The 144,179-nt window shown below is 43.2% G+C and overlaps 4 protein-coding genes across 6 annotated transcripts in view; 1 reads left to right on the top strand and 3 right to left on the bottom strand.

The window, feature by feature from the left end:
* The first annotated feature begins 44,333 nt into the window (after positions 1–44,333).
* Positions 44,334–54,229, top strand: LOC133122905 (transmembrane protein 98-like). The gene is made up of 7 exons (XM_061233176.1): positions 44,334–44,436; positions 48,095–48,295; positions 50,712–50,843; positions 51,341–51,374; positions 51,488–51,603; positions 51,686–51,745; positions 54,022–54,229. Exons 2-7 carry the CDS (start codon positions 48,165–48,167, stop codon positions 54,227–54,229), a joined length of 681 nt encoding a protein of 226 aa, XP_061089160.1. The 5' UTR covers positions 44,334–44,436; positions 48,095–48,164.
* A 2,645-nt stretch (positions 54,230–56,874) lies between these two features.
* svild (supervillin d) lies at positions 56,875–120,340 on the bottom strand. Of its 2 annotated transcripts, XM_061227330.1 has the most exons (29): positions 119,932–120,340; positions 105,538–106,224; positions 93,841–93,875; positions 91,396–91,457; positions 88,429–88,538; positions 86,598–86,763; positions 84,105–84,661; positions 83,668–83,803; positions 74,988–75,135; positions 74,230–74,304; positions 74,035–74,121; positions 73,319–73,499; positions 72,021–72,193; positions 70,470–70,625; positions 69,501–69,637; positions 68,784–68,931; positions 68,063–68,208; positions 67,070–67,245; positions 65,154–65,292; positions 64,252–64,543; positions 63,424–63,578; positions 62,800–62,902; positions 61,968–62,175; positions 60,713–60,846; positions 59,923–60,078; positions 59,228–59,371; positions 58,648–58,760; positions 58,089–58,244; positions 56,875–57,594 (listed from the first exon to the last, which is right to left on the bottom strand). In XM_061227330.1, the coding sequence occupies exons 2-29, from the start codon at positions 105,948–105,950 to the stop codon at positions 57,508–57,510; spliced, it is 4,593 nt and encodes a 1,530-aa protein (XP_061083314.1). In that variant the 5' UTR covers positions 105,951–106,224; positions 119,932–120,340; the 3' UTR covers positions 56,875–57,507. The 2 variants fall into 2 exon arrangements, with proteins under 2 accessions (XP_061083314.1, XP_061083315.1); XM_061227331.1 differs by lacking the exons at positions 105,538–106,224; positions 119,932–120,340 and adding an exon at positions 99,961–100,119.
* A 7,295-nt stretch (positions 120,341–127,635) lies between these two features.
* LOC133122012 (glycylpeptide N-tetradecanoyltransferase 1-like) lies at positions 127,636–140,076 on the bottom strand. 2 transcript variants are annotated; one of them, XM_061231661.1, is made up of 12 exons: positions 139,919–140,076; positions 136,587–136,695; positions 135,762–135,906; positions 135,400–135,518; positions 134,821–134,912; positions 133,971–134,087; positions 133,432–133,602; positions 132,517–132,625; positions 131,962–132,132; positions 131,318–131,485; positions 130,195–130,332; positions 127,636–129,273 (listed from the first exon to the last, which is right to left on the bottom strand). In XM_061231661.1, the coding sequence occupies exons 1-12, from the start codon at positions 140,026–140,028 to the stop codon at positions 129,253–129,255; spliced, it is 1,470 nt and encodes a 489-aa protein (XP_061087645.1). In that variant the 5' UTR covers positions 140,029–140,076; the 3' UTR covers positions 127,636–129,252. The 2 variants fall into 2 exon arrangements, with proteins under 2 accessions (XP_061087645.1, XP_061087644.1); XM_061231660.1 differs by lacking the exon at positions 139,919–140,076 and adding an exon at positions 136,805–136,908.
* An 874-nt stretch (positions 140,077–140,950) lies between these two features.
* The window catches only part of LOC133121528 (1-phosphatidylinositol 4,5-bisphosphate phosphodiesterase delta-3-A-like), a 29,307-nt gene continuing 26,078 nt past the window's right edge, over positions 140,951–144,179 (bottom strand). Inside the window, exon 15 of the mRNA XM_061230756.1 lies at positions 140,951–144,114. Coding sequence (XP_061086740.1) covers positions 143,990–144,114 — 125 coding nt within the window. The 3' untranslated portion in view covers positions 140,951–143,989. The remainder of the gene's footprint in view (positions 144,115–144,179) is intronic.

Below are 144,179 nucleotides of genomic sequence, written 5' to 3'. Positions count from 1 at the left end.
TGCGCTCATATTGGGAGACGTTAGCCAGCTAGCTAAATTCATATAAGCTGAAATAGTCTAATAGTCCTTAAAGGCACTCTAATTTTAGTGAACCTAACGTTAGTCAAATATTTGCATTGTCTTGCACAAACTATGGGTGACAAGTTCTAGGGGAGGGATATGGGGAGCAGTTATCCTCGTGTGACGCACTACGATGAGAACATACTCAACAGGTTGAAAATAGGAAAATACATTTAAAACACATACTTCTCCAAAACTATAGAACGGACACATTTAATACTTTGATCGTGTTTCTTCAATGCCCACTTGTGCAAATTGCAGATAAAAACCTAGAAAGTGTGACCAGCCACCATGTTACTCCTTTAATTAAATGTTTAATTTTGATATAATTACTGCAAAGACAGCACTTTCTCATACCCCCATTCCGTCTAGGCCCAGGAGCAAGTGAATAGGAATTGAACTGAACTGAATTGAAATTTTCTGTATTTTAAGAATAGAAAATGCAGGCAAGTAATTTCTTGACTGGTAATAAAGTTTTATAATTAACTGCATCCATTCAATAAGTAATTTGAATCACAGTACTGAAATGTCATAAATTCTTCACAAAAACAAATTAGATTTTCCAATCTCCACCATCCGCATCTAATTATCAGATGCGCTGAGAAGACAATTGACTTTATGGTTCATCCTTTTAAGCCATTTAGCACCCACACAGATCAACATACCATATGTGAGCTTTTGCAACATGATGAATCTGGCAACACAAAGGCAGTTCACTAACTCCATTAGAGTAATGGCTTCTGTGGACTGTTGGGGGATGGACTGCGTTATTTTTTGGAGGTGGCACTGCCCACCCCCTCAGGAACAGGCCAAGTTTTCATTCAGCTCTAATGGGTGTTCTCCCAATGAATTGCAGCCCCTCTTTGAGATAGACAGAACATGAGACTCATTACTAACACCAGTCCTTGCGACTGAGAAACAACGGAGTGAGAAGACATCTGCTGGTGAATTTCCTAGTTATGTAATGTATGAAGGCAATTTCTCGGGCCTACACTTTTTACTGCATATCTGTTTTATATACTCTGCCTATTATAGCCATAGAGTCCAGTGGAAAGGCACCTTTATTCTTCTTTCCATATCAGATATTACGTAGATAATTGAAGGCACTGATCGGATATGAATCCAAAAGGTCGGCTGGGAGGCACCTGTAAAACCCAGCATATCTCAGAATCTAGGTTTGCACTTCACTATGTTAGGGTGTACTATGCTCTGACAGAAAACATAATTGGATTTCTGTTCATTATTAGCTATATTTAGAGCTAAAGAGCAAGATGTCAGAATCAGATGTTCAAATCAGATGTTCAAAAACCATGTGAACACCCAACATGTGAAGAGTGAATGTGAATTTTAAAATAATCCCACTTGTAAAATGAAAACGGAAAAGAGATAACCTGAAAAGCTATTTCAGGTGTTTTGTTTTCACGTGTAAAAATTGTAGTTCACATGACATGTGAAAATGTGATTATGCAATGGACTCAATGTGACCTATTTTCTTTTCACATGTGGACATTTTCATTCTCATGTGATTTTCATATTTGTAAAAGGCATATTCCACATGTTTTTTTCAATGAGGGACACCAAATAAATTGTGTAAACAAAGATGATCTCAAAGTGCTTAGATGTAGGGATACAGGCGCAGCCAGGCTATGAGGCTGGAGATGAGACTCCACCCATAGGGCTGCCAAGTGGCTCTCCTATGGTTTCAATTCTGTAATGTCTTTGCCATGTCTCCCTTCTGAGGTTGGAGGTTAATGGTTTGTTTAAGTTCTCAGAAAGGACACCTTGAGGCTATGGGACACATTATAGCTGACAGAGCAATTTATCACTGGCAGAGGGACAATGTATCCACAGGTCTTATCCGTGGTTTAACCACTGCATTCCCAGAAGGATAGACAGTTCAGCATACCCGGGGGTATAGGAATGGTCCAAAATAAAGGAGCCAAGCCCTCCTTATAGCCACAAACAGCAATTAGATCACAGAGCACTTTATTATCATTATTGGACATGCCCAGAGTCTATAGCATTGTAAGGAGAAATTGTGAGTGTCCTAAACAGCAAGAGGCTTCTTTTCTTCCTTATATGGACTTTCTCTAAAATGATACACCGGTGCAGTCTAATTTTAAAACACTGCTACGTAATACGTAAGCAGTGGAATATAATAACATACATACATGATTCTACCTCTGATTGGTAACTGTTAGTGATTAATAACAACATAAAATGATTGGTTCACGTAGCATGCAGTGAGAGAGAGAGAGAGAGAGAGAGAGAGAGAGAGAGAGAGAGAGAGATCCCACATCTATTCTCACGTCTATTCTCATCTAGACCTTGTATGGGCAAACAAAGGGAAATGTGGGGTGTTTCTAAGCCTGTTCAGAAATGTATTTAAGAGAAAAATCCAAAGGGCCAACTGGGGAGATATTGCTTAACAGTTCTCCTGATACCATAGTCTAAGCCATACAGAATCATGTGGTTATGTACTGTGTTAATAAACTTGTTCATGTTTGTTAGTCTTAGCTAGTATGTCTGATGTTTAGCTATTTGTATCTCACTGACTTACCCCATGAATATTTGTTGTTAATAAACCACAATTTTTCACATAATCACAGTCTTTTACAGCTTTGAAATGGCACCTTTCCTTTCTTCTTTCTTTACTAACCAAATATCCTAACATACACATAATGGAGTTATGTGAAATGATTCCTTACAGCTGCTCCAGGGTGCTGTCTTTCTCTTTTCTTACCAGCCAGGAAAGCCACTTTATTAAAAGGGTTTTTCTCTGATCTATTGCTAAAACATGTCACTGTGACAGAAAATGTGAGACCTGAAACATCTCGCTGGATTGTGAAACCTTTTCATCGTTAGTGGAGTTGCTGACAAAAATTAGGGGGGGTAGACAGAAATGTCAATACGCCAGGTAACTGGAGACTTCAGAAAGGGCACTCCTCTCTGGGGTAATTTGAACAGGAGCCTTGGTAAAAGTCTGGGTAGCTTCAGAATCAGCAAGTGGAACGCTGATAAAAATAATGATCCATTTTGACTTTTTAGATGTCTTTTAGCAGCCATTTAGGGATTGTGAGTGTCCAACAGCAGGTCTAGCAGCAAAATAGTGGCAGGAGACAAAATGACAGTATGATTCCAACGTACTGCAGGTAATCAGAACTCAAGTGATTGTGAGTGTGCAGATTTTGAAATATTCTGTGCTAGCGTGACCACTGACCCAATGTCTGCATTTTGAGTGAGGGAGGGGTGAGGGGGTCAGGTTTGGCCCTCAAAGTCTTTTGTGGGCCAAAGTGGACCGGGGAGAACTAGAAAGTGGACCAGGGAGCCCCTGCCCTAATGCCTACAGTCTATCTATGGTGTCTCCAATCCCGGAGAGTTTGATTGTCTATGAAACAGGGGTGGTTCTTCAATGCATTGTAATAACATTTATTCTTACTGTGAAGAATCCCTGACTTGTTTACATTCTGAGCAGATGTGCCTGCAAGTGAAATCTATTGCTGTTACCGTCACACTTTTCTCACAAGTTATGGAACAAAAAATATATTTCTTGCTATAATTGTGCCACCGTGTTACAGTTCTACACTTTTGGGTCAGGCAGTCTTCACAGTCATTAGAAATTTAGGGACAGCACAAACAGGCACTGCTTGTGTTGAAAGTACATAAAACAGTAACAGCAATAGATTTTGCTTGCACTCACATCTGTCCATCTGTCCAGGTTATTATTAAATAACCTGTGGAAAAGACATGTGAAAAACCAAAGGAAAAATACTATATGTAGACAGTACGCATGTGAAAAACCAACACAAAGAAAAACTGGGCATGATTTATCTATATTTTCGGAAATCCATGTGCGATCGGAACTGAACTAACAAAGTCTGCTGTATTTATCAAACATGCATAGACACAGCTTATTTTGTATGCACGTGTGTATGTTGACAAATACCAAGTACTCGTACATTAAAAGCATAGTCACAAAATGACATTAGCATAAATTGACTCCCATAAAATACCATATGAGGACGTGAGATGACCACTAATATTTTCTGGGGGCATCCCTAGAGACAAGGGATACACTCCAGAGGAGGAAGGGGTAAATAAGAAAGGGAATAAATAACTCCCCGGTAATTAGTGTAAGGCGTAAGGCGGCTGTCAAACTTGGGAACCACACACTACGGGAAACACACAGCCGTGCCAAGAATAATTTCCGCAAATGGATAGGGTGAACATTGTCTTCTCCCAACCATCCACCTTAAACTCAGCCTACAGCTCCTTACTTGACAAAGGTAGCTGTTAAAACAAGGCGAAACTAGGCAGACAAACAGCATATGAGAGCAAGCTTACAGCAAAGGGTGCAATATGTCACGTTTCAGGTCTGTCTTGCCATGTTTTATGTTTATTCATTTTGTCTTAGTCTTGTATTGTCTTATCATGTATAATGTTAGTCTAGGTTCGTCATGTTGTTTAGTTTATTTCTTGTTACGATTTATTTTCTCGTCATGTGTAGTTATGTTTCATTACGATTATATTACCTTGTTATGTTGAATGGTTATCATCTTAGTTTCGTTTTGTGTTATGTTTTGATTTATGTTTATTGTTACGTAGACTGGCTACTGTTTAAACATACACTTTTACATGTCTTTCCGCAAACCTTGCGTTCCGCCCTTTCTCTCTCTCTCTTTCTGTCATTCACTCCCTAATTGTTTCCATTTGTCTATTTACTAAAACTACTAACGCTAGATCAGGATTGGGTAGAAACTAACAAACTAATCATGTGTTCATGTTACCTTACGTTTCTTGTGCATGTCATTTACTAATTTACTAATGCTAGGGCAGGATAGGTTTATTACTAACGATTACTAATCACCTTGTTAAACTTGTCATCCATCGCACCTGTTTTCCATTTCCTTGCTACGCTCTAACTAATTGTCTACACCTGTCTACATCTGCATTTATATCTCAGTCGCGCTACTGTTCACTGCGAAATTGTCTGCCTCTAGTTTTACTACGCAACTCTTGAGCATTATTTACTGTTTGATTACACGTGACGATCCAAGCCTGTTACCGACCATTGACTATTGATTTCTGTTTTGTTGACCACTGTTTGTTTTTGACCACGTCCTCGCCTACCGTTTTGTACTTTTGCTTCGCTGATTGTTTCATGGTTTCGACTCCCGCTTCGCCCATGACTACGCCTCTGCCTGCCGTCCGCCTGTTCATCTGCCCCGCTGACAGCTCTCGACTACGAGCTTGCCTCTTCCCTCGGCACCGTGCTTTTTGTTTGTTTACTATTTGTTTGGCTGGATCTACGTGTATGGACTTTGCTTGTTTTGACTACGCTCCTGGGATTCGTCCCGAATAAAGCCCTGAGGGGTCTTTATATAACTATTGTTTCTGAGTCGTGCATTTTGGGTCCAACCCCCACGCACCCGTCTCGCAATAAACTCAAACCCTAACACTTAGCCTAGACAGAAGGAAGAATCTGGCGGGGTCTCAATACCCAGAGGAATCCAATCCTCCAACTGTTGTGTGTCTAACATTTGTGCCCAAAATAAAAGGTGAAGGTGAACATGTGACAGATTGTTCTCACTATCCCAAGGTGAGGAAGAGTTACTGTGTGTTCAGCTCCCATAAACCCAGCCACAACAGGTAAATGAGAGTCACACACCTCACATAGTGCACAAAATTAGAAATAAATACAATGTGCTATGGAGATTGGAAAAATAACAAACAAGCGCTTGTCGAGGACCCGGCCCTGGGCCCGCCTGATGAGAGATTGACAGAAGATGGGTTAGGCAGGAATGCATTGTTAACCCCACCGCACACGCCATTGAGGTGGCAGTAAGAACGCCCGTAAGAGGAAAAATATGTGGTTCAGAGCTCACCCCAATTGTCAGCAGAGGAGTCTGAAGTCGGAGGACTTAGATTTAGAGTACTAGAGAGCAAGGCTAAAGGTCTGACTGAGGCCATGTGTAGAATGTGTTCCAGCATGACCTTGGAGGAGACTCAACATGCCGAACGGGCGGTTGGTGACCCAGGGGGTCTGGCTCTCACAGAAACGGTGAATATAATAACATTCTTGATTGAGAAGTGTGGGCTTGCTCCTACAGGGGAGGAGCATAAGGCCTGGTTAAAGCAAAAAGATGAGGAAAACAATGTGGACGATTCGGAAATGAAAGAGTATGAGGAGATGGAAAAATGTAGGAAAAATAAGGAAGAAGGTAGGGATGTTAATACCGAAAGAAGATTAAGAGGCTTTAAGGGCCTCCCTGATTATAGCACTGGGGACAAAAGACAAAGGGGTTATATGAACCTTATGTGAATCACGTAAAGGCACCGGTATACGGTTGAAAGAATATAAAGCAATGTATGTGATTAGCAAACTGAAAGATGATATTTAACCTGTGAGCTGTATAACTCTATTCTTTTGATTATAATAAAGGATATCTGACTGTAATCATATCTGAGAGAGGGTGAATTAATAAAGAAAGGGTTTTTTAGAGGAATACAGTGAATACAGGAGATCATATAACAGCGTTGCGTCACCCCACTTCATGTTCGAATATACTTAAAGGAAAAGAGAGTTCATCTCCGAGACACCTCCTCATGGGGTACTGCTCGTGGGAACGTGAGGTCTGAGCTCGGCACGGGGTCCGGGCTCATGACTCCCTGACTCAAAGAGAAGCGGGACTTAAATAGAAGGACATGCAGCTGACCTTCATTGGTAATCAGACCACATGTGGCAGACAATTGGAATCAGTAGTCAGCTTGAGGGTATTGATTACCTGATAGCCAAAGTGAAACCAATCACCAAATTGTCAAAAATACGACAAAGGTAGTGCCTGGAAATTCATCAGAAAGAAGCCTAGAACTATGACAGAAAGGTATCATGTTTAACTCTGTACCATTTATAGTTCAGGTATGCTTTCAATCACATATAGTGTTGTATGGAAATTAATATTCAACTCCACTTAAGCATTAATTAAATCGGGATTACCACAATGAAACGTCACCCAATTTAATGATGACTCCTGTTGCGTTTTTTTATTATATAAATTATTATAATATTCAATTGGCTTATTAAAATCATTTTGCGACTCTAAATCAAAATAAAATAAGAATGAATGGAATAATAAAAGCAAAAAACAAGCTTTACAACCATGCACTTTCATTTCCATGCACTATACGAGCAGCCGAGACCACTAGTGAAGTGTGTTCAGATCTTACTAAAAAACTGACATCCGAAAACTTTTATAAATCCCACATTATTTTTGTAAATGCATTACCAAAAGATTTAGGGACAATTTACTGTGGCTCACATATGATAAATGAGGCCCACTGTGTGCGTGAGACACAGCGGACTGTCAAGGCCTTCAAGCTCACATAAACCTAAAAAGCAGTACTCTGAATACTTTGTAGAAACTATGCAGTTTGCATTTGGTTTTCTGGACGCTTGCCTTTTTATGTAGATTTTACCATTATTAATCCAATTAAATATTTTTATGAAGGGACAACATACAAGTTCCAGAGAAATTATGTTGGTTACCTGTCTTTCCCATTTTAGAGGCAAGGCTATGATCAGTTGATTATATTTTTGTTTGGAGCAAAGGTTTCCAAACTTTATTGGAAAGATGCTACATGGCATTATTTTTCCATTTCCATATTTTAAGTCATTCAAAAAGTAAATTCCCTTATTACACATTTGTTGCCATGGTTGTTGCCATAGTTTGTCCATTTGCGATATTTGAGCAATATGTTCATCCTCGATTACTGAATGACTTTATTGCAAACAAAATATACTATATTCCTTGTTATTAAGCCATGTATTATTTGATAATAGCCATCTGTTTGTCCAGGTGTACAAAATATGGAAGTGAGCGGGAATACAGAGAAATTGAATAGAAGGAACTCTATACAGGGGTGACATTACAGTTAGAATATCACTCGAGAATTAAAATAACACTAGAGAAAAACATGGCGAGGAAAAACATCAGATGGTCCTTATGAATTATCTGTTTATTCCTGAAATGTAGATGGAACACTTTATCCTCTGTGGAGAAATAATTTAGTAATGCATATTTTATTATGCACTGCATAACAGCAGATTCATCTCTGAAAGTATGGTTTCCTTAATTAAAAGAGCTGGTGTGAAGCCAGCATGCTTTGTTGATGCAGGGAACCATATCAATCTTGTTATTTAGAGGAAGGTGAGAAAATGTACAATCTTTCAGTAACATGGGCCTCACAGTGCATTCTGGCTCTAGTCTTTTATATGTCATTTCATTAATCATTACAAGTTAGAAAAACTGAAAAACATAAGTTTGAAAAGCAATCTCCAGATTTTGAGTCTTGCATTTTGATACAGGTTATTTTAGTCATTTTGTCCATTTGCTTTAGGTATATATTAGGCCTAAAACATGAAACTCAGGATTAACCTGTAGTTGTTATGAGGATTCCGGTAAAGGACCCAAGTGCAGACCAGAAATGGAGCGCCAAAAACAGGGTTTATTAAGTCCTCAAAAATAGACAATGTTCAAAGGCCAACCACCGGAATAAAAGGTAAAACACAAAAATCCAAAGCTCAGAAGTTACAGGGAACGTGGAACAAAAATATTACTAAACTAAAAAAACTAAAAAAATCCAACCAAAAAATCATTTACTAGGAACAAAAGTAATACAAACAGAACGGCGAAAAGGTAAGCAGAGCAACAAGGTTAGACAGCGTTTCTCACCAGGCTTACAGGCAGATACTGGTACAATCTGACAAAGACAACCAAACAAAGGGGAGCTTAAATACCCAGAGGAGGCAACTAAAAGGCAGAGAAAACGAGGAACGGGGAAACCAATCAGGGCTATGATTATGTAAATTAACTGAGGGGAGTGGCAGACAGAGGTAGGTGAGGGCGGGGTCAGGACAAGGAAAACAAGAGCACATGGTGAGGCAGACAATCACAGGCAATACTAAGACATACATACCATGAAACATAAATATGAAAAATAATGAATTACAAAAAATAAAGGATAATAGACAATGAAATAAACTCACAAAACACAGATCATGACAGTACCCCCCCCCCCCCCTTAACGGACGCCTCCAGGCGTCCCTTTGGATGGATGCCGGCGACGGAAGTCCCTGATGAGTGTTGGGTCCAGGATGTGCCGAGCCGGGACCCAGCACCTCTCCTCGGGGTCATAGCCCTCCCAGTCCACGAGGTACTGAAGTCCTCGGCCCCGGCGCCGAACATCCAGCAGTTGCCGGACGGAGTACGCCTCTGAACCATCAATGAGGCGTGGGGGTGGGGGGGATTTAGGGGCAGGGTGTAAGGAGCTACGGATGACTGGCTTGATTCTGGAGACATGGAAAGTGGGGTGAATACGGCGGAGGGGGGCAGGGAGCTTGAGGCGGACTGCGGTGGGGCTGATGACTTTAGTAATGGGAAAGGGGCCAATGAAACGGGGGGAGAGCTTACGGGATTTGGTCTTGAGGGGCAGGTCCTTAGTGGAGAGCCAGACCTGTTGTCCTGGGCGATAACGCAGTGGTCGAGAGCGGTGTTTGTCCGCTTGAGCCATCATTCTGGCCGAAGCGCGAAGGAGGGCTAAACGGGTGCGTCTCCATGTCCGGCGGCAACGACGAATGAATGCCTCGGCCAATGGCACGCCCACCTCCTCCTCCTGGTCTGGGAAGAGCGGCGGCTGGTAGCCCAGTGAGCATTCGAACAGAGACCGACCTGTGGAGGACGAAATATGGGCGTTAATAGCATATTCGGCCTATGGCAACTGCTGGCTCCAGGTGGTGGGGTTCTGGGACGCCATGCAGCGCAGCACCGTCTCCAACTGTTGGTTCGCCCTCTCGGTCTGGCCATTAGTCTGTGGATGGAACCCAGAAGACAAACAGACAGAAGCCCCAAGTAATCTGCAGAACGCCCTCCAGAAGGTGGACGTAAACTGTGGCCCTCTATCGGAGACTACTTCCACAGGTAGGCCATGTAGTCTAAATACATGTTGGACCATTAACAGGGCTGTGGCTTTGGCAGATGGGAGGTTCGGTAGGGGAATGAAGTGGACGGATTTGGAAAACCGATCAACAACTGTGAGGATAGTGGTGTTTCCATCGGATGTGGGTAGGCCAGTGACGAAGTCCAGGGAAATATGGGACCAGGATCTTTTAGGGACAGACAGGGGTTGCAGCAGGCCGGCAGGTGGTCGGGTGGACGTTTTGTTTCGGGCGCAGACAAAACAGGCTTGAACGTGCTCCCTGATGTCCCTCTCCATGGTCGGCCACCAGAACCGTCGACCAATGAAGGCCTGAGTCCGGCTGATTCCAGGGTGACCGGAGAGTTGGGACGAATGACCCCACTGCAGAACCTGTGAGCGAATAGAGCTGGGGACATACAGACGGTTAGTGGGGCATTGGCTGGGCCCAGCCTCACTGGCCTGGGCTGCGACCACAACGGACTCGATCTCGAATAGTGCTGCTCCTACAATACAATGTGGAGGAAGGTTGGTGTCCGGGAGCTGGGGTCGGTCTGATGGGTTGAATCTGTGCGTCCGGCTTCTGATTCTTGTGGCCAGGGCGGTAGGACAGGGTGAAACTGAATCTAGAAAAGAACATAGACCAACGAGCCTGGCGGGGATTGAGTCTTTTGGCAGTGCGGATATATTCTAAGTTCTTGTGGTCAGTCCAGACTAGGAAGGGCACCGTGGCCCCCTCTAACCAATGCCTCCACTCCTCGAGGGCCAGCTTCACGGCCAACAATTCTCTATCGCCCACATCATAATTTCGTTCAGCAGGGGTGAGGCGGTGGGAGTAGAAGGCGCATGGATGGACGTTGTTGTCTTTGGGAGAACGTTGAGACAGGACTGCCCCGACACCGACATCGGAGGCATCAACCTCCACTATAAATTGCCGCTTGGGGTCTGGCTGGGTGAGGATAGGGGCTGAGGTGAACCGCTGTTTTAAGGTGCGAAATGCCTCCTCGGCAGCGGGAGACCAGGTGAATTTAACGGACGGTGAAGTTAGGGCAGTGAGGGGAGCCGCCAACGCGCTATAGCTTCGAACAAAGCGGCGGTAGAAGTTGGCAAAGCCAAGAAAGCGCTGTAGCTCTCGCCGGTTAGCGGGCGCCGGCCACTCAGCCACAGCTTGGACCTTATCTTGGTCCATTTGGATGGCTCCAGGTGAGATCACGTACCCCAGGAATGAGACCGTGTTCTGATGGAAAGCGCACTTCTTCGCCTTTACGAACAGCTGGTTCTCCAGGAGGCGCTGCAGGACTCTACGGACATGAGAGATATGCTCGGGAAGGGACTTGGAAAAAATGAGTATGTCATCCAGGTATACAAAGACAAAGTGATTAAGCATGTCCCTGAGTACATCATTTACAAGGGCCTGGAAAACTGCTGGAGCATTGGTTAGACCAAAGGGCATGACAAGGTACTCATAATGACCAGAGGCGGTATTAAAGGCAGTCTTCCACTCGTCCCCCTCGCGGATACGGACCAGGTGGTAGGCGTTCCGAAGGTCAAGCTTGGTGAAGACGGATGCCTCCTGAAGCATCTCGAAGGCGGAGGACATGTAGTTAGTTGTAGGTAGTTACCCATGGCCTCGGTTTCAGGTCGGGACAGAGAATACAGACGACCCTTAGGGGGAGATGTGCCCGGCAGGAGGTCTATGGCACAATCATAGGGGCGATGCGGGGGTAATGAGGAAGCTCTGGACTTACTAAAAACTGCCTGGAGATCCCCATAGTCCGGAGGGACGCCCGATAGATCCGGAAGCTCCTCTGCGGGTCTGGCGGCCGAGGGTGATGGAGTCTGAGCTTGGAGGAGGCAGTTAGAGTGGCAGAAAGGGCTCCAACCCACAATTCTCTTATTAGTCCAGTCTATGTGTGGGTAGTGTCTCGTTAATGATATGATATGATATGATATGATATGAAATGATATTCATCCCTGCTAATACCTCTCCCCATCTGGATCTCTCCATTTCCCTCGGGGATACCACACTCACGCCGTCACCCAGTGCAAGGAACCTCGGCGTGGTGATGGACAGCAGACTGTCCCTTTCCGAGAACATTGCGGCGGTGACCCGGTCTTGCAGGTTCTTCCTATACAACATACGGAGAATCCGCCCCTTTCTCACCCCCTACTCGACCCAGCTCCTGGTCCAAGCGATGGTTCTGTCCCGCCTGGACTACTGCAATTCCCTCTTGGCTGGCCTCCCAGCGTCTGCCATCAGACCCCTCCAACTCATCCAGAATGCAGCAGCTCGTCTGGTCTTCAACCTTCCCAAATACTCACACGTCACCCCCCTGCTTACTTCCCTCCACTGGCTGCCTGTCATGGCTCGCATCAAATTCAAAACATTGGTGCTAGCCTTCCAAGCAGTTAAAGGGTCTTCCCCAGCTTATCTGCAAAAAATCATCAGACCCTACACCCCTGCCAGACCTCTTCGTTCAGCCTCCACAGGCCGCTTGGCACCTCCCCCTCTCAGAACCTCCACCTCACGCTCACGACTACTGTCTGTTCTGGCTCCACGGTGGTGGAACGAACTCCCCGTTGAGGTCAGAACTATAGAATCCCTCCCCACCTTCAAGCGCAAACTGAAGACACACCTCTTCAAACAGCACCTCTCCCCATCCCTCCCTACCTCCCTGTGAACCTTAATTGTTGTCTCTGTGACTTGTGTATCAGTATTTTAGTTGGCTAGGTAAGCAGTGTTTGGATAGTTAACTTTGGTGACTTTTGCTCTGTTTGTTTGTTTGTTCAAAAAAAAAAAAAAAAAAAAAAAAAAATGGCCCTTGTCCTTATCTTTGTTGTACAGGTAGCAGTTGAAATTGTACTTACCTCTAGGGTCTTTCAGCGAACTTATCCCTGGTTATGGGTATGCACTTTGTTGTACGTCGCTCTGGATAAGAGCGTCTGCCAAATGCCAATAATGTAAATGTAATGTAATGTTAACCAGGGGTGACCAAGAACCAAAGGAGCATGTGGGGAATCAATTACGTAAAAAGTTAATTGTTCGTGATGATTGCCCGACAGGCATAGACTCACCGGAACACTGTGTCGAGGACCTGGCCCTAGGCCCCCCTGATGAGAGATTGACGGGGGATGGGTTAGGAAGGAATGCATTGTTAACCCCTCGCACACGCCATCGAGGTGGTAGCAAGAACGCCCGTAAGAGGAAAAATATGTAAGATAAATGAAGATAAAAGATAAATGTACAACCGTTTATGGACACTGAGGAGTCTGAAGTCAGAGGACTTAGATTTAGGGTTTTAGAGAGCAAGGCTAAAGGTCTGACTGAGGCCATGCGTAGAATGTGTTCTAGCATGACCGTGGAAGATGCTCAACATGCTGAACAGGAAATTGGTGACCCAGGGAGTTTGGCGTTCAAGGAAACGGTAGATGTGATAACATACTTAGTTGACACGTGTGGGCTTGCTCCTACAGGGGAGGAGCACAAGGCCTGGTTAAAGCAACAGGATGAGGAAAACAATGAAGATAATTGGGAGATCAAAGAGTATGAGGAGATGGAAAAATGTAGAAAAGATAAGGAAAACGGAAGGGATGTCAATACCGAAAGAATATTAAGAGGCTTTAAGGGCCTTCCTGATTATAATCAAATTATTTATCGGATAGATTCAAAGGACTAACAGTGGAGAAGTTAAATGATGAATTGCACTCAGCTATTAGCTGGATTTCTTTTGTAGATCGCTTAAGGCGCCACAAAAAGGGGCACCTGAAGAGTGTATTGAGATGGTGGCAGGCACTAACTTCTGGCTTGCATGAGGTCAAGGTGTGGAGGAAGTCAAGGAGAGACTATGAAATTGAAACAGACACCAGTGATGAATAGATTCCTTAAAAAAAAATAAAAAAAATAGTGTTTTTCCACTCGTATATTGAGATGGTGGAAACTCCCAACCGGAGGGGCACATGAGATAAAGTATTGGGGAAATTTCTTTTGAGGTATGAGAAAATGACAGTGGGACAAACAGAAGTGATGAATATGGTCATTAAAAAGTTGCATAAGAGATAAATGTCTTCCCACTCGATATATTGGGGACATTTCTTATCAAAAAAGGTACATTCTTATACGGAAAAAGGATATATAAGGAATAAGCTTTTAGACCTTAGGATAGCATCTTAGAATTTTGCTTCAGAAGATATCTATGGGCTGTTGAAGAGAGAGCAACGCAGGACAGCTGTAGTCAAGCTGGAGTGGCGCGCTCTCTCTGCGCGCCACTCCAGGATATGGATATGGAGAGAGGAGTGACGTACGCGGTGCGGACTCAGCCCAAGAGTTTTGGCAGCGGGACTGATGTCGAAGAGGTGTTCATGCGCATCCCTCATCATACAGAAAAGCTGGTGAAAGATTTAAAGGGCTTTTACGACATGCTTAGAGCCGTGAACTGCACCTGGAGGCCAACAGACGGGATGCGGGGTTCCTCCACGCTACAGAACACCTTCCTGCTGGACCCACGCAAGAACCTGAAGCCTCCCCCCTAACCTCAGTGTCAGTGAGGAGAGGCATATGCTGCGGCTGCACTGCAAAACCCCCCCGACGTGTTCGAAGACATACCAGTGCACATCCCATACAACAGGCAGGAGAAGTACAAAGTGCAAAGTCACGTCTTTCGAAAGTCTGGGTCCTGATCCTGCCCCAGATTCCCAAACCAATGCAGCTGTTCAAAGAGCTCATCAACAGCAAGGCGGAGGGATCAAATCCCGCAGAAAACGAGCTGGCTATATTTAGGGCATGGGTGGTAATTATAATCTATATTACTTGTAAAAGTAGGAAAAGTAGTACATAGAAGCTCAACGTTATAAGTTTCCTTTAATTTTTATGTCTTTTCGTTTTCAGTAAGATACTATAGAAGGTAGCATTATTAGGTGATTTAAAAGTTATAAGTTTCCTTTCATTTTTATGTCTTTTATTTTTTAGTAAGATACTATATACGATATAAATAAGTAGTAGACTTTAGGGGTGTTCGTACCCATTGTATTAATGGAAGTTCAGTAGCTTTTATCTCCGTGAAGGGGGAGCCATAAGATAAGGTAAAGGCCAACGAGGATGATGGGTATTTGAGGGGTGTACCTTGAATTTTAACATCATGGTGGAAAGGTAAATTAGAAAGAGCTAAAGGGGTATATGTAACTTGCATGTGATCAGCAAACTGAAAGATGATATATATCCTGTAATCTGTATAACTCTATTCTTTTGATTGATTATAATAAAGTATATCTTACTATAATCATATGTGATAAAGATTCTTTTAGAGGAATACATTGAATACAGGACATCGTATACCAGATTTGCATCACACCCTTCACTTCGAGACTGGGCTGGAAGTTCAGTAGAACTTACCAGGGCTCCAGAACGTTCGGAGTACTTGACTTCGTCCCCGAGACACCTCATGGTGAGGTACTGCTCGTGGGAACGTGAGGTCTGAGCTCGGCAAGGGGTCCGTGGCTCACGACGACTGGCTTGAGTAATGTGCGCCAGCCGCTGGCCGTTCAAGGCGTTGGCCACTAGGGGAATCTTGAGGCCTCTAGTCGGCAAGTCCCAGTGGGCCACAACGCCGGAGTCAATAAAATTCTCCTCAGCCCCAGAGTCTATGAATGCCACCACCTCCTGTCGTTGGTCTCCCCACTCTAGAATGGCAGAGAGGAGAGGGCGTTGTCTTGGAAAGGGTGTTAGTGATGTTCCGCTCACCAGTACCCCTCTCCTTACTGGTGAGCGTTGGCTTTTGCCGGACAGGTGGCGATGAAGTGGCCTGGCTGTCCGCAGTACAGGCAGGAACGTGAATGGATTCTATGCTGACGCTCCGCCGGGGTTAACCGGGTGCAACCTATCTGCATAGGCTCCGTCTTGGGAAACTCAGGGATGGTCAGGGCAGCGTGTTGGAAGGCTGGTGGTTCGGAGGTCCCTCGACGTGGGCTCCCCATGGCTCGCAGGCGCCGGCGCAGCTGGTGTCGCGCGTCAATTCGGATGGCCAGCTTGATCAGCTCCTCGCAGGTGGAGGGCAGGTCGTGGGAGACCAGCTCATCCTTAATTCCCTCGGACAGGCCATTCAGAAAGGTATCAAACAAGGACACTGTATTCCAGTCAGTTGACATTGCTAAGGTCTGGAAATCAATTGCGTAGTCAGATACAGACCTGCCCCCCTGCCGCATGTGCAGTAACTCACGTGCTGCCTCGTGTCCACTCTTGGATCGGTCGAAGACCCGTCTCATCTCCGCCGAGAATTCCTGAAAATTATCACATGACGGCAGCCCTGCCTCCCAGAGAGCGGTTCCCCACTCCCTGGCTCGACCTGACAGCTGGGTGATCACGAAGGCCACTTTAGCACGGTCTGAGGGGAAGGTGGCAGGTTGAAGTTGACAAATGAGGGAACATTGCGAGAGGAAGGAGCGACAGGCGCCAGGCTCACCAGAGTACCGCTCAGGAGGGGGCAGTTGGGGTTCACGAGCCGTTGAGGCAGTTGTGGTCGCAGCAGTGGACTGGGTAAGCTGGAGGGACTGGATCTGAGTAGCCAGGTTGCTGACTTGGGACATGACGGTCTCCAGTTGGCTCTGATGTCTTCCCAGGACGATTCCCTGCTGTTCAAGGGCAACCCGCGCCCGATTCTGATCTGCTGGGTCCATCCTGGTCAGATCGTACTGTTATGAGGATGCCGGTAAAGGACCCAAGTGCAGACCAGAAATGGAAAAAAATCAAACCAAAAAATCATTTACTAGGAACAAAAGTAATACAAACAGAACGGCGAAAAGGTAAGCAGAGCAACAAGTTTAGACAGCGTTTCTCACCAGGCTTACAGGCAGATACTGGTACGATCTGACAAAGACAACCAAACAAAGGGGAGCTTAAATACCCAGAGGAGGCAACTAAAAGGCAGAGAAAACGAGGAACAGGGGAAACCAATCAGGGCAATGATTATGTAAATTAACTGAGGGGAGTGGCAGACAGAGGTAGTTGAGGACAAGGAAAACAAGAGCACATGGTGAGGCAGACAATCACAGGCAATACTAAGACATACATACCATGAAACATAAATATGAAAAATAATGAATTACAAATTAAATGAATTAAAAGTCATTCGGCAGAGGTCACACAGCTCAGTTCCCTCGCATACTTCAAGCGTACATGTCTCGGCTGTGTGACGCAGAGATAAAGGACCCACCGCTCCACCTCAGCATGCACTGCTGAATACGAGAACAGCACCACCAGGCCTCGTGAGGGCCCTAAAGCCAAGTTGGCTACATTTGATGGCAAAGCGGACTGGGAATCATTCCTGCTTCCATTCGAGCGGCAGAAACGGATGTAATGGTGCAGAGACTGTGGATACACTCCACAAATGTCTCAGAGGGGTTGCCATGTTTGCTCCCTTCCAGAGCATATCTGAGAAGACTATACACTACTCAAGGAACAGTTCATCCCACCAGAGAGTGCCTTGTGTGGGGTAAAGTGGACCTACTTAAGCCTGGTGTCCCCACTGTGCTAGCGCCAGTGAACATAACCAAAGCTTTCTCTCCTGTAGTAGCGTCTCTACATACAGGTATATCTTGATTTACAAGAACATATCTCATAGAGATATGTTCCGGGCAATTGATAACAATAAAATAAAATGAAACTTTTAGGCCTATTTTCATTCATTGGTAAACTATCGGAACATTTGCATGGTTATTAAATTAAAGCAATGACTGAAACTGCAATGGCAATTTAAACACATTTAAATTTTGTAACCAAAACATGGCTGCTAACGTTTTGCCTATGGCCAGCAATGTGCATGGATGTAGGCTAATGATCTATCAGTGAAAAAAACTGCTTGCACCACCCCTGGTCATCAAACATATCAGAGTGCAGGAGGCTGAAGATGACACTGCCAGCCAGCAGAAAACAGAGGATGAGAACAAGCTACCCACTCCCATTCTAAACTGGCTGCAACCTCTGAACTCCTAACAGTTAGCAAGAGAACAGAAGGAAGATCCCATGCTCTCTATCTTACATGACTGGAAGGAATCAGAGACCCGAGAACAAGTGGCAATGGAGGGTCCAGCAATAAAGAAGTATTGGCTGTGCTGGCCCCAGAAGGAACTACATCGGGGAGTCTTATACTACCGCTGGGAGAGAGTTCATGGACATAACCCATCCTCACTGCTGGTGGTTCCCGCCCCCTTCTGCAAACTGAAGTGTTGCAGGCCTGTCACAACCCTCCACTGGTATTTGGGAGAGGGGCACCTCCATCAAAATTATCTTAGGGATGGCATGGGAGGAGATGTTCACTTATACAATCCCCTCAAAAAGTATTGGAACAGCAAGGCCACTTCCTTTGTTTTTGCAATACACTGAATATATTTGGGGTTGAGATAAAAAGATGAACACAAGACAAGAGTTCAGAATTTCAGCTTTTATTTCCCGGTATTTACACCGAGATGTGTTACTACTTCGAACATAGTGCCTTTGGTATCAAACCACCTCATTTTTTGAGCAAAAGTATTTAAGTAAATGAAAATAAATGACCCTTAATATTTGGTAGCATATCCCTTGCTTGCAATAACTGCATCAAGCCATAAAGCTGACATCACCAAACTATTGCATTCTTCTTTTGTGATGCTTTTCCGGGCTTTTACTGCAACCTTTCAGTTCTTTTTTAGGTGGAGAGGGGTTTCCCTTCAATCTCCTCTTCAGGAGGTGAAATTCATGCTCGATTGGGTCTGGTGATTGACTTGGCCAGTCTAAAACCTTCCACTTTTTCTCCCTATTGAAGTCCTTTTTTTGTTGGTAGTATGTTTTGGGTCATTGTCTTGCTGTATGATGAGGTTCCTCCCAGTTAGTTTTGACACATTTATTTGTAATTTGGCAGACAGATTGTTTTTTCATCATGCTGCTACCATCATGAGTTACATCATCAATACAGATTAGTGGAAGCAGCTCCAGAAGCAGTCATGCAAGCCCAAGCCATGACTCTTTCTACACTCTGCTTCACAGATGGGCTTGTATGTGTTTGTCATGAGCAGATCACTTCTTTCTCCACAATTTGGCCTTTTCATCACATTGGTAGAGGTTAATCTCATCAGTCCATAAAACTTTTCCAGAACTTTTGTGACTCATCTACTACTACTTCTTTGCAAATTGTAAACTTACCTACTGATTTTTACTACTGAGTGGTTAGCATCTTGCGGTATAGCCTCTAATTTGCTGCTTGATTGAGATACCTTCACCCGTGCCCTGTGGAGATTGTTTGTGATGTGACTGACTGATGTTTTACTTCACAGTTCTCACAAGGTTTCCATCATGAACTTCTTTTCCAACAGAAATGCAGGCAAAACCCAAGGCTAAAACCAAGAGTAGACATTCAGAACTATTTATTGTTTAACCAATCAGTCTAATAGGACATATCTAGACAAAAAGAAACATCTGTCAGTCACATGTTCCAATACAGTCGAAGTTTAATCTAAGTCAAGCAAGGAAACAAACAGTAGGGAAACTCAACCTTACATCCTACAGATTATAGCGGACAGATTATATGCCTACCCAGGCTCCCAACAGCGTTTTAGCTAGCATAAACTAAACAACCTTTATAATCAAATTCCACGACAACACATGATTACTTTAAAAAGAGACGGGAAGCTATGAAAAGCATTAACCTTACTTCAACAACCGAAGCTAGAATACACAAAACAACATGATACATTATTTGTCACAGGGTGACAAACTCCCACCCTAACACTTGGCCTAGACAGAAGGAAGATTCTGAAGGGGTCTCCATTCCCAAAGGAATCCCATCAACTCTTCAACTGTCCAACTGTCAAGTGCCTACCATTTGAGCTCTAAAATAAAAACATGTGAATGTACAGATGAGGAGGACCGTACACATTCCCCCAAGAAGATCACAGACCACTGCGTGTTCAGCTCCCTTGACCGTGAACCCCATGGGTAAATGATACTGGTCCGTCCACACCTCACATTAGTGCACAAAGAAATAAAAAGGTCTAAACGTGCTGAAGAAGTGAAGTATGACAAACAAGCCCAATTTAAACGGTTAACCAAAACTGATTTGTAAATGGTTACAAAAAATTGCTAACCAATAACCAATATTTTTTTATGAAGCTGAAATGGTAAACTCTGTTAAAAATAAATGCATGTTCACCACCGGGGTATTATTATGGTTTACATTCTGAATTAGCAATTAACAAGCTACAGTAGTGTTACATTTCAGGGGGTTTAAAATGCAAAAACCACAGGGAATTGAATGCTACAGGACTATAGTTATCAAATAATATCTGTGTGTTTTAAATCTGTAGCTGTTTGTTCACTTATGACTGATTGTACGGAGTTTCTTCATCCGTATTTATTCTCTGACCTGCAATATCAATTGGATATTGAAAGCCAGAATTCCTTGCTTTGAGCGAAAAATGGACCACGTTAATCTCACGACGCACTATATAAAATGCATTGGCAAAATTTACCATTACATAAAAATATATCAACCTGTATTGGCATAAATGTAAAATCATTGTCTTTTGGAATGTTTGGCTGTCTTGAGGTGTCTTGAGAATTTTTTAGAAGAAAAAAGCTGGGGTTTGGTATGGTCTTCCATGAATTTCCATTGTGTGTGTTTGCTGTGTTTTAAGGTAGATGAACCACGTTTTTAGATTATCCATGACTAATTTTTGTAACAGAGTGGAGCAGGAACGAGCCCTTCCTGCCCTTGGGCAAACAGCCCAGGTTTGGATCATCACAGTGTGTTGTGTGAGTGTGTGTGTGTGTGTGTGTGTGTGTGAGCGTACGTGCGAGCAGAACACCTACAGAGTATGGTCCACCTCACAGGATTTGCTGAGAATGATATCTCTCAACCCAGTCACGAGCCATCCGCACACCATTTACAGCACAAATATTTATCATCTAGTTCTCCTGGGTCAAACCAGACATTAACGTCCAATGGCATTCTTTGCTGCCTTTGCCTTTCTGCCACTCTTAGATCTGCATGTGAAATGATGGAAGGGACTTGTAGCCAAAAGGCTATTCTGGAAACACCGTACTGAAGTTTGTAAGGGAAATGTCAGCCAGTATTTCCAGACCAGTCCCATCAGTGGCCATGAGGTGATTAGTGACTGTTCTTACATACAAAGAGTGCTGACATTGCAATTGCCATTGTCAAAGGGATTGAAGCTGAAACATTTCCGCTCATCGTGTTCTCCTTAATGGCTTTATCAAGGACTGGAAGCATAAAGCCAGTGAGAATGAATAGATGTGAGAGATATAATAATTCCACATTGAAAGCTGAACATGCCTGAGTTCTACTTATCACTCAGGTGCGGAAAGTACAATGGCAGTGCTCTTCCAGTGCAGGGGTATTGAGAATGCTGCGTATGTACAAGAGCTGGTGCTAGTCTATTCACAAGAGTATATGCTCTGCAAAAAGCTATAAACCTTGGAGTTATGTCTTGCTGTGGAATGCGTATATGTGAGTGCACTTGTTCAAGTTTGTGTATTTCTTAACATGTGTGTGTGCTAGAGCAAGTGTGTGTGTGCATGTACCCAAGTGTGCATTACTACATGTGAACACCACTGTCTTGTAGTGGTAATTTTTCATTTTCCAGCTCCTGGGTTTGTAAATAGGGACTAAGATAACCAAGGGCCACCAGCCTCAGTAGTCCCCTGCTCTTTGGCCTAATGAATTCTTAAGTACAGCATTAGTCACTGAGCAGAATTAATCGATAAGCCATGTGGTAGATGTCAACAGTGATGCAAGGCATGAACAGCTCTCAGGAAACCAGCTGGAAAGCCTGTCACAACCTTTTTATTTACGTGGACATAGAGACGACAAAAAAAGCAAGGCCTGTTAATTGAGCATGTCTAATCCCATCACCAAAAGTACCTTCAGTATTTCAATATTTTGAAAACACAGGTAAATAACGGAGCTAAATAACTCAGAGAAGCGTAGATCAACTGCAGAGAGGCGCTACTCCATTAATATCTCATGCCTCATCTAAAATGCATGAATTCCAGCATTTCAGAGTTAATTGCACATATATAGTGTCACAAATATTTACAGCGTATACTTTCCATGTTTCTCATTACTGTGATTTCAATTTGCCCGCTGCATTGATATTCTTGTCCTTGGAAACATCCAGTCTTAAAAATGACATCTGTGTATGTACGCTGGGGGGAGGGAGTCAGCCATTCTTCAGGAAGGAAGGTAAAATGTATTATAAAAACACTTCAGGAAATGTGAATTTATTTCTTCAGGGTGACCGGCTTCAATTTTGCAATGGATGCCGTCTTTCATAGAGGTACTTCACGGTTGATTTTGAGGTATTGACCTTTGAACATTAGCCTCTCAAATTTCTTGATATTTGATGGAATCCATTCTTCATTCTCGCACAATATTTCCTGTGCCCTAGTGCTATGGTGGTGCACGGTGAAAGCATCAGACCTTGAGGCATGCATCAGTTCGATTCAGTTCCACACCGAGGACCGGGGTTCACTGCCAAAGCCGAGTTTGGCTGGTACACGTGGGAGCAGCATAATTTGCTTGCCGCTCCGTGGGTGGGGGGAGGGTGAGGGGCTGTAGGATCGCCACATACAATAGAGCCCTGATTGCACTCGTCTCAGAGTCATGGTCCCGGGGCTTTGAGACGATGCGGCTTGTAGAAGACCTGTCGCACTCTAGATTGCAAGATCTCACCTGGGCCGCTGGGGATGGGGCTGCAGCAATGTATCCTCAGCTAACATGGGCAGTTGCAATAGATAAGGTACAATTGGCTACCAAATTGGGGAGAAAATGGGAAAAATCTAATATTTCCTGTGCCCCCAGCTGCCATACAACATAGCACGCCCAAAGCATAATGGATCTACCTCCATGCTTCACAGTTGGCGAGGTGTTACAAAGGCTTCGGCCTTTTTTCTCCAGACATACCTTTGGTGGTGGCCAAAAAGTTTGATTTTGGTTTTGTCAATCCAAAGCACATTGTTCCAAAAGGCTTCAGGCTTCTCAATATTTTCTTTTGCATACTTGCAGACACTTAATTTTGTGTTGAGGTTGTGTTGTTGTAAGGTCTTTGTTGTTTAAAGTATGTTGTATTGTTGTCCTGTTAACAGCTACACCTGTGTGTGATATTCTTTTTTGCAGCTCTTTTGCAGTGATGTGTGGGTTCTTGAGCGTTTCAAGAATAGTTCAACAAAGAATAATCCAAAAGGGTTCCCAAACGTTTTCACAGGGCCCTTTTCCATGTTTTCATTATTTATAAACAGTACAAAATGAAAATAAAAAGCAGTCTTGCTTTACATTTTTGGAAAGGTCTCATGTTTAACTGTACCATTTAGAGTTCAGGTTTGCTCTCAATCACATACAGATTAATTGTAACATACATTTAAACCAGGGCTGCCCAAATTTCTACACCGCACTGTAGCTAGAAAAATGTCCAAGCTAAAGTTAAGCAATGCACACTCATACAAACAAAGGCAACCTTTGGACAGCAGTCACTGAAGAGGGAATTCCCCTTGCTGTTATTCATCCTCAACCAGGCAGGAATCATTACTGAATACCTTCTCTCATTGTGGTAGGAACCAGGACATGATTCAATGCACTTGTTACTCGAGTGATTCAAATTCAATTCAAAGATATTTTCAGCACTGAGCCATATGCATCTTCAATCCAATGAGTCAAATGACGACAAGAAATGCTAATGGCTTAGCACTCCAGTGCATCATTTCAGAGCTTACAGTAATCACACCCACCAGATCTTCGGTAGAGACAGATGTGAATTAAAAGATGTCATTAGTTATGCATCAAGGTGGGGACAGGGGGCTTGCCTGGCTGTTAAGAGGTCAGGTGTGTCTGGGCTCAAGGAAATTCTTTGAGGTGTATTACAGTAATCCCAGCACTAATTGGAACTGCTGCCGGGGGCACAAGGGGGAAAGTTGCCTGGTGCTGAACTTGATTACTGTGACTGAAGAAAGGACAGAGGGAGGGTTGTTGCTCTTGCATCATCACCCCTTATGGAACATAGGACTGGGTGCGCACAGGGATTTCATTTGCAGCTAGCCACTGGATATGTCATTTGAGGCAACATATTTGTGTGCTGTACATGTACTGCAGATGGAATCACCCCTGGGGGAGGAGAGGAGGGCTGGGGGGAGGGGCTGGAAACATGATGAATAGCCATGTCCAGCAAGAAGTGTCGGAAAGACATTCCCGCTGCTTCCTCAACTGAGCAAATAACACAGCCAAATGGCTTCAGTAACAGGGGTGAGGATGGATGGTTTTCAATACCAGGAGAGACATTGTAAGAGTACCATTTTCCAGAAGAAAAATCACTTACTCATCGCAATGCTTTCAATTTACATCTAAAGGTGCAGTTCACCCAAACATGTAATTATGCAGGGGTGGAGGGGAGGGGCACAATTTTTCTTTGTGTTTTTTTTTTTTTTGTGGGGGGTGAGGCTGGAAATAATGATACAATTTCCTGTAATCCTGTTATCTTAAAATTCCACTATATCAGTTTTGTTACAAAGTAATTTCTCACCTTACATTAGCGTAAGTACTATATATTTTGTTTGGGATTTTACTTTTTATATAGGCTGCCTGTGTGAACATTACTAGTAACAAGATTACTAGCTTGTGTCACTGCTGATGGTGAAGATGGGCTCACCAACATGTGAGTACTAGTCTAAGTAATGTTCCTATAATATACAGTTGAGGCCAAAATTATTAGCCCCCCTTGTGAAATCAGACAAAACCTTTGATTTCTCCATGGAAATGACCATTAACAACAAGTGTTTATAGTTTGTTTGTTTCCAAAATATCAAAGACAAAATGCCCACTAAGTTTGATTAGTATATTTTATTGATGCACTGAGTTGAAACAAGAAAAGGCAAAAATGACACAGCCAAAATTATTAGCCCCCTGGCCATTAATCCTAGAAACATTAACTCCAGAAGAGGCCAGATCAGCAACAATCATCTTGGCAGATGATGAGGCCATTATTATGAGCCTCCACTATCTTCTTTCTGAGCTCAAGACTGATTTCCTTTGTCTTTGGCATTGTGAGTAAGAGTAGTCCCTCTCAATGTGTTCAAGTGCCCTGTTCTTTGGAGTCCCTTAAGTAAAGCTCAATGCTGATTGAATGCTCAGGTGTTGTTGGGAAGCTAATTGACTGCACAGGTGTGGTTTGAAAGCTAATTGGTTGATTGTATGTGTTTTGAAAGCAAAAATGCACATGGGGGCTAATATTTCTGACCACCCCATTTTTCACTATATTTGATATAAAGCAAGCCTAAAAATGTATTTTACATTCCAAAATGTACCAAAAGCTACTAAATAGCACTGGTGAATGTTTGATTATATCAAGTTTTAGCAATAATGCAAGCATTGGGCAGAATTTTAGGAAAATGTTCATAATTCCTGGGGGGCTAATAATTCTGGCCTCAACTGTATAAATGGTAAATGGTTGGAATTTATTTAGTGCCTTTATCTAAAGCGCGGTACAATTGATGCTTTTTTTATTCACCCATTCATGCACACACTTGCACACCCACGGCTCCACTAGGCACAGGAGAGTTGTGATGGAATTAGATAAATAGACAAAACGCCACAAGGGTATCAGACACAGAACCCCAGGCTACCGCGAGTCGCAGAGCTCTCCAATGGGAGGGGTGACCTGTGCATTTAGACTTAGTGAAATGCCACACTAATAGCAAACATACATTAATATTGACACAACTACAATACACTTCATGTCTGCGCTGCCAGTGTGGGAGACCTCAGAAGAAGCAATATAAATACATGAACAGCCACGAAGATCTCCCGTATAGAACAGGGCGGTGCGACAACTCCAAACTCGCATATTTAACCTAGTGTAAAACATTATACAGACCTGCACTAAGAAGGTAACAAAATGCATAAGCATATCTGCCAAGAGACCTATGCAGAAGTAACCTAAATACACAATCCACCACAAAGACTTCCTACTTAAATCCTACTTAAATAAAGTACAGAGGTGCGCAACGCTCTGTCTGATAGGGATGTTACCTCCGACAATAGTGTATAGCCTTAGTGCAATACATACAATCGCCGACACTAAACTATGACAAGAACAAAAACACTGTGTTTTTAATAAAGTGGCTAAAAGAAACACCATGCTTTAAAGAAACAAACGTAAAGCGGCTGTCAGCCTTGGAAACAGCACGCCACGGCAAAACGACACTCAGCAGTGCCAAGAGAAAGTTCCATATACAAATAGAGTGAACATCGTCTTCTCCCTCACACTTGCCCCAAGCTATAGGAAGTCTGAACCAGTCTTATTAATTACAAGCGTGCCTCAGTACTTCAACCATCCACCTCAAATTCAGCCTACAGCTCCTTACTTGTGTACAAAAGCTTGTCGTTAAAATTAAACTAGATGGACAAACAGCATATGAGAGCAAGCATACAGCAAATGGTGCAATAAACTCAAACCCTAACACTTTGCCTAGACAGAAGGAAGATTCTGACGGAGTCTCAATTCCCAGTGGAATCCCATCCTCCAACTGTCACGTGTCTGACATTTGTGCACAACATAAAAGGTGAACGTGTGACAGACAGTCCTCACTACCCCAAAGTGACGAAGAGTCACTGCGTATTCAGCTCCCATAAACCCTGCCACAACTAAATGAGACTAAATGAGGCTCTTCAGTCACACACCTCACATAGTGCACAAATGAGAAATATTGGAAAAATATAACAAACAAGCACAGACTGAAAGAGAAGCGAGACCCGCAGCTGACCTTCATTGATAATCAGACCACACGTTGCAGACAATTATAATCAGTAGTAGGCACAAAGGTATTGATTACCTGATAGCCAAAGTGAATAGCCAATCACTGAATTGGCAAAAATATGACATGGTAGTGACTGGAAATTCATTAGAATAGATGCCTAGAACTGTGACATGTGCATTGGTTTTTGTGTTCCCTGATTTTCTTTGCCTGGTTTTTGACTCCCTGTTTTTTTAGATTTAATTTTTGTACTTTCATTTGCTTGGACGGTCTACCTGGTTTTTGCCTATTTTTCTGATTATTCTCTGCTAACCTTATATGTACTTGTCTACTGGGATCATGACCATTGCCTGTTTCTGGATTACGTTTTGGATCTACCCTGTTAATAAAGCCTGCCTTCTTCATGTCATCCCCAAGTTGTTCTTTCCCACACCCTGACAAGAACTAAATAGCCAGAAAGTGAAACCAGCAGACTCTTGGACTCCTCAGTTGGATTCAGTTTTTTCCCTGCTCCTCAATTATGAAGAAATTCTCTGGCCGTTTACCGATGGGATTCTCCGTGGCTCAGCAGCTCTTTTGCCTGCGACAGGGGAGCTGTTGTGTCACGGATTATGCTGCTAGATTTCAGACTTTAGCAACCGCCACTAAATTCAACTGTAAAGCCCTTTGTAACTTGTTTTTTAACAGACTTTCTGAAAACATTCAAGATTAACTTATTATCTCCCTCAGACTCTGGAGGGGGTTATCAAGTTGGCCATCCAAGTAGAGTCTCGGCGGGACTTGTTGCAACATCGGCAGACCCAGCTCTCCAGCTCTGCGACACCCAGTCTCGCTTCCTGTTCCATCCCAGGTCCAATCAACTGCTTCACCCCAGACCCAGATCCCAGCACCGCACCAGGCCCAGTTTTCTGGTTTGTCCCAGGCATCTTCTCCAGCACCCCTTGGGCCCAGTTGGCGGTTTCGCACTAGGTCCCATTTCCGGCCTCGGCCAAGACCCAGTCCTACCGGAATGCAGGCTTATAGTCTGCATTACATGTTGGGTGAGTGGACATATTGCAAGACAATTCAGACACAGCCAGTAGACAAATGTGGGTAGCAAGAAAATGCAAATCTTCTCATTGGAAGAGGATTAGTTGCTGTGACCTACTTAATACATTTCATTTATTACAGGCAGTGTGATCAAGTCGCCATTCACATGCTGCAGTGTAACTTTGGCAGTTGCTTTTGATTTGTTTTCACTTCACACTGAAGAAACAACCCAGATAAAACCTGTGCTTGCCATTGCTGTGTTGGGCCTCTTCAGCCGGGACCACGACCCTGCTCATGACCTGATATTTATGCTAGTTTCAATACGGATCAGCTTCGGTATGACAGGCAGGACATTAATTACTCTCCAGTGCTGTAAAAACATATTTTCCCCCTGACACCCTCTATTATTGCATATCTGTCACTGAATGGTTTCAGATCTTTATACAAAATGTAATATTAAACAAAGGGAAATTGCGAAAACGTTATCAAACTACCATATCACCATGTGAAAAAGTACATTTTCACTTCTTTCATGGCCCTGTATGCAGCAGTTAGCTGACCAACCCTCGATCTTGTCATGTGTTTTACTGGCCCAAATGTACTGAATTAGTGCCCCAAGTTTTACAACTGCCCTCATGCAGAAACAATTGAGACGGGTGCATGGGGGTTGGACCCAAAATGCACGACTCAGAAACAATAGTTAAATAAAGTCCCGTTAGGGCTTTATTCGGGACGAGTCCCAGGAGCGTAGTAAACACAAGCAAAGTCCATACACGAAGATCCAGCCAAACAAATATAAAACAAACAAAAAAAAACACGGTGCCGAGGGAAGAGGCAATCTCGTAGTCGGTAGACGTGCAGGGAGGTCCGGTAGCAGGAGAGCTGTCAGCGGGGCAGATGAACAGGCGGACGGCAGGCAGAGGCGTAGTCGTGGGCGAAGCGGGAGTCGAAACCATGAAACAATCAGCGGGGCAAAAGTACAAAAACGGTAGGCGAGGACGTAGTCAAAAAACAAACGATGGTCACAAAACAGAAATCAATAAACTATGGTCGGTAAACAGGCTTGGATCGTAACGTGTAATCAAAACAGTAAATGCTCAAGAGTTGCGTGGAAAACAGAGGCAGACAATTTCGCAGTGAACAGTAGCGCGACTGGGCTATAAATGCAGGTGTAGACAGGTGTAGACAATTAGTTAGAGCGTAGCAAGGAAATGGAAAACAGGTGCGATGGATGACAAGTTTAACAAGGAGATTAGTAATCGTTAGTAATAAACCTATCCTGCCCTAGCATTAGTAAATTAGTAAATGACATGCACGAGAAACGTAAGGTAACATGAACACATGATTAGTTTGTTAGTCTCTACCCAATCCTGATCTAGCGTTAGTAGTTTTAGTAAATAGACAAATGGAAACACTTAGGGGAGTGAATGACAGAACGAGAGAGAGAGAGAGAGAGAGAGAAAAGGCGGAACGCAAGGTTTGCGGAAAAACATGTAAAAGTGTATGCATAACAACGACCAGTAAACGTAACAATAAACATGCATCAAAACATAACACAAAGCGAAACTAAGACGATAATCACTCAACATAACCAGGTAATAAAATCGTACGAAAACATAACTAGACATGACAAGAAAATAAATCGTAACGAGACATAACTAAACATGACAGGAAAATAAATCGTAACGAAACATAACTAAACAACATGACGAACCTAGACAACATAATACATGATAAGACACTACGTGACTAAGACAACATAAATAAACATAAATCAACATAAAACATGGCGAGACAGACCTGAAACGTGACAACAATTCTCTGAAACTTTGGTAACACTTTCTAATAATGATCAGTTAGAAGTCATTTTTAAGCTATATGTTAATGATTTGAATCCCCTCCAGCTGCTCTGCCTGCCTGCCTGCCTGCCTGCCTGCTCTGCCTGATACAAGATTCTGTTCTGTTCCATAACAGATGGATAGGAGGAAGATTGAATTGATTGAAGGGGAATGTTTGAAGAACTTGTGCTGAAAGCACACAGCCATGCCCTGGAGATTCTTATAATTTGCAAGGCACCTTTGAGTAAACACTCTTGTTTCTATGTTCCCAGAAATACAAGACACCATTCAAACGAACTCTGACATTGAGTCTGCACGAGTAACAGCAACCACTGATTGTTTTGGAAAACAGACCCCTTTGAAACACTTTATTTCTCCCCAAGAAAAAGCAAGGAGGGAAGCAGGGGTAAAAGCAGCTAATCATGCCTTGGGCCTTGTCTGAGTAATCCCAGTGGGAAGGCGAGAGCTGCTCTTAATGAATTTCTACACTGTGAACACCCACCACAAAATTGAGCTGACCATAACCTATGTTTTTAGTAAAACTGTTATTGCCTCCTTGACAGTCAGTTTCTGTGGCATTCACCACCTTTTGTACAGTTCAGCAAAGCACACATTTAATAAAAGGGAACACATTGTTAGTTTCCAGGCAACCCAAGAAAAATAGTTTTTGTTCATAGCAAGTCCGTCTGTAGACTGGGGGTTTATCTTTTTCTTGACACAACTCAAGGGTCTCATTTCTTCTCAAAATAAAGTAGCCCAAACAATGAAAAAATACATCTTCAAACTGAGAATGATACACTTCTACAGCATCAGTAAGTCTCAGAAACACGCCACATCACAGGTGACCATCCTTTAGGCACATTTGCATGTGATGAAAACTGAAATATTATGTATTGACCCTTAAGATATTGAAAGAAATGAGTATTAATTTAATTAAAGAGTACTAATGTGTTTTGCTAAATGAAAAGATTAGCGCAATCTGCTGCCAGAAATATTTTCACTGGGATGTATTGCTTGGTTTATATATAATGTTGTGTGTGTTTGTGTAAAACAGTGAAAAATGTTGATGTTCTCTACACATTTTATAAATGGTGTACTTTTATGAACCCATTACATTTATTACATATCATTTTTAGTTGTTTGATAAGTGCTTCTAAATCTTTCCAGTAACAATGCCACTTTACGTGTGTTATGACTACAACTAAATTTTGCTGTGTGTGCCTGAGTGCATGTGTATGTGCATTTATGCATGCCTACAATGGACTGGCATAATTGCTAATGGCCTGTTTTGCTGACTAGTCTGACACTGGTAAACCATGCTGCACCACAGGGTTAAGTGGTCACGCAAAATGGTAGATGGACTGTATATTATATTATGCATAAAAATCTCATAGCACTTAAAATGCACTTGATATTAATGTTTCTAAAGACAATAATGAACTTGGTTGCCATTAACAGGATCAATCACCTAGTTTTTCATTAAAGGATTATCCTTTGGATAGGACAAGAGTATTGTTTCAGTGTTTCACTATAACAAGCTAGCACATTTTCTGAGGTTTTGCTGACTGTTGTTCACTGAACAGTTACTACATTCTAATATGCTGTACTAAATGAAAATCAAGACCAATCTGGCTTGCTCAGAATCCAGTATACGGTCTGCTTTCTCCACAATTGGGAAAAAATCTTCCTAAAAATAGCACAACTCACTAGTGAGCTGCATCTAAAATTTAATTTTATTCTGTTGCTATTTTTTTTAATCACTCTTGCATTTATATAGATTTAAAAATGACAATATCTTAAAAATATGTTTATTATACATGAAGTTTAGATAAGTTTAGGTGAACTCTGCCCTACTCTAGTTCAAAGGTCAGTATTGTGGGCGTGACAAAATAAACTGGTAGCCCTTAGTATGACTCAGTACCCATGAAATAGCTCTCAGTTTCAAAAAGGTTGGTGACCCCTGCTGTAGAGCATCTCTGAACCCACAACACATAAAACGTCTAAGCAGAAGACCAATAAGATTAAGAAATAAGTCTAATAAATACCTGATGAAGTGATCACTGAGGGTATATAATTTATATCATGCTCACTTGCCAAAACAATTAAAATTGTTTATGTGTGGATTATTTCAGATGAATGTTGTCATGGCCACAGAGGGGCTGGAGCGTACAGTATCCCACCATGAATTGGGTGAGAGGCAAGTATACACCCTGGACAGGTCGCCAATCACAGGGCACACACACCATTCACTCATATACTCACAGCTATGGGCAATTCAGACTCTTCAATTAGTTTGTAAATTAAGGATGGCTTTATATATTTTGATATTTTGAGAAATAGGGCGGCACGGATGGTGCAGTGGGTAGCACTGCCGCCTCACAGCAAGGAAGTCCTGGGTTTGAATCCCCGTTGGCCGGGGCCTCTCTGTGTGGAGTTTGCATGTTCTCCCCGTGTTCGTGTGGGTTTCCTCCGGGTACTCCGGTTTCATCCCACAGTCCGAAGAAATGCAGGTTAGGCTGATTTGAGAGTAAATTGCCCGTAGGTATGAGTGTGGGAGTGAATGGTGTGCGTGCCCTGCGATTGACAGGCGACCTGTCCAGGGTGTATTCCTGCCTTTCGCCTAATGTATGCTGGGATAGGCTCCAGCCCCCCTGCGACCTTGTTCAGGATAAGCGGGTTAGGATAATGAATGAATGAATTCATATTTTGAGAAATATCAAAATATGAAAACAACAAAATATTCACAAGACCTCAGTCTCAAGAATGAAATGTTTTTTATATGTCAAATTAACATTTTTTGAAATGCATTAATACCGAGCAAGCCATACAAACTGAGCACTCCAGATTGTCGTTAGTCCAACAAAAGGATAGCAATCCAACAGCTTTTCACATGCAACTTCAGGTAGAGGTATAAGCTCCTGTTGGAGAAAGCAAACATTTAAAGATATTTCATTATAATTAACTAAACTCCCCGAGCAGCTTTCTATCACATTATGTGATAATCCTCTCAGAGGGCTCCGTCAACATGCTTAAATACCACGTTATTGCGCTTGTTTATTTTAATCACACACCCACATTTTTCACCATTCCTGTGCTTCATTTTGACTTCTTTGGATGGGGGTTGGGTCTGACACCTAATCCTGAAAAACAATGAATGGTAATTCAATACACACCACACACCACAGAGCAACAAATAAATCTCAGGAGACCCAGTTCCAGGGCTACGTCTCTACCTCCGCTGTCCGCTTGGGAAATCACCGTCACCTCCAAAGCACAGCTGTACTGAGTAAAAACTGTGGTGGAGGACTCCCCGACATCAGTGCTTGGCTAGGGAAGAAAAGATCAACAAACTAAAAGAAGGACGAGCTTCCACGACACATGCTTTGCCCGCCTCTATCCCATCTGTCTCAGTTTATGAAGCCAGAAAAAATAGGCACCCTGAAAAACACAATTATTCATTCTTCATGGTGAGGTGAATAAATTGGGATATCAGTATGTTTCTGGACATTTTGTTCTTTAATGTGATTGTGAAGCAGCGTGTTATTGTTATCCAACAGTGAACTTATTAGCGTGGTTACAAAGCAACACAGTATTGTTTCCTGACAGTGAACTTATTTGTGTGATAGCGTGGCAGTATACTAGTTGTAAAAATTATGAAGTTTGGATAGTTTGGATGTGTTGAATTGCCACAGGTGTCTAGTACGAGATAAGGTGTAGGGAAACTGTAATGAACTGGGCCGTGTTTCCCGATAACGGTGTCTCTTACCATTTTACGAAGACTCGAAAGGTATACCTTACTAAAGTTGTTTACTTTCCTAGTCGTGTTCCCCGAACTATCACTTAGGCGGTTGCGTAAGGGATAACTTCTACATGCAACGTTACTAGGCCCATCAATTCGCTCTAAGATCGATTATTCACTCCATGCTGTGACTGCTTGACTGTGTTATGAGAGAAAGTAGTGTTCTTTATGAAGAAAACACTGCAGGAATACTTTAAAATATTGCACTTATCATGGACTGGTGGGAACTTATTAATATAATTAAAAACTTACAAACTAAATTATCCAACCGTATATATAATTTTCGCCAAATTACATATACGGTTTGTGGCTAAACCACCTAGCAATACGCCTTCTTTGGCATGTCATATTTTATTTACATTATTTTAATGTCTTTGTCAAGGTGCCTTAAATAACTTTGCATCAGGGTTGAGTTACATTACTTCACAGGCATTTGGTAGACGCTCTTATCCAGAGCGACGTTGATTAGACTAAGCAGGAGACAATCCTCCCCTGGAGGAGTGCAGGGTTAAGGGCCTTGCTCAAGGGCCCAACGGCTGTGCGGATCTCATTGTGGCTACACTGGGATTAGAACCACCGACCCTGCGTGTCCCAGTCATTTACCTTAGCCACTATGCTACAGGCCACCTGGTTCCCAGAAGCACCATCACATTACTGGTGTAATTCAGTATTTTCTCTGATTAGCTGACATTTTCAATAAAAGCGCACCAACAAGCAAAACGCACCAACACAAAAACAACATAAGCTATGGCGGAAAAATAACAAAGAAGCAGTCCCACAGCTTCACAGCAAAAGAAATGGAGATATTGTTAGAGGACATGGTGCTGAATAAAGAAACATTATTTTCCAGTTTTAGGACTACAGTGTCCAACAAAACAAAGAAAGAACAATAGTTAAACATCACTTCAGCACACAGAGAGAGTGGGAAATCATCAGTTTATAAATATAATTTAAAAGGCAATTAGGCAACATGTTCAATAAAGTGCAACATGTATCCTTCGTAATGTACAATTTTATTCTTTGCATGAAAGCGATCCCATTAATGTGGTATTTTAGTCATATTATTAACCAACTACAACTGTAGAATTATTAGTGTACATATTGCTTAACAGATTGAGATGGAACTAAGAGCAACAGCTGATTTCAGAGGCTTGCGGTCGTAACAGTGGTGGCCACTAGCAGAGTGAGCAGAGTGGGCTTAGGGCTCAAGGGCAAGGAGCAATGCTTATATAAGCGAGTGTAGCAAGCGATCACTGACCACAACACAGTTTGAAAGAACTTCACTGTTCCATTTTATTTTACACTCATTAAGTTAAAAGGTACATGAATTCCATTGGGCAAGCTGCAGGGGAATTATCGGCTACCATCCCTTCCTTTCAAATTATGCAATGCCAGAAAGTATACTTTCCTTTTTGTGCAAAGTCCAAATGGATTCCCTACCATGGCTTGTACAGACAAAGAAAATACAGACATTGGGGTGGCTCAGTGGCGCAGCCTGTAGAGCACTGACTGCATGCTCATTGCGAGCCGCAACGTCGGCGGTTCGAATCCGACTGTCTGACATTTGTTGCATGTCTTCCCCTCTCTCTCGCTCCCATTCTTCCTGTCTCTCTATACTATACTATACTGTCCAATAAAGCTGAAAAAGGCCTTTAAAAAAAAGAAAATACAGACACTGAATGCTCAACCTGTGGCGGCACGGATGGCGTAGTGAGTAGTGCTGCCGCCTCACAGCAAGGAGGTCCTGGGTTCGAATCCCTGTCGGCCAGGGCCTCTCTGTGCGGAGTTTCCATGTTCTCTGCGTGGGTTTCCTCCCACAGTCCAAAGACATGCTGATTGGAGAGTTGAAATTGCCCGTAGATATGAGTGTGTGAGTGCATGGTGTGTGTGCCCTGCGATGGACTGGCGACCTGTCCAGGGTGTATTCCTGCCTTTTGCCCAGTGTATGCTGGGATAGGCTCCAGCCCCCCTGTGACCCTGTTCAGGATAAGCAGGTTAGGATAATGAATGAATGAATGTTCAACCATGGATCACCTTGTTATGCATCCATCTTGAGAGCTCATGTACAACGTGTGCAGCATGATTTAACCAGGCATGCGAACCAGACCAATCCAATACAAAGGTTAAAGGTTAACCTATCATATAAACTAGTATGAAACTCAACAATTCTTAAACACTTTAACATTGTGCTACATACACAAAAAAATGATATTTGCTTTTACCATTTCAGACAGAGGAGGAGCTCAGGAAGAAGAAAACAAAAACGGGTGCATTCCAAATTATACAGATAAATTATCAATAAAAGATCAATAGAAAATTTCTGAAAAAGAAAACAAATCATGCCTGAGGAAAATGTACCATGACGCAAAGCGAGAGAGATTGCCAGATGATATCTAGAAATGTGTCAGGAAAGATAAATAATTGCAAGCAACAAAAAGCAATTCAAACCTCACTTGGTTGCTCTAGAAAGCAGTTTGGTAAGAAAAATGAAAATGGACTGTTTCTCCCAAGAGGAAAATACCGATCAGCTCCAAAAGCAGGTAGAGTAATTCTTTGTGAGAGACGATGTCAGCCAGACAAAAACAACTAATCGCAAATGGAAAAACAAAGATGCAGAAACACTTTCTAAAAAAAAAAAACGATTACAAATTCCTTCTTGAGAATCCATCAAGTTACCTGTCACATACGTATTTCAGTTACAGGTTGACAACTTTTCTGTTAACCCATTCTGGGTTATCCACCCTTCCCCTTCCATTGACGGAGATACCTGCCTTTGTAAAACTTGTAATATGTATCCTTCCTTTGCCAAAGCTTCATACACTTTTTTGGAAACTGACTTGGAGATCATTGCAGACTCAAAATGATGTGATTCTGCATACATCCAAAGGATGTATGTATTGAGAATGTGGCAGGTACCAAAGCAATATCTACCCGATCAACTGGGAACAGAGCCGGATGGCCCTATACGCTCACTACGCAAGTTGCATAGAGCCCCGCAAATTACGCAAGGGCCCCACCTCCCCCTTGTGTCAAAGTGGGTGTCAATGTTTACAACCTCGATGAGAGGATAAAGCGGAACTATCCTTATGGTCACAATAAGAGAAAAAAAAGAGTGAATTGCAGGAACAGCAATCAGGTAAACTTGTGTTCTCTCCTCACCAAGTTTGATATCAGCAAATAATGTGCTAGCTTGCAGTACATCTGTCTCTAATCTGTCTATCTTGCTAAACTAGCTGGGCAGTGCATCTCCCGGTCTGTCTGTGGCTTGCTTGCTTGCCAGCCACTTCCAGGATTCTGTTCTGTGACTTTGTGCCTGACAAAAGTGAGAGTGAAATACAACTATTTATTACGTTTCATAAACGTTAGCGGGCAACAGTGTTTATAGACATATAGCTGCAGCCATAGCCTATGGGCTTATGTTTACATGTTTACAATCCACTTTGCATCCTCTCAAAAGCAGGAAACTCTGCATACTGGAACACTTCATGTGGGTGGAGTGGACGCACATTTGTGTTTTATGACCATCTCAGCTTTGAAGGAGAAAAGTCTACCAGCTATATGGGCATATGAAAACTCTATCCATCCATAAAGGTGGTTCATTTATTTAGTGACGGTCCATGTACCCAGTACCATCAGCAGGGATACTTCTACATGCTCAGCACAGAGCTATAGAAGCAGTGCTTCAGCCAAGCCACATGAAGATTCTTTGAAGCAAGCAAAGGTGCACCTAATGGAGTTGTGGGGTTTTAAATAACTGCAGACAGGCTGGTCAGTGAAGGAAAATACATTTGAAATGCAGAACTACAACTGTCTACTGAATGCCCAATTGTCTGTTTGGCTGTTCTATATTGTCGAGGAAGCTGTGGACAAAGCCATACAGAAGATGCCAAAAGGACTACCAGTGGTTCCTTGAAAATGCACATCCATCAATTGACCATGCTCTCACCAGGAAAGCTCATCTACAGGGCTGTTCAACTAATCAGATTCTTGAGAATACATGTAATTAGACACAACAGTTTGAATTTGATGTTCAGCCTATCCCTCCTGCCATGACCAAAGAACAACACTCATAAATCTCAGTTGAAATTAATTGGGAAAGCGAAAGTGACTGGGACACGAAAGGTTGGTGCCAAGTGTCTTAGCCCCATATTACTCTGGGGGGATTGTGAGTAGAGGATGTACAAGCCTATTTTAGTGGGAGGGAGTTGTAGCCTAATTCAACTAATTCAAAATTCATTGGTTGGAGATGACGATCTGCAAGTGATTCTGACAGAATTCCAATTATTTTACTTGATTTGTCATCTGTGTTTGCTGCTAAATTGTTATGTGGCAGAGTTAAAAAGATAGCATACAATTTAGTGTGTTTGATTTGTAGAATAAAAATGAGGTCTCTGCAACAAGACAGATAGAATGTCTGTGATTGTGCCCTCCTACACAGACTCTGCAGTAGCCAGCAAGTCTTTTAATCAGGTAGTGCTCTTTCTTGTTTGGTCCCGACCCAAACAAACATTTTACATTACATTACAGCCATTTGGCAGATGCTCTTATACAGAACGATGTACAAAGTGCATATCCATAATCAGGTGCAGTAAAAGACCCAAGAGAGAAGTACTCCACTTTGCATCGTGCCTAACCACCCCGCTAGCTGAGCCAATGTCCACAATATAGCACAGGCTCTCGTTCCATAACGCATAACGTCAGTGTCCTTTTCACGACAAGTGTACAGCGGACCAAATGCATAATAGTTTCTCATTATAAAAATGTGCTAACTCGGAGAAACATTGATAGAATGTCCATTGTTTACTTAGAATTTCTCTGGAGGAATTATCATTGTTGTCCATTTCACTTATACTTCTATAAAAGTACTTATAAATGCTATTATGTACATTTTGTATAGGCTCTCTCGAACACGATGAGCCCAAGCACAACCGTCTCTAAACAGTATTTGTAATTTAGTTGCAGAGAAAATGCCTTACCCCCATCCGTGTGTAAGAAAATTCAGTAAAACTTCATCTCATCAAAAAACCGACTATAGGCATGTTATTGAAGTGATGACTAAAAAGCATTTTAGCTAATGACATTATGTTTCCAACGGTGTATAATATGTTAGGCTTGCGTAAAAAAAAACACTTCTTTGTTCCAGAAATATTTATATTACTGGAGGACAGAATAATTCTGACTGGAAAACATACCCAAGGTTGCCTTTGAGAAGAGACCAGGATTATGCCTGTAGTCAAAAGGGTTCAAGAATAGTAACTATTTTATTTTGCTATGTCATTAAGCTTGTAAAGGGGCGAATACTTTAGGGGATTAGACAGCAGTCATGACTGGGCATGTCAAGTGCAGGCGTGGCAAGGGGGAGGTGCCAGGCATTCCGAAGTAGCGGAAAGGAGGGGTCTTGCTGGTGTATACTTTCTGGAAAGTGATTGAATATATGCAGGGGCCGATCCCTTAACTGCCTGGTACCCAAGCACCAAAGTTAAAAATTTGATGCGAGCCATAACAGGCAGACAGTGGTGCATATGGCTGAAAAGTTTGGTCTTATCTGAACATGACTCCAGATTCTTCTGTTTGTTTACTGTGTGCAGTAAGGGCTTTCTTCATGCATGTATGTTTTACTTTTTTATTGTTTCCCTTACAGTGCTAAGTGGTTATTTCGGAATTTTATACTTGATTTTATTTGCAATAATTGTTAAGGTTACCAATAATTTTGGCACCCATGGTTTTCAGAAAAAAAGAGATTGCTTAATAAAAAACATTTAAACATGAGAGTAAATGTATTGAAATTAAAGTATATAGTTATCCCATTTGTTTGAACATAATATACAGTTCTGTGTTGTTTATCATATGCAGCCTTTGTTCTTCATTTTCATTAAGGGTGCCAATACTTCTGGAGCCCTTTTTATACATGCAGTCCCTTCAAAAAGTATTGGAACTGCAAGGTCAATTCCTTTGTTTGTGGTATATACTGAAGATAATTGAGTTTGAGGTCAAAAAAAGTACATGAAAAAAAAGTTCCTGGTATTTTTATCTAGATTTGTTAAACATCTTAGAACATATCATCTTTTGTGTCAGCCCACCCCATTTTTAGGTGAGAAAAAATATTGGAACATGTCATTGGCAGAGGTTTATTGTTGCCCAGATGTGCCCTGTTAGCTCGTTTGGTTAAACAATAAATAATTCTGAATGTCTACTCCTGGTTTTAGCCTTGGGTTTTTCCTGTGAAGACTGCATTTGTGTTAGAAAAGATAAACCAGCATGAAGACCAGACAGCTGCCTTTAGGAGAATGCGAAGCATTTTAACGCTTAGAAAAGAGGGGAAATCATTGGGGATAGCTTGTACAACAACTTGGAAAAGATGTCCTGAAAAAGAAAGAAACCACTGGCTTCCTGAGCAACAGACATTGAACAGGTCGACCAAGAAAAACAACAGCAGTTGATTACAGAAACATTGTGAAAGCTGTAAAGAAAAACCCCCAAAATACCACACGATGCAAACTACTCATCAGTAGTAAGACTCGGAAGGCAAGATTACAATTTGCAAAGAAGTACAGAGATGAGCCATGAAAGTTCTGGAACAAAGTTTTACGGACTGATGAGACCAAGATTGACTTCTACCAAAGAGATGGAAAGGCTAAAGTAGGGATCTGTTCATGATCCAAAAGATACGAGCTCATCTGTAAAAGTGTAGTGGTGGAAGTGTCATGGCTTGGGCATCCATGGCTGATTCTGGAGTCGGCTCACTCATTTTTATTGATTATATAACTCTATATGGTAGCAGCAGAATTAATTCAGAAGTCTACAAAAACATTGTCTGCCAACTCATGGAGAAATGTGTCCAAACTAATTCATAATGCAGCAAGACAATGACCCAAAACACACTGCCAACACAACAAAACTGTATTTGGGAGAAAAAAAGGAAGGTTTTAGACTGGCCAAGTCAATCATCAGACCCAACTGAGCATGCATTTTACCTCATAAGGATAAGGCGGCTTGTAGCATAGTGGTTAGGGTACATGACTGTCTCCTGCTTAGTCTAATCAAATGTTGAATTAGCCTTGCTGTTCCAATACTTTTGGAGGGGACTGCGGTCCACCCAATCTAAGAGACCAAAAGTTATTGGACAATTGGCTGTCAGCTGTTTCTTGGCCAGCTGTGAATTATTGCATCATTAGACCAGGCGCAAGAAAGCTAACAAAAGCTTTGTTAGCTTTATAGGAATTGGAATTACACAAAGTGTCAATGCCAGTAAAGCAGGCCATCATGGCATATTATAATATTACATATTAATGTAATGTAATGTATATTGTTTAGAAGCCAGAGCACTCTGGTGAGGTCAGCAACAGCAAATGACCTGGTAGATCACTACCTTATAATGGATGACAGAATAATCCTTTGTGAAGGAAAAACCCTTCTTGGCTATATCAGTTTGCCAAAAATAATGAAATAAATATTAACATAACATTAGTGTATCGCAAACATTATGGGGGCCTGAAATGGTGGGCAATCCATAAAATGTGCTGTAATTTCTATATTAAAATATAACAAATACCCTTTCATAAAAGCTGAGACACAGCAAACCGTGTGAATTGTTTGATTACAAACTTCAAATTGTAGTGTGTGTGTGTGTGTGTGTGTGTGTGTGTGTGTGTGTGTGTGTGTAAAATGGAAAAGCAACTAATTTAATTAAGCTAATTACAAGATGAAGGGTAGAACTTGAATGGCCTGGAGGGTTAGAAGGAACTGTGTGCTGAAAAAGGAAACATGACGCTCAGAGGCTTACTCACTAAAAACAATACAAATATAAAAAGGACCTCAGCCCTGCCAATGTCATTCCAGAAAAGCACATGTAAGCTTGCTTGTTTGGTGCAGGATAAGCGCCTACACGATGATCCCAGTATCCCAGTGTTAAAACATCCACATTGCTGCCAAAGTGCCACAGGCTACCTCAGACCCAATCAGGGAACATCTTGAACTACTGGAGCAGCCCACTAGACATCCAGAGTCAGGTACAGTCATTTGAACAAAAGGGAATTGAGGGATATAGAGCGCTCCAGGTGACCTCCAAGCGGTCATGACCCTGTGGCTCAACAGACCAGGTTGCCAATGAACCTTGATGCTTTGAGGGAGTTAGCACCACACCTGCTACCTTTTCAGATGGGAGGTGGTAGAAAAGCCTTAGTACTGCGATCAATATGGGCCCCTGGTTCCCCAGCCAACTGAGCAGCTTCCTCTCAGGACAGAGGGGAGGACTATCTGGAAAGCTCCAAACCTCAAATGGAGTGAGGTCACATGACCACATAGGGCAGAAGTGGTCCAAAAAGTGGACAGGTTGTAAAAATCATTACTTTTGTGTACTCCACTTACCAAAGATAAGCTGTAGACCAGTGGGTGTGTTTGCAGAGACCAAATGTGTGCAGAGACAAATGAGGCACCAATTTGAAAATTGATCCAGTTGAAAAATAAAAATTCACTGGACTAAAAAACAGTCTCCATGTGCAGTGCTACTCCACTCCAGAATTATAGTGTGAAATTTGATATTTACTTTAGATATTAAAGGATTACCTTCTGCACAACCATCTCAAATACATAAAAGACCATCACATACAATAAACATTCTGAGAATGTTTCGGTGGGTGCACTGAATAGTTATCGAAAACCAATAACTGGGTTCTTTTCTGGTATTGTGAGCGAGGTTGCTATTAAATAGAAATGAAGCCAGGATAAAGTTTTTTTCTGATGGATTTAATATTTTCACATGTACAATACAGTGTGTTGAGAACCTGCTGCATTGTTGCTTATCAGCTTTTTAAAGCATTTCAAAATTCCCATAAATGAAATGGTATGAAAAGGACTGTCTGGAGATTTAATTGCAATCTTACTACAACATGATGGTAGGAAACGCATCATTTTCAAAAAGATCGCTTTGCCAATTTTTTATTTTTTTTGTTGGAGCACATTCTTAGGAGGTAAGAGCAAAGTTATCTGCGTTCAATCAGCTGAAGCGGACACGAGCTGAGGTTCTGAATATCTGTAAAAATGTATAACATCAGTCATTATGATGGATTTCCTCTGTCAAACGCCGTGGGAGCAGGCACTGTCGGGGGAACTGCGCTGTGCATCAAACAGCGTCAGTAATTTGCCTGGCTGTATTTTTGCCTATTCACAATCTCGCTGCTGTTGTTATTTCGTTGTAACTTCGTTGTTATTTTTTCTTTATTTCTTTCTTCCGCTTTTTTCCCCAATTGACGCATTAGGTAGGCTACACTATGCCTACATTATCAGCCACAACTCTAGTTTGAACCAAACAAGCTCAACATATGAACACATCATAGTTCATCTATATCTGAATAATTCAATTTTGTGTCATAGCATTTCAAAAATCCCACACGTTTTTACTTTATTACGGCCTATAGGAGACACGAATGTTAAAATACAGTGCGCAGAACCTGCCACCTAGCGGCTAAATAGTCTTTTGCTTTTCATGTTTTCCCATCCATTTCGTTTGTAACTACGTATTGGAATATAGTAGGTCAAACCGCTGCCTTCATAGTAAAAATAGGCTTAGTTGTGTGGGGGAATGAAAATCAATCAGAAACATAGCAAAAACCCTGGGCATGCCCAAGTGAACAGTTCGGTTCATCATTGACAAGAAAAAAACATTTGGTGTTTGATGTCAGAACAATGGATTCTGAAATATTCTCAGATAAAATCTAATGCTTCCAAAGTTATTGGACGGCACTTGTGGCACTTGTGGCACTTAATGCAACAAGACAATGACCCGAAACATACTGCTAGAGTCACCAAGAGGTTTTTGACAGCCAAAAAGTGGAATCTTAGATTGGCCGAATCAATCACCGGAATCATCTGAATCCAATTGAACATGCATTTTACGTGGTGAAGAGTAGACTGACGACTATGTACAAAAGGTTAAACTTAAAGCTAACAGTCTGCTCTTCAATCTCATTGTCATTATATGCTTTGAAACTATTACTGGAGTACCAATATTTTTTTGAAGGGGGGACTATGTACAAAAGGTTAAAATTAAAATAAATTACGTTATTCGACAATATGTTAAACTGTCCAATATTTTTGTTGTGCTATGAGCTAAATGTTTCCGAGGGATATTCATATATGATGTCCATATATTAAAAAAGGCTGTATTTAAGCCCTATAGGGTATGTACATATATTTTTCCAATCAAAATGTCGACACATTAGCCAGAGTGTTGTTTTGCATATGCGCTAATTGCATCATAAACATTTGGGCCAATTGAATTATTAATTTGAAATGAATCCTTTAATGACCTTTCATTCTTGGAAACAAAAGAAGAAGACTCATGTCTTGACTCATGGTTAATGTGGCCCTTATTTAAATAATTCCTCGGAATCTAATATTTATATTGTCATAAAGGTAGGCCTACTATTTTTGCGATCTAAACGTACCCAAATATGAAAAAAATTAACTGAGGTTTAGCCTGTTGCAGTTTAATCATTTTGAGGGAGGGCCGTACAGTTCTTGGCGATAAGCATAAGCCTATATATAAAACAAACGATTTTACACTGTAACTGGTACACAGGCATTGACCCTGTTACGGAATTGGATGACAAAATTCGGTGGACAAAAAAAGGAAGACATTCCTCAGCGCTCGCTCCCGAATAAACATACCCACGGCAACGGCTTGTTCAGGGCGAATAGGTTAAAGCGACCTCGGTACATCTGGTTATAAGCCCAGAAGCGCCGCTTGGAAACTTGATGCCTGAGCAACCCAAATCTCTCAAATACAGGGAGATAGGGGCCAACAACTGGAGTTCACGTAATGGCCAATGCGCGCTCACTGCCGTAATAGCTCCGTGCCGTCTCTGGGTTTTCTGCAGGCTACTGTCTTCGTGTACACGAAATAAGTACTTATCGACAGAACAGAAACACAAATAAATGGAGAAAATTAGCAGGTGAGTAAATTACCACCCGTAAAAACATTTATCGTATGTAGCCTATTTCCTTAGTAACGGTACACTTAGCATAACCTATTTATATAGAAGTCAGGAGCTTAAACTTGTTGAGGCGTAGCACAGAAGATACAATGTAATGCATACATGGTTTAATTTATGTTCAAATATTATTTTTGTTATTGCAGTGGGGGTATCACTAGTCGGTAGTCACTAGTTAGTCGTTTCTAACACTGGCTAAGTGCTCGTTTATACAGTAGGAGTAGACTATTTACACAAAGTTTCCTTTAGAGGATATCTACACAAAGTTATTGGTGGAGTTATAGTTGCGGGCCTAGAGACATGATAATCTAATGCATTTTCACCCAGCCAATGTATTTTCCGGACTGTGGAGCTTAGGTTGCTTCTTAGGATATGTCATGAGCACTCATCGTTTAATAGTATTGTTTTATTTCATTGTAACGAACCAGGATAAAACAAGCTCCTTCTACTTGTGTGGCTGTTCTTTGTTTTCTGCAATAGAATAATTTCACTAGCCAGGGGTCGAATTCACGATTAGGTCAACTCCAGTCAATTGATTTGTTGGCTTCATTAGCGCTCGGAAAAAAAGATGTTCACTTGTTGAATGTGATTTAGTGGCTTAGATATTAACGCGTTGAATTTCTCTGGGTGTTTGTTTTATTGTTTTCATCGATGAGTATGCACATGGTTGAATTGAATAGTGAGTCTTTTTTTAAACAGAATTGGACTGTGTCTGATAATTGTGTGATCTTCTGCTTCTTTTCAAGTCAAGAACAAGGTTAAAAAAAAAAAAACTGTTGCGTTTACGTTTAGGCCACCCTGTGAAGAATCACTGCCATAGTGTGAAGGATGCTTGATTGGACGGTTGTGACTTTGATTACGGCGCCAGTGAAGAAATCTCTTTGGAAAGAAAGCCTTAAAGTGGTTTTGGACTTGAATTTTCTGAATGCAGTTTTGTTACTAGAAACTATCACACAAAGTGATTGTACCGTACAGTACATTGGAAAAGGTACAAAAAAACTAAACAAAGCAAATGATTGTTACTAGTACAGTACCTGTCACATGAGACATTTGGTAATACTGAGTGACACCATATTGTACAAAACTGCTTACCAATCAGGACAGCCTTAACAGTTACTTATATAGCCCCACTTCAGGACAGAGGGGATCCCATTTGTTATAAAGTCTGGTTTCAGAGAAACCAGTGCCTAGATGATTAATCCTATTAACGATTTAAAGCATTCCGAACTGGCTTTTCACATGGCTCCAGCTTATGGTGACAGTGTTACAGAAACATTTATAAACTTGGTCTGTATTGATGGTAGCTAGTTCCTGGTGCATGTTGCCCTTGGATGATTTTTAATGCAAATACCACATTATTCATACAAATAAATAACGACATATTTCACATGTAAAGGGATCTTTAAGGTCACGAAAGCTGTGTTTAAGATATTTGGGAGGAAGTTTGGCTGTTCGTTGTTGTTTAGGCTGTTTCATCTCACGTTTATACTCTATAAACACTTTCTGGCTGTGAATTGATAAAACCTCTGTCTTGAGAACAATAATTGCATTTGTTAATTTATAATTGACACACCTTCATTTCGTTTTATATAACATAATGATAATATTGTTATTGTAAACAATTTTGTTTTCTATAGTCACCATATTACTAATAAAAATAATGATAGTACTGTTTGGCTTTAAGCTGCAATTTACCAGTGGGTCTCTTTTTGGTTTTCAAGAAATTAAAATGCCTCCCTGCCATTTTAATTGTTTACATTTTTTTTTTTGAAAATAGTTCTCCCATAACTCATGTACAGAAATGGTCTTGTGATATTTGAGATATTTTACTTTCATTTTGCTGTGAAAACAGTCATACTTTCTTCAAGTTAGGGTCTTAGTCAGTTGTGTGATTGTCAAATACAGCTATGCGGTTTACTTGTTTAGATCATCCCCAAGATCCCCAAGAAGTCTCAGTTGCATTGATGAATTACCAGTGCAGTTCACAGTGGTGTCTGGTGAATTGAAGTTTTACATTTATTGTGCACATTTTATCAACATTATTTGTGGACAGACTTCTTCCTCTGCTTTCACACTTGGAGAATACACTGGAAAAGATCTGCAATGCATAGATTGTAAACTACTTCAAGCACAGGTTTTGTTATGTAGGCTACTTAGTGAGTTTTAACAGATAAATTGAATCTTTGATTTAACCAACCTAACACACTATTAAGAACCTGTGTGTTACTTGTAACTTTTGATGTTCAAGACCATGGTTGACACAGTTGCAGATTCTCTCTAGACCAGGGATAACCAAATCCCTTGACGGATCATGGTTCTCAAAGGCTGGTTAGAGGATTTCCCATCCTCCCTTTACCTGGAAGACAGGTGTGAAGCCAGTCTGGCCTATCAGTAGCACTAATTGTTCAGTTAATTACCCAGGAGAGAAAAAAACCAGGGCTGGATTTGGATTTGAGGGCCAGGTTTGGTGATCCCTACTCCAGACAGCATGCAAAATGAAGAGCCTTGGTGTGCTGAATTGCCTGTGCTGTCAAACACTTTTCTTCTTATTTTTGTATTCGGCTGCAAACCACCTACTGAAGAAAGGAATAATTGTGTCTTTATCCTACCTCATGGCTGTTTGTTCTGTGAAGCCTTTCAGCTGCATTGTGACACATGACAGGGTGGCCTGGGCTTGGTGAATGAGTAACTCAGTCGGATGGGTGAAAGCCTGTTTGTTTTTGTCCGTAGCTTTGCAAGCAGAATATCAGTGAGAAAACCAAATAACTCATATAGTCAGATTTCACTGGCAGTCTAATTGTGCAGACAATGAAATGGTAAGAGATAACTGGCATCTCGACTCCCTGAATTGATTTTTCTTTCTAGACAGTCTTTCTGAATTGATGCTGGTGTGTTTGTTGAGCTTTCTTGAAGTCAAATGGAATAGCTACCAAGACTGAATGTGATACTGTATAGTAGGCATCATGGTTTAATGTTACAGAACATCCTCATGGGGTTATTACGAGTCAGGGTTTTGTACAAAGGTGTACTCCTGTACAGTAGTGTATACATATCAGGGTAGATAATCTTGTTTCAAACTTCATTGTATCATCTTGGACATATCTTTAGTGACATACTATCTAATGTTTCACTTGTGATTTTAGGAGACATAACTTTGAGACAGACATTTAAAATGTTAAAGCTATTTAGGGTGTATACATATTATTTAAGCTTACCTTTATACACTGCAATCTTTAGTCTCTCTATGCCAGTAATTGAGCTGAAACATTTTACCTTTTATTTGAGTATGGCTCAAAAAATAGCGAAACCAATCTTTTCACACACTACATGCACCCACTGGCCTAAATACATCAGGTTGGACATGCAGAACAAGAAGGTGCATTGTTTCTGAAGAAGAAAAAAACATTTTGGCAGGCTTCACAAAATGAAGACATTTGACAGGCAACCTGAAGGAATCTGACTATATATTTTTTTATAAATGCTGTATTAATTCACTGGTCATTGGCTCATCCTATTCACTGAACACACCACAACATCTGATCCTTATCATAAAAAAACTACTCATTATCAGTGAAATCAGTGATTTAAAGAATGTTTTTTTTTTTTTTTTTTTTTACAGAACTGTGCGCTGAATCAGTTGCTTATCCTAGCCCTGCCTTTGCAAGCTGGAGCGGGGAGAAGCCGTCGGCATGGAGACGGTAGTGATCGTGGCGATTGGAGTGCTGGCCACCATCTTCCTGGCGTCCTTCGTTGCCCTGGTGGTCGTCTGTCGCCACCGCTACTGCCGCCCTGACAGCCTGCTGCACCACTTCGACTCCAAGTCAGTACCCAGGGGAAGCAAGGTGGGGAGTGTTTCCACAGAGCGAGGGAGGGGTGGCTCCAAACAGGAGGACATAAGGGTGGAAGGGTTGGTCTCCTCTGCTGTGGTGTGTATACAGTACCTTAACACTGGATGAACGCTTTAAGACAAGCTGAAATCAAAATGTACTTTCCCCTCACTTTAGTCAATTCTTCATAACCATACGAACACATCTTAAAGTATATCTTCCAACAGATTTAATAAAATTGTAATACCTGTGTATAACGTTTTTTCCCATCCACTTCCTGGAAAACAAGGTTTTACAAGATTTGACGTAATCGTGTACCAACGGGCGTGTATTTAGGTGAAAGGGATGTCAATTTCCTGTTCCCCCCCAATCAATATCCTTTCACACATCGGTGTGCATTCTTCCCCCCAGAATCATAGGCTATGGGTCTGCTTTCAACCGGCCTCCAAAAATCCCGAAGGAGCCGTTTTACTGACATGCATGTCTGCATACTTTTATGCATTTAGTTGCTGCCACATGACTGGCCGATTTAAATATTTGCATTAACAGCCTGGTGTACAGGTCTACCTAATAATGTGGTCACTGAGTGTATGTCATATCGCAGAAGCTAGTGCTGCTCTAACTTCCGATGAATACTTTATACTTAACACTGAAGGGTGAGTACTTTACACATAACACTGAAGGATGAGTACAGTTAACACTGAAGGATGAATACTTTACACTTAACACTGAAGGATAAGTACTTTACACATAACACTGAAGGATGAGTACAGTTAACACTGAAGGATGAATACTTTACACTTAACACTGAAGGATAAGTACTTTACACATAACACTGAAGGATGAGTACAGTTAACACTGAAGGATGAATACTTTACACTTAACACTGAAGGATAAGTACTTTACACATAACACTGAAGGATGAGTACAGTTAACACTGAAGGATGAATACTTTACACTTAACACTGAAGGATAAGTACTTTACACATAACACTGAAGGATGAGTACAGTTAACACTGAAGGATGAATACTTTACACTTAACACTGAAGGATGAGTACTTTACACTTAACACTGAAGGATTAGTACTTACAGTATTCATTGTCATTCAGCAGATGGATGCTCTGATCCAGGAAAATGCAATTATGTGCATACTATATGTTTCTACCCACCTTCACTGTGCCTGGCATTGGACCACCATTAGATAAAGGCCTCCCTTTGTGCTGCACCTGTGTATATGAGTGCAGTTCTGGGCTTCATTTCCCGCTCATTTGTCCTCTGATAATGTTATCAGTGTTATGTAAGTGGCAGGTGGCATAGCCATTTATTTGCTCTCACCTGTGAGAGTAGTACCCGGTCTTTGATAAATGTAAGCTCTTAATAATGGTGTCTAAAACACAAGGAAAACAAGATGAAGCAATTCCTGTCAAAAGAATATTCACTATGCCTCATTTCAATATGTGCAGAGCAAAATGTTCTGTATTAATTGTGAGAGGGCATCTCTAGGCATAGTCCAGACATACCAGGCTCTCTCTGAACTAACAGTCAAAATCTCCATTTGTTTGCCTGGCACAACAGCAGGAATGCTTTGAAACAGCTTTTGATGAAAGTGATCCTATTTAGTAACATTGGTCTGTGGTACTGCCATGGCAGACTGCAATATCAGACACATTAGAGGACGCCATTGCTTTTTATCCATGGTCCTGCCTAATGATGTTGTTTAAATTGCAGTGGGCAGTGCTGAACATCAAAAAGAACCCTGAGAGCCTTACATGTTGTCATTCTGAGAAAAGCTGGTACTTATGTTTTCAGTATGCTCATTAGGATATGGATGTAAGGCTCATCCTTAATACTGTGCCATTTGGCAAAACATGCCGCTATGGCGGGGGACTTGAGAAACACCTTATGGCCTGGTGAGCTTCTTCCAAGCGAGGCTCTTGGTTGGAGGCCAGGTTGGTTTGGTTCAGCTTTGGGCTAAAAGAGGAAATGACAGTATAGGTACAAGTAATGGGACGCATGAACAATCATAAAGCTATACATGGGACTTAACTCAGAAAAACGAATTCATGGAAAGAACGGTTGGAGCACTCAGAAAAGCAAAAAGACAGGCAGAGATTTCATTTTACATTCAGGTTTTAATCCATTGCAGCACTGACGTTTCTATGTCACAACATTTTCCTCAGAGTGGAAAACCTCTGAACTTTAATCATAAAACTATCTCTTACAATGACAATAGCGCTTTTTCACACTACTGTACAGTACCAGTGTGCCTGTCTTTGATCTTAACGATTCTTGATGAGAATGGTGAGATTTGATCCGGGGTCCTATTGTGAGTTGAGACCAAGGCCGTCAGGCAGGTGGATTTTGAACAGAACTGACAGGCCCCCTCCCTCTCTCCTCTCTCTCCGCAGGCCTACGATGGACTTGATCAGCGCCATGGAAACCCAGAGTGAGCCCTCAGAGCTGGAGCTGGACGATGTGGTCATCACCAACCCACATATTGATGCCATCCTGGAGAACGAGGACTGGATTGAGGACGCATCGTATGTCTCCACAGCTGTTATCACCTCTATTGTCTTTAACATAAAATAAGAACAGCCGATTCAGCCCAGCTATGTTTATGTCTTTTTCCTACCACTAAAGTGTACCTAATGCTTAGTTTACTTTGTATCGTATCAAGCCTGGTCTTGAAAGCCCTCAGTGTTTCTGCCTTCACAATGTGCTGGTGTCATTGACCGGCTACTCCACTGCTAATGTTATTCCTGCTGCCAGCACTTCATAACCCAGACCTACAATGAAGTGTTAGCTTTGAGGGTTCCATTATTCAATAATTAGTATAAGTAAAAATGATACTGTAAGCTTCTATTGCAAAAAATCCTCTTAACCTATGGTCTCTTCAGTTCCGAATCATCTCTTTAGTTTCCTTATCTTAAATCACTTTAATTCCATGTCCACATCATCTCTGATCTAATATGTGTATGTGTGGGAACCAGTTTGCTAAACTCTTTCAAAAAATTTATTTTTTGTTTTCTTCCAACAGAGGATTGGTGTCTCACTGTATCTCAATCTTGAAGGTAAGGTTTTTACTAAATGTCTGATGGTATTTTCTGGGTTCACTAATTTGTTTAATTAGTGAACCCAGCTGGAATGTCTGACAAAATCTTGTGCACTGATGTCTCCCTTACAGATCTGCCATACTCTGACTGAGAAGCTTGTAGCCATGACAATGGGCTCAGGAGCAAAGGTCAAAACCCCTGCCAGCCTCAGTGACATCATCACTGTGGCCAAACGCATCAGCCCCAGGTATATTCATGAACTCTACTTGAAATATAGAGTTGAAAAGAACATATGGAAATATAAACGCAAATGTTGTGTGTCTCGGCAGGGTGGACGATGTTGTGCGATCCATGTACCCACCTCTGGACCCCAAGCTTCTGGATGCCAGGTACAGTATTTTTTTTTTAAAGATATTTTTTTGGCCTTTTTCAGCTTTATTGGACAGTATAGTATAGAGAGACAGGAAGAATGGGAGCGAGAGAGGGAAAGACATGCGACAAATGTCAGACGGTCGGATTCGAACCGCAGACGTCACGGCTCACAATGAGCATGCGGTCAGTGCTCAACAGGCTGCGCCACCGAGACACCCATCCAGGTACAGTATTTAGACTAAAAACAAAAGGCTGATTTAATCCATAGTTGCAATATAAATATGTATGACATACTTCATGAAACCCAATTTAGGTGAATGGATTATTATTTTTTTTTAAGCCGGCTGCTGACTGATAGTCATTTTGAATGTATTAAGTGTATAATTGTTATAGAGTCAATTTGATAATTTAACCATGATTTAGATATAGCTGTATTTGATTCTGGGTGCGGAAACTGACTCGGATGTGACTGATGATATACTAGGGAAAAATGGTGGGACCAGAATTTGCTGTTGGTAGATAAAACTGCAGTGATGTGAAAAATCTTTTAATCCCATGGTTTTACATACTGTATATGGACATAACCTCATCTAGCCCTCACAAAGTCTAATACATAACAGATTTGACTTTATTTCAGCCAAAAATACAAGGCACATTGCAGAAGCGTGAACCCCACAATTCATTAGCTTGTAGAACCTTTAGGAGCAATGACATGTAGGAATCGTTTTCTGGAATTTTGGACCACTACTTACAAAACTGCTTTCGCTCAGTGATGTTTGAGGGTATTTGGTTGTACACAGCTCGTTTAAGTTCCCACCACATCATCTCAGTGGGGTTAAGGTTTGGACTCTTGACTTGGCCATTAAAAAACCTTTTTATTTTATTTTATTTTTCAGCCAATTCAGTAAATGTACTTGTGTTCTTAGGACTGAGTTTGAGAACCACAATGATTGCGAGGCGTCCAGCTCCTTTGGCTGCATAAAAGCCCCAAATCATCACCCTTCAGCCACCACGCTTGACGGTCGGCGTTACATTCTTGTGGTGACTTGCAGTGTTTAGTTTTGACCAACATGGTGGTTTGCATCACAGCCAAATAACTCCCAGTAACTTCAAACCAAGGTCTTGTGGTTCATTCAGGTGCAATTTTCCAAACCTAAGCCGTGCTGTAATGATTTGTGGAGAGAAGCTGCCCTTTCTTGAGAGCCGTACTTCTTCAATCATGTCCTAAAAGTGGAGTCAACTCTAACAGACTGTATTATACAGTATGATATTGGGGTGGATTTTCTGGGAAGCCCTCTCCAGGACAGATTGCCAACTCTTGAATGTTATCCGTTTAAAAATAATCTGTTTTAGCGTGCTCACTGTGGAATGATGGGCTTCACTTTGTTTGGAAATGGCTTCATAACCTTTGCCAGACTGCTGAGCAGCAAAAATAACTTAGAGCATCACCGATATCATTATCATTTGCCCTTGGCATGCTGCATCAACACACGCCTGAAAGCTGCAGACCTAACTGTCAAAGTTTCTTTTATTTTACAGGTAGTTGCACTTCTTGATAATCAACAAATAAAGCACAGTCAATCAACAGCACCAATAAGGGTGTACGTTTTCCACACTTGGCTTCATTGTGGTTGAATAAGTAACAAAGTAAGAGTTGACAAAGTAAAATGTATGCTTGTAATGACCCACACATGGTTAGGTTTATCTTCTCTTTCCAAATTGATGAAGGCTAAATGAGAGTTAGTCCTGATCTATTAACCATATAAATGAAAGTGGCAGTACTTACTTTATCAAACAATGTACTGTATCGCAGTACAGTTAGCTGCTGATTGTCACTTCTGCCCTCTATCCACAAATGTGTCAACCCTGTAGAATTTACTGGAAAGGCTGAAGGTTAATGTTAGAGTTATTGCAGTTATATTTGATATAGCGGCATTATAACCGATAAAATGATTCATAACTCATATACTGTATTGCAGCCTCTGTAATCAGATTTATGGGAAAATAAATACAATCAAGATATGAGAAATTGTTTCTACAATGTGGTATGGTGTTAGACGGCCCTTTATTGCAAGACATAAATCTGAACTATTGATTTTGTTCAGCCTTGAGAACTGATAACATATTTATATGGGGATGGGGGCACAGAAAAATATATAGGATATCACATTCTATGGTGGGGGGGTATCAATACAGAACTGTTGTTTGTGGAGCAACACTCACTCCATTGACCCAGTGGTAATAGTCCACAGGTATGAGTTTACAAGGCTAGAACGTATTTTTGTCCCTGCAGAGCCACCGCCCTCCTGTTGTCGGTCAGCCACCTGGTGCTGGTGACACGCAACGCCTGTCACATGTCCGGCAGCATGGACTGGATCGACCAATCACTGAACGCAGCAGAGGATCACATGCTCGTGCTTCGCGAGGCAGCAATGGCGTCCGAACCTGATCGGAACCTCCTGGGGACTGATGCTTTTCGTCAGGAGCAGTCCACCATCTAGATTTGCTCTGACAGCACAGAGCTAAAAGGTGGTCCTCTGTCAAATAACTGCCACAGATTTGTGTATTTTTGCACACCCACACACAAATGCTTATTGGCAATTCAATACACATTTACCGTTAATTTACTTACATTCTCTGATCTCTCATACCTACATTACACAGAAGTTGACACTTAACAGGAATGAGTACACGTACAGTCTTCTTAACCTGTATGCCTTCTTAATGTTATTTCTGTAAACGTATGACTATTTACATGTATATTTGTAAAGATGTTTATGGCACCAAGATGTTTATGGCACCAAGAGTACAAGAAATTAATGTTTTAAGTTTTAGTTTAGTGTCAAATATATTTATACCTCACTTGGCCGCAGTCTGAATCATGAATCGAAAACACAAGCTCTGGACAGTTTGTCAGTTTCTAAGTATGGGGTAGGTGCGATTACTAGTACTAGTACTAGTACTGATTCGCAGCCTATCAGTGGACCTGATGCTTTTCATACTAAACCCCACTATGATGGACAGATACTGAAGCCAGTGTTGTGCTTGTATTTCACGCCACTGAGGCAACCTGTGTAGCGGTTGAGTGCAAAGACATCACCACTCCTCTTTGGGATTGGTTTGTCTTTCTCATCTATTGTACGCTGCCGACTTCTATAATCTAATGAACACAGATCTTTGGTTTGTTTGCAATTTAGATTTTCAAAGGAAAATAGGTCAACATGGAGTATGAAGAGAGGGTAAAACGTTGACAGATTCTGATATCCAATCCACAATCCTGTCCTGTTATGTACCGTACAGTGTATTCAGGTTGTATGAATGATCTAAATAATATAAAAACATTTAACTTATGAATGTTCTCACTCTTTGGCTTCCAGGGACACTGGCAGTGCCCATGCAAAGATGTAAGCTGCTGTAACCATTTTACTGTATGGCAAAGGGTCAGACCCATTCCTCCGACTAAAACGTTTCTATAAAGTAAGAAAAAAAATGGTGCGCTTAGAAGAGAAAGTGACCTTGCTCACGAATTCAATTTAAGTCTTGAATTAAGTGACCAGAGCCAGTATGGCCAACAATATTCTATGCTATTCGTAGCGAATGCATGTTCGTTTTGCGAAGAGAAGCACAGGTGAGCAGTCCCGGCCCAAGCCTCACGACGGCGGCCCTGTGAAAACGTGGCTCCAACAGCACAGCCCTACTCTGAGCTCCAGGGCTCAGAGGCAGTCGCTAATCTGCAGGTAATTAGCAGCCATGTCATTAGCAACGTCAAAGGAGCACTGTCACAGGGTGGCTTTACACCCCGCTAATCCCTCCTCAGCTAAAGCCTCAGGAACTGTCGGGAAAGCATTCAAATCCAGATCACGCCAAACCAGCGGATAGCGCCGGAGGCTGATTGGCTGCGGGAGGCAAGCGAGGCGGAGTTATGGTGTGCAAGTTGGAAAGACAAAAAACATTGCCGCACTAGCACCAGCACCTCTCTTTCTCTGTTGTGCATACTGAACTGGAACAGAAAAGGCTGTAAAGGGCTAATGTTATCGCACTGAACTGGATGTAGTTAGTTTAATGCACAGGGTGTCCCTTGAAGCCAAGTGTTTATTAAAGCTTATGTTTCTGTAAGGCACATCTGTATTAAGGTCGTACATGTATTGTAAAATACACAAAGTTATAGTCTGCACTGATAATGTATTTTTACTTGTAATGAGCCATACCATTTGCAGCTGCAATAGAATCCCTGTCATTTATTTCCTGCTGCGATTCAACCTGAAGAACGCAATCACACAGAACCGAGAGAACAAAACTAAAATAACAAGAAAAGCACAATTCTTTGTTCCTGTGTTTAGTTTAAGGAAAGTAGCTTTTCATTTGTAAACACTCCCGAGTTGGTCTGTTATCTGTTGTTACCATGGTTTCGTTCTTTTTCACAGAACTTAAATAGCTTTTCACAGACAAAAACAGTAAAGTTCCTTATAAAAATTTTGCCTTTTGTTTTGCTTTGAAAAACTTTACTTTAAAAACTTCTGACATTTGTATGTGACATGCAAATATACACTCACTGAGCACTTTATTAGGACACCTATTTATTATCTAATCAGCCAATCGTGTGGCAGCAGTACAATGCATATAATCATGCAGATATGGGTCAGGAGCTTCAGTGAATGTTCACATCAACCATCAGGATGGGGAAAAAATGTGACTTTGACCACGGAATGATTGTTGGTGCCAGACAGGGTACTTTGAATATCTCAGAAACTGCTGATCTCCTGGGATTTTCACGCACAATAGTCTCTAGAGTTTGCAGAGAATGGTGTGAAAAACCAAAAACATCCAGTGAGCAGCAGTTCTGCGGGCAGAATGGGCAGACTGGTCCAAGCTGACAGGAAGGTGCCAGAAATGTAAATAACCACATATAACCGTGGCATGAAGAAGAGCATCTCTGAACACACAACGTGTCAAACCTCTAAGTGGATAGCCTACAGTAACATAAGCCTAAAAAATAAGTCTAATAAATACCTAATACCTAATAAATAACAATAAAGTGCTCACTGAATGTATCATTGGGTGTCCAAATTGCAGATAACCAGAACACTATTTTAACTGTAATTTTCATTACAAATGAATTATGTGCTTGAAAACCCACAATACAAACTTTGTTACAAAACATTACATTTTATTTAAAAACAGACTACAGTTTGTTTTTCACAATAGTGTTCTGCATGTGTTTATACAGTATTGTTGGCTTTAAATGCAGCACATCACTCTTTTATGCAGTACAGTTCATGGGTACTGAGGCAGTTAAAAGTTCAGGGATGAGACCCTTGACATATTCCTACTGGAAACATACATTAGCATGGTTTGTACTTGCACTATAAGCACAGCTTTGGTTTTGGCGTTTCATTATCTCTTTTCTATCAATCCAATCCCACAGAATAAGAAAAAATGTAATTATGATACATATTTATATTTCAGGCTTGTATATAGTGATACATATTCAAAATTTTGATACATTTTGAAAGAATAGGCAGTCCTGTCCCCCAAAGTTACCTTTAAACTTGTAAGTACAATTTAGCATGCCATAACTGTAATATTGCCACCTTTGAAAAGATGTAAGAAAAAACTGTAACCCTTTAAAAAGATACATCTGCGAGGTATGAACTGTACATTGAACGGACGCTTTACAAGAAAATACGCTTTTCTTAAAAACAAGAAATATACAAAGTGATGACTAATTATTTTGGTTTACAGAAATAGCGTAGAAGAACATATTTATTTCCTCTGGCTTTTAAAACAGTCCTTTACTTTTCTTCAGGTTGATTTGTTTCCAGTTTGGAAGGGAGTTGAACTCATCTCGTTTCATCTCCAACACACTCTGAAACATTCACAGAGACACAGGCTTACACTACATTACTTCACAACCATTTGGCAGACACTCTTATCCAAAGGAACATACAGTAATTCATATTTACAATTTCCAAACACAAAATATTGAGAAAAAAAACAAGCTTCGTTTCAGAAAACACAAGCAACATTTCAGAAGCTTAATCCATTGGCCATGCCAACAAGGAAAATACAGTATGAATGTATATGATGTTTATAGCAATATTCCCAGTATGCTGATTAATGCTGTCAAGTAGTATATGAACATCACTATAGATGTCACCTCTCATATTACCTCATTATTCAATTTCAAACCCTACCCTCATTATGTGATTTGTCTGTCCCAGAAGGGAAATTCTTTCAACACTGAATCACTGGAATATTCCATGCTGACCAAGACCACTGGAGACACCAAGTGGCGGGAGGGAGCTCTGATCTATAACAGTAGCCTTGTGTTCGAATGAGCAGCGTTAAAGTCGGCAGTACCTGGAAGTCCTGGTCGGACAGGTAGATCTCCAGGCGCAAGGGATCGACCCCCTCTGGCAGAGGTTTGGCCAGCAGCTCCTCCACAGTGTACTGGGTCTGATTGAGCCTGGAGAGAGCTTCCTTAACCAGCGTCACCTTGTTCCGCACTGCCTCTCCCTGACCACACAGGCGGAAGAGAAGAGTGCAACGCATTTACCATCAACGCCATTTAATGTCCAGAGCAAACACACTACAGACTAACTAACGCACGTGTAACCCACCTCCACCACACACACACACCTGACCTGGATCAAAAACGTTATTGTTTGGGATTAAAACACTTTACTGTGCTCAGTTGATCTTGCCTGGTGCAACTGAGCCAACCAAGAGAACCAGAAGGCGGGGTTTGCACCTTTTGAGATTATTTCATTGGTTACAATACACCAAGCACAGTAAAGCAATTGAATCCAAAACTACGTATTATGTATTTGCCCCAGGTCTGACACACACAAGCGCACACACACATATGTTGGCATTTGCCAGTTTGAAGACTGCTGTACTCCCCAGAAGGCTAACCTACCTGCAGCTTGATTTTGGGGTCTCTCTCCCAGTAGGGAAAGATGTTGGTAAAGGTGAGAGGCTCAGCACCTGCAAGGATCAGGTAGGCCTGTGGGGGGCGCTTGCGGTTCTTTTCTGAAACAGAAATGTAACAAGCTCAAGGCACCCTCAAACAATCTGCCAGTATCCAGCGTTTCACACATCTCTTCACACAAAAACCAGCACACACTGCGGCTCAAGGACCAGGAGTGAAGACCACAGGCCTAGACACTTCTGTTATATCCTAAAATTCACTATAATAGGCAGGATTCCGTGGCCAGGGACATACAAGAGACCCTCTAAAGACCTGCCTCTCAGAACCACCCCCTCACCCCCACCTCCCACCATGACAATACGTCATTGTTTTGGATTTGAATACTGTTCTGTGTTCAATTGATCTAGCCTGGTGCACGAAAGCCAACCAAGAGGACCAGAAGGCCGGGTTTGCACTCTTTAAGAGTATTTCATGGGTTCCAATAAACCAGGCAAACTCAGTGAAGCGTAGAAAGGTATTTGAATCCAAAGAAATGACGTATTTGACCCAGGTCCGGCCCAATCCCTACCTTTACAGTACTGAAGGGCCGTCTCCATAGCACACTTCCGCTCAATATCCCAGCGGATCTTAGCGGAGCCGGTGCACTCCGTGTCGTCGGGCTGCAGGCCCTGCCACAGGTATACCTCCATGCGGTTATCCAGAAGAAAGAGGGCTGGAGAGAGAGACAAACTCAGTCCATTTATGTCGGCTGGTTTACACAGCTAAGCTATCAAAACAAAATCTAATTATCTTGGCAGCTTGAGTGTGACTGATCATTCAAATGAGTCAGTGATCGTGCAAGTGGGTCTCATTACTCATCAGTGATTGTGTGAGTGGTTCTGATTACCCCTCAATGATTGTGAGAGTGGGTCTAATTGCTAGGTGAACGTGTGAGTGGGTCCGATCAAACTTTGGCGATTGTTTGAGTGGGTCTGACCACTCCTCGGTGATTGTGTGAGTAGGTCTGATCACACCTCAGTGATCGTGCGAGTGAGTCTGATTACTCAGATCGTCTGAGTAGGTCTGATCACTCAGTGATCGTGCGAGTGGGTCTGATCACTCCCCCATGATTGTGCGAGTGGGTCTGATCACTTGGCGATCGTGTGAGTGGGTCCGATCACTCGGCGATCGTGTGAGTGGCTCTGATCACTCAGCGAGCGTGTGAGTGGGTCTGCTCACTCCTGTATATCTGAACGAGCAGCGGCACACAGAGGGAAGCCCCACCTGGCTGTGGCACAGAGTACAGGTTCTCCTGCAGGAAGGGCAGGGCCATGACAGAGCCTGTGACACGGCCGGGGCTCAGCTTCTCTTCTCCCTCAAACACCCCTGAGGAGGCGCTCAGGTGGAAGAGCCGGGGGGTGAAGTTGTACTTGCCCGGGTCTGAGAGAAACATATACATGCCATTTTCTTTTTAACCTCTATATTATACATTTTCTTGCTGTTTAATATCAGTATTTTTATCAATTTACTTTAATATTATTTTACTGTTATTTAAAGGTACAATAGGTAAGATTTTTGTGTTAAAATGTTGTTACAAGACCATTGTAAAACCCTTCCTATCATTTAAAAAGGCTCACTGACATGTTGACTCTCCCTCTACCTGTGTTTATAGTCCTTAAATTAGGGTTTCAAAATATGCAGTTGACGGGCCGGCACTCTGTACCAAAACATCTATAGCTGTACAATAATTCAAGGTCATTGGTTAAAAATTGGTTCTAATTGCCACAGCCAATGGCTCACTCACAGAGAAGGGGTGGCAAAAACAGTGTTGTAGTTTGAGCGTATTTGTTGCTGCAATTCCTCTCTTGACCCTTAGAAGTCTGAAATAACCTATTGCACCTTGAATATATTCTACAGTTTTCACTTTTCACTTAATGTCTTTACTTCTGTCTTTTACTTTTTCTGTAAAGTGAACTGTGTTTGAAATGTGCTATATAAGTGTGTTTATTATTATTATTATCTGTTGCATTTAAGTGATGAAAGAGCACAGTGTGGGTGGGCGGATGTGTGTTACCTTTGAGCATACAGTCGTAGGCCTTCCTGTCCTGCTGCCCCAGGGCGCTCCAGAACTCGGCCGGCTCAGAGCCCTCCTCCACCTCCTCTATTTTCACACTGCTGTTACTGCTCAGCCCCAGCTCAGGAGGACACCTGCCACACACACACACACACACACACAGACACACACAGACACACACAGACACACACACAGACACACCACACACACACACACATACACATACACATACGCACACACACACACACACACGTACACAAGCGCGCATGCATACACACACACACACACACACACACATACATACACATACACATACACACCACACACGCACACACACACGCACATACATGCACACACCACACACACATATGCGCAGACACACACACACAGACACATACAGATGTACACGCATGCATGCACATACACACAGACACACACACATACGCGCACACACACAAAATGCATGCACACGCACGGAAACATTACAAAGACGCACACACATGTATATACCACAGACACACACATGCACACAACATGCACGTGCACACACAAAATTACATTTATAATCAGAAAATGTAGGCAGGGTTCTCAGTCCATTAAGCAAAGTGAATTATACATGTGCTCAACATCTGTCATTTGGACAGCAAGCAGAACTATAAAATGATTGTAAACTATATAATAAGAAAGGTCACCGGTGCTGTTTCAATATAATTTATTTCTTACATGACATAATAATTTGTCATCTCCAGTTCTACCTCATGAAACACATGTTATTCCTCTGTAGCAAATTGAGCTGCATATGGTCCATGAGAATGATGGTCAATGATGCTTGAAAGTGAGTCTTGGACACCTCTTTGTTTTACCATTTCAGAGGAACTGACTTTTCACACTCAGATTTATTTCAAAGAACACATACTAAATAACAAGCCCTTAGAGAAACATGAGAAAAGAAAAAAACTATCAAAATATTAAGCTCAGTTCAAACCAGAGATTTGCGACATAAAAACAGTAGTTGCTGCAGTGTGAACTTATCATCTCAGAACGCCTGATTTTGTCTATTGCCACTGTAGTCTATTCAACTAATCGCAGATGCCGAGTTTTAGAACGTTAGTTCAGTTGCCAGTTTCAGATTGTCGTCTGTTGTTAGTCAGAACTGGGCTTAAAGCATCATTTGGTTCATAAACGTGGAAAAAGTCACGTTTCATCTCATATAAAACAATGGAAGGTTCCGGAAGAGAGGGAGGCGGGCGCTTACGTCTGTGTGAGCCGCTCTGCGGTCTTCTGGCCCACCTCGCGAGCCCTTACGTGGGACTTGCAGCCATGCCACAGGAAGAGCGCCCCCTTCTGGCCGTCGAGCAGGACCAGGGAGGCACGGGAGCGGAGGCTGGAGCAGCGACAGTCCACCTCCACCAGGGAGCCCTCCTCCGCCTCCTCGCCTCGCACGCAGAACAGACGCCAGCCCCCTGCCCGCACACGAAACCCGCCACGGCTCAGACCCCAGGACATCAGCGCTTTCTCAGATACTCAAACCACCCCGATTAAATATTTACATTAACGGTGTACTATGGAGGACTATAGGTGCCAAAAATGAATAAATCCACAAATAAATTGATCAATAAATAAATGAATACATAATTAAACAGATTTAAAAAAAAAGAAAAAAGTGAAATATCAATATAAAGAATGAAATACAAATAAAATGCAGTTGACAGATTTCATTATTTCTTTTTGCACACATATGCCAACAATCCTGAAATAATAATGTGGAAATAAATAATTAAATGAGCATATAAATACTTATGTGGAAAATAAATGACACTTAATTATTTGTGTTGACATTTCACTTTTTATTTATTTATTGATGATGTATTATTTATTCAACTATGTATTTATCAATGTATTAAATTCTGTATTTATTTGTATATTTATTCATTTATTTATTAGATTTTGGTACCAATAGTCCTCCATAGTGTACATGATCTACCTAAATAAAGTCACTGAGTGTATACGCAATGTAGAAGCAGAGGTTGAATACAGACTAAAGGCAGCGTTGCAGTGTCACTCACACACGCAGCGGTGCACAGTACCTGTGTTGGCAGCACTGTCTTCCCGGCTGCCTTTGTGGATGACCAGACCGCCCTGGAAGAGCTGCAGGAAGCAGGGGGACTCCTTCCCCTGGGCCACCAGCACCTTGATGGAGGAACGATTGAAATGGAGGGAAGGAGGACAGAGAGATGGAGAGAGCGAGGAAAGAAACAGAAGGACTCACTGACTGCTTCATTCCTGCAGCAGTTCTCAATGTCTGAACGACGGCAATCAATTAAATAAAATAATGAAAGCATGCTGAAACAGTCTTTAGAAGCGTATACACCGTATTGCAGTAGATATTATACAACAGTTAGTTGGCTGAGAGACATTCAAAGGAGGGATACAATAAGTCACTCCTAACTAAGCGAAACTCAAGTGTACATTTGGTTGATTAATTGTATCAGAGATATCATGAACAACATCAGAAGCGCTCCCTACTGTTAAAACGACATGATAAAAACAGTTACTGTATCATTGTTCAATGTTCCTTTTTAAAATGTATAAAACTCAACGATAAGTCACTCCTCATGCATTATTGCACAATTACTACATATGTGTATTATACAGACATAACTGAGAATCGTCAGTGTGGAGAGATGGAGGAGATGGGTGTCCATGCTCACCTGTGCCCCCCTGTGGTTGCCCAGCTCCACGGTCATGAGCGCTGAGGTGCCCTTCCCGCTGACACTGGAGTGACGGCCCTGCCAGAAGAAGCAGGCGGTGCGCTCACGCCCGGGAGCTCCACTGCTCAGCTCCCCTGGCCGCTGCCTCTTCCCGACTGTACACACACACGCGCATGGAGCGCACACACACACGCTTAGCACAAGAAAATCACTCTTGCATGAAGACAGAACGAGCTCTGATCGTAGCAGCAAAGGCAGAGATCCTTTCCTCTGGGATTTCACAATATGTTTGCAATCTATTCCCAGCTGGGTTTACAGCAATTTCATCATCAAAACAAAGACTCTGAAGCCCAAACTAAGAGACCCTGAAACCCATATTAAGACTCTCTGAAATCCAAACTAAGACTCTCTGAAGCCAAAACTAATACTCTCTGAAGCCCAACCTAAGACTTTCTGAAGCCAAAACTTCTACACATTGAAGTCCAAACTAACACACACTGAAGCCAAAACTAAGACACATTGAAGACCAAACTAAGACATATTGAAGACCAAACTAACACACACTGAAGCCCAAACTAAGACACATTGAAGCCCAAACTTCAACACATTGAAGTCCAAACTAACACACACTGAAGCCAAAACTAAGACACATTGAAGCCAAAACTAAGACACATTGAAGACCAAACTAAGACACATTGAAGACCAAACTAACACACACTGAAGCGCAAAATAAGACACATTGAAGACCAAACTAACACACACTGAAGCCCAAAATAAGACACATTGAAGACCAAACTAACACACACAGAAGCCGGCCGCTCTGCTCACCCACGTTGGTGACGGAGTACTTCCAGCGGATCACGTACGTGTCGCCCTCGTGCATCTGGCCGAAGCTCTCCTTGGGGATCTCGTAGTCGTCGAACTCTCGGATGTGCCAGACGTCCACGGCGATGGTGGCCAGCTCTGCCTGCCGGCCGTCCTCGCTGCGCACCAGGCCGTGCCCCCGATGCACGTTCACGCCCTCCAGCACCGTGCGCACGGCCGCGCCCCCGCCCGCCAGCAGGGCCTTCACGTCGCAGGGCCGCAGCTCGGACTCGTGAGGCGCCGCGTTCACGGGACTCTGGGAAGGAGAGGAGACGTAGGCAGAGACGCCAAACGAACGATGACTGCCCTCCACTAACACAGAAACACTAAGCACGATAATTTTTTTTGCAAATCTACAAGGTACACTGCAAAAAAAATGTCTTAACACGTGTTTTAGTCTCGTAATGCGACTTTGATTTGTTTCTTCCAAGTTGACTAAATTAGTTTGTTTGTGTTATGGTTTGCGTGACAAAATTTCTTACCCCATTGGTAAATCTTGAAATGATTCAAATGGTCTCACCTCACTGGGCTAAATTTTTGTCTTATTTAGCAAAAAAGTTCTATAATATTAGATTAAAATGCTTGCTGAGATTGACAGATTTTTTCATTTTTGCAGTGTCTAAATTTACTGACTGCAGTACAAATAGGAATGCATGTGATAGCAACTCAAAACCAACACTTGTCTCCATGTTATATGAAACTCCAGTCAGCTCAGCACTTTCCACATCAACTCACGATATAAAAGGAAACAATTCCAGGTCACAGGATGTAAAACTCTCCCCTGTGAAACACTGCCCTTTTCACACAGTGAATCCGATGAAGGAGGCTGATATTGGGAGTGCCCACCACCCGCCCCTCCTGCTCACCTTCACCTCCTCCACAGCGGCCTCCTCCTTGGAGCTGCTCCTCTCGGCCCAGTCCAGGAACTTCTCCCTGAAGAGAGCCGTCTCATTGTGCTCCGACAGGCGGCCGAACAGGGCCCAGCTGGGCCGCCCCTCACCCTGCCTGTGGGAGTATTGGTCTCTGCTCAGTACCCACGCACACACAGGACGAGAGGGGCTCGTGCTATTCACCGGCAACTGGAGGTTCAAGGGAGGAAGTGGTCTGACTGTGCTAACTGCAGACTTTCCTCCGAGGACACAACCACGCACACACAGCATGAGAGGGGCTAGTGCTATTCACCGGCCACTGGAGGTTCAAGGGAGGAAGTGTGCTAACTGCAGACTTTCCTCCACAAAGACAACCACAATTGTCTTAAATTACAGGAGCTCATTACCTTCAATTAATTTAAATCCAGGGTCAAAGACCTGGAATTCAGCACAATTACATTTTTCATGTGTATCATTGCCTGTAACAGGTATTTTGCCTGCGTTCTTGGCCAGGTCTCGTTTACAAAAGTGTCTCTGAATCTCAACAAACTAACCTGTTAAATAGTTAAGGTTAAATAAAACAAATGTGTAACACAGAACCAGAAGTATAGCATTGGCAAGTTTAAATGTGGCTCATGTATCCATTGACGCACCAAATGTGTTGAAGTTATAGGGACAATAATAAGTCTTTCTCCCGGAAGCAACATTCTGATGAGCCCAACAAGAGGTTGACTTATTATCCAGCAAGTCTAATTTATATGGACTGTATTTCCACTAGGTGGCAGTATTGTTCCACAGTCAACACAGGTACTGACCCCTAACATGGATATTCCGCAGTGGGAAAATGCTGACATTTCCAGAGGAAAAATCACTATATTCTCCAGACAGTTAAATAAAAGCACAAAATTGTGAAAGACAGATAATCAAATTACATAAAGTCCAAAGTCTTAGGAAACTGAGGGGTTAAGATTCATTTTTTCCAAGTCATGTAATTAAGTGGCAGGGGACAGCTTATCATTGTACGCTTACAACTTGGTTGAGTGACATAAATAGATGAACATGGTTATGATTGCAGCATTATTGTGGATACCAAGCAACATGGTATTGCAAAAAAGTTATTTTTGTATTTTGCCTGTGAACTTGAATATGGAATTTGCCCAGAAATCATAAAATGCAGATGTGTACCAGGCTAGTTACCACTCTGAAAGCCAGCAGCAAGCAGCCTGTATTCAATTAAAATGTTCTTTACAAACAAAGTTCCCATACCTGGTGAAAACACAACTTACATACAAATTGCTGAAATTGTAAAAGTAGCAAGCAAGCAAAAAGAAAAGAAAAGAATTTCAGTAAATTTCTGAGATTTAAAAAGAGATTTGAAAACCGAAGCCTCAGACATTGTGGGTACAGTCAAATTAGCAGACTGGTCAAAGCTGACAGGAAGGTGAGAGTAACACAAATAACCACACATTACAGAGCATCTCTGAACACACAACATGTTAAACCTCTAAGTGGATAGGCTACAGCAGCAGAAGACCAATAAATCTAAAGAACAAGTCTAATAAATACCAAATGAAGTGCTCACTGAATGTATATACTACCTTTAGACATTATACGAGGCTCTGCCCGCACAGATACATATGAGGCTCTGTACAGTTTACATGACATTACATTAATGGCATTTGGCAGACGCTGCTATCCAGAGCAACGTACAGTTGATTAGACTAAGCAGGAGATAATCCTCCCCTGGGGCAACGCAGGGTTAAGGGCCTTGCTCAAGGGCCCAACAGCTGTGTGTATCTTATTGTGGCTACACCGGGATTAGAACCACCGACCTTGCGTGTCCCAGTCATGTACCTTAACCACTATGCTACAGGTCGCCTCGTAACATTTTATGTTTATGGAGCAGAACTCACGGCTTTATCTCTGGATTGAAGGCAGAGGGGTCCAGTGGGTTGACGCTGCAGCTGCTGTAGTCATAGGAGCCCCCCCAGAGCTGCTTTCCCAACTGCGAGGCCACCTTCCTGTCACTCAGGGGCACGTCTTTACCGTGCCACACATACACCTCGCTCCCGAAGTCAAACAGCAGAACCTACGGGATACGAACCAAGAGCTCAGTTAACATCAGCAGCAACTGACAGGACAGCATTAGTTTTAGTCAAAGGCCCATTTGGAATAAACTTTAGACGGCAAAAGTATTTTTGTACTGTATTGAGACTTAAAGGGCCGGTTTCAGACACAGATTAAGATTAGTTTTGGACTAACTTGAGTTCTCTATGGAGAATCTCCATTCAAAATTGAAATTAGTCTTGGACTAGGCTCACACTGTGTCAGTGAAACCGGTCCATTATGTTATTTCTTTAACTTTTTTGCTAAATAAGGCAATATATTGCCAATGAGGTAAACCAGTTTGACTCGTTTCAAGATTTGCCAATGGGGAAAGAAATTTCACTTGTCAAGCAAACAGTAACTTAAAACTAATTCATTTTTGCTGCTTGAGAGAAAAAAACAAGTTCAGTTACTTCTTAAGAAATACTTTTTTTGTATTGTAGTGTATTGGACAGAGCCGTGAAACATTGACAACACAGAACAGGTGCTGCAAGCTACATCCTCACACATCGGTCTCAAAAAAGAAACCCCAAAACACAGTTTTCACATGTATGACAGTCACTTTGTTTCAGGTCCTTATTTTCAGTTCAGTTTCAGCTACTGTGTGGTTAGACCCATACACAAAAGTTCACCTGGCGTGCTGTTTAACACAACAAAGAGAGACACACACACTCAGACACAAACAGACACACACACAGAAACACCCACGTAGCTACACAGAACATAGAGGAACCACGCTACAGTACATCATGCACTGCCTGACTGCAGAAAGAGAGAGAAAGGGGCAGCAGTGAGGAGACCTCTTTGGAGTTGAGCATGGAGACACTGGGGATGGAGGCCCAGGCCTCATCGTGGGGAACCAGCCGGTCCTCCACCAGACGGTACACGCAGTTCGACTCCACCACCCCGGTCTCAAACAGCTCATCCTCTTCTGGGTCACCCGCTCCTGCATATCCACACACAAACGTATGCACACACGCACACACACACACACACATACACATACAAACACACAAAGGCACACAAACAAAAGTACACTATTAAGCCATGTGCTGTAAGGCCCACAAGCACTGACAGTGAGTCAAACATTTGTCAATTTCCCTATCTTTGTGCAACTTTGTGTGGGTGTGGGTGTGGGTGTGTTAAGTATTAAGATTACGGTGAACAGGAAGATAAGAACACAATAATCTTAATACTCATCCCAAGTGGTTCTTCCCATGTGCAAAAAGAAGGCAGTACGCACATATGGGGAACATTAAAAATATATTTCCTTTTTACAAAGTAATTTCAAATTTCCCTTTAGGAAATTCACTTTATATTGAATGTAGTTCAACTACTTTCAGTGTGAAGTAATTTTGTACAACTATGCTCTCAAAGTAGTTTCCCAAACATCGGAAATTTGACACAGTTTGTCTCCGCAGGTTTGCGTGTCTCAACGCGCGTCTGTGATTGTGAGCATGTGTGAACGTGTGTGAGTGTGGGTGAGTGTGTGTGAGCCTCTCTCTCTGTTGGAGCTTCTACCTTTATACTCGGTCCTTCCACCCACAAGGTTCCAGAACTCTCTGGCTCTGTGGTTGTCTGTGTTGATTCCCTCCTCCAGGATGGTCACCTGTGGTGCTTTGCAGCCCAGGTCACGCTTCGTCTGCACATAAGACGCCATCTCCGAGGCCTGTATAACAATGCGGCACAAACAAGGAACATCACAGCCAAATAACTACTGCAGCCACACCCAAGTCCTCTCTATGCCAGACACTGCCTAGATAGGGTCAGGCCAGGTCAATCAGTCTATAGTGAAAGACTCCTTACCCGGACAACAGACAACTCCACTGGGACTAGTATGAAAATAAGGAATGCTGGAGCACACAGCTCAGTGCAATAGACACTGTTTAATGACTGACGTTTCAACATCTACAATGTCTTCCTCAGAGTCAAAAAGCCCAGTCTCCCTGTTCATGAAATAGTTGTGCGCTCCAGCGTTTCATATTCGGCCAGTCCCTGTGAACTGAACTCTCCATTTGCCAAGCAAACAGTAACTTAAATTTTATACTGGAGAGAAAAACAAATCTTTGAAAAACAAAACAAAGATCTTATTACAAGACTAACAACGCTTGTTAAGACAGGCACTTTTTGCTGTGCAAATTTTGGCATCAATATGGCGTGTGAGGCTGGAAAATGGCCCAAGCAGGATGAGTGGACTTGTTTCTGTTTGCATGTACAGGCTGCACGGTGTGATATTACCTTGGCTTTCTCAATGACGTTGGCAAACTCCCCGGTCCACAGGTAGCAGTGTTTGGGCGTGATGAGGAGGAAGCAGTCCCCGCTGTTCAGCGATCGCGCGGTCGGCTCCACCAGACGCACCTGCACGTGCCTTCGCCCTGCGGACAGGAAGCAGATACCCCCCCGGTGAACTCACAGCCACATACTGGTGGGATTTCTATCAAAAAATGCTAAACCCGCAACCATCCCCACCCAAACCCCATGCCACCCCCCACTTTCACCCATGCTAACCTGCCCATACCTATCTCCACTCATCCGCACCAGACCTGCGTCAAATATGATTCAAATATATGGCACTTTTTGGGTTCCAAAAAAGAAAAGTCCAAAACAGTTACGTATTTGGCCCAGGTCTGCCCCACACTCACCCATAATGGCCTACCCAACTCCACTCATCCACACATTACACTTACAGTTGATTTTAGTAAACAGGTGCAATGTGTGGTTTAGGGCCTTGCACAAGGGCCTACAGCTGCATGGATCTTATAGTGGTTATACTGGAGTTTGGACCGCCAACGTTCTGGGTCCCAGTCAAGTAACCAAGCCACTAGGCCAGTGGTTCCCGAACATTTTTCTGATGTGACCCCAAATGAACGTTCTCAAACTTACACGACCCCAACACCTCATCCACACATATCTTGTACCTAACACCACCTTTCAGCAACAACTATACTGGAAATATACCACAACTTCTCCTGCCTCATTGCTTTATTATAGTTGGGTTGTTGTTAAACATGTAGTGGCCTACATTCACATATTTTAAAGAGACAAAAAAATTTTTTTTTAATCGTTTTAAAGATTTTCAAAAATCGAGCAATCCAACATGGGGTCTTGACCCACAGTTTGGGACCCCCTGCACTAGACTATAGGCACACCCGCCCCCACCCGACCCCAGCCATTCCATGGCCAGAACAGTCAACCTGAGGCTCTGACCTTTGATGTGGATGAGCATGAGCTTTTTGAAGGGCAGGGCGCTGTTGTTAGTCACCACCTCCGTGGACTTGACGTTGCGCAGATGCACGTTCCGGAAGTTCTCCTTGCTGGCCAGCCCTGCCAGGGCAGCGTCGGCCAGCCTGGAGTGCTTAGCCACTGGAGAAAGATCAGACCAGACCATCTTTAGCTATGGACCTCACCACTAACTGCAGGTAGAGCTAGTAGCATTACTGTATAAATAATCACACACACATCCTAAGACAAGGTGCCGGGCTGAGATACCTGAGGAAGATCCAGACAGGATCGAAACGCTGTCCTTTTGCTAGTGTGCATATCGCAACTTAAAGGTATGTTTGGAGTTCTGGCAGTCTGGGCAGGCTTTCTTTTCATTTAATGTTGGTCACATTTCAAAAATGACTGTTAAAGTCATCATCAAAACAGGTCTTAGGTACAGTAAGTACCCATGAGATAAAAATATAAAAGAATGATCACCAAAAACTAGTCAATGAAGAAACAAATCCTATGACGCCACACAAATCTACTGTACACTCTCCTTCAAAATTGTAACCTTTGAAATTGTAAGCGAAATTAAACTGAAGTTTCTGAGGAAAATCCAATTCAGAGATTAATCTTCAAGCATACACTCATTTTATAACCTTGGCATATCCAACCAAACTGGGGTTAATTTTTATTTTTTTTGGACAAGAAAACTTCTCACCCCAGATGTTTAAAGTCTTGACTGTAACACAATCCACGAAAGCAAAACATTTTTAAAAGCAAATCCACTAAAGGAGAGATGACTGGATTCATTAACTTTTCAGACAATGGTATTGCTCTGCGGGAGGGGGACAGTGGTCAGAAACTATGAATCACACGGCTGGAAACCCCACAAGTTTTATTTTTCTCCTTTCCTGAGAACTTGACATGGTCATTCTATGTCAGTCTCTGTGCAATCCCCTTTTGATGGGTGTCCAAGCATTTCTGCTCCCAGGGGGTGAGGAGAGAGCATTCACAGTCCATCCACACATGATAAACGTTTGAGACAAACCACAGCCCATTCAGGTCTTCCCAGTGTGCTGCCCTGGGCCTGCTCTCTCAGAGACCAGCACACTGCCTGACTTCAGTCTCCAGAACTGGAGAGTTTCAGGCCAGGTGGCTCAATTACAGTACATGAGCAGTGCTAGTTCCTCAGTGACTATTTGTGGTTTATTTACTCGAAATTCAACTTACTCCTATTCTATACACAGCCAATGTTTTATGGAGCTAATGGGTGATTTTCAAGGGGTGGGTATGATATAAAAAAGTTTATTACATGAAATTCAATTATGTTTTCCCCACACCACTGCCAGTGGGGCTTTATGTAATTTAGCACGGCACACAAAATTATATCCAGCCAATTTCGATCCTACTACGGTTCATTAGTTTTCAGAATTCTGTTGTGGGCATAGAATATACCTTAATAAACACACTGTTGGAAATGAAATGAAATGCACAAAATGTAAATGATAATGGAAATCAGATGAACGAGTGAGGCCAGGTCACATGACTTACTCCTCTCCACTTGTATTCTCTTGGTCTCCACGGTGGCCACGTTGAGCCTCTGCTCAGTGTACTCCTTCCTGATGTCGTCGCGCGCTGCCAGCACCCGCAGGGGGTTCCGGGAGGCGCGCGTCTTCCGAGGTGGGCGCACTGCCCGCTTGTGTTCGGCAACTGCGGACGTTAGCCTGGATACACACACACACAGACATACCAGGAGTGGTGAGGACTTAAAAAATACATATAAATCCAGCATAGCATACGCTCATACAGACAAAGCAGGAGAGGTTACACTCTCTCTCTTTCACACACACACACACACACACACACACAGAAACACTGAGCAGAGTAAGAGATTGAGTAACTGACAGTCATATAGACACACAGATGAAAGGCACACACAACAAAACTGTGGCTCAGATTAACACATAAAACCACACAGGCATAAACAAAGGGACAAGACACATACACAGAGACATGAAAGACCCATAAGCACAGAAGAGGTACATACAGACTTACTGACACAAACATACTATACAATAAACCACTATCCACCACAGATTCCATGTGACATTCCCTTTTGTGAAAAAGGTCACCACATACAGTGCAGTTCATAAGTATTTGGAGAGTGGTACAAACGGCAAAACAGACATTTTTTATTACATTACATGTTACTTAACTGACACTAAAATCCAAAGTAATTTCCAGTTGATTAGACTAAGCAGGGGACAAACCCCCATTGAGCAATGTGGGGTTATGGGCCTTGCTCAGGGGTCAACAGCTGAACAGATTATCTACACCAGGGATTGAACCACCAACCTTGTGGGTCCAAGTCATTTATCTTAACCATTATACAAAAGGCTGCCCCTATACTCCAAAGGTTATCAAAAGACTAGATACTGAAAGCTTTCTGGTACCTACACTAAGGAACCGATTGAATACACCAGACTAATCAGAAACAGCCAAAAAGCCAACTGTCCAATTATTTTTTGTCCTCTAAAATGACCATGCATAAAATGAGATGAAATTCATAAAGATATCATCCGATACGGATGTAAGTACCTTCAAATTAAAGGTGACTGCAGTTCATCCTCATATCTATTCAATTTCAAATCCAATGTGCTGAAGTACAGAGCCAAAAGAGCAGACATTTTGCCACTGTCCAAATACTTACGGACTGCACTGTATCTCCTAGTCTGACACGGCCTGTTCTGAAAGTCAGTGCAGACTGTGAACACTAGACTGTGAACACTAGAACATAAAGGATGTGAGACAGGGCACAAAGCAGTCGGATGGCAGAGAGCGTGCCGTACTTGGGCGTGTTGGACTCGATGGAGCTGAAGTCCTGCAGGGTGTGGGAGGAGTCGCTGGAGCCGAGGGTGGAGGGGGACACGGTCTTGTAGAAGCGGCCGAACGTCTCCTCATCGTCCAGCGTCATGACCTCCTTCACCGTCTCCGCTGTCACCTTGATGGAGGTCTCCCGGGGCCCCATGCCTGGAAATTCAGCCATTTAGCCAAAATTCTCAGATGCCTTCAGGCATATCTCTAAACGAGGCTTCACCCTTTCAGTACCCAAGCCCAATATGAAGTGGCTCCACCAAAATCCCAAGGGGTTTTGGCTTTGGTTGAGAAATTTTTAGTTGAGAAAGTTGAGAATTTTGTCTTTTTGTCATTTTGACTGGTTGAAAAGGTATCAGGTTGAGGGTGCCATACGGCACTCTTGGAATTTTACAGTAGTTATGCCTGCATGCCATAATGCACTCTTGGGACTGAAATGATAAAACTAACAGTTGTCCTCTAGACCTGGGTTACGCAATTGTTTTGGGTTCAAATACCTTTCTATGCTTTACTGGAACCTATGAAATACTCTCAAGAAGTGCAAACCATGCCTTCTGGACCTCTTGATTTGCTCAATTGCACCAGGCAAGATCAATCGAGCACAGAAAAGTATTTTAATCTATAAACATTACATACTTGATCCAGGTCTGCCTCCTTCCCAGAGTTTTTTAAGGATTATGGGTATGTTCACCTTTGTTATGCAGCTTGTCCAGGAAGGACTCCAGCTTGTCCAGCCTCTTGTCCCCTTCAACTTCAATGTCAGTGCGGGTGGAGATCTCTGTTAAAGCAAGAGCATAGAGACCCGGAGATATAACCACCAAAGAGCAGAGCGGATAAAATCATGAGCGTTTCAGCATGAGCCTCTTTTGTGGCGGGGTCTCTTTACCTTCAAGTGGCTTGACTGGGGTTCCTGAGGAAGTCTTCTTGCTGGAGAAGGTGAGCTGTTCTTCTTTGACGAGGCCTGAGGGAGATTGGGAATCGATACAATGGCGCTACTCTACTCCTATCGGGTGCTACACCAGCTGATTTCGAAAATGATTTCACCTGCTTGGTTCAGATAATCAGTGAAATCATGTGTGTAGCACACAGTTGAAGCGAATGCCTGCAGACACTGCAGCCTGCCGGACGTGGAGTTGAGCTTTGCTGCATTAGAGTCAACCCACTGTCACCCACTGCCCTTTTTCCTTTCATTTAATTTCACAATATGCAAAACGGTACCATGGAAACGCGCGGTGTCAACACCGGTTGACAACGTTTTATCTGAAGACAAAAAGCAAGCGCCTCCATAGAGTCTGTGCCTCTGGCGCTGACAATGGAAATTCTCCTCCTCACATTTTTCAATCCCATGGAAAACAAACCTGGGTTGTTTTGGATTCAAATACTTTTCTACACTTCCAGCTTGTCTGGTATATTGGAGCCTATGAAACAAAAAGTGCCAACCCCACCTTCTGGCCCTCTTGGTAGGCTCAGTTGCACCAGGAAAAATCAATCGAGTACAGAAAGGGATTTGAATCCAAAACAATTACACATTTGGCCCAGGTCTGGTGGAACTGCCAGAACACTCAACACCCCCCACAAAAGGCTTGTAACATAAAATTTGTGGACCGACCCCCGGGGTGGGGCTGGGAACGGGGGCAAGCTGACCTCTCTTGGCCATGCGCCCGGCGACGGTGAACTGGGTGGAATCATTTGCGGCGCCTTTCCCCTTGCTCTTCCACTGCTCCTCCTTCTCCTGCAGAATGCGCATCCGGTCTGCCAGCGACACCTTGGTCTCAACTCCCACCCCGGACTTCTGCATTGGCAAACAGGAGGAGAGAGACGGCATCTACCGTTAGCAGAGCTCCTATGGCAGGGATCATCAACTCTGGCCCGCAAATCCAAATCCAGCCCTGGTTTTCTTTTCTCCCGGGTAATTGGTGCTACCGATTGCCCGGACTGTCTTCACACCTGACTCCCAGATAAAAGAAGGGTGGACAACCAGCGATTCACGGTCCTTGAGAACCATGAGTTGCTGATGCCTGTCCAACGAGTTTCAGTGTTCACTGTAGAAAAGGACTCAGTGGTCAGTGCAGCTTCCAATTAATTTCCCCTCATAAGAGGTATCATGCTTCACAGCCTAAAGCTGTATTTTATGACCACATGGTTCAAATAATAAAAATCCAGAGAAAGCCATTTTCAAAGCAGCACACAATTTAACAAAAACACATTTATGGTCAATTAAAGTTCATTACTGAGAAAGTATTCAGATGAAAGTATAAAAAAGGAAAAACTAATAAACAAAGACCCAGAAAGCCAAAACCATGCAGTTAATAGAAACACCCACGCGTAAATCTGAGGGTTTTACTGAAACGCAGACTTGTTTAAAACTCCAATGTTTATGAACCGCATATAAATCCAAAGAGTAATGCGTTCTGCCAAAAACTGCAAAAACATTCTGGGTGGGGTGGGGTTGTCCCAGACAATGACAACGTATTGTACAACGTCTTTAAAGTGCGTGTTTGGCTTTAGTGTACACCAGGGTGACAATGTCATGGAAAATGAGACACATTTGACTATGCAGGTACCGGTGTGTCCCTTTGTGTGGGTGTGCATGCACACTGACCGACACATGCAGTACACATCACTGAACACGACATGCACTTGCTGAGCACTTTATTAGGAACACCTGTACACCTACTGTACGGATTCATGCGATTATCTAATCAGTCAATCGTGAGGCAGCAGTGCAATGTATAAAATGATGTAGATACAGGTCAGGAGCTTCAGTTCATGTTCACATCAACCATCATAATGGGGAAAAATGTGATCTAAGTGACTTTGACCATGGAATGATTGTGAATGATTGTCAGCAGTTCTGCGGGCAGAAATGTCTTGTTAATGAGACAGATCAGAGCAGAAAGCCCAGACTGGTGAAAGCTGACAGGAAGGTAACAGTAATGCAAATAACCACACATTACAACAGTGGTATGCAGAAGATCATCTCTGAACATACAACACATCATAACACTAAGTGGATAGGCTACAGCAGCAGCAACATCATAAGTCTAAAAAATAAGACTAAGAAATACCTTATAAAGGGCTCACTGAGTGTATATGCATCCGTGTGTGTGTGTGAGTGTGTGTGAGTTATGTTACATTACAAAGCACACATTACCCCTGGCTTTGGCCTCGTAGGAAAGATTGTATCAGAGTGGGGAAAGGGGGGGAGGACAGAGGAGAGGAAGTAGGAAACATGGAACACAGAAAGGCCTTGGTGTCACATCACAGCCGACCGCTGTTTTGATTAGCATTTACTGTGCAACCCTGCAGGACAGCATTTGTTTGGCTCGTCCTCCGACTCGTATCACTACATCCGCAGATTAGGGTCAAATCCTCATGCCTGAGATGACAGCGAGGAAAGCATTTGTCACCGGACCGTGCCGCAGCTCAAAGAAACAACCGGAAGAAAACTAGGGAAGTGGGAGCGTCGTAGTCTGGTCTCGGTGGCCCATGCCTGTGTCTTACAAAAACCACGGTGCTTTCCAAAGGACGAGACGGCGGCAATCGCGCCCAATTCGGCAGAAACGCGGGGCCACACCTTAGCCACTGGCTACTGCCCCTCGTACACAAAAATAGGCACACAAAAATCCTGTGGGTACTGGCCCTAAAACATATGGTTGTATGACTGGGACCCAGAAGGTTGGTGCTTCAAGCCCCGGTGTGGCAACGATTAGATCCGTGCAGCTGTTGGGCCCTTAACTCCACATTTCTTCAGGGGGGATTGTCCGCTGCTTAGTGTAATCAACTGTAAGTCGCTTTGGATAAAAACATTAGCTAAATAACTGCAATGTAATGTAACAACGTCACAGACAACCAATGCGAGGGAGGAGAAAGAGACAGACCAGCACGGTTGCCCACAACCCCCCCCAACCCTCACCGCCTCCCCTCCACACTCTGACCCCTGCTCTTGACCTTTAATGGCTCTGCCTACTGGCGTCATGCACTTCTGGTGCCTGGATCAACAGGCCCTGTTCTGTGGATGCCAGGAGAAAGGAACGCTCCAGCCAGAAAACAGAGCGGGTGTTTATCCAGCGCTAAGTGTGTGCGTGTGGACATCGCGGGGTTGTTTATGGGCTTGGCCGTCATCGGCACGTCAGTAAAAACCCATGTGCGATCGTGAAACCCGTTAAATACGACACTCTGGTTTTACTGGGCTCCTGCTCTTACGACCAAAGTCTGCTATTAAAGCAAGCTACTGAGTATGTGCATTGGACAGCTCTCAGTCCCACATTTTGGATTAATTAAGGATGATACACTATCGACTGTGTATTACGAAGACATTTCCAGCTAGTGTCTCCAGCTAGGAAGGCACGTCACTGTTTCATTCTTGTGCGTCGTGTCCTTCTCCACAGTAAACTTCTCATTTTTAACCACGCCGCAGGGCCTCTGGTTTTCACGAGGCCAGAGCCAGTCAGCCAGCCAGCCAACAGAACACCACTGATGCAAAGCAACCCTTTATCTCATCTCTTTTACCCAAAAGGAAACACCTGATTTTCACTGATAAGGAGAACAAGAAAAACACATAAAAACTGATCCTGTTTCTGCAGTTCATTATCCTCAGGCAAGCCGGGCAGATTTATTTCTGAAAGAACCAAAAAAGACCCCAACGGTGCGCAAAAAATACACAGCCGCTACACGTTTTTAAAACCTTGCATTCAAATTTACGGGACGCGAAACCAGAGGAACGCAGCAATGGCACAACCTGCGAAGCCCGCGATGTAATGGAAAAAGCAACAAATGAACTGCCGCAGATCTCTCCGGGGCAGGCTGAGAGGTTACAGGCAGCAGCACAAAAGCAACAAAAACGCGCTACAGAGATCGCTAACGTTAGCTCGCCGGTTGATTAAATGGGCCGATTGTGAGGGGCGAGCCGGGACCCTCGGGAACGGGCGGCAGGGGGTGACATTCCCGCCGTTGCCCGGGGCAGCGGGGACTTGGCCGCGCTCCAGCTCGGCGGCCTGCAGCATCTGGAAAACGCGGCGGTCGCAGGTGCTGGCGTCGTGCGGGAAAGCCGCAAGCTCGTAAATTCTACTCGCTGCCGGCGGCGGTTCTCTCAAGAATACATAATGACTGGCTGGGCCGGGGCCTCCGGTGGCAGTTTGAACCGTAGCCTCCGGAGGGGGTGGGAGGGACGGGGGTAGATGGGGGAAGATAAACCCTGCTGCACACATTGGCGCTATTGTTGATCCAGAACTGGGGCCCATCAGCGACAGGAAATGACTCAGTGGACAGAAACTAAAGGAGAGAATTTGCAGCCCTGAACGCTCGCAGGATGTCCTGGTCTCGAGAATTAAAGCGCCGGGATGATGCTAAATTCCAACATCCACCTTGTTCAAATTTAAAACAAAATGCGGTACGCTGTCGGTATTAGATACGCATGCTCCGTTGGGTCAGTCTGCCAGAAAAGCATATGTAGGCATGCGAGCGCACTCACCTGACTGAAAGAGACCGCATACTGGCCGGTGTGGCTAGACCATAGAAAGACAGAGAGAGTAGAAGACAGAGGGGGGAGGGCAGAAAAGGAGGTCAGAGGGGTAGGGGGGACGGGGCAAGGAGGGGATGTACATCATACTGCGCAGCCAGCACACACCTGCAATGCAACAGCTGTGCATCTCACTGACGTGCTAGTTTATTTATTCAGGTCAGGAACACTGCACTGGGAGTAATTTAAGAGAAAAGGGGTGGGAGGATTTATGGAGAATTGATGGGAGGGTTGACAGAAACTAACAGAAAGGCTTTTTGTCCACAGGAATCCAAAATCTCCAACAAAAAATAAATGGTAGATGATTGATGTAGTAAATAAGGGAAATAAAAATCTCTGCAAAAAAGAGAACAGATGAATTCTGGGAAGAAAACAAACATTCAATGGCAGGAAGAAACAGTATTGTTCTTCAAGCGTGTGTATTCAGTAACATTACACTGCTTTGACAGTGTGTGCAGTAACAGCGTGATAAGCTTGCCATGCAGTCCACTGGCTTACCCAGCAGAAGGTGTGCACAGGGGCATCATGGGAAATTTCAAGCCCAGAGGGAAAGGCCGGGGGCAGGAAGACCGATGAGTGAGGAACAGTGTATGCAGGAAGAAGGGGAAAATAGACAAACAACAACCTGGAAAAAGAGAGGAAACAGGAAAGCAGGTCGCTCAAAGGTTACAGACAGGGCTATACTAGGAAAGCACCCGACCACCCCCCCAATCCTTTCTCTCCAACCACGTATGTGCGTAATTACATCATTAGTGCAGTCATGCTGGACAACTGGAACTACAAATACAAGTGGCTGGTTACAGATATGGCTCTAGAGAAGATGGAGGAAGGTCATTATTACCGTACCCCCACCTTTCGCAAAGCTTGTCTCTCCTTCCACACCCCTTAAGTCACACTGGACAGATGTCAGAGGCTCCTTCAGGTCTAAACTAGTCAGAAGGGAGGCCGGGGAAAGAGAAGCCTGATTCATAATTTAAGAGAGTAGAGGGAGCAGAAGGAGATTAGTTTCAGACGTCTTGGCTATTCTACATTTTATAGTGATTTGTTGCCGGTTCGCAAAAGGCATTGTGCTGAGTCCCTGCGGACTGACGTATCAAGTTGAAATATCCATACAAAGGCATAAAACGTTTGCGTTTTCCAGAACAGGAGGACAGAAGAAAGGCTAATTTAACACAGCACAGCTTCCAGATAGAGCCGCCCGTTCATTTAGAAACTGAATTGTGAAAGGGTGCAGGTCATTCATCTTCATGTTTTTAATTAAGCCGTCATCTCTACTCAGACCACATGTGCTTCCTATTAAAAAATAAAATCTGAATGTTTGCCAAGTTATGTTTTTACGAATCGTTCATACCCACGGTAGCCCCTTCTACCCGTTATCCTACAAAACGATGTTCATCACTGCAGAATAAACAAAAAATAAACAAAATGAGGAAAGGAAAAAGGAAAAGAGAGGGGGATATAAAAAGAAAAAGAAGAGACACTTTTGGTACACTTGAAGCCCTGCCCTGCAGACCTGCTGTCACCAGCGTTTAACCTTCAAATCTCAAAGCAGCTGCAATGGCAGCGCTCCACTATGTGGTTTTCTCTTTTTATTTTTTATTTTCGCATCCAACGTGGGGCTGAACTTGTCCAATTCCCACGCTAACTTGAAGCATTCAATTGAATATTAGTAATCGCGTTCATGTGCAAACTCAACGTGCAAGCCAATTCGAACGAGTGTAGACATCTGCGGTTCTCCTCTAAAACCAGGCGTCAATAGCCTGCTTCCTACCACGCTGCAGCCCATAGCAAAGCTCACACAGAGCTGAGAGAGTGGAAGACATTTTATAATGCGGCTTTGGTATGCAGCCCATGGGCACCCAATCAGCCAGAGGAGGTTGCCAGAGATTGATGGACCGCGGACCCCTGGAACGGCCTATAGAGCTACGGGGCACAGCCAGCACTGGCTCATCTATACACCACAGCGTAGGTTACAGCGACTCCAAAGCTGTCTTATTTAGATGAGGTCGAAATATGAGGTAGAAATACACGTGCAGGGGAAAATTTTTTTAAAACGAGAGACACTGTTTTCACAGAAGTTCTACCTTTTGAAACTACCTTCGGAAAGTGTGTGGATCACTGCGCTCAACCAGCGAAAGACGGAAGAAGATACATTCAGCTGTTATAGTTCCAACCGTCTAATTTCTCTGAAAAGAGTCTCTCTCGCTTTAATTTTTTTCCCGCAAGTGTATTTCAAATACACAATACCTACCTGTAAATAAGAGTTGCTGTAAGGTGTACTTCTTCACATTAAAGGAGGTAGGCCACTGACTCCTATAGGCTTCAAGTCTTTATGCTAAGCTAACACACTATGCTAACATGGGAATTGAGCCAGTGAATGCACAAAAACGAAAACATCTCTAAGTCTGGGTAAGTTGGAAAAAGGTATATTTCCTAAAATGATGTTTTCCTTTAACTGAATAAGCCACCCCCCCAGCCCTGCGACATGCTTTTCTATTGAATGTGATCCAACTGCACACATCTCTGACTCACTGTTGATGACTTTTCATATGGATTGCTCCAGTAAATCATCTTCCCATTTTTCAGAAGTCAGAATCTGCTAGACCCTTCCCCCAGAGGCAAGTCATGATAAAACATTTTTTACAAAAATTTGGAAACAATTCCAATCTCATTCACATCAACTGAAGGGGACTGATGTGATAGACTTGCCCAGAGGCTGCAGCACAGAATTAATTAGATTTCCTTGTAAAATAAAAATTCTTATTATGATTGAGAGAATAAAATAAATTGTATGAAACCAGACAGCAGAATAAACCATGTGTAACATCTTGTGGTTAAACATCTCTGGGAGGGCAGCATTATTCCAAGAGCAAATAGATAGTATATTTACAAGTAGCTATAGGTAAATTCTCACTGCATTAAGCATCAGTGGATTATTTGTTAGTTCCACTGCCCTTAGCTAATTCTATAATTCTGCACCCTGACTCAAACTATAGTACATTTCCTAAATTTCAGGATGAGATATGGTGAACAGTTCATTTGTAAACAACGGAGTAATGGCATTCTCAATGGTGCTCCCAAATGAACAACTTAACATGGTGAAGGGAGAATACCAAATCATCAGTCTTGGTGGTCCTACCCCCAAAACAAAGTCATAATTTTCTAGGATGCTTAAATGTCTTATATATGTAAACCAAATGATGTCAATGGTCTCTTGTATCCAAATTAAATTTCAAACCGAAATCATGCTCAAATAAAGCCACTAACAGCAAACATCTGCAGCAGGAGAAGGTGACCGCAATCCACCCGCCCCCCCCACCCCACCCACCAAAGAAAATACACACACACACACACACGCACACACTGTGCATGCACACACACACTGACCCTCTTTTCTCATGAGAAGAAAGAGAGATCACATCTGCTCCCACTCAGCACCGTGTGACCGAAAGAAGGGTGCCTGCTTTCCCCTTGCTGGAGATTGGATTTAGAAGGACCCCCTCAACCCAGGGCACATATCCCAGAGTTCACCTTCTCAGCGCCAAGGCTGTTCTTGTTTTCGGGCTCCCCTGGAAAAACACGTGTTCCCAGGGGAGGCAGGTTGGGCCTGCCACAATTGGCGAGCGCGCCGAAGGTCTGGGGGGAGGGGAAGAGACTGCGTCCCATTCACACATGTCTTGGCCGCTTGTTTTTCCTTGATACTCCACACCCAGAACAGATAGCTATCAAACCGGGAATGTTTTTAAAGGAAACTGAGTGAAAACATTGCCCAACGTGCAAAGTCCTCAGAGAAAATAATCGCACAGACTGAACACGCGCAAGACGGGTGAAGGAATTGTGAAATATGTATGATTTTATTGCAGTCATAATGACCAGACCCTCAAACACAGTTAAAGGAAGAAAGGGTTAGTGAGGTGGGGTGATGATTGACCTGCAGGCCCAAATTGGGGGAGCAGAAGAAAACTATGGTCCTGTACCGACAGCCGGGCATGGTTTCAGAGGACTGCACAGGATGTACTTTGCTGAACTTCCCATCAACTACGGGTGACAAATAGGGTCTTCAAGATTTTTTCAAGGGGGGTGATCTGCTCCACAGACAATGCAAAAAGGCTTCTGCCAGGACATTTTTATGCACGTATGTCTATCTCAGGCCAAAGAAGAGATTAGTGATGGAATTATTTGAGACATATCATTTATCTGAATAATTTTTCAATCAAAAGCACTGTGTTGTTTGAGTCATTCAGCTCACAGAAATCGATACTTCCCTCAACGTATTCCGGCATAACGGCCACTATTGCAACATTAACCACCAACTGTGAGTTGGCAGGATTCAGTACTCACTAAAGCAGGCCTATTGCCTCATTAACCATGCAAACAGTGGCAGTGAAAGACAGCCCTGCACAGTCAGAACAGACAGGAAACAGTACCTGCGGTATTCTTACAAACACACCAGTCTCACTGGCGAGAAGGCCCAGCGAAGCCTGGAGGTTCTGAACTTCCGGGTCCAAAATCCCCTTTTCAAGCAGAAAAGAGTGCAGACAAGTCCCCAACCCTTTCTGGTAGCTGCACCACTGCCCCTGCTACCATTCCCCCATAGACTTGAGCTTCCATACAGTGGGACCCCACCACTCCCTCTGAACCCTAGCCCTTCTGTGTAGTCCCCTTCGGCGAATGGCACAGCAATGAGACACGATTGACCTCTTGAGATTGGGTGGTTGCACCTTGCGCTGTGCAACTGCGGGGGCCGTACAGTACAGCTGCGGCTGGGGCCTACAGTGCAGCTGCGGCTGGGGCCTACAGTACCTTCTTCTTCCAGGAATTCTCGGCATCCTGGAGCAAGTTGCAGCGGTCAGCCAGGGACGTCTGGATCACCTCGCTGGGCTTGGTCTTCTTCAGCTTGCTCCTCCAGTCTTCCTCAGGGGCCAGCATATCCACCAGCCTGCCAGGGACAGAAGGCAGGGCTAAGAGGGAGGGACAAACACACGCACAACCAATCCCCGCTCCAGTAATACCGAATCATCCTATGACTGTAAGAATGCAGAAGCCGAGAGAGAGCTCAAATGGACTGAAGGGTTGGGTGTTTAGGAAGAACAGCACTCCAGCAACTGTCAAAAGGTGTTACTTCCAGGAAAATGGGTCAGACAATCTAGATTTAGACAATCTAAAAACCATTAGAAATAAACATTATCAGGAATTATAAAAGGGTAATCCCTGAGGGACAAATGGCAGGTCGTCCATACCTGTCTTTCAGCGAGGAGCTCATGCTCCCATCAAGACTGTCGAGGTCCTCTCCCTCTTCGGACAGAGAGAAGGTTCGGGGCAGATCCTCGGATGACTGCTTGCCGGGGAAATCTTCCCGGGAGCTGGAGGAGCTGTTCCTACCCCTCGGAGTCCAAGGAGAAGAGGAATGGAAGCTGCCCTCATCCTCTGACCCCTCTGGGGTCTCCCCACTTGCCACAGGGGCATCGGCTTCGCTGTCCTCGTCGTCCTCCACTTCTTCTTCATCTTCCTCTTCCTCCTCCTCCTCCTCCTCGTCCTCCTGCTCCTCCTTCTCCTCCTCCTCCTCCTCCTCCTTCTGATTCTGAACCTCAGTCAGCAGTGCCCCTCCGTGGCCGTTGCCGGCCTGCTCATCTGCAGTCGCGCGGTACGGAGGGACTCCCGTGTCGCCCGGGTCCGTCTCTACGCTGGTGGAGCGGCTCTTCTTCAGAATGCTCCTGATCTCGCGCGGCTCGGAGTCCTGCCTCCGCACGGCGGCCCTGGGGCCCCGGGGCTCCGACTGCACCTCGTCCACCTTGGTCTGAGAGGGGGGAGACAGAGAAATGGTCAGAGAACAGTGGAGGGGACAATGGAGCGAGGCCATTTTGATCCTAAGGGGAGAAGAGGCAAGGAAAGGATCACGTTCAGTCTATTCAAACGCACATGTCTATTCACGTCACACCCTGGCCCAGTCAACCGTAATGCTGGCATATAGAAGGCACGGGAAGCAGGTAAGAATAGATGGCGGGGCATGTTGCCATTTATTTACAGTGGCCAGTGAGTAAACTGATATTTACAGAGCAAGTGAAACACAAACTAACAAATAACAAAAAGCTTAACGTCGTCAAGAACAGTTAACTTTTGGTCCGTTACATTGCAAATTGTCAGTATCTGCACAACCTTCTCTATTAAGAACTGACTTGAAACTGAAAGCAGAGCTACTTGATTCAAAGGTAAACTTTGCTGCTCACTTTCCCAGCAGTTAGGATGTTCATTTTTCTGCCATTTTATACACCTAACACAGCAACTGCACCCAGTTCCCTAGATTTTGCTGAACCGGTATTTGTATTACAGCGCTCTTCCTCCAGATGTCTCTAAACCCACCTTGACATAACTCATTGGAATGGCTGGCAATAAGCATGTATCTGTGAGGAACATAGGGATCAGCAGGGGCTTATAAAGTATTTCTGTAATATCAATAGACACAGGAATCTTTATGTGTCACAATATGAAGCCCCAGGGTGTCTTTGTTCAGTATTTACACTGAATCACATGCCACAAATTTCACTCAAATAAATGCTTCATCCAGAAAACATAAAAATAGTTTCCAAGCACACACACATGCACAAACACTCACAGACACACACACATACGTGCACAAGCAGAAGCACACTTGAGCGCATGCACGCACACACACACACACACACACACGTGCACACACACACACGCACACGCACATACACACGCACACACACAACAGGTTTTTTTCATTTATAAGGGAAGGTGTCTTTATAACAGCCAGATTAGTGGTTTTGCACAGAAAATGAGGATATTTCCGAATAATGAGGATATGGGCCCATGTCCCCAGAACTATGAGGATATGGGCCATAATCTCAAATGTCCTCATTGTGTTGGTACGAATTCAGGTGAAATATAAACCATATAAAACACCACACTTTGACAGTTATTAAAATTTACCTATTGACATTCTGCTGCTTTAGCCTATCCACAACGCGAGGTTTGACACATTGTGTGTTCAGAGATGCTCTTCTGCATACCACTGTTGCAATATGTGGTTATTTGTGTTACTGTCACCTTCCTGTCAGCTTTGACCAGTCCGGCCATTCTCATCTGACCTCTCCCATTAACAACACATTTTTACCCCCTGAACTGCTGCTCACTGGATGGTTTTAGTTTTTTGCATCATTCTCTGCAAACTCTAGAGACTGTTGTGCATGAAAATCGCAGGAGATCAGCAGATACTGAAACCACCCTGTCTGGCAGTTTCTGAGATACTGAAACCACCCTGTCTGGCACAAATAATCATTCCATGGTCAAAGTCACTTTGATCACATTTCTTCCCCGTTCTGACATTTGGTCTGAAAAACAAATTAACCACTTGACCATGTCTGCATGCTTTTATACATTTAGTTGCTGCCACATAATTGGCTGATTAAATATTTGAATTAACAAGCAGGGGAACAGGTCTACCTAATAAAGTGCTCACTGACTGTATGTGTACACACACACACACACACACACACACACACACACACAGAGAAGAGCAAAGAAGGTCAGCTTCATCAGGCATACACATGATCTCACAGACGCACACAAACACAAATGCCTGTTTTCATACAAAACACACATTCCCACAGGATGCCCACGGCATAGTGTTTATGTGCAAGCAGAGGAAGGGAAGGTCAGCATCTGAGGGAAAGTGTAAGGGAGCTCATCCTGTCCTACTCCTGCCTCACCATTTCCACCTCCTCCTTGGAGACGGGCTGTGGGCTGCAGTGTCCTCCCTTCTGCCTCCGTCTGTCTGCAGACTCCATTACTGACTCCGCTTCGTCCTGGGGAGGGAACACCTCCTCCACCTCCTCCTTGGCCCCAGCCTTGTCTGACAGAGCTACCTTGGGCAGACTGCACATGCAGGAGGGGGGGGGAGGGAGAGAGATTAAATTATTCTGTACTATATACTGTATCATATATTCAATCATGTCATATATGAACCTGTTATATTCTTTGTGTTACATCTTCCTTGCCAAGCTTTGGCAATACAGAAGGAAATTTTGACTTTGAGAGAGATAGAGAGGGGGAGAGAGAGAGATAGAGGGAGAATGAACATTACTGCTTAACATCACTCAAAGGCCCTGTGGTGTTTTCCGATATTCACAGTGACTGATTCAGTGGCTGTGTTTGTCCATTTAGTCTGCAACGCACAATGAAAACAAGTGCTAATGCTTGGCTGATAGTACAATTGGATCCAGAATGTACGTATGGCCTGGAGGAAAGAAGCCAGAAGAAAGGGAGGGGATTCAAGTTAAGAACGGCATGGTGCCCAGAGTAGCTGGGGGTGGGGGGGGGAGGGGGGTGACTGCTGGGAAGAGCGTATGCTTATCCTTATCTAGAGCAGCCTACGCAGTGCACGGCTGCCTTTAAACATCAGAGCAGGCACCTGCGGCCTCCCTGATTTACGGCAGCCACTGATAGCATGCCAGTCCCACGCGGCCTGGACACCTCCAGCGCTGGGAGGGTCCCGGAGCCGAGGCCCCAAAAAAGTGGGTGGTCGGAAAGCCTTAACGGCCACCCCGCGGACGCCTGCCAGATAAACGTCTATCCGCTCCTCCACGGCCTGCCGCACACGGAACCCATCCGCCCACGGGATTGTCAACGACGGCCGTTCCCACCAGGCCTCGCAGACAAACCAGACGGCCCGGGAATCTCGGTCGGAGGTGCCCGGAGATCAAAGCCGGTGAGTCAGCCGGTTAATCCGCTGATCCCAGGCCCGCCCGGGGGTCTGGACGAGGGGATGCCGGCAGGTCAGCAGGTGTCCGGCGGGGATTAGGCGCCCATGCCCAATTTGTTCCCCTGACTCATACCCCAATATGTGCTGATAGATGGAGCCTGCCCCAGAACCAGAACTCACACTCAGCAATCTACAGCCCCTTTGCTGAGTCAGGCAGGAATAGAGCAATTTAATATGTAAAAAATCACTCAAAGGCCAGTTTATAGTTAGGCTGCGTATGAATATCGCCACAGGCATTTGATGATCTGTCGCAATTACCTTTAGTTTATATTAGAGGGACAAATTACTTGATGTCCCTATCATCATTGTGCCCATCGCTGAGACTTGATTGTATTGAACTTTGACCCCATCGCTGGCTGAGGTGTCATGACCTCATGTTCATAGAACATTTTCAACTGTAATTCTTTAGCAAAGTGTTATGAACTAGCTTCCATTATTTTTGCTTGCAAATGACTCCCTGATGGTGATGCATTCTTATGATTTATGCATTTATACTTTTTATGAGAAACAACATTCAAAATCAAAGTTGAGGGATAATGAAATGTTGTTGACAATGTAGCGATATCCATTGGCCGATGATACATCGCCTAAATCTGCCCTTCGCAGTGAAAGTGACATTGTTTGATTCCAATGGAACGGAGAGGCTTAATTCTAAGTGTTGTCCACCTCAAATCAGGATGGGTAAATGTATCTGGGTGCATTTAACATGTTTCTGAGTTTGGTCTTGCTCAAAGGCTCTGCCAATATGATTCCTAACCGCTGAAGTCTTCCAAACCAACCTTGTAGTGGCTAACATTTTCTCATCGGAGGGGGCTTGTGCGAGAGCTCGGTGCTCATTGGAATGCTGGGAGCGAGGCTCGTGGGCAGTAGCGGAAGTCTTCTCCAGCTCCTGGGGACATACAGAACAAAGAGGGGATGTATTTTTAGCGTTTTTTCCACAACACAGTAAATCTCCCGAGTCACACCAGTTCTTGTTGTCCACCCCGCCCCATACTAGTTTGGCACCAGCCGGTGCAGACAACTAGACAATACATGTTTCCATTGCTCTGATGGGCATTAGAGTGCATCAAGGTTACGTCCACGAATAACTATAAAAAGAGGGACACAGCGTCTGGGAAAGTGTTGTTTCCTCTCATGAATGGATACTGGAGGCAACAGAGGACCTCTCAAAGACACAGCCAAGCTGCTTTGGCCCAGGCGAGGGAGAGAGCAAGGCACTGTGAGAGACCACAGACCGCAATAGAAAGTACCGGGACAACAGCCGGTGACCCGCACTCCAAAAGGCCCTGAATAAATTACCAGCCACAGAAATCGAGCAGGCCTCCAGAACGGGGGTGCATGGGAACCCTCGTCCTGTGGGTCCCACGGGCGGTAACCAGACTCCGGAGCGTACGGTTACAGCCAGCCTCGCAGGTGACTCTAATTAGAAGCGCGCAATAGCGTTTAATGGCGATTCCTCAACTCACCAACCGCCAGGTCGTTTTCGCAACAGCCCCACAGGAAACGTGGCCATGCCATGAGGCTCTCCTGCTCTCAGGCCTGAGTTCTCTTTCATGACCAAACATGGGGAAGCCCCGCACAACACTACACTAATGAGGCTTTTTCCACACTTGCTGAGCCTCATAAAATATAATATATGATGTGTACATACCAACACGGTAAAAACCAACAAGTGCAAATCGTTTCCATAAATCATTGGTGCACCAAGTTCATCACAGTCATTTGAGGAGGCCTGTTGGTGAAGGGGGAGAACAGTTTAGTATAAGGGCAGACAGGACGCTGAGCCATAATCGGTCTGACCTCTGTAACCTGCCAAGAGCAACCTGGGGGATTGGTGTCATGTATATATAGACGAATAACTGAATAAACTGAGCCGAACTTGTAATTAAAGAGTGAAGCACATGAGCACATGAACAAGCATAGTAACCCTTTTCTACAGTGCAGGTGATCAGAATATGCAATTAGCAATGGAGTTGTAGAATACTCACTGAAAATTTCGAAAAACAAAAAAAAAAGGGTTATTATTGCAAGAGTGCCTGGGCGAAATGCTCATCCATCTGTTCAGTCCTGAACATTCATATATAATGTTTAACAAATGACCCATTACTCACAGCAGGTACGAATGTTCAGCACATGTACACGCATTGTAATGCGAGCTCTAAAATGTTGGAAACGTCTGCCGTGCCAGATTAATTATGACAAACTGTTCTCTTTGTGCGATGATATCCCCACGGCGCTGGACCGAGGGTCATAAAGAGTGTGCGAAACAGGACCCCCGACGCTCCGCCCACCTCATTTCCTGCAGTAATGACATCATACCTTCAGGGGGCTTTAGGGCCAGACTAGAGGACACCCAGGGAGCCGTTACTCCCGGAGCCCAACAATGCCCGTAAACCCGAAAGCCTGTCCGGGTCTTTGTTTCAGAGAGCGATTTCTTTCGATCGTTTCTGCTGATTGCTCCGGCGGGATTAACGGAGGTGCTCCCGAGCCAGAAGACCCTGGCCATCTTCCAGGAAGAGGCCATTAGGACCCCTCGCTTGTTTCCCAGCGCAACACCGCGCCGGCGTAATTTGTGTCAGATCATCAGGGCTGCAGAGCTCATGGAGAAAGGGCCCAGGGGAACTGAGGGTGGAGGTTGGTTCCCAGCCTTCAGGTATATACACACACACACACACACACTCTCCTCTCAGCAGTCTCTTACTCAGGCCAGATTCTGGAAGGCTACCAAAGACTGAAATTAGACTTAAGTGCCGAACCTAGCATCTCATTCCTGCCCTTGCGCTTGACGTTGGGCGGTTGAAAAACATCATTTTACAGAACCACATAGAGGAGTTGACAGAAGTGCAGACACAGTAATGACTTCATAGTCCCATTGGGATTTTTAGACTGGCTTCCTCCCAAAGACTGATTCATTGCTCATCTTGTAGCCTGCCTCAGCTTGTCACTCTCTGTGCATTCTCAGGTAACCGCAGGGATATGAAAATACAATTAGCAGGTGATAAAGCTTTAGCATGACAAAAGAAAAACAAAAAAACAACGATGCTCCAAATAGATTCCAAATGCCTGAGTCCAAGACACACGGTACGGTAATCTGTATACCTGTAACCTGTATAAACAATGCCATGTTGAGAGAAGGTCTTTCACAACTGCCTTCAGAAAAGGCATGTCCTGGTTTGAAATCAAGACTCCGAGCAAGGGCGCTGCACACTTTGGATCTTCAGAGTGGAGGCGACCCTTTGCACTCTCAGAAATAAAGGCGGAGGTACATTTTTGTTCTTTAAAGAACACATTTCCCAAATGTCCTCTGAAACTACAATAATGTTCTATTTGAGTACTAAGTAGCTTTCACAGCGGTAAGCATTACGTATCGCTAGCGAGGGGTACGATTTTATGTACCTATAGGGTACCACTCCAGTGACAAGCTAGAACCAATTTTCAACCAATGAGCTTGAATTATTGTGTCGGCCAGTCAACTGCATCTTTTGAAACCCGAATTAAAGGACTATAAACACAGGCAGACGGTGAGTCAACATGTCAGTGAGCCTTTTTTTCAAAGGAAGGAAATTACCATGGTCTTGTAACAATGTTTTAACACAAAAATCTTATCTATTGAACACTTTTGAACACATTTTTCAGTAGGGAAGGGCAGGATGTGGACAATGCAGGTGCAGTACAGAGAGAAGGTCAGAAGCAGGACTTTGGGATCGTGTTTCAGATCCCCCACGGCCAGCAGTATTTATACTTACTTCAAAAAGAGACATCTTGGCAGCGATGCCGAACATGGCCCTGTCACCCGACTTCACATCAGCTGTAAAAGACCAAGACACCCAACCACATCAGATAAACAAACAGACGCAGCAAAACCTGAAGCACACACAAACATTGTAAGGCACATCAAACAGACGGATAAAACAGTCCTGCAAGTGTTTGATGCCGTCTGGAAACAGCCCAACCAAGTGTGGTCAGGATTTTATTTTTTAGCAGTGCGTCTATCAAAATGTAGGTCATATCCATCCACAGGCATGCTGTTGAGATGACATATTCCATTTTCTCCGTTAGCTGAGTTTACTTTACAGAATGTCAGAGTTTCCACTCAATAAAACACACACTTTCAGGCAGCTGAAATTACAATCAGTCCACCCTCAAGCCAGAGGAAGGAAAGTGCAGAGAGCGGGGTGATGAAACTACAAGAATGAGACTTTCAGGCAGTAAAGCCAATAATTCTGAAGGGAACAGATCCTTGTCTAATTTCATTATGAACACTGGCTGCCTTTTATCGGACTTGCACACAAACCTAAATAGGTTAGGGGCACAACTAATAAACCGACCACTATCACCTCATGTAAAACCATAGTAAACAACATTTATGTACAGGGTTGTGAGTCTACAATTTCAGTTTTTGCTAAGGCTGAAAAACAAAGATTTATGCAGGGGGGAAATGTATCCATTTAGGACACCAAGTTACAATAATACTGATCCACCTCAGTGTTTCCATATGCTGCGGCGCGAAAGAAATGGACAAAACCCCCACTTTTCTCATTAACTCTGAGCTCCCAGTAACCATATCTGGGATGTATGTCTGAATGTATTCTCAGCACTTCGTAATTTAGGATGATGACATCTTGGGGCATATGAGGTTTGTGGGCACTTCCTTTTGAAAGTAAGTAATTCTGTCATCAGAGCGCCTTGAAGCAGGGGGGCAGAAGCCCTGTCTGAGAAGGCTGTGACTGAGTCCATTCTGCTCTGGGTGAGGGGAGGGCCTTGTGACTTACAGCAAGATGTGAGAATAGACACTTAGCTTCTTAAGAGTCAAGAGTCAAAGGTCAAGCACACCACAGTCCTACATCAAAAGGGGCCCATTGACTAGTGCTCTGTGACTGATATGAAAGAGAAACCAATTTATTCCTTACCCTGCCCCTTCACAGGGACAAGCCTGAAATAAGAGACTGAGGAGCACACAGAGCTCGGAGAAATGCACTCCTCAACATCAAACAACATCTTCCTCAGTGAAAAACAGAAAACGGTTGGAGGTAAAGGTAACCATAAGCATTGCGTATAATGTGTTTCATTTCACCCAGGAGTGTTTCTGGCCTCCCTTCCAAGGCCGTTTGCTACGTTCCAGAAGTCTGTGCAGCAGGACAAATGAGGTGTGGAAACATAGGGCTCTCAGGACTAACAATTGTTTCACAAGTGCCTCTCTCGACCTCTCAGACCAGCTCATTTCCTTCTACTCAACCGACAGGTCCATTGCTCTCTAGGACAGTACATCTGCCATAGATTGGTTGAAACAAGAGACGATGAGAAAATTTTACTGTGTCCACTGGGAAGGCCTGTAGTTATTCACACTTGGGTCTCTAAATTGCAGGTTTTGTGGGAGAAAACGTAGAGAAAAATGTTCAAGGCTCCTTCTTCGACCAGCATTTTCCATTCATCACAGTTAAATGTTGCCAGCACAAGTGGAACAACTTAGTTGCTTAAGGAGTTTTCAGGAGCTCCTGAACAGCAAATTGGCGTAGATACTAAAATAAAAAGTGAAAGACACCCACACCGAGTGTAGCCTTCTGACAGAATCCAATATCCAAGCCAACTATCTGTCCCGGGGTTTTCCAAAGCGTGGCTTTCTCTCAGAATCTTTCCCCATCACAGTTTTTCACATCCTGTCTTAATCATTTTGTCTATACCACTCCATCATTCCCTCTCTCCATTTCTTTCATTTCTCTTTCAGTCCCTCTCCCTGCGTCTCTCTCTCTCCCTCTCTCTCGCTCAGTCTCGGTGTCTCTCTATCACACTCGCAAGCTGCTCTGGTGGTTCAGGTGATTCCCATGTCTCTGGGTGCAGGTGAAGCTCCGGCAGAACCACTCTACGTTCCTCTCCCAGCAACCTCTATACTTTCCCAACGAGCAGGCCTGTAGCTGCACCATCGTTGCACAATCATTACGCCACAGAGCCCTATGGACCGTTTATACGCTTTGATGCGCAAGGACCCCAGGGCACTAGAAAGCAGTACCCAGACTACGGCTGAGTTGAGGGTCCACATCTGCCGCACCTGCCCTACCCTGCCGCTACGCTCGGAGGCTGAACCCCTCATCCCAGTGTTATCAGGCCTATCCACTTACAGGGAACAGGTTCCGCGTAACGGAGAGGCAACGGATTTGTGTCTTACAAGGGAGCATTCATGAAGACAGACTTACCTTTTGGCCTCTTCCCTTCCAAGGTTTCCGACGAGCTAGGAGAAAACGAAGAGATGAATACAATTAAGAATTAAATGATGCAAGAAGACAAAAGGTGGACAGGCGTCAACCGGCTGTGTCCTTCCCTTGTCTCCGACCCAACCCCAGTGGCGAGTCAGGAGTCAGACAGGGTCAACAAAAATGCATGGTGACAGGCAAAGGCAAAGTGACAGTCACTGAAAATCTTTTTGCTACATACATGAATCTAGCGGGACTGTCTGCATGTGGGGAAAAAACATGCACACACCCATCCGGAGTTGCGTTACAAGCTGCCGAGCCAACAAGAACTTTGACCCACATGGACACATCCCATTCAGATTTCACACTGAATGCCATTGCTCCACCCAGGAATGTCAAGGATGTCTTATCACAGCGAGAGTCACCCAAATACAGAGACTGAACTGCAGAGACACTGAGAAAAGCAGCTGCACCAAGTGAGCTGTGTGTCCTATCAACAACGACACAAAACTGGACTAAAATCGGCCATGTTTAATGAGCAATACAGAACATGTTACACAGATTTGAAAAAATAGAGTAGAGAACAGGATAGTCTCCTGATTACACAAAGTGAAAATGTACAATAATACAGTTAAAGCTAAAAATGGTGGCATTTGTTTATTGCAGGTGCAGCAGTACGCTGTTCTGAAAAAAAAAAAAAAAAAATCTGATGATCAAATAGGCCCTGGTCTTTGTTGTGCAGGTAGCAGTTGAAATTGTACTTCCCTTTAGGGTCTTTCAGCGCAGTTATCCCTGGTTATAGGTATGCACTTTGCACTTTGTTGTACGTCGCTCTGGATAAGAGCGTCTGCCAAATGTCATTAATGTAAAAATTCCAGCAAGTTACAGTAGAAACACAATGTAGGACATTTACAAACATCACAGACATATAGACCAGTCTTAGTGTATAAATATATCACATCACAGATAAGTTTATAGAAGCAGCAGTGATGGGATTAAGTTTAAAGACAAACAGAAAAGACAAAATTCACTGTCACAAATCAATTTGTATTTAAAAAAATGTATAATGTAAAGTTTTTTCCACCCACTCCTGGAAAATGAGACAACGTCGCTGTGTACCAGGGCATGTCGAACAAATGTCCATCAATGTTCCATTCCCCTCCAATTTTTCACACAGTAGCACACATTCTTACTTGACGTCCCACTCCTCATTTGACGTCAGTCAAATCGACTCGCTGCCCTCCAAAAATGACCCCGGAAGATCCATTTTACTTGTGCACACATCAAATCGGGAAAGCTAGCACTGCGCTAACTGCCATTTCAGCTTGTCTTTAACGACAACAACACTGAATCCGAGAATGCATTCTTAAAATAGCACAACCTCATACGACACCAAGCAGTACGCAACATCATGAACATATGACCCCACAATGTTTTCTTTTTCAATTAATATAAAGCGAAAACATAAAAGAATGTGTTGGGTCAGGATACTTTTCCATGCCAAAAAGAGCAAGCCTTCCCCCTCTGAGGACACCACGCTAGGTCAGGCGAGTCCCAGGCCGTACTCCAGGGTTTGGGCCGACGACATACTCCCTACCCGCAGAACCTTGAGGGCTGCAACTGGTTGGGTCCTTGCCAGGAGGCACAAGGAGGCAGCAGCTCAATCGCCATCACACGTGCGCCCCTATGGCCAGGTCAAGGGCCATGGGCGACGGCCTCTGCCCCAATGGCAAGAATAAGAAAATTAAGAGTAGAAGAGACAGACTGAATAAATGGAGAAGACAGAGAACAGAAAGAAACAGACTGCACACATGCACACGTGTGCTCAAGCATCTCAGGAACGTGTAAACCTAGCTGAATACAATATTAGTGCGTATGAAGTCAACAATGTTTTGAGGATGACTTTCAATGCCCTCTGTAAACCAGTCAGGGCTCACTAATGCTGTGCAAGCGGAAAAAATAAACATTTCTAATGCAGATACTATGAGATCAATTCTTTAGTAAATGATGTGATGCTGCACTTATGTATAATTAAAATGTTTATGCAAGGCCAGCATTTACAACGTTGCCCTTCATTGCATGGAAAAGTCCATTCAGCCTCTGTGATAGGTCATCTGGGCATTATTCTTACATGAGCGTAGCAGCTCTGAATGGGGAAAAAAAACCTGTTTTCTTCAACTAAGTCCCTACTGCGGATCGAGAAGGGATGCGTTTATAACACTCACATCTAAGGCCGAAACTTTAGGGCCGACCATGTGGTTGGAGGCAGGGGGAATTCTACAACTGGAAACATTTGGGTAAGTCGTTTCTGCGGGCCCCCTCAGAAGCATCCTCTGAAATGGAATGGAAACATCTGGATTCTGGAGTGCAGGAGCGTTTTCTCCTCAGGGCGGGTGTGAAGTCACGCGGGCAGGATCAGAGGCGTCCATCTGCCTGCTTTTGAGTTCCGTCATCCGACGGAACAAATAGGAGCACGTGGAGGATGTTCACCTCTGCTTCAAGCAAAATTCCCCACCCCGCCCAACCTGACTGGCAAACATCTGCTTGTCCGCCCTCCAGGCACTCCTACCACCAACTACTGACGCCTTCGAGACAAAGAGTTTTGTGATGTCAACTAAGTTTTCTGTTTTAATAGTAATGATGTGTGAGGAAACGATTCTGACGGAGCGGAGCGCAATGACACGCAGATGAAAACCCTCCAAGCGTGAGGAAAATCCAATCCATGGCCAATGCCAGCCACTACATCCTCTGTCCCATGTGGGTGAATAGGATGGGGTGGGACAGGAGGCCAACCAGCAAGACCTAAAGGCTTGAGTAGCCACCCTTGTAATACATGGAAATCAAAGTGAAATAAAAACAACCCATTCAGCTGGGATGGACATGCAATGTTTCCCTGAACAACACCACAATGCACATCCTGTAAAAAGAAAGTAATCCTGTACAGCAGACAAACTGTTATTAATGAGGGTTTTTCCTGCACGGAATATATTAAGGCGGCTGCCGTGCTGATTCCAATACTAATCTTATTTCATTGTGTATCAGCAGTTGTTGGGTCAATGATGGAAGGCTAGAGCAGCCCAGGGGTGCACCGACCCATGCAAAATTACCAGCTGTTTTTGAGCTGGGAAAAACACTGGTAATAGTGCTGGCCCAGAGACAGCTCAGCAAGCTCCTTGAAATATTGATGAAGTTGAGTGGGCCCACCTCATCATACTTTTTCCCCCTTCTCAGCACCATTTGCAAATAATGATATAGACTTGGTCATTTGCCAGTTGTGCAGTGGTTCATGTAATCTTAAAGGTATCAAACAGGTTTTGTTTACATAGAAACAATGAAAATGTTAGAGAATAAAGCATTACTGGCTTGTCTGGCTGACGGGGCTAAGCGAAGCAGCAACAGCGAGTGAAGAGGTTAAAGTTCAAGTTAATATATTGTTTTACAGCCTCACAGGAAGGAGATCCTGGGTTCGAATCCCCGTCGGCCGGGGCCTCTCTGTGCGGAGTTTGCATGTTCTCCCCGTGTCTGCGTGGGTTTCCTCCAGGTACTTCGGTTTCCTCCCACAGTCCAAAGACATGCAGGTTAGGCTGATTGGAGAGTCTAAATTGCCCATAGGTATGAGTGTGTGAGTGAATGGTGTGTGTGCCCTGTGATGGACTGGCGACCTGTCCAGGGTGTATTCCTGCCTTTCGCCCAATGTATGCTGGGATAGGCTCCAGCCCCCCTGCGACCCTGTTCAGGATAAGTGGGTTAAGATAATAGATGGATGGATGGATATTGTTTTACAGCAGTGTTAACGAAAACAATGACATTATTGGCATTTGCAGACGCCCTTATCCAGAACAACGTATAGCTGATCAGCAGGAGACAATCCCCCCCTGGAGCAATGCAGGGTTAAGGGCCTTGCTCAAGGGCCCAACAGCTGTGCGGATCTTATTGTGGCTACACCGGGATTCTGACTACCGACCTTACCTGTCCAAGTCATTTACCTTAACAAGTACGCTACATTTTAATGATGATAAAATGTGTTTATATTTTCATTAACAAATAAATGCTAAACTAAAATCCTGCTTACATATGACCAGACAAGCAGTGTGAGCACCGAAATTACAATGAACCTAGCACACTGTGTACAGAGGATAGTTGGTATTTAATATTAAGTATAGACATTCAGCAAAATAAAATTAGAATTAGAAGATTGTTAGATTTCGTTGACTAAATCGACTAAAACTTTTGTTAAATGAAAGTACTTAAATCTTTTTTTATGGACTAAAACGAATATAATGTAAAAAATTCAATTTGTTTGAAGACTCTGACGATAACTAATTCAAAGTTTGGAAAAGTGAGGAAAGTAAGAAATAAAAGAATGAGCATTGTTCTCTGTGGTGAATCGCTTAATGCCTAAAGAAACTGAGACTTCCTTTGGCAACACACAGCAGCAAGGGGGTATTTTAAACAATGAAATGTATAAGGAAGCATATCTGCTAAAGAGTTTGTACTCCTGTATGTAAAAAAAATATATACTGCTTGGTTTAGCATTTTGGTCATTTGGTATTTGGGTGCACTATATAGGCCAGCTGTAAACTGTTCACCATGTGGTCGTAGTTCTTAGGTCAAAGGTAGTCATCTGGCCTGGCTCACCCTTTGCAAATTGTTTTCTGGGGTTTTTTCGGATGTTTGGTTCCCCTGTGGTCTTTTTGGAAAAAAAAAAAAGGTGTTTGCAGTTTGTCCTTAAGTCTACTCCATGCATTCTCATGACAAAGCACAGTTCATTTAGCGGGTCAACCATCAAACACTGACTTCAAGAGATTCAGCCAGACGTATCCAACAGTGGTCTGAAGCCAAATGCCTGGGCTGGCTTTTAGATAAAACTGATAACACACAAGATTAAACTGATTTACTGCCAGACTCCCCTAGCATTCACAATCATCTATGCCAGCTGTACATTTAAGCCTTCAAAGAAACAAACTCATAAACTTTCCCATACTTTGTGGATACTTTCAATATGATATGTAGCATTCTGAAGCTTAAAAAAAACACCAGTTTTCAGAGCTAAAACTTTGCAGAAGTGCATTAAATTGTTTGTGCATTTCTTTTGGACATAACTAGGAGAGGAATCTGAGAGGGATGCTCCAGGAGCTGGGCTGACTGTGTGACCACCCCTGCTGTTTGGGGTTGCTGGACCTTGGCACCCGCTTTCTGCCGACGCTTAGCTAGGCAATACCGTTCCAGGACTGTGGGACGGGGGGAGAGCAGAGCGCTCCTCACACTCACACACACACACACTCACAAACACACGGGTGGGCAGTCGCACCGCCTTTGGCACCGAAGGAAGTGTGTGTTCACTGCTGCTGTATAAGGAGGCAGTATGTATAAGGGATTACTATCTGGAGGGGGTGGGTGGTGGCAAGTTGATTTCTTGTGATTTGTTGAAAGAGCCCAAAACACACATTTTGACCAGTCTTATATTTCACTAAGGGAGAAACACAAGCTTTAAAAAACTGCTTTAAAAAACAGACAAATCACTTGAAATAGACATTGTTCTGGTTCTCAAAGCTCCTTAGGAAAAACCCTTTTCTGGATGACAGTGAGTAAGTCACTAGTCCAGTCTCACACCACAAATCACTGGTGATTACAAGTAGCCTGCAGGTTTACTGAGCAGAAAATTATGCTTGGCTCTTGAAGGGAGACCAAATTACTGTACACAAAGATGACTTTAGTACAGGGACACTAAGTCACAGCCCACTCTGGCCGGGCAGAGTGGAGTCTGGGAACTGGAAGAAGGTCACTCAGCCAGCTGGGGCTTGTGCAATGTTTGTGCCCAGAGGTAATAAAGCAAAATAAACACTTCCAACAATGCAGCATGGAGCGACCAATAATGACGTTTTGTCAGGATGGGTGGTTCCTGTGGACTACAAACCGAGGACATACTGTAATCATGCCATGTTTTTCAGCTGTCGGTTACCATTACAGCACTTTTACATCTTGTATGACTAGAAGGGCAATGTGGCCAAGCAGGCCTTAATTTTATTTCCCATGAAAACAAGCTGTGCTGCATCCAACTGCTGAACAGATTTCCCAAACAGAACTTACCATAAGATAAACATGATCTGAATCTGAGCTTACCTTCAACCGCAACAGTCTGGTAAATATTCCAGATACACTATGTACATTTGCTTTAGGCATCACAGGAATCAGAATTTCCTTGTGCAAAGAAAGTAACCCTCTCTATAATCTTAAATCATTTTTAACCTGACGTTGGAGACGTTGTGCGACATCGCTGGAGACAGGGTTCACTGAATGCGCACCAACCAGCTGGCCCAGACAGATGTCTCTGCCACATACCTATGGAAGGTAAGGCCCGCCCCCTCCCAACCACCTGGCGCCCACTGACGTGTGCACACAGCTGGAGGTTGAGCTAAGTGGAGAGTGCCACAACTGGTCCAGCAGGTTGTGACGGCACCACGTCAGTGTAAGACAACCCTCTAGCTGCACGCTCTGATTTCAGACGTTTCAGCAAGTGAGGTTATGTCAACTTGAAGTGTGTGTGTGCGTGTTTGTGTGTTTGTGCTTGTGTGCATATGTGCATGTGTGTGTGCTAGGGGTGGGCGATAGGTCATAAAACTCATATTCATGATATTTTGCACTGTTATCGCGATAAGGATATGATATCACAATATAGATTTTTAAGAATCTTGGACCATACCTTGAGTTATTAAAAAAAAAAACTATGTTAAGAAATATACTTGAGATACTCAGTAATACTTTTATTGTGTTTTTAAACACCTACATGAAGGCAAACAAAGGATTTATAATAAGATTAGTACAGGAGGTAAGAGCGATTGTCTGGCAGTCAGAGGTTTGTTGGTTTGATCCCCACCCCAGATGTGTTGAAGTGGCCCTGAGCAAGACACCTAATCCCCAATTGCTCCCTATGAGCTCATTGGTACCTCGCATAGCAGCCTTTCACCATTGGCTTGTGACTGTGTGAATGGGTGAATGAGAGGCATTAATTGTAAAGCACTTTGGATAAAAGCACAATACAAAAGCAATCCATCCAAGTGACTAGCATAAACTCTTTAGTCATAAAACTTCTCAGTGTTATCGTCTTTCAACTAATTTTCCATGACGTGACCAAATGGTAAAATTTTAATACCCTTAAATGATACCCGTTAGCTTGCAAAGTTCTACCTTGTGATATGTAGTTATTGATAGCGGTGCCTCAAATGGTTTGTTATTTGGTATAAAGGATTCAAAATACTGTTTTCTTAGTTGTTGTAGCTGACTTCTGAGCCTCGGTTTTATCGTTATCACTAGTCATTTGATTACATTAGCTAGCTAGCACTAGTTATGTTAGCTAGCTAGCACTAGTTAGAACTTTTTTTTTGATCACCTGCCACGCTAAAATAGGCCAATGCGATGCCAAAAAAAGTTGATTCCTAGGCTTCGGTTTTACTCTGGCTCAAGTGCCACAACCTATTTGTTTAACACTAACACCAAAATAACTATGATATGGCAATAACCCTATGGTGGCACTGCGTCAGACCAGCATTCACGTAATATTGGTATACCTCCAAATCCATTGAACGAGCCGCCACCAACCACTCTATTCCTTCCTCTCTCAGAATAACCTGCTGGACCCCCACCAGTCCGGCTTCAGACCTGGCCACTCGACGGAGACTGCACTCCTCTCTGTCAACGAGTCCCTTCAGGCTGCACGAGCAACCTCTCTCTCCTCTGTCCTGATCCTTCTTGACCTCTCTGCGGCGTTCGACACGGTCAACCACTCCATCCTCTTAGCCTCCCTGGCATCTACAGGGATCTGTGGTACAGCCTTAGAGTGGATCCAATCTTATCTCTCTGGCCGGTCCTCCCAGGTGTCCTGGGCTGGAGGAGTGTCAACCCCTCGCCCACTTGTTACAGGAGTCCCCCAGGGCTCAGTCCTCGGACCCCTCCTCTTCTCCATCTACACGAGATCCCTTGGCCCCGTTATCTCTGCTCATGGCATCTCCTATCATTGTTGTGCCGATGACACCCAACTCTTTCTCTCCTTCCCCCCATCAGACACACAGTTCTCCACCCGTATCTCCGCCTGCCTGAGAGACATCCAGAGATGGATGGGCAACCACCATCTAAAGCTCAACCCAGATAAGACGGAGGTGAACTTCATCCCTGCTTTAACCTCTCCCTTCTCTGATTTCTCCATCTCACTAGGGGATACCACAGTGACCTCATCCCCTAGTGCAAGAAACCTTGGAGTGGTGATGGACAACAGGTTATCCTTCTCCAAGAACATCGCTACGGTGACCTGGGCGTGCAGGTTCTTCCTGTACAACATCCGGAGAATCCGACCCTTTCTCACCACCTACTCCACTCAGCTCCTTGTTCAAGCAATGGTCCTGTCCCGCCTGGACTATTGAAATTCTCTGCTGGCTGGCCTTCCAGCATCTGCCATCAGACCCCTACAACTCATCCAGAATGCTGCAGCCCGTCTGGTATTCAATGTTCCCAGACATTCACGTCACCCCCCTGCTCAGGGACCTCCACTGGCTGCCTGTTATGGCTCGCATCAAATTTAAAACTTTGGTGCTCGCATACCAGGCAGTTAAAGGATCAGCCCCTGTGTATATTCAATCCCTTATCAAGACCTATACACCAACAAGACCCCTCCATTCTGCCACTTCGTGCCGTCTGGCGCCTCCCCCTCGCCACACCTGCACTTCACGCTCACGACTGCTGTCTGTCCTGGTCCCACGGTGGTGGAATGACCTCGCGGTGAATGTCAGAACGGCAGAGTCTCTGACCTCCTTCAAGCGCAGACTGAATACCCATCTGTTCAGGCTACACCTTTCCCTCCCCAACTCACAATCACTGTGATTAGCCTTAGACGGTAATGGCACTTATGTATAGATATCGTTACTTGTATAGGTATTGTTGTTTTTATTGGCTGTTGTTGTATTCTAGCTGCCAACTGTGGTATGCTAGTTTGAAAGTTGATTGTACTCTTCAAGGGTTCTGAATTTCTGTATGTTTACACTAGGACTCGGAACTGTACTGTCCTCTCAGGTCCACTTTTGCATTTGTTCTTGTGTTTGATTTGCACTTTGTTGTACGTCGCTCTGGATAAGAGCGTCTGCTAAATGCCACGTAATGTAATGTAATGTAATGTAACCTCCACCCCTAGAGTGGACACGTGTGACTGTACTCTGTGTGTGACTGTAAATAAAGGGCAGGAGGATTAGAAGCCCAGACGTTTGACATATTGATGTGTCCCTCAACTATTCCGCATTATTCTTCCTCCTCTGTACACAAGCTAGAACTGGAAACATTATTCTGGAGATCCATCATGACTCAACACGTCCAAACGCCTGCCTTTTCATTTCCCAAGAAAGGAAAGAGAAAATGTCCGAGCAGGCAAAAGTGAATTTCACAATCTGTAAAAGAGACGCTTATTCCTGTCACCAAGATCACATTCCCTCTCCCGGGATTTTCCAAGGTATGTGTTTTCTGTTTCAGGTTTGTTTTTGCCCAGAATTGAGAAAATATAATAATTTTTCCAATTCTGTACCAGGAAATCCATCCTAACAGAAAGTTCAAATGCCAAGGTATTGTACATATAGACATATGCATAGATTTGGGCACCCCTGGTCAAAGACAACTAATATCTTGTTGAACAGACGCAAACCTGAACTATACTATATTATACTATACTATACCTTTCTGCTCATTTTAAACAAGATTGCTTTTTATTTTTATTTTTACTGTTTATAAATGATAAAAAATTTAAAAAGGCCCTATGCAAAAGTTTGGGAACAATTTTGTATTATTCTTACTTTTCGAAAACATGATTAGTAAGGCCCAGACCCCAGGGATTTACTCATTAGGGCCTCAATGAGTCAGGTGAATATAATTTGAAGAATGAAGAATGGATTCCATGAAATACTAAGAAATTCTGGAGACTAACGTTCGAAGGTCAGTCCATCCAAAGCATACCTCAAAATCAACCATGAGGTACTCCGAGAGAAAATGGATGAGGGTTTTGGAATGGCCACCACAGTCCCGAGACTTGAATATTACTGAAAATCTGTGGAGATCTCAAACATGCCATACATGCAAGGAGGCTGAACAATATTTCTGAGCTAGAGGTGTTCTGCCAGGAAGAATGGGGGAGAATTGAAAAAGCGAGAGTTGAAAGACTCTTACAGTAGCTACAGGAAGCGTTTGCAAGCTGTTATAGTTGCCTAAGCAGGAGTTACAGAGTACTAACTAACAGGGATCCCAAACTTTAGCACAGGGCCTTTTTCTTTTCTTTCTTTTTTTTTACAAACAAAAATGTTTTACCACAAAGTAATCTTGCTCTAAAATGTGAAAAAAAAACATGTCATGAAACACTGAATCAAGATACACAAGACTGTTTTATATACACATTTTACAGAGCCCAGATTGTTTTCACTGCAGATTATGGACCCTAGGCCTTAGATATATATGATATTAACAACAAGATTTCTTGTAGTTTTAGAGTTTAATGTGGGAGATCAGCAGCTTCTTCCAATGAAGAAATAATAACACTGGGACAAACTGGAACAAGGCTCTTACATCCATGAAAAACCCTTTCAGTAATACACCAGACAACCTGCTGGTGGGCAAAGCCCATTGTGAAAAAAACGGTAAAACAAAAACCTGTATAGCTGGTTGTCTTGTGAGAGATAAAATCAACCATAAATCCTTAACCTTCCAATGCTTAATGTATTTATGTCTCCTGAAGACAAAAGGGGTGACTGGTGATACAAAATAATTACTGTCAATGTTTCCTAGGCAGGGCCTGATGTCATCCTGTTTAGTTTTATTATTCATAAGCATTACCAAGGCTTTGTTAACATTTTCTCATCCCTCAAAAGTATTATCCATATTTCATAAAATGAAAACACAACATTAAAACCATCTGCATCTGTACCCCATGGCCCTATGGCCCTATGGCCCTATGGAAGGCAGGATATTACGCCTATTTGATGAATAGTGCTGAAAGTACATCTACATTGAACTGTTATCCCTATATCAGCAGTGAATCACACAGCACTGGAGCATTATGAAAGTGATGATATTGATACATAGACCACAATTTAAAATACAGACTTGGCTGTATTAGGTCAAATGAAAGATGTTTTGAAAGTAAAAAAAGCATATTGGAAAGTTGCAGGATCGGCTGAACATGTTTCTACTACAGAATATGGAAGACCAACCATATTTTACACATATTAACGGTGTAATATGACAATTTATCGAACTAATTCATATTAAATATAACTCATTTTAAAATTGACGAATTATATTTATCCTTTGATTTCCCTCAGGTCGTCTATGTCATTTCCTTATAACACCACAGCTAAAAAGTCTTATTTAAAGGAGGTCACAGAAAGGTGATACTGCAGCTGCCTTTGATAAAAATCGAGGCTCATATCCTAGGATCTCTTTGTAGGAGGCAGCCAGTAGCCTAGTGGCTAAGGTACATGACTGGGTTGATGGTTCAATATTGAGTAACCACAATAAGATCCGAACAGCTGTGGGCCCTTGTGCAAGGTTCTTAACCCCAAATTGTTCCAGGGGCAACTGTCCCCTGCTTAGTGCAATCAACTAAACACAAGTAATTCTGGATAAAGTATAATTATTATTATTATTCTAGGCCAACTGATTACACAAACTCACCTGTTATTGGAGGATGCCTCCTTAGTGGAACCCATCTCATTGCCATTAGAGACCTTTTTTGTGACAGGCTCTTGTGTAGGTGCGTTTGTGGTGTCCTTGCAGACACCTCCACCTTCTTCCACATCCGGCACGCTCCCTAGAGTCTCCTCCCTCTGCCTGCCCGTCTTGTCGCCGGGACCCCCTGCAGACACCCTGTCTTTACCAGGCTGGTCGCCGTCAGGCTCAGAGACATTGGCCTTTAGAGTCTCATCGAGTCCCTTGGTAACGGTATCCGAGGCCTCTCTCTTGTCTCTCCTCACGTATTTAGAGGAGACCTCCTCTGGGGTGCCATAGCGCTCTGCCAGCGCCCTCCTCCTCTCCGCCTTGTACCGAGCGATCCGCTCCGCTTTGGACTCAAGGGCCGGGCTATCCATGGTGCCCTTAGCATCCAAGCCTTTTTATGTATTAATATTCTTTAATGTTCTCTCCACTCACTCCCTGTCTTTCACCTGATGGCGCTTGGGTCTCCCGGCAGCTTCACAGCCCAGGAAAATGGCCGCCTCACACCAGAAGACACCGCCTCAGTAGCTGGCTAACAGGGCCTCTGTCAGGAAGAGCTGTTCTTGTAAATGTTTTGTTCCAACTGCAGCACCAGGTCCACTGCTTCTCCCTTGATGGATGGCTCACTCCATTTAAAGGAACTCACAGCTGGAACAAACAGAAAGAACGTTATTTTAGGCCTGCATGCTGGAACACATCACAGAACCAGATACGTCTACCCTGTGTACTGTGTGCACTACAGCTTTCACACAAAACTCACTTTCCATCAATCAGTGTGTTTTCCCCAACACAGATTCCACTGAAGTGCCCTCATATTAAGCTTATCGCAAGGAACTGACCTCATTGCTAATCGCAAACATGCAAACACACACAAACACACAAAGTACAATTATGGCACATGCCTTGAGACTCACTCAACGCAATTCCTTTGGAGTGATTGAAAGCGTTGCTGAAAAAGGAAATGAGAGGGCAAAGTGCAATGACTGATGACTGACCTTATGAATGTGCTTCATGAATACCTAGGTACTTATGAAGGGGGTTAAATAATGACTCTCGCATGAGCAATGCACATGACATCGCTGGCCACACAATGTCTTCCATCACATGTAAACCCAAATCCTGTAACCCACACTGTCCCCGTTGAGAGAGAAACAGTCCATCCATCTAACAAGTCAGGTGAACCCCACCGATCCCAGCTGGGATGCACATGTACGTACCCCCACACTCATTAATATTGCTGTCACTTAACACCATCTCAAAACATCTAACACAAAACAAAGAGGTCACAAACACAGCTGTGCTGGTCCAGGCAAAGCCAGTTCACTCAGCGCTCATAACCCCAGTGGAGCAGTTATACTTGGACAGCAGCATTAATTGCTGGAGTTTCACCCAACAAAGGCAGCTGGGAGAGTTATGGTATGAGCGCAGAAGGCTTCCACAACAGGAAGGGACGCCATTTTGAATTCCTGCTGCATGGTGTGCAGGTTGATCCATCTGGTAGTGAACCACCAATAACTTTGAATCAGAGGGGAGCAAAGGTCTTCAGCAATGAGCACGCATTCCTCATGACTCAACAGACACCCAGGAACAGCTACCCCTACATCTGATTAAACTAACCCACCATCAACTGGGTCACAAATGAGCCTTCAGAATTTCCTGGACAGATAAAAATTGGTCAGGGTCCTGACATACCACAGTGAATCTTTGCCTATTTATTCAGCTTGCCTTCACCCAACAGGCCAATGCATCATTCCTCCAAAAAAACTAATTAGCTGGGACAGTAAACAATACATTTCCTAGACAAGGGCAAGCTTAATGGAAGATGGATTTTCAAATTTAATGATGAAGTAAGACCATAACATTTCCAAAATGCCACTGGGCATAGTCTGGAAGGAGACCAATCAAAAATGGCTGAGAAACTTTTTAATCCTTTTTTGAACTGGCCTGCACAATTCTACACGGTTTCTCCCTCAGGCCACCCAATGCACCTTTAAAAGGAAGTCAAACTAAAACTGGATATTTAACAGCAAATGATTGCTTTGCTTGGAACCTGTTTGGAACAGTTATGAGTCATGTCCCTGGGGGTCGGAGTATGAGAGAACTGTAAACTTACCCTCAGAGTTCTGAGGTCACTGTTGAACTTTAAAAGCAGTCCAAATAAAGGTAGAGATTGCACCGCAGAAACTGAAGCAGCCAAGCAGTGCATGAGGTGCTGTAGAGGTGCGTTCATCCAGATGTTAAAAAGCGCTACAAACTCTCGACATCCACCCTGAAAGATTTCTGCTCACCCACACACAATAAATCAGGCCAGACTAATCAATATCTGGGGTGGCAGTGTCAGAATGATTATGGAACTGGGACAGCAAGCCCAAGGTTATAGGTTTGATTTCTAGGTAGAGCACTGTCATTGTACCCAAGAGTAAGGTGCTTAACCTGCACTGCTCCAGTAAAATATACAGCTGTATAAACGAACTGCACATTCAGAATGTACGCTGTTTAAAGTTTCTCAGGATAAGGGTGTCTGCTATATGCCTCAAAGGCAATGCGAAACCCATCTCCCGTGCCTCTGTTAAACCAAGTCGTGAATTTTGTGGGCCTGCTTCAGTGAACTCTAATCCTACGTGCAATGGGGGGCAGCTGTTGGGAAATGTGTGGGAGGAGGAGACCTACAATAACTTGCAAGTTACGCTAGAGCAGATATAGTCATTTGCATTGGCTCTTTCACAGTGAAGAGTTTGCGCTGTTCTAATTAGTACTATAAACTGCTGCCAATGTGTGCTAGTACTGTATACATGGCTGCTCTCCTGTTTTGACCTTCACATGCAGACAGCCAACTGACCCACCCCCAGGATGACATATCACTGATGCCAGACTTACTGTAAAGTAAGATAATACGCAGGCCAGTTCTGTGCTTCCAGCACCTTCCTTGTAGCAGACAATGCATTCCTGCAGAATCACTCAAGCATAATTCGCAACACCATGACCCAAGCAATCCTTTCCGGCCCCTCCACCCATACGGCACCTCGTTGGAGACCGGACCACCAACAGAGTCAAGCAGGCCAGAGGCCCCCACTGCACCACTGGGCCTCGCCTCTACTGCCATTATAAAAATTAACTATTTATACAAGATAATGGAGTCAGCATGGCCCAGGGAGGAGCGGCACTTCCTGTATGTTTCAAAGCTTCACAGAACTGCTGGTGGAAATATTACCTTCAGCCATGTTTACAACACCAAATTTATCACTCACATCTGTGTTATGATCCCATATCTGCTTTTTACGTCTGCATTCCGGGTGAAATGAGAGGTGCTTTGCGTGTAGAGCTGTTGAAATAAGTAACATACGTTTCCAAAATGCAGCTTCACCGTGTTGTGAAATGTGCCAGCATATGCAAGGACATAACCCGGAGCTTGATTTAATGCTCAACCCTTTTGCACGCGTAATTTCAATGAGAGAAATTGTTATTCAGGCCCTGGTGCAGGCCGGGGGGGAACAGAGAACGGGTCGATCGGGTAGACTGCGCTGACGTTTGGGTGTGGGAAAGTCCTTTGCCTCCCCAGCTGTTATGGCTGAAAACGGTGTTAGCAGTCCGAACTCCGGACTCAAACTCAGAGGGGCGTTTCTGCCTCGAGTGTAATGCCCAACCCCACTGCACACGCTGCACCGATAAACTTTATCTCCGCTGCGGTGGACTATGGATTTCAGCTGCCAGGCACTGCCACCCCTCAGTCGTCCGTTTGTGTTCTATGCTTGAAACTGTGAAATACACACCTAAAGACTTCCATCCACATATTACAGAATCAGTCCAATTAAAGTATTAATGGAATAGTTCCATTTTGAAAGTATGTAATTGAACAGACATAAATAACATACATTGTGTTTTAAGCATTTATGTTTGTGCGGTTTGCACGTAATGCCATTTACAATGCAGCGTGGAATTCTAAAGAGAAAATATTACTGCCACGCAAATCAAATCAAATTGGTTACATAAAGCATAGTTATAATAGCTGCGGTTGAACGTCACTTTGTAGGTGCGGTTAAACATCACTTTGTAAACACAATGCCAAGAGCTGAAAAATGACTGTCTTAAGTGTTTTTAGTCTTATAATAAGATTTTTTGTATAAAATATTAGCTTGAATATAACTATTTCCAAAATGGTAATATTTTTATCTTCTTTCGAAAAAAGTAAAAGAAGTAACATTTACAGTCTCAACATAAGCACTGAAATACTACTTGATTTACTTATTTTTTGGTTTTTTCCAGCGCGGTGCAGCTCAGCAGCTAATGAACAGGAGCGCAGCGGGACTGCCGCCCAAGGACGCCCCGCCGAGTCCTGACGGATCACCAGCGTCAAGGCTATCAACAGCAGCTGCGCGTTAGCAGCCGCCGTGATAAACGAACCGAGCGTTTACAGGAAAAAGAGGAGCTTCTCGCAGGGTTCCCCGCTTTGCTACATGCTCATTCTCCGCATTTTTTGCTCTTCACCAGAGGACTCTTGTGCTGTTCGGCCCCTGTGCCGACCTGCAAGCTCTTCCCTTTATCGGTCGCCGTGACTCGTGTCTGGACATGCTGAGGGAGTGAGAGTTCTTCACAGCTCGTTCTGTTTCTAAAGAAAAGCCCCCGACCGCCACAGGCCATACACTGTCCATGATGGAGTGAAGTAGTAATAATAATAATAATAATAATAATATGTTATTGACACTTTTATCCAAAGTGACTTAAAGTTGATTTGACTAAAGCCTGGGTTATACTTTCGGCATAGGTGGACACACGTTATCTCGATGACGTCAAACCGCAACTAACATGCATTTGGAGCATTTATACTGCTTGCAGTCTCCACAGCATACCGATATCATCCCAAACTCTAGTTGTGCTGTCGTTATTTCCACCTGGGCGTGTCCGCACAGTTAGAAAATTTTGGGTTTCCGTGGAACAGCGAGAGACAGCCGTGTGGACCCTCGTGCAGGGGCGTCTGCTGACATGACATCATTTTGGCCGTACGGACCCTCGCGACCCTCGCAGATGCATCTAGCATGAATCAGGCTTTAGCAGGGGACAATCTCCCTTGGAGCAATGCCCAAGGGCCCACCAGCTGTGTGGATCATATCGCGGCTACACTAGCCGTGAACCACCAACCTTCCAGGTCCCAGTCAGGAATGGCGAGGGCCCAAAGCGCACGCTCAGGTTAGCAGAGAGACATCAAACATTCAACCCTGGCTGGTCTGGCAGTGCTGCTTCACACCAACTGTGTTTTTGTTTATGAGTGGTCCAAAACTGACCAATCGTATGATCCAGGACATCCCCTTAAGGGTCAAGCGCACAATTGCGGCTGAAACTTGTGGTGAAGCAACACAAAGCAAGCACACATACATCCACAGGCACATGACCTCGCACACACAAACACAAAGAGAAACAAACGCACATACAAACTCACACACACACACACACCAACACAACCAAAAACACACGGACACAAATGCATGTATACTGTACCCATGTGCAGACATGCACGCACATTTACAAAGTCTGTTTGGAAAGGAAATGAAACCTGCATGATATTCATTCAGCGTTTCTGTGGTTGGCCCTTCTCCTCCTGAGGTTCTATTCCAATACACTACATAATACACTGCCCTTGTTGTCTGTGTAGAATAAAGGCTCTGACTCTTATACCAAGGGAGATTTACCTGCAGAACACAAGTTCAATCACAACATAAAACAAGTCCATTTAACCTACGAGCCCAATAGCCGAGGGAATGCGACAACAACCTGGTCGAATCGGGCCAGTGATGAGACAAGCTCCCGTCAATGTCGACTTTAAACAGCACTCGATGTGCAAGCCAGCGATCGGTGTCAACTTGGCTACACAACCGTTGCTGACAAATTGGGGTCACCTGGCCGATGGCACACTTTCACACAATGGTATTCTGAGCAACTTCTATCAAGTGAAGAGAGAGAGGGGGGGAAAACATTGCTACAGTTAAAAACCTGGTGCCAAAACCGGGTCTGAATAAGAGCACAGAATGTGATTTGAGTCCTGCTACTCATTTATATCCCTTGGCGGTTTTAACAGGCTCGCTGGCCATTAAGACCAGCAACCTGTGCTGAGAAGTGTAAAAGTAGAGAGGGGGGGAGGGAGATATGAAGAGAGAACAATCGGTACAAGATACCTTTTCATGAAACAACGCCATACCTTCCTTTTGGCGAAAGATGAAAGGGGCCGAACAGAAAGAGAGGCGCCCCTTTGTCCCAGCCGAACTGCAGAGTCCCGGGCAGTCGCCGGACAGTCATGTGACCGGCCAGGAGAGACAGAGCTCAGCGTGGCTCATCAGCTCGTAATCCAATAATGACATCCGACACGTACATGCGCTAAGCGGCAGATTAGGCAGAAACAATTGCCCAGAAATACGGGTTAGTGCGCCAGGCGGCCATGTACAGCCCTTCCCACAAAAGAACAGCAGCGCAGGGGGAAGAAGGCCGGGAAATGTGTTTCCCATTAAAAGGACATCCCCTCAGCTAATTCCTGTTTATGCACCGAGTTCCCATCAGTGCCAGAATTAGCAGCTAATTACAAACACAGGGCTTTCTCTGAACACGCCACTCCCTCTCTCTTCCCCCCACTGCAGCCATGCAGTTGCTTTTATAGAGCCGTTACTCGCGCCCGACAAGCTCAACACAGGCCTTTTCCGGGGAAATCTTTGGCGTGCACCAAGGCACCGTTTGCAAGCACCAAGGCGAAGAAGCGGAACAGGGAAAACAGGAAATAGTTCAATGCAAACAATGTGGGATAACACTGTCTGTAAACCAGCTCAAACCTGATAATGGGGAGCAACAAAGAACCGATTTCATGCCAGGAATATTCCCTTGAATACTGTTTACATCTCAGTGACTGGGCTCTTCTGCACTGCTCTGCGAGGGTCACTCCACTGAGATTTTCAGATATGTGTCCCAGAGGTGTCAGGGGGCCTTAATCTCTTGTTGGAATAGGTTTGGGTGGGGCAGCCCTCCAGTGCTCAAGCACTGCAATGTTTGAGACAGATTACTGTCTGACCAGCCCCCCTCCATTACCCAACTCCCTCAGGCCTTCAGTGGGCTAAACACTCCCACCCCACCTCAGCCTCCAACATGCTGTCCGCAAAACCAGACTCCGTTCATACCCCAGGCCCTGACACTGACCAGCACCAATCAAACATTAGCAGGCTTACCTACACATACTGTAAGCAACACGCGACAGCTGCCACACGACTGCTGGAATCCGTTTATTAAAATCATTAATGTTCTCATTTTTGGCAAGGGCTTTCACTTTCAGAAATGGAACTCAATAAGGAAAGATTAATACATGTAGGGAATATGAAACATTCTGTCCATTGAGTGTGCAGTAACAAAGATGAAAACGTTACTCTATCTCAATGGAGCTCAACTTTGGAGTAAATATTTCTGAAAAGGAATATGGAAAATTTGATCAACTGAAAAATAAGCATTTGTACTTAAGTGCTGATGGAGGTTTGCCACAGCTGTCCAGAAATGCTTAAAGCCGACTAGGATGCGTAAGAGTGGAACTGTCAAACTAACCAAAGACCCTGACAGTGAAAGTGGAATATGTTTGCCGCTTAGCTACTTCCTAACCTTCCTCTCTGCCTCGCTTTTTGGGTTACTTGGAATAATTAAACACACAGAGGAGGAAAATTAGGGCAGGCACACGTGCATAGACACATCTCCACTGCCGCTCGATCAAAAACATTCAAAGCAGGGTGGGGCAAAGGGAGTCTTATCAACTACCCAGATCTACCCACACACTGGGTGCACCGCTAGCCCAGAGCTAAAATCGCTACAGCAGAAATCGATAGAAAAGTGATTACTGTTTCAATGTGACCGTAGCTTTACGTCTTTTTCTGTAATTAAAGCAATCTTATCATCTAGAGCAGAGAAGAGAAGTGATTCCAATCTGTGAGAAAAAAAAATCCAGATATTATGAAACTCTCCCCAATGTGTCTGGGCAAGCTTCAACAAAAAATACTGTTCCCTCAAGCCATACTTACAGACAAAAAAAAACGGAATAGACGTAGAGAAGTGATTTATAGGTGCACAGCAGTTCTAGTTACACAAGTTACACTCTCTAGTTAGAAATATCTAAACTTTAAATACCTTAGCAGAATGGTTCTGCATTTTGTCAAGATTAAGGTGAGACCATTATGTCTACCATTATGTATATCACATTCTGATTCCAATTACAGTAGACACCAAACAGGTCCATTCAAGGACACTAAAATAGCTACTTCAAAGGCTAAGTGGAAAGTATGTGAAGTGGAGTGGAATGGTTCTCTGCACATGACAGTCACAGGGACTTCTGAAGAATATAACCAGAGGGTAGAAAACCAGAGCAAAGAAAAATGCATTGGCAATTCCACAGCAAAAATCAACAGGAATAGATATAACAATGAGATGGGCACTCCTTGGCATAACTTGAAACATTTTTTTCTGAACTGGGTCAACACCACACATGGAAGTTAACAACATTAACAAATGCAAGAACAACAAAGGGACCAATGGAAACAATTTATCATGAGCTGCTAAGAATTTGGCAGTATAGGGTAAGTAATAAAAGGCATAGTCTGACTACTTAAAGTCCTATAACTGGAGCCTTGTGCCCTTTAACTCAAAACTAGGGTACCTGTCCATTGAATCTACCTAAACTCAGGCATTTAGTCCTCAACAAAATTGAGTCCTCAATAAAATAGAGAATCGTGTGGACATACATCTCTACGTTGACCTTTACATGACAGTAATACAGTCAGGGCCCCATTTGCATAGTCATTTGCTCCCTCCTCAGACTGTGTGAGTCAGTAGCCTCTTATGCAAAGCATTCTGTTGATCATGCCTGTTTATGGTGTGACAAGGCCATCCTTAAAAATGGCATCCATAAACCATAGAAATGCATACTGGAAAGGCTGGCCACGTCTAGAAATGGCAGCCTGCATATTGCGGAACTGGAGCCAGTAAACACTGGAACATCTTGAACTGCACTGCAGTATGTTACTCTATATCCTGAGTTTCATAAGCTGGAAATAAGTTGCAGGCCTGACATTGTTTAAGAACACAATTTAGCAACCTGGTAAATGCAAAGGTTCAAAATCAACCACAACACATCCTCAACCGACTTGAATTTCTTCACTTTATATTGAATAACACCCCCTCCCACCCCCAGAGCTACTGAAGCCTGTACCTGCCAAATCCCGATAGAGAGAGCAGCAACAATTCATCACGCTGTCATATCCTCTCCACTGCCTATAAATATTTACAGAATAAAAGATCCCACCAGAATGGTCATTACTGTCAATGTGTGGGACACAGAACAGGGAGAAGCTGGGGGATTTATTTTGTTACGGGTCAGGGGTCAACAATTACTCACAACTCGCTTGTCCACGAAACTCGACACACACTACCACAAAACCAGCACTTCGCTTACCAGTGAGTAATAGTAAAAAAATGCTGCCACCATCAAACCGATTCACTGTAAACACAACAGAGGGGAATGTTGCATATCTTCAGCGCCGGAGGGCTTAATTACCGCACTAGTACACAAGTAAACATGTCCCATGTGTTCCAAAAAAACTAAACATAAGGAGTAAAGGCAAACCTTTCACGGCTTCGTTAATGGTGCAGACAGATTAGAAACATCCTAAATGTATCCAAAATGTAAACACAGCTGCCCCTGAGGAAAAGCATCACTAGACGTTAAATCATTTTACGTTCAATCCAGGTGTCCCTTCAGAGGTGCTCTGTGGAGTAGGAATCGGAATGTATTCGATTTCTCATCTCAGACTGCAGTGCAGTGATGTGAAAGGCCCAAAATGAACCCTCTTCTTCCTTCTTTATTTTTTCTGTCCCTGACTGAGAACCATTCAGCCCAGCAAATGTTGAACTACGACCCTTTTTCCACAAGTGGCTCCTGTTCATCATGCAGATGACCTTAATTTTTCCCATGTAGCCATTCATCTTGGCTTAGAAGTTGACCCTGGGAGTGGTGAGTTAAGTCCCTTTCCAGTCAAAAATATAAATCTCAATGCTTGTTAGATTAGAGTAAAACCAAATGTTTATCATTTTACTCCCAAGTGGACCATTTTTAATAAATTTCATAGCCTAGGTGTAATGTAGAGCGCTATTTTTTTTTTTCTCAGCAGGAAGACTAATTTTATCTCTCATGGAAAACATTTAGCCTACTTCAGTTATGAAATTATTAAATATAGATAAATTACGAGATTTAAAATGACAAACAAATGCAAATTTTCTTATAATCAAAATAATAATTCTGTGGTTTAAAGTGGTTTGTTATAAACCTGAGTCAATAGGCCCAACAACTATGGAAGAAACATTACATTTCACAGCATGGTACAAGACCGGTGTCTAGAATAGTAAGAGACTATGCACAACCACACAGCTTCATCAAGCGGGATCAAGAAACAGAAGATCTGCTTCTTTGTTTATATATGGTATGCAGCTTTCATTCCATTGTTTTAATGAAAGCCAAAATATTAGCTTCTCTACTGGTGGCTCTGGAAAACATGGTGGTGGTCTCTGTTTAGGGGAGATTCTTGTAAACTCTGTTTACCCTACCTCTATTTGCCAATCTGACTGTCAGATTTACTGGATTAGCCCTCCCTCAATATAGGCAAATCTAACCAGCAAATCTAACCAGTTGAGGGCATACTTGATGGATCTAGAGTGGAGACAAGTAATAAGTGAGATAGATCTGGTGCACATTATCAATAAAATGGAAAACTATGTATAGTGTGGTTTTAGGAAGTCTACTGTTGGATTTACTTTTAAATAGGTTATTCATTGTATCTGCCAACATTATTTGTTTATAGCAGTCCACACTCACACCACACAAGCAGAAATAGATAAGATGATACTTAACCAGCCTCAAGTATGTGCACTTAACCTGCAAACTGATAGATTCATAGCGATTTTGCCTTGACAAGTTAAAATTCTGGAGTTTGACTACATTATGGAAATCCATAGACTGTGAGACAAAAACTGCAGGACCACAACAGAAAAATGCAAGGACTGTTCACCAACTGGATCAGTCATGCTGTCCAAACAGCCAGAAGAGCAAAAACATGTCCACACAAGCAATTCAAACCAAGCCCCATCATGAGTCATGCACAGTCAACTGATAATACTTTGAGGTTCTTGAAAACTCACATTTTTAAGAACCTCATCTCATTTCCAATTCAGTTCCTTTTCATCAGCAAAATATTAGAACAAGGCAAAAAAAAAAAAGAGAAAGAAAAAAGTTTGTTGTCTGCCGGAACTTGTTTCTGGAGAAATTTTCTTCAAGCAAAAACATTCGCCCAAGGCTAAAGCTCAAGAAGACATGCGTCTGCAGTTCCAAAACCATCCCCTCTGCCTTCCATCACCTCTGACAGTGAAGCATATCAGGCACCAATCAACATTTTTCCTTTTCTTGCTCAACTCTTAGAGCATTTTGCAGGTATTTGCACGAAGGCATGTTGTGGCAAACTCCACTGTATTGCAGCCTTCCAGAAAATTCTTCCCGTGAGGAATTTTCAGCAGCGAAGCTGGAGGGCTACCCAATGGTGACCTATTAGCAGACTGAGTGGAGACAATCAGACAGACACGGCTACACTTTACATCTCTGTAATAAACTTCATTTAACATTGCAATTTTGAGAATTGCCCTACTGTAATGCAATTCTTTGCACTGAATGGTGGGAAATGTTCACAGGCATTCTCTGGTAGCCGTTGCTGTCAGTATAGAAGATCCCGGCCACAGTCTAAGTGGCTATGGCTACTCTTCAACCACAAATATGAACTCTGTCTATGAAAACAAAACTGATTTTGATGCATCCCTAGAAATCTTCCAAAGCAATGTGTGTGTGTGAGGGTAGAGTCACAAATCTCCTTGAAGAATTCCAGTCACGTTTTAACTACTTCAAACTTGTGAAACTTCCCAATTTCAAAGTGTGAACTCCATGTGAATAATCTGCCTCCTTTTAAGGTAAAATGAGTGTCCCAGAGTCCCTTTTTGATAGACAGGCGTGGCCTTTGCTTGTGTAACAGAACTGATCCCTGAGACTCAATCCCAAGTGGATCCTGGAACATCTTAAAATCCTGCAGCCTAGCAACTACCTGGTGACACATAACTTAACTGGACACGCAGCAGAAACATGCCGTGCTGTACTCTGTTGCTTGCTGCTCACAGTCTGTGCCTTTCTGCACTGCCTTGAATTACATTGCGCCACATCTGGCCCTTAAGCAACTTCTCCATGTGGTAACATGACAGCCTGCTTCAAGACCGAGCAAAATTGGAGACTGGCATTCGCAATATTGTTTTCACTGGCCAGAGAAGTTTAAAAATGCAGCTACAACATATAACAGCAGGCCTTGCCCAATCATCAAAGAATGGAGCTTCAGGGGGTCCACAGGACAGAAAAACTCAAAACAACTCCGATCTACTCTGCTAAAATGTAAATTTAAAATGTTTTGGCTTCACTTTTATTCAGGAATTCACAGGGTGAAAAATCTTATTCATAGCTGTCCCATGAACGTTATTGCAGCCGACAAATAAACATGCACCAAAAAGCTATTTAAAACCCTTCCTGGAGCTAATAAGTCATAAAGAATACATCTGTCTTGAAATGCAATGCCATACTCCCTGTCAGATAGCATTAAAGCCTCAGTCAGCACAATCTGGTACAGATTATTGTTCATATGAAATTATTGCACTCTAATGAATGTCATTTCATTATATTGCTTGTGAGGTTCTCAGTTCATTTTTGTACCAGCTGTTCTTTACTTCTTCAAACTGGGAACAAAATATTCTTAGACATTTGCCAGCACATACTGTATCTCACATAACTTGTAGTGCAGTAAATTAAGTTATAGTTCATGTTGAATTAAGAATTGAAAAACATTGAGTGCCCAAATGAGCTTCTAACAGCCCATCCAAATACAACCACTTTTATGTAATACAATAAAAAGTAATAGTTAATTGTTGGAAATTGGATGTCCAATAGGCAAAGGAACATTGATGCCGGATATTGTAGATTGTGGCCAATTTATTATTATTATTTTTTTTTTTTTTTTTAAGTCGTTCACAGATGGACAACACTCAAGTTATCTCAGTTCCTCCAGGCTGGTCACCGTTTATCCTAAGAAGGACTTGGATCCTGTTACCCTCTCAAACGAAAGCCCTTTCCAAGTCAGTGCTGCAAACTTAAACGATTATGCTTCTGGGACGGCTGCCAAAGTTGAGAATAAAGTCACTGAATTAAAGAAAAACTGTTTGGCATGGCTTTAATGATGTCTTGCGATACACACTGTGCTGAGTGGCCTTTTACTCGGGGAGAATATCTGGAAACCCCTTTGAATTCGATAAGTAATGTTATAAAAACAGCTCAGGGTTTAGGGTCAAAGAGTGGGGCCTCAGCCTGGTTTGAGTTAATGGCATGCATTATTAATATCCAAGCACATATTCAAGCATTCACAAAGAGGAATCATATACAGTATGTTTTGGTAGTCTCATTACTACAGGCAACAGCGTGAATTAGACTGCTGCACATTCCAGTCCGGAGCAATCGAATTATCCAATATCCCTCTGAAAACTCAATCACATTTAAGAGGGTATATAGGTGAGGTTGTAAATTAAGTTGAGACTAATGGTGTGCTGTTTGGACTGCTTTCGTCTAAAGTAAAGCTGGGTAAACCAGCATGGCGTAACGGCAAGGGAACACAACCGTTCTGTAAGTTTCAATCACAATCACAGGTGGGGTTCTGCAGTTCACTGAAACAGGTTATTTTGACGTACGCCATGCTATGCCAATCTGTAAATTGACCATGCCTATGCAAATCATAGAAATGTAAAAACAACCGTTAAGAGTGAAATAAGCTACGTTTGAACGAAGTTTCACTTTCGATGTTTTTGTCAATGAGTCGTTTAATGCTTTGACAACGTTCTATGAAAGTGCGTTTCCTGACTAACTTCTTGCAGCTAATCGCCAAAATCTTAGCAACTGTCCTGGAGAATAACCCCAAAAGCCTGCTTGCAGGCACATTCTGGCTGTTTTCATTAGGCTATTCGCCTCGCCGTGTTGACTGGCGGTCAATATTTAAACGGCGAATAACATCACAATTCGGCACGTTTTATTCTGAAAGTTCTTCAATTATGCGCAGGCGCGTATATTTAAGGTACTGAATAATTGGAAAGGGAACAGTAAATGCATGGTGTTGCCCAAGAGGCTTGGCTGTGGGTACTCTCTAAAACTAACCTTCGATAGCAATAACCAGTGTCTGAAGTTATACATGACCTAAGCTAAATAATTTCTTAGTAGCCTACCTTATTTCATTGAGTTCACCGTAGAGTATGGAAAGCGATGCTGTATTCCCCTTTGTTCAAATAGTTGTGTCTCAATTTCTATCAATGACTATTAGCAAACTCCGTAGATGGTATTCACTTTTAAAATGCACGCAGATTAAAAAATAATAATAATTAAAAGCGAAATTGTTCAAAAGCCGGACAGTGAATGTTGAAATGAAGCAGATGCGAGTCTTTGTTGTTTTAAGGAGGTCTGCGATATTTCATGTTCCGGCAGCTGTTGTGTTGTTAAGCAGAATCCCCACTCGGTTTGGAAATGCTATACATTTTATATTTTCTTCGAATGATGTGGTAGTACGGCTGAATTATTCTTTCATACAACACAACCACATACTGTCCCAAGTCTTCCAAAGAGCAGTCTAACTTTCCAATCGCCTGGAACAATTGCGACTTGACTGCTAGCCCCGCCTAGACGTGCACACACTTCGGTACATGCCCAGATCGACTTTGCACTATGTCAGGGGAAAAGTGGAGCGATCTGGCAGCCCGCGAGGAAACCGGAATGCTTGCCCTGCAGGAACCAACTGTAGGATATTGATTTTTCGTCAAACTTCTCTTTGTCCATTAAAAAAAAAAAGTTCCATTGTTATATAGATTTTTACATCTATCTCGAGTTGCGTAATGCTGGTCGTATCTGACAAGGGAAAATACAATTGAAACGGAGACGCAGGCTACGATTAAGTAACTCCATTTAAGCATTTCCTCAGCTTATTTTAACAGGTCAAACTAGCTCAATTGGTTGTTTCTATCAGAAGACTGTCATGAGCTGTAAATCCTCATAATAATAACTGATGGACACCTTCTACTCTTACTTCGTGTTTTACACACATGTAAAAACGGTCACTGTATGTTTACACTAGAGACTAATAATGCACAACAACTCAATACTTAACATGGTTAAATATAGAACATAACTCCCAGCATGATATAATGAATACAGATTGAACTCAAATGTTTTCAAATGTGCTGGCACAACAACACAACTAAAACAGGAATCGCGCAGGAATCACAAATATATTACGCCATGTTGTCCGTATGCAGTGTCAATTGCCTACACATTATCAACTTGCACTGATGTTTCAATGCAGACTTCAACATGCAATCTCCTGTTTATTACTAGTTGACTTTATTAATCAGTGTGAGGAACTCTTGCCAAAGCATGGATACGCTCGCGCATGAAGGCATACATGCACACAAACAGTCAGAACGGCCAAACACAGACAGATGGACAAGCAACAGATCTCTGGGCAGGTTTAACCTGATAAAATGAGAATGATAGAATTCTGACTGGATTCAAAGGTTGTTGTTTTTTATGCTGTTTTTTTATTTTTTAATCTTTACTAAATGCCTGCAGGTACTCAGAGGTAACATCAACTACAATTTGTCCAACTGAGTCACGACTAGGCGGCACGGATGGTCCAGTGGGGAGCAGTGCCGCCTCACAGCAAGGAGATCCTGGGCTCGAATCCCCGTCGTCCGGGGCCTCTGTGCGGAGTTTGCATGTTCTCCCCGTGTTTGCGTGGGTTTCCTCCGGGTACTCCGGTTTCCTCCTACAGTCCAAAGACATGCAGGTTAGGCTGATTGGAGAGTCTAAGTTGCCCATAGGTATGAGTGTGAGTGAATGCTGTGTGTGCCCTGTGATGGACTGGCGACCTGTCCAGGGTGTATTCCTGCCTTTCGCCCAATGTATGCTGGGATGGGCTCCAGCCCCCCTGCGACCCTATTCAGGATAAGCGGGTTAAGATAATGGATGGATGGATGGAGTCACGACTAGCATCACAAATGGGAAGGGAGTGAACAAGGTAAATTAATTTTAAAAATTTGCTCAGTACCAATCTTTAAAAGAGACCAGGCATTTCAGAACACAGGTCTTATAATAGTACCCAATGTATAATGCTCATAACTAGCTCATAAAAAATGAGAAACACTTGTGATAAGTTTGTGCTTCGACAAACAAAACCACGATGCAGCAAAGTAACACTTAAAACCTTCAAAAGTGTATGTCAGCAATGCAGTTAAAAGCAACGTTAACCAAACGTACATCCACTATATAGCTTTACAACAGCACCACCCACTGTCCTTATCAAAGCAGCTTATGTAAAATCTAGCCAGCAAAGACATACAAAGATCAACGTTAATAATGTGTGATCGTTCTGGAAGCTCCACATCCTAATAGAGTAAAAATATTTTAAAAGCTAAGCCAAAAATCACAACGAGTCTTTTGTGCAAATTAGGCAATATAATTTCAAGTGGCCAAAGATAAGCTTCATGAAAAAATACAGCGGTGCCTCTCATTTGGGTAACTCCCCCTAGCTGCGTATGTTTGGGTCTGTGAACGGCCAAGGCTGTTTTCTTTGGCAAGCGGGAAAGCGGCGGGTCCAGTGTGCACCACCTCGCCTAGCGCACGGATGTCACACAGAGAACGGCCCGGCCTCGCGCTCAGCATGACGCCAAGCTGGGGCCCGCGGGTACACCGTAACACCGCGCTCAGCGTCCGCCCGCCACGCACGGTTACGCGAAGCAAGCTTGGCCTACTGAGCCTTTCATAAAAGTAATTACACAGAGCATCACAGACACACTATCTGGAGAAATACGCACATTTCATATGCTATATGGTGAACTGAACTGTCAGAAGGAAAATATTGCTGATGCAAAGCAAAACTAAATACAAAACTTTAAAAAGCAAAAACAGGCAGCAAGGATTTTAGGGGACCAAAAGTAATTGGACTGTTGGCTTCTCAGCTCTTTCCGATTAGTCAGATATATTAAATTGCCTGATAAGTTTGCCAGATATCTGCTCAAGTTCAATCAAATACCTCCAAACTAATTGGATGGTGGTTCTTCCCACTACAAGGCAATGATCCCAAACATATGCCAGTGCTTTCTTTCTTCTTAATTGTGTTCCAGTTTTTTTCTGGAAGCCTCTTGGGCCTCATATTGACACTTTTAACAGACTCAAATGGCAATCAAAAGCATAGAATCAAGACTAGATACTGTAAGCTTTAAGCTGTAAGCCTATACCTGCACTAAGGAAGCAATTGAGTACACCCAACTGATCAGTCAACTGTCCAATTAAATTTGGTCCCCTAAAACAAGGGTACTTTTTATAAAAGCAGATGTAATTCCTACACAGATCACAGATATAAATACCTTCAAATTAAAGGTGATAGTCTGCACTCATTCATTATTACATTGCTAATGTGATGGGAATACAGAGCCAAAAGAACAGAAATCGTACCACTGTTCAAATACTTACAGCCTGCACTGTAGTTTAAAAATGGATATTCAACTTCAACTTCAAATATCTCTGATCATTTTTCCAGGCCATTCAATATTAACATTGAATGTTGTCTGAAGCACAAATTCCCAAACCATGTTTTAATGTTTTGTGCACCCAATCACAATATTACTATTTCTGCCTAGGATAGAACGATATCTAGGCCCAATATGATTAGCAGATGCAATGAAACCTCATTTTGGTTTGTGTGTATAAAGGAATGAAGAACTCACAGAATGCAACTGATAGCTAGCTAGGGTAAACATCAATAAAGGTAAAATAAGATAAAGGTGAGTAAGTCTGAATGGAGACAGTATGAAGAAATGTTCTGTTTGCTGACTGAGTGCAATTACATCACACAGGCTACTTGCTGAATGCTGCGTTTATCTCGAAGATGGTGTTAAGTAAATGATCAGATCACCACATGTAGCATATGATAACAATGCGGGAGCTAGAACAGCAAAGAAATAGCTCAATGTAGTAATTTCTATGGGAAGCTAGGACGCCAGTTTCCAGCGTATAGAGATTAATTACAGGACCAGTCTGTGGTTAGCCTTGGCAAATTGTGATTTGTTTTCTTGTGTGCAAAAATGACTAATTCTCTTTTCCTCGAATGCAGCATTGATCTGCAGAGAGGAGAGAGCTTTCACAGCAGCAGATGACACACCAATGATGGTGCAACATGAGTAAGGCCTCTTAGTAAACCTTTGCATCAGTAGACAGTTTATTGAGCAACATTACTTTTGCCACAACAATTTCATTGTGCAAGCTATTTTGCTCTGTGCCTGCAAGCACCTGAAGTGGCTTCATGAGAGAGTGGTCAAGAAAAGATACAGATTTTGGTGGGAGAAATGATCAAATCAACATTTATTTGAGAGAATCTTGTCTCCATCTCCACAATTGCTTGGGCAAGAATGCTAAACATAGCTCTTTTAAAAGACTGATTTGGAGTGCTAGTTTGGCCATCAGTCACCATGCCCAATAGTTGACAAGACAACACTATTGTTGAGCTGTGAGTTCACTGCCCTTCTCCTCTTAGGAGGACTGGTATTTCCACATTGAGAGAAATGCTCCTCCCAGAAAGAGTCACATCTCATCTCCTTCAATGTCCCCAGTGAAGCAGTCACCACCTCCCCTGCAGTGCAGGGTTTGTGACTGCAGAATGGAGTTGGCTGTCTTCAGCGCACCAAGCACATAGAGAAGAAATTAGCCAATGTCAAAGAAGTTCTGTCTGTTTAGCTGGGTCATAAGACCACACGCCTCTGTACTGAGATCAAAAGGAGCACTGTCATCCTCTGCCCAAGCCCACCCGTAGATATGCCTGTTACCAACCCTGGACTTCTGCACAACATTGTAAGTTATTTAACTCATTTGGTAAAACAAGTAGCAAACCTTCAGTGACAAACCTAGCATATACATGGAAAAAATGCACTCCCACTGTTTTGCAAATGCCTGTAAGGGTTACCAGATCTTCACATACTAGTGGCAGCTGAGAGCTGGTGTGGAGAATATCCAGACCATACAGCAGCTTTCCCGACAACCGTTCTGCCAAGATGCAGGCAGGGATATATTTAATCATTTCCTGTGCATGTTACACAAAAACTGTGGTTGACACATGATGTAGACTTTAAAAGACTTCAAAAGGCACATACTGACAGATTGTGTAGTGTAGTTGGAAAACTGATGTTGATGCCTCATAGATGTTCCCCTCAACATCAGGACATTGTCAACCTTACCTCTGAATTTTTTTTCCCACAAGTCAGTCCTCCCTTCCTCCTCATTTCTTGCCATGGAGTTAGAATTCGTTCTCTGCCTAAATTTTCTACCCACCTTGAATTGGAGCCTGCACTGCCGAGGTCTGGAGAACAAACTTCTAACTGCTGTACCACACTCTTGTCATGAGGGTTGCGAAATGAAGAACCTCCCTGTTAGAAGAATATGGCAGCTAGTATATTGTGGCAAACAATGTAAAGAGCCAACTGGGTCGGCCAGGGAAATTTGATTCCAGGAGGAGGTGAGATCTTATGAAGATATTCTGACAGGACCTGTCCCTCAAGTCGTAAATTGCAAACCATTTTTAGGAGCATGTAAAATGAAATACTGCTGTTCTATGACACGCTTATCTATATACTATTCATCACGGGTATACAGTTAGCTGAACTTTTTAAGTGTAAAATTGTTGGTTCCAGAGGGAATGCAGAAGAGCAGAATCATAAAGCTTTCAGTTCATGACAGAGACTACAGATAAATAAGGGACATCCCATTGTGACCCTTCAGTTGAAGAGAATGAATGGATCTCAGCTCCTCAACACAAACATTAACCCAGTGAGCTACACATTTCTGCAATTCCATCCACATCTAGCCTGGACCTCAATACAAAGCACTTTCTATATGAATACCTCCAGTGAAACATCCATCATGCCTTTGTTTTGAAGTGTCATATTGCAAGATTAGTCGCAATTTTGCAAATCATACAGTAACAAAAGAGAACCATAGACTACATTGGCAACAATTCAATCCCACAGGATTCAATTCAATACTCACTGGGGCAGAGCACAGTCATTTCCTTGGCAAAAGTGAAAAGGTCAGACATGAGAAAAGCCACAGTCCCATAGTTGCAAAGGGCCTCACAGAATAGAAATTTCACTACTACAGAAAACAGCCTGTACAACCAGTTTGCGTCACATTGTGTTCCCCTCAGTTGACAACAGCACACCAAGGTCATTTGACCCCATAATAATGTGCCGTACATTTTACAGCCGACATTAAGCCACCCTTATCTTGTCTGGAAATAGAACTCTCTAGACCCAAACACCATCATAATAGCAGTCATTTTTGGATCCAAACATCTTTGGCTCCATAATTAAGGGCATTTTCATTGACGTGACCCCATTTTATATCAGTGAGCATATAAAATATATGTATCTAAATACATTCTCAAAATATTGTATTATTATATAGTATGCTTATAAATAAGGAGTGAGCCTGCGTTTGAATAAGAAATAGCCTGTGAAATTGTGGAATGTGTTTGTTGGGGGTTGGATATTTGACAAAAACATCAATGGACCTCAATGTTGTATACTATATTAGTATAGAATGTGTTATTATTGTAGGCGGCATGGATGGTGCAGTGGTTAGCACTGCCGCTTCACAGCAAGGAGGTCCTGGGTTCGAATCCCCGTCGGCCGGGGCCTCTCTGTGAGGAGTTTGCATGTTCTCCCCGTGTTTGCGTGGGTTTCCTCCCACAGTCCAAAGACATGCAGGTTAGGCTGATTGGAGAGTCTAAATCCCTGTGGGTATGAGTGTGTGAGTGAATGCTGTGTGTGCGCCCTGCGATGGACAGGCGACCTGTCCAGGGTGTATTCCTGCCTTTCGCCCAATGTATGCTGGTATAGGCTGCAACCCTGTTCAGGATAAGTGGGTTAGGATAATGAATGAATGTTATTATTGTACTTATTTTTTACAATCTTATAAACCTGTTGCTATCTGAGGACAGCACAAGGAGAGGGAGATGTAGGGGGAGGGTGACAGGCAGAGGGAAGTGCAAACCCTTTTTTTCAGGATAAAAAGTGTTGCATATTTCAGTAAGAAAAATACAGTGTTTTACACAACATAAGACCCATAATATCATTTAGTTTCCATGTGTCTAAATGAGTCTGATTCCATGAGTCTCCAAATGTCCTCTTTGGTGAATAGCTTGGAAAAAACAATGCAGAATGTTATTTTTTTGTGATATTGTCATCAAATTCCAGCGTTTTGCCTATGGCTCCATTGCATTTCTTTGTTTTTCGAATAATATGTTCAAAAGTAGCCCTACCAAATTCTTACTTTCGTTGCTCTAGACATATGCCATACAGCACATACAGTTTCACAAATTTCCACAGTAATAGCCAGCCATTAGCTATCACTTGCTCACTCTGTTAGTCACGTAGCTCGGTGGTACAACTTTATTACACATTGAATGATCTGATGTTTGATGTTTGATTTGCACTTCATTGCACGTCACTCTGGATAAGAGCGTCTGCTAAATGCCATGTAATGTAATGTAATGTAAAATCTGCAGGTTTATCTGTATGACAGTAAAGCCCAGCTTATGCCGCTTTGTGTTGTTTGGCAGTCTCATGTTGTTACTGTAAATCATAGTTTCAAACTAAGCAGGTCAACGTCCAATATATTTTAATCTATAGAGCTGCCTCCATCCACCACCTCTGCACAAAATCATTAAAATAATATTGATACAAATATTTGCCTAGGGATAGCCGTGGTATGCATAACCTGAGCCGATAACAAATGGATATGACAGTACTGGTTTACATGATGCATCCTACAGAAATGAATATTATTGAGCAGAGGATACAGGCCCACCCAGTCCTGGACAGTTTTACAAGTCACAATAATATAATAGTATTTATTACAATTTAATGGTTATAATTTGTTTAAAAACTTTAAATACACAATCAACACTTCTTGGGAATATATCCAGAATTTGAATCCAGTTTGTGGGACCTTTAACACTGGGTTTCCTATTCCTATTTCCATTGCATTCATCTTTTGGAAATTTGTGACCAAGTACAATTGCAGTAACATAACTACAGTAGTTAAGAATGGTAAATGGTAAATGGTTGGTATTTATATAGCACCTTTATCCAAAGCGCAGTACAATTGATGCTTCTTATTCACCCATTCATCCACACACTCACACACCAACGACAATTGGTAGCCATGCAAGGCACCAACCAGATCGTCAGGAGCATTTGGGGGTTAGGCGTCTACCTCAGGGACACTTCGACCCCTCCAACTGCCAGACGACTACTCTTACCACCTGAGCCAATGTCGCCCCGCATTCCAGTATAAAGGCATACTGAAAAGTGAATGAAGCCATCAATTAACCCCAGAGGCAAGGTGAACACATCTGGGCCCCACAGGGCTCAAGGTATTGCCATCAATTTACAAAAACACCATAAACAGTCTACAAATTCATCCAGTTGAGAAGCAGTTGAGCACGCAATTTCTTTTTTATTTTGCACAAAAACCTGCATCTTTGGCAACAATCTCCTTTTCACCAAAAATCCATGTCACCTGACGTCTAGAAGACTTTTTCTTTGGCATCCCAACCAAAAGGAGCACTTCTTGTTTGTGGCTTTGGTACCCCCGCCTGCATTCCAAGACACTTCCTGTCACTTACACTCAACTGTAGTGTATTTTATGGTCACCCCATGTTCGCTCATCCAGTCATCTCCCTATGCTCACCACCAGCCATCCACTCCCCCTTCCATTGCAGCCTGGCCAGTTCATCCTGATCCCAGCCAAGGCAGTTTCCAGTTTGAACCTGTCAGCTTTCAGGAGACCACTCCACCCCCCCCCGTGCAATGATAGTCCTGGGCCTAAGAGGTTGCAGTCTCCTTAACAAAAGCAATGTAGAAACCAAAACCTCTCAATTATATCTCAATGTACCATTTTCAGAGAGGGAAGGGGGAAAGGAGGAACTGAAAGGGTCAAGCCACAGACTTACTAAATAAAACTGACAGTAGCCTTGCCTTTTATCCATTTTGGTTATTTATTTTTATGTTCGATTTTCTATTTTTTCTTTCTTCTAAAACTTGCTCTGGCTCAACTGAATGACTTTTTTTTTTGTTTGCAAAAGCGTTCATGGTGGTGGAGAGAAAAAAAAACAACAAAGTACTAACTGTGTGTATGACTTTACCATGTGATACCTGTATTTACTGTGTGTGTGGGTGTCAGTGTGTATGTGTTGTGTGTTCTGTTACAATCGTGATGGTCTTCGGTTGTTGCAATTGTCTGAATGGTCAAGGTAATGGCTTCAGCTCCATGCGAAGGGAGGGTTGGGGCTCCCCGGTCTCCCATAACAGCGGCAGTGCAGGTCAAGGTCAAAGTTCAAAAGTAAAAATGGAAGGTGGGTTCTCTGAAGCGGGAGGCCCATCAGTCCATCGGTCAGGTGGTCAGTGCGTGGTGTCGTCTCCTAGTCCAGCCGTAGCACCTGAGGGTCACTGCAACACCAAGCCCACCTGCGGACAAGTTCCTCAGTCAGTTCGGACAATCTACATCTTCTGTGGAAATCCTAATTGAAGCTCTTAGTTGTGCAACTAGCTTCCGGTAAATTCTCAATGATACACAGCAAAGTCTAAAGAGGCTTGAGAGTCATGCAGCCACTACAGGAGACCAAGTGATCTTATTCCTAGTTTAGGTTCAACTCTCCTGAACCACTGCACCCCCTAGTGCTGGTCATCAGAACTGCAACCTCAGCAGTTTGATTTTACCTGCTTTGCAGAAAGAGCGCTTGCTCTGGTGCACACTACATTGTCAACTGAACAAAAAATAGAAACCAATAAAACACAGTGGAGTGTTCTCTGATGATCAGCCAGCAGCAATATAAAGGGTTTCCTTCAAAGAGGACCATTCAAGTACAAATGAGGAAGATTTATGTCTGAGGACGTACCTGAAAAGTAATTTTTGTTTACATTTTCTATTGATATTAGGAAAATGTGTGTGATACTTTTATTCTCAGGTAATGGACACACCTCAAGACTGGAAATGTCTGGCTTATGCATATGATATTGGTCAATCTGATCAATATATACTATTTGAGAGAGGAGGGAAGGGAAGAAAAAAAACGGAAAAAAAAACCTGTTGACTTCAGTACATCTCGAAAACCAAAAGTGTTTGTTCAGGAATATCATTACAGGAATATGCTGTATAGAGTAACATCATAGTCTAAATGCAACAAACACAGTTTGAGAATATTTGAGAGTATTGCCTGTGATGCAGTGGTTATATTCCAATAATTATACAAGTAAATATAGCGGTGGAATAACTATAACTCCAACTATAAAATCGGCTACATGTTGTATTTACTGTTTCTGCAGTAAAGTACAAACATTACTAGCTATGTATACATCATAACTACGGTTGCTGAAGTGGAAGGTTACCTTTTCTGAGCTCATGCTGGGACACTTCCAGTTGTACAGGTAATACTGCAGGTTCCCATCGCCAATACCGAACTTCAGCTTCTCCAAAAAGGTCTTGTTTTCCATCAGATCCAGTGCATTGAAGACATCAAATCCTTTCTGAATACAGAGAGAGAAAACAGCGTGATGGCAGATTCCTCACGACTATGGCAGCCCATTGACTCAGTTCTTAGTCATGTCATTCATAATGGACCCAAAACAGCACACAAACACTCAGCGAGCACTTTATTAGGCAGGCCTGTACCCCAGTTGGGATTTTCATGCACAAGTCTCAGTTTGCAGAGAATGGTGCGAAAAATGAAAAACAACCAGTGAGCAGCAGTTCTGCATGCAGAAACACGTTGTTAATGAGAGGTCAGAGGAGAATGGCTAGACTGTTCAAAGCTGACAGGACGGTAAGTAACACAAGTAACAAATAACCACACATTACAACAGTGGTATGCAGAAGAGCATCTCTGAACACACAACACGTCAAACCTCTAAGTAGATCAGCAGAACAGCAGCAGAAGTCTTAATTCTAAAAAAAAGTCTAATAAATACCTAATAAAATGCTCACTCAGTGTATATTGTATGCATAAACCAGTAATGACGATGTGGTATTTGGCATTTCATGCTAGCCTCTCTTTTTATAATAATAATATAATAATTTATTTGACCTGACATGTTTATATCAGACTACACCTGAAGGCTATACTGGCATAATTGGTGAAAACATTTGACTGTGGTCCGATATAGCAGTGAACCGACACTGGCATCTATTTGTTTAGCAGGAGAAACGGGAAAAGAACAAAAACAAGCATACACCCCCCCAGAATTGAGCAGTGCACCCCAATTATAAACATTTGAAGTACAGAACCAGACCAACTACATAAAGTGGACCATAATGTTTTTATTGGTTCTTCTTAACAGACCCAGATTAAGCTTAGTCCTGGACTCAACTGAGTTTTGTATGGAGAATTTCCATTCAAAGTCAAATTCAGTCTAGGACTAAGGCTTAATTTGTGTCTGAAACTGATCCGATGCTTAACATTTAAGCATATACATGGCAAAACAACACTGTCCCCCTTCTCCCACTACAGCTCACCGTTTTGGCCAGGACGAGAGCATCACCCATGAGGTCCAGCAGGGGGGTGGTAGTGTGCACGTTGTAGAAAGAGTAGGCCGCCTTCAGGCTGTTGTGCACCGGATGGTTCATGATGGTGGACGGCAGGGTGTAGAAGCTCACAAAGTCTGTCACTCCTCCCTGTTCGTTCTACGGCAGACATGTTGGCAAGCAGTCGTTAGCTAAACGTTATCCCCGCGGGTGCCATCTACAAAGCCGCCAAATTTAGTTTGGTCACTGAAATGAAAAGAACTAGCAAATTAGAAGCACAGATGGTATCAAATGTTAGTATAACTAACAATACCAAATACAGCCTGCCAGACACGGGTTAAATATGTCATTGTTTTGGATTTCTTTCTGAGAGCATTTCATAGGTTTCAACACACCAGACAAGCTCAGTGAAGCACAGAAAATTATTCAAATCCAAAACAGTTGTGCATCTGATCCAGGTTTGCAGCACGCTGCCCAAACATGCTTGAGTTTCATTCAAATCCTGCCATTTGCTTTTCTCAACTAGCGTAGGTCTCGGCCTCGTAAAGCCCAGCCTCAGAGGGGGCCGGGTGGAATCGTTCGGCCCCCTGAAGATCCGTGATGTGACCTGCGGTGGCCGGGGCTCTCTCACTGACCTCCACCACGTAGGTGTCAATGATGTTCTCCTGAGGAGTCAGCCAGTGCTCCACCTCGTCGCAGCTCATGACCGGAGCCAGGTTGAACTGCCGGAGGTACTCCTGCAGGAGGCGGTGCACCTCCGGGGCGTCCTTCCTGGTCATGGGCCGCAGGCCCGCCGTCTTCGGGGCCTGGGGGGCGGAGGTCAGGATAAAACGTCAAACTAAATGCTGACATTTTCAATGCTAAATACAGATGAAATGATTATGCTGAAACTGTAACAGAGAGGATTTAATGTAAGACGAGGCTCATGAGAGATTTGAATATCTCGTGGCCACGACAATGGCGCGACACATACTTGATGCAGAACATGAAGCCGATTTCTAAACGTGATTTTGTCAGAGATTCATGAGACTTTAATATCTCTAGGCCACAAGAATGGTGGAAGATATCTGATGTAACATGAAGTTGATTTCTAAAAGCAAACAAACATTTAACAATCACGTAATGGCGGCGTAAAATTTTATATTGAAACGGAAGCAAAAAGTTGAGAAGATGGCAGCCGGCCCACTTGCCTCGTTAAGACGGTAGAGTTTTATTGTGCGCTGCATCGTCATGTTCCGGCTCAAGTGGGAGAACTTCACCTCAATCAGCTTGCGCGGATTCAGGGAACGGTGCCAGTACCTGCCAACACGCACGGACACAAGCTTACTCAGCTTTAGAGCATTTGTGGGTGAGGCAGACTATACAATGGCTATACAAATATCAGTAAAGAATCAAGAAAGCAAGCACACAAAAAGGTGCAGAAGGTTTTCCCAGAACCTTGAAGCTATCGTTCACATTTCCCCTGTACGCCATCAGCTGGTTTCACAGCTTACTCAGGACTAAATTTGAAATTGAATTTAGTCTAGGACTAAGCTTAATCTGTGAACCTGGCCCTGTGTAACGCCTTCCCGCTAACACACAAAGGGCCTTCATTACGGTGCTAGACATTATTTAGCTTTCAGGTAAACTAGGCAGTAGGTACACTTTGGAGCAGGAAAAGGTGAGCATTGTTGGGCTGAATGGCCTGTTCTCGCCATTACCTTATGTCATGTTATTAGTGTTGGGCGGCCTGTAGCGTAGTGGTTAAGGTACATGACCGCAAGGTAGGTTGCGGTTGGTGGTTCGATCCACGGTGTAGCCACAATGAGATCCGCACAACCGTTGGGCCCTTGAGCAAGGCCCTTAACCCTGCATTGCTCCAGGGGAGGATTGTCTCCTGCTTAGTCTAATCAACTGTACGTCAATCATGTAATGTTAAAGAGGACCGGAACGGTTACCACGGACCATTACGGTGCTAGACACTATTTAGCTTTTAGGCAAACTAGGCAGTAGGTACACTTAGGGGTAGGAAAAGGTGAGCATTGCTGGGCTGACTGGCCTGTTCTAGAAATTTCCTCATGTCATGTTATTAGCTTAAAGAGGACCGGTACGGGACCAGCACGAACCTGCAGGTGCTCACGGGTTTGGGCAGCACCACCCCGGCCGTGTACACAGCCTGAAAGATGCCCTGCAGGTTGACCCGTCTGGTGATCTCTCGGATGAGCACCGGGGCCACGCGCTTGGAGCGCAGCTTCTTATGGACGCAGAGGAAGTTTATTTCCACCATCTTCTTCTCTCTGTGGGCAGGGTGAGGTTCCACACATATTTTCATGCAACGGCGGTAGTGGACATTACTGCACTGGGACACGCTACCAATTTTCAGCCATGACTGCTCTTTGTGGATCAAGGACAGGCGTTGGTCATATCAAGCAGTGGGTTTTGGGTTTGGACAGTGCGACTATCAAAATTTTCAATATTTCAATACAAATGCTGTCCATTATTTTATTTTTATTTTTTCCCCATGTATATAGCAACTCACACAGTTAAAACTGCTTCCACTAGCACACAAGAGGAAACTCAGCCAACTGCTATTATGGTATGGTAGCTTTCCCAACCAAAATATTACAATTATTTAGAACATAAAAGAAAGTTGTGTGATACTAACGTGTCATAGATACGCATATTGGCTGGAATAGCGCTGATGAAGCCCACCAGCTTCTGATTGGAGTTCACCCGAACCCCGCAGTGCCACTGGGGAAGCCAACCCGGAGGACGCAGGGCCCTACACATAAATAAAAACATTTTTAAATGGGACAAAAGAGACAGAGATATCAATATTAATATTATACTTTAAAATGCTACCTCACAATTTTAAAGCAACTTTTTACATGTTATATTTCTACAGTAATAAAAGGTGTTTTGAGACAATAATTTGCTGTAGGGTACCAAAAATATATTATAATAATTTACACACTGGTTTAACGGCAAGGCACCCATCAATTTTTACAATCCAAGAAAACAAAATGACTGCAGAACCTGAAATTCAGCAGACACACAAATGAACATTTTAATAGTAGCTGGACATGCATGCTAAAATGGGTTATTTCATTAAGCTGGTGCTTGGACATAATTTAGTGGTGGCAATGAGTGAAAAACTGGATGAAGCATCTTGTTCACATTTTCAGTCTACCTCAGTTGCTCTCAAAGTTAGTTTGTAATGCAACATTATGAAGTCATTTCAACATAGTCGGATACTTCTGGAATAACCCCTCCCCAATATTCTTCATGTCAAAAGCCCACCCCTTAGAGTCTCAATGACAACAGAGTGTCAAAAAATGACAACAAGAGCTTACGTGCAAGGCAGCATGCATGCCAAAACGTGAAAGAACAAAAGATCACTACCACAACATTGAAGGATAAAACCTTCCTGTTAACAGAAGGTTGCTACTGATTTCAAAGCCCGTCGAGGAGCTATGAGCTGCCCTCTGTCTTCAGTTGCATGAAACTTAACTCACCATAGTAGGAACTCTGGGGAGTAGTCAAATCTGAACATGTTATCATCATCTTCCACATAGTTCTCATTCAGCAGGGTGTACAGCTCTTTCAACTGTCAGGGCGAGGGGGGGAGAAAGACAATGAGCTGAGAAAGTCCTGCTTACAACTAAACAAACCAAAATACAGGCATCTGCAACCCTGGCCCTGGAGAGCTGCTGGACTTTTTGTTGTTACTCAGCAGGGTTGGGATCATTTCTGAATTGAACTGTGAAGTGCTGATGAATTCCAATCCAATTTTTGAATTTGAATTGAAATGGGTGACAGGATATAGAATTTCAATAAAAGGAAAAGCAGTGTTAACCTCAAACGAGAATGAATTGGCTGATTGGCTAAATATTTACAAGCTCAAGCTCATGTATATGCCCACCCATCACTTAAGCAATCAATAGCACAGTTGACATACAGCACTATGGTTCCGTGGGTCTCAATTGGTTGCTGATTTCAAGACGACAACTTTAAGCAGCAGTTCTTGCAGTCCTTTAGGAACCTTGCATTCATCTGTGCAGTTGGAGTCTGGGTAATGCTGAGGAGTGACTCACCACGCTGGGGTCCCCCAGATCCAGGGCATCCCAAGTGAAGCCCTGCGGAAGGCTGTAGGGCTCTTCACGGATGCTGGATTTGTCAGGCTCAATAGAACCGTGTGATGTCACCAGCTCACCTGCAGCGTAAGCCAACCAGCAGAGATCAGGGAGGGGAGAGAGGAGCAAATGTGAGGGAAAAAGAGAGGCAAAGTAGCAGAGGAGAAATTTAACCATTTAACCTTTTGCAATGGAGTGGATTTAAGCAAAAATAAAGAAATGTAATTATAATAATTCTGGTGCAGAATTACAGGCAATTTGACATCCAAGTAAGACGAAGTTAAACTAATCTGCACCCCCTCTCCAGCCAGTGGGTTTCATACCTAGTTTGGGGACGGGTTGTGTGTCCCAGAACTGGTAGCTGCGGTGACTAGCCTCCTCCATGGTTTTGGCAGGACCTTTTCCCAGAGAAAACAGCTCGATGGCAGTCTGAAGCTCCTGAAGCTTTTCCGGAGGTATCGAGTTCACCTGAGAAAAGAGTCATCAGACAGTCTGAAGTCAGAAATACAATTCCCAAATACATGGGAACACAAGAAACCGTTCAGTTCAATTCTCTCCCACCTTTCTTTCACACACAAATACATATACCACTGCTCATTCACACACACAAAAATAACCTGCAAACACGCGCTCACAGCAAACAATTCAGCACTACTCCCTTCGGTCTCTCTTTCTCATAAACGCACACATACATAGCCGACATTGGCTCAGGCAAGGTAAGAGCAGTCGTCTGGCCGTCGGAGGGTTGCCGGTTCGATCCCGCCCTGGGAGTGTCGAAGTGTCCCTGAGCAAGACACTGAAGCCCCAAATGCTCCCAACGAGCTGGTTGGTGCCTTGCATGGTGCTGTGCTGTGTGAGTGTGTGGATGAATGGGTGAATAAGAAGCATCAGTTGTACAGTGCTTTGAATAAAGGTGCTGTATAAATGCCAACCATTTACCATAGTCCTACTCCCCATACACTCAAAACAAAAACTATTCAGCTCTATAATCTTCTCTCACACACATGTATGCAGAAATCCACCCCTGTTCCCCCACACACAAAAACACAAGCTCGGAGGCGACACATTCACCGGCACAAAAAGAGAAACCCAAACACGAATGAATGCCCGCGCACACAAAACATGAACACGCACAAAACCCGCCTCACTTTGGCTAGCGGATCCGGCGGTCCGTCCTTGCTCCCCGTTTTATCCTTTTTCCTCTTCTGTTTCTTCTTCTTTTTCTTGGCACCGCCGTCATCCCCCCTGCTCTGGTCACTACAGGAAAACGACAAACAGAGTTACCGACAAGATGGTCGCTGCCCAGAGAGGTGCCAGTGTCCAACTGAGAAACAAAGTTTCAATAAAGTTTCAATAAAAACATTACAGAATTGTCTGGTCGGGCATTGTGCGCAGCACCGCTGAGTGACCCGTTCTCTCAGAGTTTGCGCTACAGTTTCTGCGACACTGTACCTTATCTGGGACAACAGAGAGGAGGAGATAGGTGCCGCCTATGCCCTCCACCCCGCGTGGGCCCAGCCCTCCGGATATCGGCCTAACTGATGGACCGTGAGCCAAGCAGCTGAGCTACAGTAAAACAAGGGGCATGCAGAATTCCGGCTCATTCCTTCCGTGTCATCTAGTAATTACTCCACGTAATCATGGGGAAGAGTCTGAGTAAAACATCACTGGTGCTGCGAACATCCGCTTTGTGGAACCAAATTGCACAACCAGCACTAGCAAGGGCTCGACAACCAAACTGCGGCTCTGACACACGCTACGAGTGACCTTTTTTTTTTTCCCCTGTTGAGAAACGCTGACCGTCCCAAGTATAAACACGGCCCTATACAAGCAAGGTTTAAGATCCTTCACGGCCATCTACACAAATAAACTGATAAGCCAAGAACACGGAGGATTAAATTGTATCGGGAGGTACAAACGATCCAGTTGCAAGCATTGTCTGTGGTCTTAAACATGACACCGCGCACTGTCATCCACACATTCGATGCTCTGCTGCACAGTGTCCACATGCAACTGATAGGAGGCGTATGCAGTATGTCCAGACCAGGACAGAGCGCACTCATGAGAGAAATACACTGAAAAACACCCCTCTCCACCACAGGTGCTGGGAGAGAAGGGGACAGCATACTAACACAGAAACGCAGCATAATCCCATTAGTGTCCGGAGGGGGGGTGTGCGGCTGTGAAATCAGCCGCATTTATAAGGTCGGGGGCAGATGGCATGTCACATGACCGCAGGAAAACGAGGAAAGCAGGGCGGGGTCAGGGGACAGCCACGGCAACAGGAACAATGGAAGGGATGCACAAAGCCTTCAATGGAGGTTCCACACGCTTCCAGCAAACACGACCCCTGCTGTGCAGAGATAGATGTACACTCCCCTCTTTCTTTACAGGTTTCTGCCACCATGGAGCTAACTGGATAGGTCTGGGTACAGTGTGTGTGTGTGTACTTATTGTACGTGTACCACACTGACAAGCTAAAGCCCAGTCCGCACAACACTTGCCTCGCTTCTCTTAACACGATATCGACACACTGAGGTGCAGACGGAAAACACTACAGGGAAAATGTAGCAGGTTACACTTCAATTCACTGAAAGCCTCACATGAATTGACACTGCCTGCAGCCTTGGTGCATCTTTATTTAAATAGCAGCAGTCGCAACGTATTGGACAACACATAAGAGCAAAACTGAACATCATCTCCAGACTGAATTACATTTAAAATGTACCATTTTAGGATGAGTTTCCCACCATTAGAATTAAAATTGTAACTACACCATTTATATAAATAGATTATAGTAAAAAAAAAAAAAATACATGCACACAAAATAAGTTTAATAAGTGCCTGTGGAAACAAAATCCCTCATGTGAATCACTTCAAGCAGTTTCCAATTCAGCTCAGGAAACACAACCACTGAAGCAAATACCCCTCCCTACATTGGATCCCATTTTTACTAATAATGGTTTGCTCCGGCTGATTTGGAGTAAGTCCATGTGCCTTGGTGTGCTTTAACTTTATGAATTTATGATGAACAGGCATTGCAACTAAATAAAACCGAGGCCAAGAAGCTTGCCAAACTGTAACGTTGAGCACAATTCACAGCTAGCTAAACTGGTTTTGTTCCTCAATATGAACAGTCGGAAAATACGAAGATATGTTCATATGAAGAAAACACCTTAATTGTCGGTTGAGTGTGGTGCAGGATTAAAGAATCGGCACAAGTAATGAGAAAGCCATTTTGGTTCAACATAGCTGAAGGTAAAGACAGTCAAGAACTGCCCCTCCTCTAGAAAAGAAAAATAGTTGACACCCACAGGTCGCGACCTTGATATGAATTCTGACAGATGTGCCAACTTTTCACAGAATTACTACTAGAATGGCTTTTGTGTTTCGAGACTAGATAGTGAAAGTAAAACAACACATTTCTGTTGACTGAACGGCCATTTCAGATTGGCACATTTGATTGAATCCGCTAGTCGTGCAATGTCAACTTGATAAACGAGTAACTGTATTCAGAATCATGCTACCTAGCTAGAGTGGTCAGAATGTGCTGGCTATTCTCGGTAACTTTAACTAAACTCGAGTCGCATTTTCTACGCGATTGTGTAACTAACGGCATATCGATATATCCTGATCCAAATGAAAACCAACTAATTAGTGTCGCCCAATACATAAACTTGGCGATCTAGCTACTTTCCTCCACTTTATTCATCGATCCCTACAATATATATGTCGTGTTAAATGTCGGAGAAATCCGAATTGAGACTTGAGGGTTTAGTCAATGTTAGCTAAGCTAGTCAGAACCTGTTAGTCTAACGTCAAGTTACTGCTCTGAGCTAGGTGTCGAGTGAACTGTTCGCATGTCAAATGCTTGCTCACGGTGCTCAATTGTGTACACAACACTAATTTCACAAACTAATCGTTTAACTATTATTTTAATCGTGTAAGTTAATGTAACTGGCTGGGTACCAGTGCAGCAGAAAGCCCCATGACAGGCGTGTAGGCTAACGTTACTCCACGTTTCTTAACTTCTCAACGAAGTAGCCAATACTTTTCCGCACTAGCTTATCACTAATCATATTGAGCTAATACCGTTAATGCACATCTCGTCAACAATTCACTTTACTTGCTAGCTGAATGCTACATTGTCATAGTGTAATTCAAAGTCAACAAATCACGATGAACACATGATGCAAACCCCGGTGCTAGCAAGCTACAGACAGAACTACCAAGCCCTTGATCCTGCCCACACTCTGGAATGACTTCACGGTTATCAAATCAGCATAGAGAAAATATCACCAATGCATTATCTGCTCCAATAGAAAGCTCTCAGTGAACGAGGTTCCGTGAGACAAGGATGGCTATCCGGTTGAGCTGACTAGCCTACAAACGAGCTTTTCTTGTTTCTTATTCTTTTTAAGGACACAATCAAGACGGATGATTTGACCAATAAAAAAAAAAAAGCTGTCTCAGTCTTTACCCGTCGTTGAGATGATACTCTTCATTTTCACAGTCGCTGCAGTGTCCATAATTCACTTCTGCCTCCTCTTCTTGCTCCGGATTCGGTGCTGTCTCATTCTGATCCGCCATCTTTAACTAGGAAGTGAGGGGCGTACGAAACGACCCAGAATCTCATACTGTTATTGGTCGCTAATCGATTTGCCTGCTGGACCATGTAGTTGTTTCTTGTGGCACGTGGCTAGAAGTTATACTTTTTAATGTTACATCCAGTTCTTAATTGGGTCAAAATGAGCCTCGGAAGTTTACAAAGTTTAGATAGGTCAAAATATTTCTTAAATGGAAATAAATGTGTTTAGTTTGCACGTCAATCAGTTGTATGACGAACAATTCCGTGTGTTCCCAGTACACAACTTAAGGGACACTCGTCAGTCCTCGAGAAAAACATCCACGTAACGCCTGAATCAGGTTCTAAATGAATACTGGCTGAACTAGGAGACACACGCATACATTCACAGGAAGTCTGGCAACCCTGGCCACATCCACTATAAATGGTCACTTACTGTAATGGTAATGGTCACGGACATGTAAATTGGAATATTTGGATTACAGCCCATGCGCAACAAGCATGAACGCACCGAACGTACATGCATACTTGCTTAAAAATATGGCTTTATACATTAACACATTCATGTATTTCTGCTGTCTTTCTATCAAACTGAATACATTTTATTTTGATTGTTTGAGCAACACTTGTCTTTTACTGCCCTCTACTGCATGAGCAATGCAACATCTTGGATAAGAAAGACATTTTAAGCCTGCATTTTAGACAGACTGAGACACAGCGGAACATTTTACTGTATCAGACATTTGTTACACAGCTGGAAATTTCTCATCGCTCAGCTGTATTACAAACACAAGCACCTCTCCAATCAACAACGCTCGCATAAACACACACACACACACACGCACACACACACACACACATCTCCCTGGCCCATACAGTATTTTGGACGTTCACACTTGACAGATATCACAAAGACATACACATGTATGCATTAAAACTCTGTTTAATTGAATAACAGCCTGCTTTTGTTATAACAATCCCTCAAGACACCTTAATTAATAAACACAGATAATGTACTTACAGTCTCAGAGATAACAAATGTTTTAGTTTTTTTCTATTTTTATTATTCATCAATTACAAGCAAAATTAATATTGCACACATTTTCATACATTTGCTATAATGTTTCCTAACATCAAGCACAGTCAGATATATCCTTCTCATACCCCTGTTGCCCTGTTGAACACAAAGTGCTTTTCAGCCCTGTATTGGCTAGAATCTGGAATGGTATCCAAACAGGGATGAGGCACAGATGATACCCAAGGACAGAATTCATCAGGTTTCCACTGCCTAAAATGCAGGCCAACAGAAAGGCCTAGTCCACTAATCTACAGCACAGCACAGACCAGCTCAAGCTCCTGCTCATTTAGACATACTAAACAGCTTGGCAGTACATCCACAGCAAACACTTGTCTTGAAGCCATGACATGAGAAAAATGTCCTGAAAGATGGTAGGTGAAAGAACTTCAATCACAAATATAACACAAGTAAGAACAAAGATGGATTGAAACTGGATTTAAAAAATAATAATAATTGGTACATGTATCAATAAATTACCAAATATGGTTTCAATGCATCTCCACATTAACTGGTCATGCCAGTAGGAACTACAAATGAGCTCAAGATGAAAATTCAAATAAGGAAGTGAAAACGTTTTCAGTTTTTCTTCTAAACACACTTACAGTAAGATCTGGTGTCTATCTGACAGTTTGGCCAATATGCTTATTGTAGTCACTTCTGTTTAGATGTAGCATATGAAGAAATAATAAATAACTAAAAAAAGCTAAAAATACCAAATATGTATTGTTAATACAATGCCCTCAATAATATTTGGGGCAAAGACCCATCATTTATTCATTTGCCTCTGTAATAAAACAATGACATGTGGTTAAAGTGCACATTGTCAGAAAGGCATTTTTATACATTTTGCTTTCACCATGTAGAAATTACAGCAGTGTTTACACATAGTCCCCCATTTCAGGGCACCATAATATTTGGGATACAGCAATGTCATTTAAATGATAGTATATGAAACCAAAATGCATAAAAATGCCCTTTTTAAAAATCTGACAATGTGCATGTTAACTACAGGTGATTTGTTTTTACTACACATCTCAAATTGAGGAGTACAGAGGCAAATATATAAATGATGTTTGTCCCAAACTGTATGTGTGTAGAAAACATTTGATATAAAAATGAAATAAAATGAAAATGTAAAAACATTACTGACAATAGGCCAGTGGAATGAACATATGTCAGAATAATACTCATCTCAGTAAAGGGATACTCCCATCACTGTTCATTGTCTCTGCACATTTTTGGGTTGGCACTGAATATCCAGTCAGTTTCAGTATATATAACACTTGTACTGAACCATGCAAGAAGTGCAGCATTCTCATAATGTAACAATTACAATCTGTAAGAATGTTTTGGCATCTGCAGGACAGTTAGGCTGTGGGCTAATACAGGGAAGTTGAAATCGCAAATGCTCTGACCTAATGATTGATACTAATATGACCTTCACTCTTTAACAATAACAGATCAGTGCATTATAATTGGCAGTAATTCAATAATGTTCACAATTACACAGATCCATATGATGAAGTCATACATTAAAAAATGTTCCTCAGTACAATTTGAGTTTATAAATATACTATAGAATATAGTAACTGATAAAAAATTTAAACTAACATATAAAAAAAAAATCTAAAAGTCATAGACTTTATCAAAACATACTTTTTTCCTAAGAGGAACTGTGATAAATACTTGAAAAAAGAAAGGACGGATTTTGTCATTTTAAAAAGACTATCCTGGGGTAAATAAAATCCTAAGCTTCAAGTCTTTCTCTTCCTAAATCTTGAAAGCTATGAGTATGTGATAAAATACTGCTTGCATTCCCATCCCTGTTTCCTGAAAGAGAACTGGCAGCTAACTTGAGGCATATTCCAAACTGACTGTGGTTAGTCTGCCCCCTCTCACTGCTGTGAAACATTTCTGACGAGAAAGAGAATATGGAGGCAAGTTGAGAGAATTCCAAGCAACCTCAATCATTGTCTAATCAAGCAACCTCAAGTTCATACTGTATTACACATATATACACATACTGTGCACTACCCTCTCAAAAATATTTTGAAATGAACAATATAGATAATACACATACCTAATACTTATCAGAATTATTACAGTTTATGATCTGTAACACATACAGATATTGCTGTAATATTTCTAATGTATCTAACAACTGTACTGCTATGTCTATGTCAGTATCTTCATCTAAAGCTATTTAAATGACCAACACTGGTCTTGAAATGTCCTGGTCGTGTTCTGTAGCCTTTGTTTAATCAGGAAAACACATGACTACTCTGTTGTGTGTTTAGTCAGTCTATGCATACGTGGAGTAAGAGGGTTTAGTAAGGGTGAAGGACAGATATGCACTATGTGGAGGTGCAACCATCTTGTGATTGCATCAATTAATTGTGCATATCAGGAGGCGCTCCCTCTGAGTTCATAATTGCTGCTTGGCTAAGGTTTCAAGGTCTGAGGAGCACACCACATAGTGATCTATATATTGTTAAAGACTACAGCCTTCAAAATATATATTTTAAAATCAGAGCCAATAATTGTCAGGGACTGAAGGTTTACAGCTCTTGCCCTCAGTCTGGTTCTCGAACACAACACAGCCACACAGTCAGGAGGTTCACATCCCAGCATGACAGGTCCTGGCTGAACCAATAGATATTTACTGTCAGGAATTGGCTAAATCTATGGGTCACCAGGCAAAGCATTCTGGGCATGCAGAAGGTCAGCTCTGGTCCCCGATATGTTGAGTACCGTTCCCTTGTCACGCTACAAGCAGAGGTCATCCTGCATGTCTGGTTCTAAGGGGCTCGATGGGGAAGTGGAAAAAGAAGGCCATCCTGCTTCTTTCTGACCGCCAGGGTCTGCAGGTCAGGGCAGTGCAGAGACGGTCAGTGACGGGAAGGGTACGCCATCTTGACGGGACTGCTCCTGCGGGACACCTTGATGTGGATGAAAAGCGTGGCGGGGGACAGGCTGGAGCCGTCGGCTTTCAGCAGGTGGACGTGCCGGTAACCTTGAGGAGGAAGAGCGGCAGTCAGAGGCGTGTAACTCATGGAGCTTTGCAGGCTTGGAGGCAGA

The sequence above is a fragment of the Conger conger genome, chromosome 2, assembly GCF_963514075.1.
Source record: "Conger conger chromosome 2, fConCon1.1, whole genome shotgun sequence".
Lineage (NCBI taxonomy): Eukaryota > Metazoa > Chordata > Actinopteri > Anguilliformes > Congridae > Conger > Conger conger.
Note: the sequence above shows the minus strand (reverse complement) of the source record. Positions and strands in the feature narration are given on the sequence as shown.

What these genes read in the sequence shown, in the direction of transcription:
- LOC133122012 (XM_061231661.1), bottom strand. Translation starts at nt 140,028, where the DNA reads ATGGCGGATCAGAATGAGACAGCACCGAATCCGGAGCAAGAAGAGGAG. An exon ending in ACAACCCGTCCCCAAACTAG is followed by an intron (nt 135,519 to 135,761) that starts GTATGAAACCCA and finishes CTTACGCTGCAG; the next exon opens with GTGAGCTGGTGACATCACAC. An exon ending in CTCTCGTCCTGGCCAAAACG is followed by an intron (nt 130,333 to 131,317) that starts GTGAGCTGTAGT and finishes CTCTGTATTCAG; the next exon opens with AAAGGATTTGATGTCTTCAA.
- svild (XM_061227330.1), bottom strand. Translation starts at nt 105,950, where the DNA reads ATGGATAGCCCGGCCCTTGAGTCCAAAGCGGAGCGGATCGCTCGGTAC. An exon ending in TTCAATCCAGAGATAAAGCC is followed by an intron (nt 65,293 to 67,069) that starts GTGAGTTCTGCT and finishes ATACTCCCACAG; the next exon opens with GCAGGGTGAGGGGCGGCCCA. An exon ending in ACCCCAAAATCAAGCTGCAG is followed by an intron (nt 58,245 to 58,647) that starts GTAGGTTAGCCT and finishes CTGTGTGGTCAG; the next exon opens with GGAGAGGCAGTGCGGAACAA.
- LOC133122905 (XM_061233176.1), top strand. Translation starts at nt 48,165, where the DNA reads ATGGAGACGGTAGTGATCGTGGCGATTGGAGTGCTGGCCACCATCTTC. An exon ending in CTGCACCACTTCGACTCCAA is followed by an intron (nt 48,296 to 50,711) that starts GTCAGTACCCAG and finishes CTCTCTCCGCAG; the next exon opens with GCCTACGATGGACTTGATCA. An exon ending in ACTGTATCTCAATCTTGAAG is followed by an intron (nt 51,375 to 51,487) that starts GTAAGGTTTTTA and finishes TCTCCCTTACAG; the next exon opens with ATCTGCCATACTCTGACTGA.